At 41.4% G+C, this 107,602-nt stretch overlaps 2 protein-coding genes and 1 pseudogene across 3 annotated transcripts; 2 read left to right on the top strand and 1 right to left on the bottom strand.

Annotated features, from left to right (window-relative positions):
• Positions 1-16,972: 16,972 nt before the first annotated feature.
• On the top strand, positions 16,973-72,317 carry LOC139455669 (uncharacterized; annotated as a pseudogene).
• On the top strand, positions 32,753-42,870 carry LOC139464415 (beta-1,4-galactosyltransferase 4-like). Its single transcript, XM_071245951.1, has 7 exons — positions 32,753-33,170; positions 33,418-33,650; positions 33,857-34,047; positions 34,682-34,801; positions 35,052-35,156; positions 37,059-37,193; positions 42,641-42,870. Exons 1-7 carry the CDS (start codon positions 32,753-32,755, stop codon positions 42,684-42,686), a joined length of 1,248 nt encoding a protein of 415 aa, XP_071102052.1. The 3' UTR covers positions 42,687-42,870.
• Positions 50,216-67,773, bottom strand: LOC139464426 (acetylserotonin O-methyltransferase-like). 2 transcript variants are annotated; one of them, XM_071245971.1, is made up of 7 exons: positions 67,732-67,773; positions 60,902-61,073; positions 60,515-60,655; positions 60,046-60,339; positions 58,189-58,329; positions 57,598-57,720; positions 50,216-50,984 (listed from the first exon to the last, which is right to left on the bottom strand). In XM_071245971.1, the coding sequence occupies exons 1-7, from the start codon at positions 67,738-67,740 to the stop codon at positions 50,761-50,763; spliced, it is 1,104 nt and encodes a 367-aa protein (XP_071102072.1). In that variant the 5' UTR covers positions 67,741-67,773; the 3' UTR covers positions 50,216-50,760. The 2 variants fall into 2 exon arrangements, with proteins under 2 accessions (XP_071102072.1, XP_071102063.1); XM_071245962.1 differs by lacking the exon at positions 67,732-67,773 and adding an exon at positions 63,771-63,973.
• Positions 72,318-107,602: the final 35,285 nt, after the last annotated feature.

Here is a 107,602-nt window from a genome sequence, read left to right as displayed (position 1 = left end):
CATGTGTATTGTCACGCAACTGACTGGTGCAGTTGTAGTAGCATATCTATGTAATTATATTGACAGTAGTGGATGACCTCGCCTAGGTGAACACTACCAAGCTGACTGTCGTTCATTTAAAGGGGCACTGATCTAACGCCATTCCCCGGACTGGTTGTTGCCTTTGTTATTGTTTTTTCCCCCGTGAGTACCCGGATGATATGCAACGCAACTGAGCGTGACCAGAGACTGGGCTACCGTCTGCAAGGACAGCTAAATAAACTTGGAGGCTGGAGGCAATATTTGTTTTACGCATTTTTGCATAAACACTGATTGGTTAACTGTGATCTATAAAGATTCGACAAAGGGCGCATGTTAAATAATTTCTTCAGCCTAAACAAACAGACAAAAAGAACGGCGGAGCTCATCGGAAGTCGTCATTTGGAAATACCCCAGATGGTTATAGTTTAATACTAAAAAAAGTATCCATGCAGTGAAAGCATTTTCGGATTTCGGATTGTGTAATACGATTACTACTCCCTTGTTGTCATTCACGTTTTCTCGTATAACCCTACACTTGTGTATTTGTCGTCATTCACTTGATGCTCAGTTAATGAATTTATTACAGGTACAATTAGTGGTAGCACCACTTAGATTACCTGACAAAGGTTCTCATTTGGCATTTATTGTGTCTGGGGTAATTATTCAATCTAAATCCAGGTTTGAAGTGAGGTTATGTAATATGCACGTGGCAGCCCAGCAAGAGATGAATGATCAGTTGATTTACTTTTTTTTGTAAATCAACGGATCGTTCCTAGTCATCAAAGGATTAACAGAAAATACGTTGATTGATTAATCACTGTTATCTTGCACAGTGGATATGTCAAAAGTGAGTGTTTACATGTCTAGGTTTACTAAAACAAAGGGAATACACTCATATCATGGCGTGAAGTGCCGATGTAAAAACAACATACAATTTGTTCAAAGGGTTAACTGATAATACGTTGATTGGTTGCTCATTGTTATCAAACTCAGTGGATTTTTTAGGAACCGTCGACGTAATGAAAATAGTTGTCACGTGGCCTTTCTCAGCCGACCCTTGAGACTTGACACCCGAAACGATATATATCTTTTAGAATATTTGATAGTTACAGAGACACGTGACATCGAATAAGTTATTTTGTATAGCTGCAGACAAGTGGGATATTATTCCTTTGTGTGGATATTCACGGATACATTCCTCGAATAAGGAAGCTGCCTATTTATAAACATAAATTTGGTAAGTTGTAATTATGGTATTTGCATTTTGTTTTCCTTCATTTGAACCGATTCTTTCTTGTTTTTCTACGTCTTGGTTGGGAAATTCTTCAATGCGCGATAGACGTTGTTTTCACAGGTCATTTCCTTTGTAAGCGTGTATATATTACCGTCAATTTGTGAAATGTGATTCTCTCAGGCAATTATTAAAATGTGTAAATATTTCAGTCATTTTGACTAAAAAATCTGTCCAGATTGATTAAGACGATCAAAAGGGCCTACAAACACCACAACAGATTATTATGTAGGATTAGAAGCCAAACAACATAGAAATGTACTTTTCAACGTAACATTTTCAGTCTCTTGGTGATGACATTAAACATCAAAATGTTTGGAATTCGTTATCATAATAATACAGATGGAAATGTTTTTCAGTCACTTTGTAAAATAACTGAATATTTAGACGTTTAATAAATATGTTACACATTTTGACAGTAAAAAAATATACACACTATAAAAAAAGCAATGCTCAGGTGAAATATTTACTTTGTGTTGCAAGTCAAAATAGTGTTTAAACGAAAATCGCAAAATTACCAAGCAAGTGACTTATCAAAACTTCGTCACCATTACTGATGCTACCCACAAAGATGCCTACATTTCCTTATTATCTCGAAAACTGTATTTCATTTTGTTGATTAATGTGACCATACTCTCTTATTACTACCGGTATCCATAAAAGTGACTAATGCGCTTACGAATGGCGCAACAGAGGTCGCGAGCTAGTCTAGATTTCTGCTCTACATCCGGGTACTCACTGGGAAAAAACAATAACAAAGGCAACAACCAGTCCCGGGGAATTGCGTTAGATCAGTGCCCCTTTAAGAATTGACCTTCACTTTGTCCTTCACGTCGGAGCTTGCTTACTTCAGGGCAGTACAGGTAACTGTGACTGTTGGTCTGGCACTACATAACGTTGCATCGAGACGACATGGTTGATCTCTTCTCATCCAGTGCTAGGATTGTGACCGTGTGTGTGGCTTCTTACTTACTTACTTACTTACTTTGGAGATTTAAAGGGGCACTGATCTAACGCAATTCCCCGGGACTGGTTGTTGCCTTTGTTATTGTTTTTTTCCCAGTGAGTACCCGGATGTATAGCAGAAATCTAGACTAGTTCGCGACCTCTGCTGTGCCATTCGTAAGCGCATTAGTCACTTTTATTGGTAGTAATAGGGGCGCATGGTCACATTGATCAACAAAAAGAAATACAGTTTTCGAGATAATAAGGAAATGTAGGTATCTTTGTGGGTAGCATCGATAATGGTGACCGAGTTTTGATAAGTCACTTGCTTGGTAATTTTGCGATATTCCTTTACACTATTTCGACTTGCAACACAAAGTAGATATTTCACCTGAGCATTGCTTTTTATATAGTGTGTATATTTTTTTCTGTCAAAATGTGTAACAAATTTTTAAACGTCTAAATATTCAGTTAGTTTACAAAGTGACTGAAAAACATTTCCCTCTGTATTATTATGATAACGAATTCCAAACATTTTGATGTTTAATGTCATCACCAAGAGACTGAAAATGTTACGTTGAAAAGTATATTTCTATGTTGTTTGACTTCTAATCCTACATAATAATCTTTTGTGATCGTCTTAATCAATCTTGACAGATTATTTAGTCAAAATGACTGACATATTTACACATTTTATAAATTGCCTGAGTGAATCACATTTCACAAATTGACGGTGATATATACACGCTTACAAAGGAAAAGACCGGTGAAAACAACGTCTATCACGCATTTAAGAATTTCCCAACCAAGACGTAGAGAAACAAGAACGAATCGGTTCAAATGAAGGAAAACAAAATGCAAATACCATAATTCCAAACTACCAAATTTATGTGTATAAATGTTAGGCAGCTTCCTTGTTCGAGGAATGTATCCGTGAATATCCACACAAAGGAACAATATCCCACTCGTCTCCAGCTGCACAAAGAAACATATTCGATGTCACGTGTCTCTGTAACAATCAAATATTTAAAAAGGTATGTATCGTTTCGGGATATTATAACCCGTGTTCGTTTCTCAACTGATCACTTGGATTGTTTCAGGTGTTTCACATAGGTGTCAAGTCTCAAGGGTCGGCTGAGAAAGCCCACGTGCCAACTATTTTGATAACGTCCACGGTTCCTAAAAAATCCATTGAGTGATTGATAACAATGATCAACCAATCAACGTATTATCAGTTAACCCTTTGAACAAAGTATGTTGTTTTTACATCGGCACTTCACGCCATGATATGTGTGTATTCCCTTTGTTTTAGTAAGCCTATACATGTAAACTCTCACTTTTGACGTATCCACTGTGCAAGATAACAGTGATTAATCAATCAACGTATTTTCTGTTAATCCTTTGATGACTAGGAACGATCCGTTGATTTACAAAAAAAGTAAATCAACTGATCATTCATCTCTTGCTGGGCTGCCACGTGCATATTACATAACACACATTTCACCTTACTTCAAACCTGGATTTAGATTGAATAATTACCCCCAGACAATAAATGTCAAATGGGAACCTTTGTCAGGTAATCTAAGTGGTGCTACCACTAATTGTACCTGTAATAAATTCATTAACTGAGAATCAAGTGAATGACGACAAATACACAAGTGTAGGGTTATACGAGAACACGTGGATGACAACAAGGGAGTATTAATCGTATGATAGACGCAATCCGAAATCCGAAATTGCTTTCACTGCATGGATACTTTTTTTGTATTAAACTATAACCATCTGGGGTATTTCCAAATGACGCTTCCGATGAGCTCCGCCGTTCTTTCTGTCTGTTTGTTTAGGCTGAAGAAATGAATTAACATGCGCCCTTTGTCGAAATCTTTATAGATCACAGTTAACCAATCAGTGTTTATGCAAAAATGCGTAAAACAAATATTGCCTCCAGCCTCCAAGTTTATTTAGCTGTCCTTGCAGACGGTAGCCCAGTCTCTGGTCACGCTCAGTTGCGTTGCGTATCATCCGGGTACTCACGGGAGAAAAAACAATAACAAAGGCAACAACCAGTCCGGGGAATTGCGTTAGATCAGTGCCCCTTTAACGTGCACTTTATGTCTGATGCGTATCAGATGTGTGGCTTCGCTCTTTCTTTATTTTAATAGGAGAGGCACTGAAACCCTGCTTACTGATTGGTCGACAACGCAGCGCGCCGATTGGTCAATTCCGGCGCCTGGCCTGATCCCTGGTTTTCCAAAACAGACCGACCCTTGTGTTTCTTTTCCATAGGAAACGGATTTTACCATGGGAGAGAAAGCACAACCCCGGTTCGACCAACCACAGGTGATGGTGTTGCTGCTTGGACCGTTCAAAGAAAAGTGATGGCAAGGGAATGTTTGTCGTATTCAAAGGCACTGAAACCCTGCTTCCTGATTGGTGGAAAAATCCGACCTTCTCATTGGTGAAGAACCCGACCTTCTCATTGGTTGGTTTCTGTCCCACACGCCACCCCGTGTGGCACACCCGTTGTGTTTCTTTTCCATAGGGTCAGGCTTGTACCATGGGAGAGAAAGCACAACAGTGTTTTGACCAATCAGAGGACTGCCCAGGCCGGAGACGGTCTCTGATTGGTCCAAAACCCAAGCTTCTGATTGGTCAGATTTCGATCCTGTTTTTAGTCTCTCGAAGTGGTGTATGTCGATCCACTTTCGGTTGGGGTTCATGGCTTCACGGATGGAAGTGAGCAGGGCATGGTACTATCATGGAACTGTTCTGGGTGAACAATACCTTCCAAATGACGTGCTGGTTTTCTTGGGGATTTAGTCAGCAGAGAGCCGGAGTCACAGGAGACTGATCACAATTTTATTTACAAGAACAATTAACAATTTACAATATACTTAGAAAATAACTGAGGGTGCCACAGAGAGTTGGTACAACACTCTGGGCTGTGGGAGAGAGGTCTGCTTGGTAAGAGAGTCAAACCCCTTCTCTGCCCCAACAAGGTTCCTGTATGTATTTAACAAAAATTAGAACAATAAAATGGAATATGATTGGTTGATACACGATGGTGCCCTACGCTAAATGAATGGCTAGACAGAGGGGAATACTTAATCCTGTTAATCCTGTTGGACTGGCACTAATCTTGTTGACATATTTACTGGATGCTTTGAGAGAGATTATGGTGTCACTATAGACGGGCTTGTGTTGGGGCTAATCCTTAATGCACTGTAGACGAGCTTGTATGGGGGCTAATCCTTAATGCCCTAGAGACGAGCTTGTATGGGGGCTAATCCTTAATGCCCTATAGACGAGCTTGTATGGGGGCTAATCCTTAATGCACTATAGACAAGCTTGTATGGGGGCTAATCCTTAATGAGTCTAAATTGAAGTAATTGCTGAATGTTATTCTAATATAGGTGATGGCAGATTTACTTAAATAAAATAGTCCAAGGTAATCTATAAGACTATGTAGACATATCTTTTGTCTGGGAGATGGGATCTTGATACTTTAGGCTAGCATTTATCTAAAAGCTTCAAATCAATTAAACTATGTAGACGTAACACTTGTTTTATTGAATAGTATGTCTAGGAGATGCGCTCACATTACCTTAGGCTAGCATCTATCTGCTATAAAAAAGCTATAACTGAAACTACTGATATTTTATATATACATTTTACCTGATGATAAGTATTACTTGCTAAACTATAATTATATGAAATGATGTATAAATATTACACCATGATAACTCATAAAAGCACTTGATGTGGATCTAATTATTATAGGATAACTTAGTATAAATGTTATACCATGATAGTACTCTCTCCGAACACGTCTGTTGTCCAGATAAAACGCCAACAACAAACACAGCATGAGGAACATCATCCAAAACAAAATGGTCTAGTCTCTGTACCCAAAGGGGAGCGTGACTACAGGCAGACCTGTGGTTTCATTGTAGACATTCCATCGCTTGTCGTAAACGGCACGGTAGTCTTTTCGGGTGGGTCGTGTCACAAGATCGTTCCCATGCTGAGGTCCTTTACGAATGATCTGATGGGGGTAATGCAAGCCGATTCTCTCCCCCTCCTTCCCAGGCCATTGTCCCATAATCAGTCCTTTCATGATGTCAAAATTGAGGTGTTTATGGTTTCTGTAATTCAAGGTGAACCCTCGCACTTTGCAGACCAAAGTTCCATCGGTTCTTGGCTTCATTAACTCATAGCCATAGTTTGGGGGACTTCCTGACACAAACGTCTTGATGGTGTTTCCGTTCAGCTCGTCTGTAAACTTACCCAATGAATGGCCCAGCTCTGGATTCGTTTCGTTGGGTCGATGAATGTAAATGAGTCTGTCCATGTCGAAGTACAAGGCACTGCGACCCACCAGGGTGAGGGCCTCGTTCAGCTTGAGACGCGCTTGTGTGGTGACCCAAGCAGTCGCTGTGGCATTGAAATGAGGATGAGGGGTTTGGAATTCTTCCATGCGGGTACAGGTCACTTCCACCATATGTTCGTTGACGTGGGTGATATCGTCCATGGTATTTCATTCATCTCTCCACAGAGCAAAGTACTGGGCAGGTTCGTTCATAAAGACGGTTCGACTATAGTCTAAGCGCTGTCCGAACTTGCCCCAGAGTGAATTAAGAAGGAGCTTGGCCTGAGCGCAGAGTCCTGGGTTCTTCTTGATGTTGTCCTTGTCCAACCGGATGCCTTCTTTCCCATAGATCTCCTTGATGTAAGCATCGTGATCGGTACATCCCTGGGGTATCCGCTGGCTTCGAGCTTCCGCGTGAAAAAACGGTCGATATAGCGGTCAAAGAGTCCTTCTACCTGGGTGTTGGGGTCATACTTTGCAAAGGTGTCGAAATGCCAAGCTTCGTAGATCTGAAGCACTTTGTAGCCATACTTATTCACGCCTTCATGGAGTTCTATGGTGGTGTACGTGCCCACCCGAGCCCTCTCTTCGTCCCTGTGCTCGCAGGGTGGGTCTGACCGGGTATCAGCACACGTGCGACACAAAGGACAGAGTAGTTTTCCACCCGATCTGTTAGGGCAGTAGCAGATGGTAGAGCCATCTCGGGGGTAGGACACGACATTGGATAAGCCCTTTCAGATCAAACAACGTCTCCACAAGAGGTTGATGGAGAATGGTCGGGTGTCCCGTGGGAAACTCTCTGGTCTTGCAAATGTGGGGATAAAGCGAACAGATAAGGATATACTTGATGGTTTCACCTTCTTGGGCCTCATGGCATAATTGCGTGGCATTGGTTCGTCCTCCATAGAAGGTGTTGCGATGGTTTAGCGGTCCAGGTAGGTTGGTACAGAGTTGTCCCTGCAGGAAAGTCCTTTTCAGGGCCATCCATCTCTCCCGAAAGATCGCTTTTCATCCTTGCTTTGACTACCCTCTTCACCATCACCACCCACAAACCAACCCAAAAAACAAAGAACCCCGACTCTCTTCCCTCCTCCCTCATCCCGCCCTCCTCCTCCTCCCGCCTTCCTTCTCCTCCTGCCTTCCTCCAGCTCCCTCGGAACCTGAAGTGCCGCCATCTTGTGCATGCGCAGAACCACTCCCGATACTATACTCCTGTCCCCTACTTCAAATGTTTGGCCCTCACTCTGTGAAGGTTCATACTCCAATGAACTCACACAAAGTGAAAGTCATTTCTTATAATTTTTTATCACAATTTGTTACGTCAAAGGATGTAGGCCAAGATCTAAATACAATTTTATTTAGCACGTGTGACTTCGTGTTTACACTGACAGCCATACAACAACCAGCTATATCGCGGAATAAAATAGTTCCTCAAAAAGAGAGGTGACATGAGCGTATGGATGCACAACTTGCTCTTCAGAAACATCTTACGCAACACATGTGTTCAAATAATATCACCATTAGATGAGAAAGGTCTGTAAAGAACTACCTCAGTAAGTCAGTCACAATGACAGCGGTCGTAATACATTTACATCAAGTACAAGACGTCAAAATGGCCGACACGATAAACATGACGGGAGAGATTTCCGAAGTTGTTGATGAACCTGTGGCGGTTACATGTGTTAGTCATCATTGATCAACTGACCGATCATTGAAAGGTGATTAAAGATGCGTCAAACAGACACCAAGGTAAATTCGTAGATTGCTGGAGACGGTCACTGTCAGCCTAGACACAGAGAGTCGATACTGACGATAGTTTGGATGTGCATTTTTTCGTTTGTTCATTTGGATGGGCCGTAGCGAGGAAATTCGTGAACAATCATGTAGTCAATCTCTCTTACGTTTCTCAATGTATACTGAAACGCTGAGACCAAGATAAAAGGTTCTAAATGATCAGAAATAATGCTTATGTATGTTTTCGTGCTAGGGAAATCTCAGTGGTTTCCCCAGGAATGTAGAAGTAGTCCGTCAGTGTTTACGTCATTTCAAGAACACGGTCTCGTGAAAAACGTATGAACGTCAAATTCTGTCGTTCAAACACTTATGAACGTCCATTGCGCGGTCATGTGACCGTCCTCTCGTCCAATGGAAAATCCGTATATCGTGTAAACTTCAAATTAAAAAATTATTTCCCGATGAACGTCAGTATGTCACGTGATTACGTTGTCAATCGCGCGGAGACAGAACTACTTTAGAACTACTTTAGGGGAATTCCTCAATGTCTAAAAATAACATTCAAAATAATTAGGGAAAACTGAGAGCAACATCGATTAAGGCTATGAATGATGCAGGCTTTGAAGTCAGACAGATCGTGAATATGGCCGGTCCCCGAAATGAAGCGTCCATTTGAAACTATAACAGGGAATGCTCACAGAGCTCCACACTATCGTGCCTCAGTAAATCCAACCGAGCCGCCTCAAGCGGTAATCACCGTCATCAGTAGCTGTGGTATGACTCAAACACACACCATTTTCTGCCGTTTGTAAAACCAAGGGATGTCACTCTAAATGGAATGTTTGGGACGGATGACGTCGCGACTCTCCGCGTTGATATAGTACGCTATAAAAAATTAAAGTTTCACGTGTAATGGGTTGTTTTATTATGATTTATGTATCTGTAAATATAAGGATTGAAGTTGTATTTGTTGACGTTCATCAGCTGATGAAGACAGTGCTTCACGTGAGCAAATTTACCATGACGCGAACGTCAACAAATACAACTTCAATCCTTAAATGCAAAACAATATAATTTTTAAATATGAAGTTTATACGATATACGGCTTTTCCATTGGACGAGAGGTCGGTCACATGGCCGCGAAAATGACGTTCATAAGTGTATGAACGACAGAATTTGACGTTCATACGTTTTTCACGAGACCGTGACGTTCATATAGTTTGGCCCTCACTCTATGAAGGTTCATACTCCAATGAACTCACTCAAAGTGAAGGTCAATTCTGAAATGTAAAGCGCCCCCAATTACATGCATTAGTCCGTTCTATTCTGATTTCCGAAAAAAGCGTGTTTTCTTTTCATAAGCAAGAGAAAAGTCCGGTCACGTGATATGCAAATTAGCCTCGTTGTATACGTTACTCGTGCTTCAGTCGAATGCTCACCAACGTCTGTGTTGACCGTTATGGTTGTATAGTATTACCCCCTGGATTCCACAGCGACAAACTTGTCCCTCCTCATCAACCCTCACTTCGAAGCAAAAAAATCACGCAAATTTCATTTCCACGATATCCACTCTTATTTTGGGCAAAGCAAAACTCCTGAAAGTGACCTTTGAAAATTAGGTACATCGTAAATCTCGATATTTTTGATACCTGACTTAATCATTCACGGGGTTAATTATTTACTGTATGTTAAGAAATCTTAATAGCGGAAATTTACTCAAAGAATTGAATTTCAAAAATAGCATATTTATAAGTGATCAAGAATATATTTCTATTTGTTTTTGATCAAATCACCAATGATAATTCTGAAACGTCGCCGATAAGCCTAGAATCATTTAAAATGTTTTGGAAAATACGCATAGTCAAACGTCGAAGTGTACTTTCCGCCTTTATTGGATATTGTATTTAGAAAATCACATTGGTTACAATGAAAGAAAACCCCATAAAATAAATAATAGTACGCAAAATGTCAGACTGTTTCTGATTACTTACATGACACATTTATGTGTATGTGATCCCTCGATCAACGAAAGTCCTCGTGTGTACACGCCATTTTGTAAAAGTCGGTCACCGGTAGTCATGTCATACGGAAGTAAGCAATGTTGCACATATTTGGTAATTTCTTGGAAGCATCCAGCGGGTTCTTTGAACTTTTCTCGTTCGCATTATCATCATCACCTTGATAATCTGGCGGACACCTTTTTGTGTAGGGTCACATTATTTATGAATAGTAAGCAGTACGTCGGGTGACGTCAATAATGACCGTTGTGTTATGTATTAATGCGCCACTGCTGTTGGTATGGTTAAACGTTATGATACATAGAGATTACTACACGAGTGTCTGTCAGATACCATTTATCTTACAACGAGCACGTGCGCTGTAACTGCGGCAGTTACATATTTTGAATATTTCTTGTATCTTACCTTTTAAGTATAATTCATGTACATAATTTAACCCAATGGTTGCCGGGGTTTTCTTTTCTGACGCACATTTTCCAAAGATCTGAAAAGTGAAAGTTGTGCGAGAATTGCGCACACTCAGCACTGGATCTACCTCTGGCTAGAAAATTACGCAGAGGTGGAGAATATTAAATTTCCTATTTGTTGGTGTAAATTTAACTGCAAATATTAAACCGGTTTTTAAAAAAAGACACTTCTTAGTGTTGTCCGAGAATTTATTCTGCGCTGAAAAATAGTAAATTTCTCCGCTTTTTATCGTACACTGACAAAAGTACTGTGCAACGATTTTTTTTATTTAGAAGCTTTTTGGAAACTGTGAGCGAACAAAATACTGCCTAATATCCGAACGACATAACTATACTCACACGCAAAAGAAACGCAAGTGGTTTTAAGCAAATAGGTAACAAACACGGAACCATAAATTGATACGAGTTTTAGCAGGAAGCCTGATGGTGTTATCAATATTTTTGGTTGCATTTTGGAAGCCCCGAGTAAAAATGCAACATAAAAAACGACTATGTGGGTATCATGCACCCATTTCTCGAGAATTCGAAAAAGCACGAACTGTCTGGAACTGTAGTGGGTATAAAACTGTGGCCGATTCTTGGACCTACCACTCCTTGGTCAACAATGCCCGCTTAACTCAAATTCAGAGAAACCAGGATATCAGACGTTTGGAAGCTGGAGAGTCTGTCCAAGATGTTGCCCATCATTTCAACGTTGACATATCCACAATTAACCGTCTCCTGCATCGATACAATGCTACACAGACCACAGATGACTTTCCTCAGGGCGGGCGTCCTAGGGTCACCACACCTCGACAAAATCGGCAGATTACCCGTCAACACCAGCGACATCCGTTCCTAACTGCAAGTGAAAGTGCTCGACAGACCATAGGAACACACAATCAACACATTAGCCGGGACACTGTGATCCGACGTCTCCGTTCCAACAACCTCAGACGTCGCTGACCAGCACGTCGTCCTGTTCTCCAACCACGGCATCGACAAGCACGACTTCAGTGGGCACAGGGTCATCGCAATTGGCGTCATCGTGAGTGGAGGCGTGTCATCTTCTCTGATGAAAGTCGCTTTTGTGTCTCCCATGAAGACGGAAGGGTCAGAATTTGGCGGCGTCGAGGTGATCGTTTCGCTGACAGAAACGTTGTGAAAAGGGATCCACGGGGTGGACCTAGCGTCATGATATGGGCAGGGATTGGACTTAATGCGAGACTTGGACCCATGTGCTTTCTGAATGTTGGTCAAGGTCGGGGACACGGCTCAGCGGTATATCGACCAAGTGATCAGACCCCACGTTGTTCCATTTTTTGCACAACATCAACAACACATTTTCCAGCAGGACAACGCTCGTCCCCATGTGGCCTTTCTGCAACAACACAACCTCCGTGTTCTACCGTGGCCAGCCCTCAGCCCTTATCTGAACCCCATCAGACACTTGTGGAAAACCAAGGGATGTCAAAGGCGTCCGCACGATGTGCGCCCAGTCCCTATACAACTGCCGATGAACTACGCATAGCTGCTCCGGGTGTGTGCAGGAGGATCCCTAGGGCCTTCACAAATCGTCTGATCCACTCAATGTACAGGAGATGTATGGCAGTGATCAGTGCTTATGGTGGTCACACCAGGTATTGACTGACATTTTTGGTATTGACCCGAAACTGTGTAAGCCCTTAACATTTGAAAAAAGAAATAATTATGTCATCCGCCTTTTAATCCATTAAACTGTCTTCAGTCAAATGTTTGTCAATATTGCCCTATTAGTATTTCTTGTCTTTACTTTTGAAAATAAATAACATGCATGTATACTGCATACTCTACTTGCGTTTCTTTTGCGTGTGAGTATATATGGCCAGCTTGGGTACTCAGCCATGCTGTATACTGTACACCTAAGACTATGGTTACTCCACATATACCTTTCACGTGTTATTCACAGGGATCCTTTTGGGGAACCTTACATCAATTTCCACGGTTAGTATTTTATTATTGGACTGAGGATTTTATTCAATAAATGGTATTTGCAATATTGTAGATATTGTTTGTATTTGGATATACAGTAAAGTACGGTTATAACGAACTCAAAGGGACTACTAATTTTAGTTCGTTATAACCGAAGCTCGTTATAAGCATATATACAGCATAACTACAGCAAAAAGTCTGGACCAAAAAAGTAAGTTCGTTATAAGCGCTTGTTTTAAACATATGTTATTGACATATATGGTCAACGGGATTGGGCAAAAGTTATCCAACTTAGGTGGCCCTTTACCTACTCTATATGTACAGACATTGATTATACATATATATACACATATACATACACACACACATATACATACGTATACAGAAATACATACATATACACATAATCATATATACACACAATCATACTTACTCACACATACATACACATACTCATATACATATGCACATATTACATTTATAGTAACAAAGAGAAATATATTTACACAAGAACATAAACATAATGTTTGCAAGAGTAACATAGACATACATAAGAATTGCCTATAGACTAGATTTACTTGTATATACGCATTAATCCAAAATACATGCAAGACTATATATAATTACACAATCATACATACACTTATATACATGTACATACATACACATTACCCTTGTATACGCATGCATACATATATATACATACAAATACACATATTTACACACATACACCAGGATATATATACCCGTAAACATTATGCTTACCGAAGGAGGCAGAGATACCCATGTATTTATATACATGCATGCAGTTTATACACTAATGGCGTAAATAATAATAAGTGGTCGCAGAGCGATATTCTATACTTATGATAAAGGGTTACTCGAATCTATTTGTCGACAGTGTATATTTTTGTACGCTGTTGAAGATGAGGGTATTGTGACTTTCAGCTTGGGATACATCACCGTAGAGAATATTTTGCATTGTACATATAGTTCCAGCTTTTATAATGTTAGCGAAAATGATATTTCTGGGAATAGTGTAATTGGGACATTCAAGAAAAAAGTGTATGTTGTTTTCACATGGGTTTCCACAAGAGCAGGACAAAGTATCAGATAAATTTACTTTAAAGAGGTCTGCATTTAGGGAACTGCAAGAATGCCTTAGGCGTGTATGTAAAATATTAGCTCTAAGGTTGCCGATTGAGAAGTATGGAGGTGGAGCTGCAATGGTTGTTTTAATCATATGTTTAAAATGTGATAATGATGTTGCACTTCTGTATTCAGGGGGTAACTCATTTCATAATTTGATTAAAGAAGGTATAAATGATTGTTGGTTTTGAACTGTTCGTGCATGCGGCAAATTGTTCTGATTTCGAAACACATATCTACTAATAGTTGATACTTTGGGTGGTAACGTGTAAATACGATGGACATAGGTTATTAACAATACTATAGATTGTACAAAGTTTTTTATTTTTCCTTCTATAAGATAGTGATTCCCATCCTGTCTCAAAATATAAACTCGATCTTGAGGAGAAGTTTTTCGGAATTTTCTTCCGTTGTCCCATACCTCTGAAGCATATTCTAATATAGGCCTTATAAAAACAAGATAGACTTTGGACAGGGTTTGTCTGTCAAGTAAATATTTAACGGTTCTTAACTAACAAATCATTTTGGAAGCTGAGCGGCAAATGTTATCAACGTGAGTTGTCCACTTCATATCATGGGAGAGAGTAACGCCCAGATGTTTGTGCGAGATAGATGTGCTAAGTGCGGTATTGTTATAAATAATATCTGCAGTGCGGTTTTTACAATGAGTGAACAGAATAAATGTGGTTTTGTCCGGGTTAAACTTAACTAGCCATCTATTGGCCCAGGTATTGAAAAGCTCTAGATCACTGTTTAATCTGTGTTCTATCATTTGTAAGTGAAGAGATGATGTACCAATGGAAGTATCGTCTGCAAAAAGGCGAGTAGAATTCACTAGATTATCAGCGAGATCGTTGATGTAGACTAAAAACAAAAAGGGACCTAATACCGAGCCCCGGGGGACAACGGCTCTGGTGAATTTCAAAGATGAAAAGCTGCCATTTACAAAAACCTTTTGTCTCCTCTGACTAATATAGTCTTCTAACAATAGTAATAGCTTGCCCGTTACACCGTATTTTTGTAATTTATGAAGTAATCCTTTATGCCACACTCTGTCAAATGCTTTCGATATATCACAGAATACCATACAATAGTATTCGAGCTTGTCAACAGATCATTATAAATTTCTATTAATTTTGAGGTAGTAGAATGTCCTGGTACAAAGCCGGATTGATATTTGTACAGGAGACAAGTCATATTGAAATGGTTGTATAAGCGTTTAAAAACTAATCTCTCCTGTAGTTTTCCAAGAATAGATAACAAGCTAATTGGTCTATAGTTTGAGGGTAGTGCTTTGTCACCTTTCTTGTATAATGGCATGACGTGAGCAAGTTTCCAGTTTTCTGAAAATTATACATAATGGGATGGCAATACTGTCAGCCAAGGGTTTTAAAAGTCTAGGGTTTATAAACTAGTGTCCAAAAGAAACGATACCACTTGTTTGCAACGACATAAAAGAAAAACTAAACAATGCAGAAGTTTAGGATTGGTGTTATGCTTTTGAGAAATCCTTTCACAACATCTGTACAAAAATTTCATTTCAATAAAATCTGTACAACCAATATGACAAGCCTTTAAAGATGGATGGGGTCGAAAAATGAACATTTCGTTAGAGCACTGATCACAGAAACAACGGGAAATGTCACTCCACACGTCTCAAAGTCAAGTCAGTAGCGGATATGTCAACCGTGAGCATCAATACATGCCAGAACACGCCTATGGACTGATGACGTCAAACGTCTGATGACGTTGGGAGTGATGCGTTGCCATTCCTCGAGGAGACATCGTTCCAAGTCCTGGACGTTGACTGGAGGCACACGGCGACGTCGGATTTGTCGATCGAGATCAAGTGCTCGATTGGATTCATGTCCGGTGAACATGCGGGCCATGGCAAAACCTGTACGTTGGCGTTGGCAAGGAAGTTCTGTGTCAATCTTGCTGTGTGTGGCCGTGCATTGTCATGTTGGAAAAGGAGTCCACGAGGCTGTTGCTGAATAAAGGGCACCACAACAGGCCGTAGGATGTCATCAAGATAACGCTGTGCATTCAGGTTTCTATTTATTAGTATTTGTGCGCACTAGGTCCTGTTGCATGTATTATATATATATTCTTATAAATCCATATAGTAGATACTTCAAGTGTTTATTATGTGATGATAAGAATATTGACTAACACTGCAGTTATTTATTATTAGTTAGTTGATACTGAGTCTGAGATAAACATTAGTATTTAGCTTTAGTTATTAATATTAGTGTTAGATATTGGGAGACAATTAGACAATCTGTATAAACGATGTTTACTTAGACAATTGTCTCATCTTGGACTTTGTCATTCAATTTCTTAGATTGTTTATTTCATTCTTCAATATCTTAATTTAGCATTAGTTTTAGTATTTACTTCATTGTGTGAATGAAAATGATCGCGACCCACATCACCGGCATTAGCACTTACTAATGTAAACAAGCACTTGCTTTCTCGGTCACTTTTCGCGTTCCGTGCCTTCACTTCGCGTGTTTACATCCGGTTACGTAACTTGTTCTTGACTACGCGTGTACTTACATCGGTACTTTGCTTCCGCGTTATAGACAATCTAATTTAATAAAATCATGTAGGTTTCATACTGAGTTTTCTTTTAATTACTGGTGACACTATTCCTGACTTTGTCATTGGTAATTTGCTACACACTGTAGACTGCTTCACATTTGCTCTTCACTGTTATATGCTTTACATTTAAATTGCTATGAACTGACGTTTGTGTTACACAGTATCCTTAGTGGATCAGGCGATATTGGTTGGCTGTCACATCCGTGGTTTGTGTTTGGTTGGTTTGCTCTTCCTGAGTTGGCAGTAGGTCTTGTGTATACACAAGCTGGTATTATTTTTGTTCGTTATATTGGCTTCAGTTGGTGAGGCACTTGGTGTGTTCCTGTTATTCCTTGTTTATCACTGAGGATAATGGGAACTTTGGTGATTGTGCATCTGTTGTTCTGGCAATATATAGTCCTGTATCCGTACTTCATTGTTCAACATGGCTTCTGGAGATGAGAACTGGAATGATGACGAGCCCATAACACAGGAAGACGAACAGAAGATGTTAGCATATCTCACCCCCACTGGCCGGTATAACATTCATCCTGTACCCCCTTCCTTCCTGCTTCACCAAAGCAACGTATCTACGCCAGTACATAAAAGGGAGCCCATCACGCCAAGACATCTAGGATTTCAACCTGGACACACCACTGATGAACATGTCCCTACGAAAAGATCACAATACGAATACAGAGGATCTCTCAACCAGCAGATGTACCAATTTCAGTTGCCTAGGATTTCCCACTTTTCCGGAGAAACCCCTGTACCGAAAACGGAGTCATCATTTGAAACTTGGAAATGGGAAGTAAGATGCCTTATTCGAGATGATTCTTACCCACCTGCTATTCTGTCTCAGGCTGTGAGGAAGTCCCTCAAAGGTGATGTATCAAGTTTTCTTCTTTCACTAGGTGAGAGGGCAACAGTTTACACTATCGTGAGGAAACTGGAAGGACTATATGGCACGGTGGATAATCCAGAATCCCTGATGCAAGCTTTCTACACGACTCGTCAACAGGAATCTGAATCAGTTGCATCATGGGGAATTAGATTGGAAACCCTACTACAGAGAGCCACAGATAGAGGAAGCTACATGGATGCTACATCGAGAGACAGTATTCTGAGAAATAAATTCTGGAGTGGATTATTTTGCGAAACATTAAAGAATGCTACCCGACCTTCATTTTACTCAAGACAGGAATTCGAGGATCTTCTGCAGACCACAAGAGAAATTGAACGTGAGATGCAAGGAGAGCCACATCCAAGGATGAGATCCAAGGTCCAACAGCAACCACACGTCATGGATAGGAACCCCACACCAGATACAGATTATTCTGCCAAGATATCTCAGCAGCTATCAGAAGTTATAAAGAGACTGGACAAGCTGGAACCAGTGCAGCCAAAGCAACAGCCCCAGACGGACAACAAACTTCTGAAGCAGATCTTGGATAGACTTTCAGTATTAGAAGCCCAGAAGGATTCTTCTACAGTTACAGGTATCCCAGTTAGAGGCAGAGGTCGTGGGAGACGCGGTGGATCTTTAAACTAGAATGGCCTACTGCTGAAGGGCTAGTAGAGGCCAATGGAAGTGATAGCCCTAACCCAACAGATCTACATGACAGAATGATCGGAGAGGCTAATGAAACTCAAGTAGTCATCGCTGGGGTTAAATGTTCTGCACATTTAGATACAGGATCCCAGATTACAACTGTCAGTCAAGCCTTTTACAACTCTACATTATCAGAGATTGAATGTCGACCCCTAACTGAGTTTGAACTTCAAATAACTGGAGCTGGAGACACTAACATACCTTACTCTGGATACATTGATGTTTCAATCTACATTCCTTGGTATGATGTTGAATTGCAGATTCCTATACTAATAACCAAGGATACAAAATACAACAAAGACATCCCTGCAGTGATTGGCATCAATGTTCTCAAGAGATTAAAATCCAGAAACCAGGAAGTAGGAATGGGATTTCCCAAGGAATTGACTATGGCTCTGGATTCAATTAGTTACAATGGCATTCTAGGAACAGTCAAGTCTACCAATAATAAACCTATCATTATTCAGCCAAATCAGATGGTCACCCTCAGTGGAGGTATTCGTCATAGTCCAGGGAAGTACACTGCTGTTACTGAACATCTTGAAGTTGAATACGACATGCATACAGGTTTGTCTGTTTGTCCACGCCTAGTTGAAGTTGGAAAACATGGGAAGTTATCCAGAATACCAGTTCGATGCTCCAACCTGTCTGCAAGAGTCATCACCATTCGTCCAAAGACCAGACTCTGTCAACTCCACGAAGTTCGTGTCATTACACAAGTACCCCTGGATGTATCTGCTAAAATGATCTGTCTGACAGCCATTTTGATGATCCACAGAAGCAAGTAGTCTCTGACATGCTACAGCTTGGGATTGCATCATGTCTTCAGATATCACAGACTTAGGTTGTTGCAACACTGTGAAGCATGGAACCAGGTTGACAGATGATACTCCTTTCAAGCAGCCACATTGAAGAATCCCTCCTGGATTATTTGAAGAAGTAAGGGAACACTTACATGAGATGATAGCACGTGGAGCCATTAGAGAATCCCAGTCCCTACTCATCTAATGTGGTGTTAGTCCGCAAACAGGATAACAGTCTACGTTTCTGTCTTGACATGAGATTGTTGAATTCAAGAACAGTTCGGGATTCCTAGTCAATTCCAAGAATTGATGAAACCTTAGATTGTCTGTCTGGATCAAGATGGTTCTCCAAGTTGGACTTGCGCTCTGGATACTGGCAAGTTGAGCTTGAGGAAAAGGACAAGGAGAAAACTGCATTTTCCGTTGGACCATTAGGTTTTTATGAATGTAATAGAATGCCATTCGGTCTAACCAACGCTCCAGCAACATTTCAAAGGCACATGGAGAAATGCATGGGAGATTTAAATCTAAGAGAATGTCTCATCTTCCTTGATGACATCATCATCCTCTCAAGCACATTTGATGAGCACTTGGAAAGACTGGAAGCAGTATTTCAAAGACTCAGAAATAACGGACTAAAGCTTAAACCATCTAAATGTCAGCTTTTCAGAGAAAGGGTGAAGTATCTTGGTCACATTGTATCTGTTAATGGAATCGAGACTGATCCAGAGAAGATTAGTGCTCTGAAGACTTGGCCAGTACCACAGAATACAGAAGATGTTCGCAAATTCCTAGGATTTACTGGGTACTACAGGCGATTTGTGAAGGATTTTGCCAAGATCACTAAGCCACTCAATGATTTGCTCGTAGGACAACCCAAGAAGAAGAGCAGGCGACCTACAAAAGAGATCAAGAATTGGATCTGATCAGGAGAACAGCAAGCAGCATTTGATACTCTCATCCATCATTTAACGCAACCACCGATACTCGCCTTTGCTGATTATTCCCTGCCTTTTGAGGTACACACAGATGCAAGCGGAGCTGGAGCAGTTCTTTATCAGAAGCAACAAGGACGGAAGAGTGAGAAGAATTACCCAGCTCACAAACTGGAATTCCCGGCGCTCAAGTGGGCAGTAACTGACAAGTTCCACGAATATCTCTATGGAAACAAGTTTGAAGTGAAGACGGATAATAATCCTTTGACATATGTCCTCACTACTGCTAAACTTGATGCCACTGGACATTGCTGGCCAGCAGCACTTTCAGCATATGATTTCAAGATCATTTATCGCCAGGGAAACAAGAACCAAGATGCAGATGGATTGTCCAGACGGCATAATCATAGAGTTGATTTAACCAAACTGGATGTTCCAAGTATCAAGGCCATCTGTCAAGTTCACCAGGCGATAGGTACTCGTGCTGAAAGTCTCACCTTTCATGAGGATGCCATATATCCAGAGGAACCATCCCTGCCTTTAGCCTCGAAAGAACACAACTGGAAGAAAGAACAATCACTGGATAAAACACTTGCTCGGCTGATATCACTTTTGAACCTAGGACACAAGCCAACAGCACGCCAACGTTCTCTTGAAGATCAATCCGTCAGGAAACTCCTTCTGGAATGGGACAAGTTTCTTTTAAACAAAGGAGTTCTCTATTGAAGTGTGAACAGTTATGATGGAGTTGTACATCAAATTGTGTTACCAACCATACACAAGGAAACAGTTCTCAAGGTCATCCATGATAATTCAGGACATCAAGGCAGAGACCATACACTCGACTTAATTCGAAACAGGTTCTTCTAGACTGGCATGAATGAAGATGTTGAGAGATACATTCATAAATGTGCAAACTGCATCAGACGAAAATAACCTGTAACAAGGAAATCAGCTGGAGAAGGACTGAAGAAGACACTTCATCGGAACATGCTCCTGCCACTTATGTCAATACCAGGGGAACCAGTGTTTGGACATCAGAAAAACAATGAAAGAAAGGCAGGGACAAGAAATCTGTATCCTTGAAGGTGAAAGAATACCAAGAACTCATGGAGTCAGAAGACGAAAATGCCGAGGAAGTATTTGTATTGTTACCAGATCCGATTAGTCCACCAGTGTCTCAGGTTACTGGATCCAATGGAACTAACTTTGGTCGAGATCTCAAAGAAAGAACTGAAGAGAGGAATCCATGGAAACAGTAGGAACTGTGATGGAGCTTGAAGACTCATTTCCTGCTGACACGTCTCCTGGACCATCATCTAAGAGTTCTCCAACACGCTATACTTCCAGCCCTCCTGAACAGTCATCTGCTTCAGCGGAAGAGGAGCCCGGTACAACGTCTGCTCATGACGAGGATGTAGTTGCAGACTCCACTGATCATGTGTCAGAACAGAACTCTGATATGGGGAGGCCTACCCGTAACAGAGCTCCTCCGTTTTGGCTCAGAAATGGCGATTGGGTAACTGACAACAGTATTCTTGCCAAACCATCTGTTTCCTCTGATAAAGATGTTTTCCTTTCTGAGGATACATCATCTGCCACTGGTATCTCTGAATCGTTTGAGGTTTTTGCATAGTTGTGTTGTTAACTTTCAACGTTGTGGACTCATAATGTGTGTAAGTAGTTGTATAAAGGTTTCAATTTTCTCTGTTTGGATGCTTCAGCGCATTTTAATGTTGAGGACAGCATTTCTCAAAGGGGGGAAAGGTGTGGCCGGATTTATTTAGGGTAAGTTGCCAAGAGTTATCTGTTTCCTTTTACGGACGCTTCATCTCTCAATCTTACTCCTGGTTGTCTTACCAGCAGTATCTCGTGCTGGGGTGTGACATGGACACTTTCAAATGCCACTTTATGTCACGCAATTGTCGAGGGAAGACATTCTTTCTTCCTCGACTCATCCATTAATGTTGATGTGATTTATATATTTTTACAGGTATGTTCCCTTGTCTATCTACTTTCTTTATGGAAATCTAGTCAATAGAATAGGTAACGCGATTGTAGAAACTAAATCATTAATGTAGTAAATTGTGAATATCATACTCGGTCAAAAGGCATCGCGTTGCACGAGATTACTAATTCAAACACTAAGTTTAAAGCACCATCCTGTAAGTAAGATTGTTAGTGAAAGATCTGGTTAAGTTCCATTTGTTTATCATGTATGTATATGTTATTATTACATAAAAGATCATAAAAATGTTACTTTGTTTATAATGTGGTGACGTCACACATAACGTGTGCCGCCGAAAACATTTATTGCTACATTTATAGTATATAAAGTAACAGCGTTTGAATATTATATTGTGCCATGCTATGCAACGTAATCAAATGCGACTTTATGTTACGCCATTGTCGAGGGAAGACATTCTTTCTTCCTCGACTCATCAATTCATGTTGATGTGATTTATATATTTTTACAAGTAATAAATCCTTTTATACCTCATCCGCACCGACTCAGTTCCCTCAATTACATCGTTGGCAGAACCCGCGACATTAAATTTGTTTCTTTGCTTTTTGTAATTGACAAGATCGCTTAATTTACCAGTTCGTAATGCCTTTTTTCGATAGCGGTCTCTGGAGCGACGCTCCCTTCTGAGGTCATTATCGAACCATGGTTTGTCCGTTGGGCGAATAGTTACACACTTTGAGGGTATATAGTCGTGCATGTAATTTTTTAGTTGGGAGTGGAATTTGTCACACATTTCATCAACGTCCGTACATTCTTTAAAAAAATCGTTCCAATGTTTATTCTTAATTTGTATATTCATTTTAGCAAAGTTAGCTTGTTTGATGAGCCATACGTTTCTTCTATATGGCTTTTTTATATTAAGATATACATTAATAGACACGAAAACACCCCTGTGATCCGATACATCGGAACTAAGATCTAGTACACCCGATAAGGAACAATTACAATCATTACTAACTAAAATATTGTGTTCGTGTTGCTTCATTTATGATACTGCGTAAGTTCTTGCGTGTTATTATGTCACGTAAGTGGTGGATATTCGTATTGAAAAGATCTTCATTTAGGTCACCAACAAGGACGATGTCACGGTATACATCAAGTGCAATTTCTATCATGTGCTCAAGAACAGTCCAATATGCGGTAGGGGTGTTGGGTGCGCGATAGGTGACACAAAGCAGAAAACTGTGCTGTGGTAAATAAGCTTGAAACCACATTGATTCAGAATTAATTACTTCCAAGTCTGTCTATGCTTCACACTAAGTGAATTAAAAAAATATACAATTATACCACCTCCGAAACAATCCCTGTCCCTCCTGTGAGGTTCATGGAAGGGATGAAGGAGCAGGTCGGCTGACTGAATGTTGGCGTCCAGGTGAGATTCAGGGAAGCATAACACATCGAAATCGCAGATATCATCGTAGATTTTAGTCAATTTATGCCGGATACTTGTAATATTCAAGTGGAATATGCTTATATCATTGGTTGTGTTCTATTCTTTTGGGCCGGGATTTGGATGGATATCACCAGCAATGAACATCACAAAGAGGGAGATTAATTTCATGTTTACGTACAGGCCATACGTCATGACAAGACAAAAGTGCAGTATGTACATCCTGAAATACATTTTGAAATGGATATATACTTCATTGGTAAAAGCGTAACGCCTGGGGTAAGTTGGCCTACATTTATTATAAAATAATCCAATCATCGCCCTGTACGACATGATGTCAATCATTGCCTAATTTGGATAGAATAATGAACCAGGTGAGGGCGACGATGAACGTGTTCTCAAAGTGTTTGATAATTGGTTTGATGAATATGACTAATCGAATGTTAAGCGCGCTGTAGAGGCATAATGCATATATAAGTTCTTCTTGATTGTGTAGTACAAAATGTTCAAAAGTGTTGAACTGTAGTCTGTTTGTGGACAAAGGACAAACACATGAAGCTTGTACAAGTAACATAGAAAAGATCCAGGAAAACGCTGGGTCTTGTTCAAAATGTATAGAGGAAATATGATACAAAAGCGTACAGTGTGAAACAAGTAGGGTGTGTTGCCACAAATTAATTTTGTTGGCTTGGGTGGGACTGTGCAAGTACAGCAATAGCTGTGACCAAGATGCATCTGACTGATGACATCTTAATGTGTATAGTAGAAAAGAGTAGGTAGCTCTGAAATGATATGATGGTCACTTTCAGAATATAGAAGACATTGGCATGATACATAAACAGGTACAGGTCAAGAGGTCACAACACATTTATGAGTTTATCAAATCATCAATGTCTGCAAGACAGTTGATCCAAAAACGCTTTCCGCCTTGTTTGCATGCAGATATCCTACCATCAAAGGTCCAGAATGAGTACATTGAGGTCGCTTTCTTGAGTTCTAGGAGCCTTTTAATTAGTGAATGGCGATATTTGGTCAGGTATTCAGTGATTGCGTATTGACATGTAAACATCATTTTTCGTGTTGTGGGATACAAATTTGACAAGTACTTGGGCTCTGCCGTTGATGACCCTACCCACAGTATGCGAACGATCTAAGTCATTCTTATTTATTTTTATACCTAAGTATGTATGACAGATATCAATGACTTTATCATCGGTTGGGGCTTTGAAATCATCGATGGGCACATTCATAAAACGTAACGAATTGCGTCGTGTGTATTGTTCTAGTTCCTCGATGTGAACTTGAGCCTTAGTCAGATTATCCTCAACCCTGTGATCTTGGTTTTGAAGTTGCTGGATCAGGTCTGATTGTGCTTTAATAACTGAATTTTGATTTTCGACACAATCTACTAAGGTACTTGTTGCTGATTTAACAGCCTGCTCAACGACTTGTTCCAGGTGTTTGCCTAACTCCATAGTCAATTTTGGCATTAAGACGGGTAACAACTTTGCCATAAAAAGTTCGTGGGCAACTGGCTGAGTTAGAGCATCTGAGGCTTCGTCCTCAGTAAGAGACTCACCCCCACTGGATAGAATAGGTCTTCTTTGTCGTTGTGCTGGAGGTTGATCATCAGCTGGACTGTCTTTGCCACGCTTTTCTCCAGTCGAGGGTAATGGCGGAGTGATTGGGGTGTTCGCCGCCATGTTGCTTCTCGTGTTGATTGTAGAAGATCAGGGCAAAGAAAGAGAAAATACTTACTTAAAGTGACTTTGGGTAATTAATGTTGAAGGCGATATTTGGAGTGTTGGTACCTTGTATTTGTTGTAGCTGGGTTGCGATAAACTCTCTTTAGTCCAGGTGTAGGCAGACTTGTGATGATCAATCAGTGGTCTCCGGCGCCGTGTTGTTCATTGTGTTGGTAAAAAAATACCAACTGTTGGTTCATTTTGCGATTTTGAGTTAATAACATGTAAAGACGTTTAGAATATTGATACCTTGTTCAGGACGGTGTGCCATCTTTAAGAAAATAATTCAAAACTTGACTTTCTTTCGTTATAACCGTGGTTTACTGTATGTGTGTTAAGAAACGAATACACGGAATGTGGATTCATGATTATTATTGAGTTAAACAACCAAATAAGTATCCTAAATTCATTAAAACATGTATAAGCATGAAACTAAAAAGTCATATTGGTAGTTTTAGAAATAATAGTAGAGCCTATTTGTAATATAGCAGATAAGTCTAAGCAGGCATGCATGTGATGAATGAATGTAGGTAAGCTTAAACGAATGAATGAAGGTAAGCATGAATGAATGAAAGTAAGCATGAATGAATGAATGAATGAATGAATGAATAATTGTGGAATTGTATAGCATTGCTCTGTCATGTTCACCGGGTACGATTCCCGACGTGGTTACAATGTGTGAAGCCCATTTCTGGTGTCCCCCGCCGTGATATTGCTGGAATATTGCTAAAAGCGGCGTAAAATCATACTCACTCACTATTGTTATTTCCTCTGCAGACGAGTTTTGCACTACTGTGCAGAAATCTAGCGCGACATCGTCCCCATGAGTGATATCAACCTAGGCCCACACTCCTGGTAGGTTTACATGTAATTTATGTATCGTTTATATGTAACTTATGAACTGTGTATAGTCTATCTAGTGTATGCATTTGATTATACATCAAAACAAAAATACTTTTGAAATGTACTTGTACATAAATACATTCTAGCCAGTGCATTTACAACAATGCTATGTACTCTATCTCATCGTATTAGTATGCGTATGAATTGTATGTGTATATCTGTGTTTATGGCACGTATATATTGTTTTATATGTGATATATTTTAGACCTGATTGTTTCATGGTATTGTTTTAAATCACATTCATAATATCTGGAAATAAATATTGGCAATCGAAGAATACAGTAGCGTTTGTGGTCTTTGCGTCGTCGGACGCAGTCCTGCTACACAACTTGTTTCTTACACACCCTACAATCGCACCTTTTTAGCATCGAATCGATGCATTGTGTCTCTTCTCATGATCGCAGTGGCGCATTATACATAACACAACGGCCATGAGTGACGTCATCATAAATACTGTGACCCTACACCTAAACCTAATAACGTTCCCACCATCTGTGGATTATAAAGGCGATGATGATAATGCAAAGTAGATAGATCAAAGAACACGCACGGTCACCTCAAAGAAATTACCAAATTTGTTCAACAATGTTTACTATCGTATGACATCACTGCCGGTGACCGAATTTTACAAATGGCGTGTTCACTGACAACAGTATGCAGGATTTTCAGAGGAGGAGTTTGTTGATTGAGGGGTGGTATATACATGCACATAAATGTGTCATGTAAGTAATTAGAAACAATCAGACAATCTGCGTACTGTTATTTGTTTTAATGTTTTCCAATGTAACCAAGATAATTTGTCAGAAATACAGGTAACTACCGTCATCGTTGTGCATGACTTTGCGTCAGTCATGGCGTCACACAGGACGGAGACTTTTACGATTTCTGTTGAATTTACCTGATCATTGTAATGTATATATTTTTAATTCCATAATTCTTGCTACGATGCTGTTCCCTCGAATATTCTCAAACGCGTCAGCCAATGTATGCAACAATTAGACGAACTGATCTCTCAAATTAGGAGTGTGTAAAATCTGAAGTTTTCATTTAGTACAGTACAGTTTTCCAACACAGTGTTCGTTTCCACACCGAATCATCTAGATCTAGATAATTTGTACTGGTGACAAAGACCATTTGTCATTTGATTCGAATTCAGTTATGCATGTATCGCAGCTGAGTTTGAATGAACGTGATCTTATAGGCATACCGGCATACGTGAAACGTGATTTTGTAAACACTATCTAATAGGGCGGAAAAGGCACTTCGGCGTTCGTGTTTTCCAGAACTTTCTAAACGATTCTAGGTTCATCGGCGACGTTTCAGAGTTATCATTGGTGATTTGATCAAAACCAAATAGAAATATATTCTTGATCACTTATATGCTATTTTTGAAATTCAATTCTTCGAGTAAATTTTCCGCTATTTAGATTTCTAAACATACAGTAAATAATTAACCCCGTGAATGATTAAGTCATGTATCAAAAATGGCGAGATTTACGATGTACCTAATTTTCAAAGGTCACTTTCAGGAGTTTTGCTTTGCCCAAAATAAGAGTTGATATCGTGGAAAAGGGAATTTCCACAGAATTCAAAACTATAAGTGTTATAGGTTGCGTGTTTTAATTCGAAGTGAGGGTTGATGAGGAGGGACATGTTTGTCGCTGTGGAATCCAGGGGGTAATACTATACAACCATAACGTTCAACACAGACGTTGGTGAGCATTCGACTGAAGTGTTTTGGTAAAAAACAGATTCCCGCGATCACTGATATGCTATTTTTAAAATTTTATCCTTCGACTAAATATCCGATATTTAGATATCTAAACACACAGTAATTTTGCTTTTCCAAAAATGACAGTGGATGATATCACGGCCGAGGGAATTTCCCACAGACTTCAAAACTTTTTGAATGTCATGTATTTTGAAATTTATTCGACTTCGAAGTGAGGGTTGAAGAGGAGAGACACATATAGCGTCGGATCATGTTTTCGGACATCATATGTTATCAAACGGCCATATTTATCGCGAATCACTCCCGCTATAACGATGGTTGTGGTGTCAACCGACATTGTAAATACTTGGCTTGATTATTAGATAAAGCTGTCTTTGATGAGTAAATGATGAGTTTTACGGTTCCTGTGATTAGCGAATGTTTCTTAAGCGTCCGAAAAAAACAAACGCGGGGATATATCTAGATGTCTGTCGCTGTTAAACACAGACGTAGGTTGACATTCGACTGAAGGACAAGCAACTTATCAATGTCTTACGATCAGGAAAGTAGTCCGTCTAAATCTGACCTCAGGTCATCACCATAGAGTAGCCAATCACTGGTCTGGAATTTGATTTCACACATATATTTGATACTAGTTATCTCAAATGGGTTTCTCACCGACAGGTGTGTAAGAAATTCCGATTGCATGACACAAACAATTCCGAATGACAGACCGGATATCGGGGGCGCTGACGGGAGATATATCATGACAACCGGCATGTGTGTCTGGATAGAATAAAGGCGACAACATTAATAGACGACTTGAGATGATTTGTCCCAATCTCAAAGATCTGAGGACATCCCATTGGTGGTCACGTCAGAACGACCTTTCATCCGACCAATCAGAGCGTCGCTTACCAGATCATGAAATGTCGGAATGTGATTTCTAATCATGCAACCTCGTAAACCTTAACACGGGGTATTCAAGCGGAAGTTACGGGCTTAACGACTGAATTAATATACCCTAGACCATCTATATGCAATTCCAGAATGTTCTTTGGTCCAGGTTTCAAATTTTTAATCGAGAATTTGACAAAATATGTTTTGAAGGGTAGTCGCCAATTTGAAATTAGTGTCGTAAAGCAGGAGAAAGCTGCCTTCTTATTGGCTAATGTCGACTTCTTGTCAGTCATTCCATTGGTCGGTCAAAGTTCGCGCAGGGTCGGTCTGACGTGACCCGTAATGGGATGTCCTCAAATCTTTGTTTAACGGTTGCGAGAAAGATCTGATTTTAATGAGATTGGATTTGTCCTTTCCTGGTGGTCAGGAAACTTGGTTTCAGAGGTGGGAAAAACCTCATAATAATTATGAATACCGAAAAGCAGGTTGACAAGCCTTTAACCAAAGAAAAATAACTGTAAGTAGGAAAAGCACATGGCGTGACTTCCGAAATGAACGCAGCTCAAGCTCACGGGAATTGTGGCGGAATATTTCAAGAATTTTGAAGTCCGGTTCAACGACTATTGTATTCAAGCTGGCTATAGAGATTAAGGGAAGAAACCCTATACCGAAAACTTAGAATATTACAAGTAACCACAACATGAAATATCATCGCTCAGATTGTTCATGCCAGATGAACATGGCAGGTAATCAGATATACTTTTGAAGCCTAGATATCTGAAGCAGACGGTAATAAACTATCGATATGGATGGACAGACTTTTCTGTGAAGGAACAATCGGGAGCTCAGTTATGACTGACAGATTTAGATTTTGGGGCATAAATCAACTACCACTCTAGACAGTGCAGGATTGGGAGCTCAAGGTCAATGACGGTAATATTAGAACTGGACTTCTAGAACTAAAGACACATTCGAAATCAGGCAACACGAAGAAACTTATGTCCAATCTTGTCAATGAAGCAAAAGCCTTAGAATCTGCACAGAAAGCCAACAGGGTAATTAACGAGACGACAAGAGGACAAGAGGATCAAGTGCATTGGACAGTGAAATGAAGCGTGGTGATTGATGAGAGCCTCACGCATCGAAGATGTGTCCAGCGAGAGGAAAGCAGTTGTGCCAACTGTGGAATGAATGATGACTTCGCTGGGGTCTGCCAACAAGCTAAAATTAATGATAACTCCCAACGACGGTGGCAACTGCAATAATAAAAAAAACAGTACCGTACTCTTAAGATACAGGGGGTAGTCTAAGGAGAATCCACAGGGTGATAGTCAATATCCATCAAACAGGGACCCCCATTAGTCAGCCCACCAGTTAGACTCATGCTGCCAACCACATCTCTAGGAAGATGATCACACACCAGAGGAAGCGTACCTAATATACTCTTTAGACACTCAACATGTGTACAATATAGGCATTAACGCAGGAAGCAAGAACTACTTTGTCAACTTCTCAACATCTGACACAGAGCATAACTTCACGCCAGTGAAATGCCAGATAGACTCTGCAGCCTAATGCAACACCATATCAGAAGAAGGTGTCAGACATATTTTCTCAAATGTTGCAGTATTCAGATTTCCATATATACTCCACCCGTATGGTGATGCTAAGCCAATATATGCTCTTAGTCAGATGGGAATTGACCTGTGAACGAAAAAACAAGTATGACAATCCAGGTTCATCCGAAATCGAAAATTAGAGGTAAACCTGGTCTACTGTCTAGACAGGATTCTGAAAAGCTAGGCTTGATAAAAATTGAAGCTGACGAAGTATTAACATTGTCTTCCAGAGTGCTGAATTTTTTAGATGATGACTTACCAGGGTACCAGGCGCGATCTTGTGATAACTTCCAGACTTCACTATCAGTGGATACTTAAAGTCAAACACACGGAGATGATGACGGTGAATAGGTGCTATAGGCATGTAACCAAGATGATATGCCACATAACAGAGTACCCGGTCACTGCTCTCTAACATTGTCAGTGCCTTCACAGCCTTTTGCCTAACCCTGGTCATCTCACAAAGGAAGATGTGCAGAGAGAATATCCAGAGAACTTTCCAACAATTCTGAATGACAGACCGGATATCGAGGGGGCTGACGGGAGACAGATCATGACAACCAGCATGTACGTCTGGATGGAATAAAGGTGTCAACATTAATAGACGACCTGAGATGATTTGTCCTTTCCCGGTGGTCAGAAATCTCTGAGATCATGAATATAGATGATATGCATCGATTCGATGCTAAAAGATGCGATTTTAGGGTGTATAAGAAACAGAATACTGCACTCGTGACTATCAGATACCCTTTATCTTACAAATCGTTGTTTCAAGGCGAATCTAACTCGCTTTCGCTTGTGTAGTTACCTCTCTCTCTCTCTCTCTCTCTCTCTCTCTCTCTCTCTCTCTCTCTCTCTCTCTCTCTCTCCCTCATACACACGCGCGCGTGTGTATCTCTGGGACATGATTGCACAATGTGTTCACAAGGACTATATACAAAGAGCAGATAGAGAAAAGAGATAATTAGCTCACCATTCTCTCAAACATGATGTCAGGTGAATTCTTGGCATTTAACCACTACTGTTGAAGTGAATACAAAACATGTATGTGTATAATCAAAATGCCTTTGTGTGTATTATGAAGTGTGACAATATCTATGTGTGTGATGTAATGTCTTTGGGATCTTAGCAGAAGGAATAAGATTCCGAATTGTGGTCTGGGGAATGTTTACCCACTCTGCCTGCAATGCTTGTGCCAAGTTTTGGAGATTCTGTAGTTGTTGCTGACGTGCTCGCAGTCGTTGATCCAATGCATCCCATAAATGTTCGATTTGGTATAAATCTGGAGACCTCGAGGGTCATGGCAGGACCTGGATATTGTGATTCCTAAAAAAATGAAATTCGCTTAGTGCATAATGGGAAGGACGTGTGGCCGAAAAATCTCATCCGTGTAACGCGTGTCCCAGAACTTCATCATCACAGTACCACCACCAAGTCTGTCCACTTCCTGTATGCATTCCGTGCATAACGTTCCCCACTTTTAAACACGACGTCCGCATGGCGAATAATAATTACGGTACTAAACCAAACTTGTCTCCATCGCAGTTGTGGCCATACTCTGTGACCTTGACACCATTGGCCTCTAGTGGTGATCTTGACCGGATCTGGCAAGGCCGCGGGTTGTCCAGTATGTCTGATAACGGTTCATCAGTCTTGGAATGGTGTCTGGTGCTATTTGGAAAAACCTGTATAAAGCTGAAAATGATTTTCCTGTTGGCAGTCGCCGTTGGCGTTGTTGCGTTGGGCTTCCGTCAGTCGTGGCACGTTTTTACTGTTCACTTGCTGTAAGAATGTTGTGGTATGCAAATGAAAACCCAACGTTTTTTCATAGCCCAACAAGTGATGTTGCGCATACATGTCAAGTTGGTGTGTTTCGGCGACAGGCTCTCACGTGGCTGTGTTTTTGCGATTGTTCAATCTTTTCACCAAATTTCCCCAGTACCTCATTCTTTGGACACAGATCAATCCCAATCCATGCAAAAATTACCAATTCATTATAAGCATTAACTTTGTATTGATGTTTGCAACACTCTGTCAGATATTTACGATATTACTACCTATGCGTCTTTTTAATGTCTATGAAGAAGGTGTCTTTGTCTTTATTGCTTTAATTTATTATATATTTTAATCGTAAGTTCCTTATACGTAAACACACGTTAACTCATACATGCATAAGTAATTGGACACACCAATATACGTTTAGGAGTCAACATGCTATGCAAATTATCCCCACCAGTTGAAAGCGGACATAAGGACATTAAGCACAAAAAGATAGACATTGACAGGACGCTGAACCCTAACCTCAGACAATGGTTTCTGAGATTTTTTGTCCGTGGACAATGATCACTAGTTTTCACTGTCCAGGGACATTGGAAACTCGGATGTACTGTCCAGGAGAATTAGTCCTCGTGTGCATTGTCCCCCAGACATTGTATATTAAATACAAGTATATATGACACACGTTTTCCCCAATTACAATGTTATATTCTTATAATCTACAGGATGATCTGCTCGTCTGAAGTGCACCTCAGACAGAACATTTGTGACCTAGACGCCATTAGATGAGATTGTGTTGAATGAGATGAAGATAATCTTGCCCTGCAGTTTCACTCTGCTGACGTCGGACACAACATGCCTCACACCTACTCCAGGGTACGCACCAGCAGGTCACTACGGCTTTCTAAATGACAGATATAGCAAAGATGGGCAGTTGCATCTGACTTACACCACTAACGTTGCTGGTACATTATGCACTGAGGTAGCGTCCTTCTGTACAGAATTACAGTACTTGGTGTTAAGAATGTGCATGGGTGTGTTACGTGGGTTGCGGAGACGCTGTCCTGGTTGGCCCACACTACTGGTGTTGGTGATGTTGCTTTGGTGGTTTTGTGAACGAGGCGACTATGCACAGCTTCCACCGATAACTGTCAGTCCGTACATCGATGCCAAGCTGCTCAACCCCATGGGTCTCTCAAAGTGTTTGGCAAGCTCTGGCCAAGGTTCGTATAAGTTCATTTTTGTTGTTTATGTAGGTTTACGTTGGTTTGTTCAAGCATCGCATAATACACATGTTCAGGAACACGAAATAATTGCGTACACTAGAAGGCCCGGGTTCGATTGCCCATATGGGTACAATGTCTGAAGCTTATTTCTGGTGCCCCATGCAGTGATATTGCTGGAATATTGCTGAAAGCGGCGTAAAACTATGCTCACTCAATCTACTTTGATATATGCATATATTTGTAGGACGACTGCGAGTTAACAAACAGAATGTAAGCTATGAGGAGGTGCAGAATGCTTTCGTCCCTTTAGGGACGGGTGCCGGCCATTTCCGCCCGCCTCAGTGTGCAGCCGAACAGAAGTCAGCCATCATTATCCCTTTCCGAAACCGACATCACCACCTACCGATACTCCTGAACAACCTGGTACCCTACCTACTGCGACAGCGCCGAGACTTTACCTTCTATGTGGTAGAACAGGTAATCACCACCCTCCCAGGGGGAGCAATATCACACCTCTGCTACAAGTAGAACAATAACACGAAATCTGCCATCATAGACAGAGACATAGACGGTCTCTCTGGTCTTAATTACGCGGATATGAAGTGTGCAATGTTTTCTATATTTGTATCAAGTGTAATGCATACCTTGTACATTTTGATGTGCCATATGGTCACTTCCACCAGGGATCTGCTGGGGTATTCAACAAGGCGTTAATGATGAACGCGGGCTTCGTGGAAGCGATGCGTCGTGGCAACTATGACTGTTACATCTTCCACGATGTGGACCTGATTCCTGAAGATGACCGGATACCGTACACCTGTCGCCCTGGGCAGGTGGCGCATCTGGTGGCTGCCGTCAGGAAGTACTATTACCAGTAAGGCCGTGTTTCTTTATGCCCTCATTGTTTATATACTATTTTACATGAAACTAAAATAAACCACCCATTGGGCTTTGTATGGGTGGGCGTTATCCTGTCGGAATTCAATCTGACGGCCACTCCTACGCACAAAATGTTTAATACTGCAACTTCAGGTCCGACTGCTCAAAGTGCGATCCTTTATTCGCCTGTGGTTGATGACCCTAGATTGTTTATCCTAATTGGTGATCTGAAGCTATACCGTAACGCTATGAGTTTTACCTAACGGACTTGTCTGGAGTTGGTTTCGTCTACCACGACCACTGCGCATTTTCACACCATGTAAATTCTATAACCCTGTAGTCACACTCGTTGATCTATTAAGATATTCAGCAACAAGCCGGAGTTTCCCGACCTAATCATGCCTACTGCTACTAATTTGTGCGCTATTGTGTCTTCGTGATGTCTGCTTTTACAACACAACTGTTTCTCATCCTTCTCTTACACGGCGATACATGTGTTACAAAACTATGGTTTCTATGTGCACTTCTCGCAAATAGGTCACCTCTGGGTACATGCAACGTGAAGAAGGTCTCGCAGGTACCACTGCATTTATCACACACAGGTTAAGAACCGTCTTGTCTCGTTTCAGCGCCATGCGGAGGTATATCGGAGGCGTTCTAGCCTTCACCGAGCAACAGTTCCGTGGTGTGAATGGTTTCTCCAACCTGTACATGGGCTGGGGGGGCGAGGACGACGACATGAGGTTCAGGTAACGTCAGTGGCGGGAACACCAGAATTCGCCCCGAATAAAACAATATCTTCTCCAGTAACGATTCCACCGTCCCGGCGTCCACAAGCCAGTTATAGAGCATATGTTAATGTGCAAAGGTTATAAATCCCGAATTTCATGGTGATCACACGCTTATTTTATCTCACAACGGCTAATTGTAACATGTCACGGACTGGCGAACTAACGGTCATGTCTAACCTTGCCTTACCTTGATACCGCCTGGTTCCAGATTGGATCTCCTGAGTAATCCAGTGTATGAAGTATCTATTCAGATTGGGAGGTACTACAGTTTCAATCACTCGACTGACGAGGGCAACCCAGTCAATCACCACAGGTAAATACTACAGCTACAATCACTCGACTGACGAGGGCAACCCAGTCAATCACCACAGGTAAATACTACAGCTACAATCACTCAACTAACGAGGGCAACTCAGTCAATCACCACAGTAAATACAACAGCTACAATCACTCAACTAACGAGGGCAGCTCAGTCAATCACCACAGGTAAATATTACAGCTACAATCACTCAACTGACGAGGACAACCCAGTCAACCACCACAGGTAAATACTACAGCTACAATCACTCGACTGACGAGGGCAACCCAGTCAACCACCACAGGTAAATACTACAGCTACAATCACTCAACTAACGAGGGTAACACAGTCAATCACAACAGGTAAATACTACAGTTTCCGTTACTCGACCGAAGAGGGCAACCCCATCATTCACCACAGATAGTCAAAGAAAGTTGGAAGATTCAGCACATTTAGTAATCACACGTCACAAAATACACAGCACACACAAAAGTCGAGAGCGGATATTCCAAGCATAAAAACATTGAGGCGGGACCCTATTGACTTGAGCTATTACAAAGTAAGGGTTGGATAACAATGGCCTGATTGATAAGGAAGCTCTGTCATATAACAGATTATGTTTGACACGAATGTAAATGACAGTAATAACATTGTGTACGTGTCACACAGGGACATATGTGACTCTGACATCTGCAGGATCTCATGTCTTAAATAATTCTGTACAATCATATGTTATCAAGAAAATGACAACTAATATAAACTTAAGAAATACTAAATATAGCAAGTAAATATTCATGTGTAAAGTCCTGGTATTGATCTAACAACACAAGGGGCGGTCGGTAGCCTAGTGGTTAAAGCGTTCGCACACCACGCCGAAGACCCAGATTCGATTCCCGACATGGGTACAATGTGTGAAGCCCATTTCTTGTGTCCCCCGCCGTGATATTGCTGGAATATTGCTAAAAGCGGCGTAAAACCATACTCACTCACTCATTCTAACAACACAGTCCATGGTCTCTTTTACATTATCATCGTCATGGCTGCAGCTGTGGAACAACGTTGACTGGGGGCTCGTGTTTGGATGTCGCTGGCGATCTGGGGACATCGGTCATATATTAACTTTGGTCTTACTTGAAGATCTTCTGTGTTGACATTTATCCAAATTGGTGTTTAGTGGAACGTGGTTCCTCCAAAGTTGATGTCTTCTAAAGAAACTAGCTTGAGAACTTGAGCAAGCTTTTAGTAACCGTTTGAAAGTAACTTCCGATGTAATCCATCGTCTGGTACCGTACAGGAACATTCCAAACACAGTATGTAACAATACAACGACAAAATGACACAATGAGGGGAATACCTCTTCTGATATCACAAGCACAACGTTGAGCGGACTTTCCTGCTCAGACATTTCCAGCTGAATCTCCGGAGGTTTCCTCCGAGCAGCACATCCTACACATGCAAGCGGAATACCAGACAACCTGAACATGAAGCTGGACACTTTATACAGTTCCATAAAGGTATCACGTAGACAGGGTTGTAATAATTGCTCATTTAACGGGTGCAGATGAAGAAGGTATTGGATCGGGATTCAGCACAGAAACTTGAGGCGGGATCCTATTGACTATTATAAAGTAAGGGTTGAGTTACAATGTGCTTGATTGACAAGGCCGCAGAGCGATATAACGGCTTCTACACGAACCTTAATTATAGTAGACTAAACAAATACATCAGACATGGGGTATAGTTTAACAAAATAATGTCTGACGTGACGACTCAGTCAATCAGGAACTATATAGATGACAATGGTATTTGTGTTCTCTCATGGTTGACACACCGAGCCGCTGCGTTTAATTGACAGAAAGATTATACTTTGTTCTGAATTATTTCGACACAACTATTCTAAGACTTTAATTTCTTTAGGAAAGAGTTACTCTGGGAGGCAGGTAAACGAGCGGCCATCGACGGTATAACGTCACTGAAGTATACTGTGGACAGCGTGGAAGAGTCAACGTTGTTTACATGGGTCAAAGTGCGATTTGACCCACAACACTACAGGTGAGATTTGATTTTATATCCAAGGCCAAGCGTAACATTTGAATCGACATTTAGAACGTAATGAGAGATCCTATACTGCCATACTTTTATCTACAGGGTGACAGAGACCTCAACACCCTATCTCTCTGCCTCCTATACACAGTGTTCCAAGTAGTTGAGGTATCATCTGTCTGTCTGACACCTATACACAGTGTCCCAAGTAATGGCGGTATCATCTGTCTGTCTGCCTCCTATACACATTGTCCCAAGTAATGGTGGTATCATCTCAGCGTCTGCCACCTCTACACACATTACCCCAAGTAATGGCGGTATCATCTGTCTGTCTGCCTCTTATACACATTGTCCCAAGTAATGGCGGTATCATCTGTCTCTCTGCCTCCTATACACATTGTCCCAAGTAACGGCGGTATCATCTGTCTGTCTGCCTCCTATACACCTTGTCCCAAGTAATGGCGGTATCATCTCTCTCTGCCTCCTATACACAGTGTTCCCAAGTAATGGAGGTATCATCTGTCTGTCTGCCTCCTATACACATTGTCCCAAGTAATGGCGGTATCATCTGTCTCTCTGCCTCCTATACACATTGTCCCAAGTAATGGCGGTATCATCTGTCTCTCTGCCTCCTATACACAGTGTCCCAAGTAATGGCGGTATCATCTGTCTCTCTGCCTCCTATACACATTGTCCCAAGTAATGGCGGTATCATCTCTCTCTGCCTCCTATACACAGTGTCCCAAGTAACGGCGGTATCATCTGTCTGTCTGCCTCCTATACACCTTGTCCCAAGTAATGGCGGTATCATCTGTCTCTCTGCCTCCTATACACAGTGTCCCAAGTAACGGCGGTATCATCTGTCTGTCTGCCTCCTATACACATTGTCCCAAGTAATGGTGGTATCATCTCAGCGTCTGCCACCTCTACACACATTGCACCAAGTAATGGCGGTATCATCTGTCTGTCTGCCTCTTATACACATTGTCCCAAGTAATGGCGGTATCATCTGTCTCTCTGCCTCCTATACACAGTGTCCCAAGTAATTGAGGTATCATCTTTCTGTCTGCCATCTATACACAATGCCTCAAGTAATTGCGGTTTTATCTGTCTCTCTGCCTCCTATACACATTGTCCCAAGTAACGGCGGTATCATCTGTCTCTCTGCCTCCTATACACAGTGTCCCAAGTAACGGCGGTATCATCTGTCTGTCTGCCTCCTATACACCTTGTCCCAAGTAATGGCGGTATCATCAGTCTGTCTGCCACCTATACACATTGTCCCAAGTAACGGCGGTATCATCTGTCTCTCTGCCTCCTATACACAGTGTTCCCAAGTAATGGCGGTATCATCTCTCTCTGCCTCCTATACACAGTGTCCCAAGTAATGGCGGTATCATCTCTCTCTGCCTCCTATACACATTGTCCCAAGTAATGGCGGTATCATCTCTCTCTGCCTCCTATACACAGTGTCCCAAGTAACGGCGGTATCATCTCTCTCTGCCTCCTATACACATTGTCCCAAGTAATGGCGGTATCATCTGTCTCTCTGCCTCCTATACACAGTGTCCCAAGTAATTGAGGTATCATCTTTCTGTCTGCCATCTATACACAATGCCTCAAGTAATTGCGGTTTTATCTGTCTCTCTGCCTCCTATACACATTGTCCCAAGTAACGGCGGTATCATCTGTCTCTCTGCCTCCTATACACAGTGTCCCAAGTAACGGCGGTATCATCTGTCTGTCTGCCTCCTATACACCTTGTCCCAAGTAATGGCGGTATCATCAGTCTGTCTGCCACCTATACACATTGTCCCAAGTAACGGCGGTATCATCTGTCTCTCTGCCTCCTATACACAGTGTTCCCAAGTAACGGCGGTATCATCTCTCTCTGCCTCCTATACACAGTGTCCCAAGTAATGGCGGTATCATCTCTCTCTGCCTCCTATACACATTGTCCCAAGTAATGGCGGTATCATCTCTCTCTGCCTCCTATACACAGTGTCCCAAGTAACGGCGGTATCATCTCTCTCTGCCTCCTATACACAGTGTCCCAAGTAACGGCGGTATCATCTCTCTCTGCCTCCTATACACATTGTCCCAAGTAATGGCGGTATCATCTCTCTCTGCCTCCTATACACAGTGTCCCAAGTAACGGCAGTATCATCTCTCTCTGCCTCCTATACACATTATCCCAAGTAATGGCGGTATCATCTGTCTCTGCCTCCTATACACAGTGTCCCAAGTAACGGCGGTATCATCTGTCTGTCTGCCTCCTATACACCTTGTCCCAAGTAATGGCGGTATCATCTGTCTCTCTGCCTCCTATACACAGTGTCCCAAGTAACGGCGGTATCATCTGTCTGTCTGCCTCCTATACACATTGTCCCAAGTAATGGCGGTATCATCTGTCTGTCTGCCTCCTATACACAGTGCTGATAAGTAATGGCGGTATCATATGTCTGTCTGCCACCTATACACAGCGTACCAAGTAACGGCGGTTTTATCTGTCTCTCTGCCTCCTATACACATTGTCCCAAGTAATGGAGGTACCATCAGTCTGTCTGCCACCTATACACATTGTCCTAAGTAATTGCCGTTTTATCTGTCTGTCTGCCACCTATACACAGTGTCCCAAGTTATGGAGGTATCATCTGTCTCTCTGCCTCCTATACACATTGTTCCAAGTAACGGCGGTATCATCTGTCTGTCTGCCTCCTATACACATTGTCCCAAGTATTGGAGGTATCACCTGTCTGTCTGCCACCTATACACAGTGTCCAAAGTAATTGCGGTTTTATCTGTCTGTCTGCCACCTATACACAGTGCCCCAAGTAATGGAGGTATCATCTGTCTGTTTGCCATCTATACACAATGCCTCAAGTAATTGCGGTTTTATCTGTCTCTCTGCCACCTATACACATTGCCCCAAGTAATGGCGGTATCATCTGTCTGTCTGCCTCCTATACACATTGTCCCAAGTATTGGAGGTATCACCTGTCTGTCTGCCACCTATACACAGTGTCCAAAGTAATGGCGGTATCATCTGTCTGTCTGCCACCTATACACATTGTTCCAAGTAACGGCGGTATCATCTCAGCGTCTGCCACCTCTACACACATTGCCCCAAGTAATGGCGGTATCATCTGTCTGTCTGCCTCCTATACACATTGTCCCAAGTAATGGCGGTATCACCTGTCTGTCTGCCACCTATACACAGTGTCCAAAGTAATTGCGGTTTTATCTGTCTCTCAATGTTTCTTAGAGAATCATGCCATGTTCATATCGAAAATAAGGCAGACGCTTTTTGACATGTACTTTCAAACATGGAGATCTACTGTAGATGTTTCTAGCAAATGTGAATATTATAGATATTTTAAAATGCAAATATGCGCAGAAAAATGTTTAACTGATGTAAATATAAGAAAATGCAGAATATCATTAACACAATTTAGATGCAGCTCACACAGGTTGATGGTTGAAGTTGGCACGCACAACAAAATACCCAAATGTTCAAGATTATGTAAACAATGCTCTTTAAATGTTGTCGAAGATGAATTTCATTTTCTACTTGTATGTTGTAAATATGACAATTTAAGGAAAAAATATATTGAACAGAAATACTATGTACATCCAAATAAATACAAGTTTATCTCTTTAATTTCACATGTGAGCAAAACGGCTATACAAAATCTCTCTCTCTTTATATATCATGCCATGTTATTAAGAAATGAATCCTTGTAACATTCCTAACCGCTTCCACATTGTCATGTATTCTGTACTATGGGCCTGTTGCCTTACAGTTATATATGAATAAACTGTCTCTCTGCCTCCTATACACACTTCCCAAGTAACGGCGGTATCATCTGTCTGTCTGCCTCCTATACACACTTCCCAAGTAATTGAGGTATCATCTTTCTGTCTGCCATCTATACACAATGCCTCAAGTAATTGCGGTTTTATCTGTCTCTCTGCCTCCTATACACATTGTCCCAAGTAATTGCGGTATCATCTTTCTGTCTGCCATCTATACACAATGCCTCAAGTAATTGCGGTTTTATCTGTCTCTCTGCCTCCTATACACATTGTCCCAAGTAATGGAGGTATCATCTTTCTGTCTGCCATCTATACACAATGCCTCAAGTAATTGCGGTTTTATCTGTCTCTCTGCCTCCTATACACATTGTCCCAAGTAATGCCGGTATCATCTGTCTGTCTTCCTCCTATTCACAGTGTCCCAAGTAATGGCGGTATCATCTGTCTCTCTGCCTCCTATACACAGTGTCCAAAGTAATTGCGGTTTTATCTGTCTGTCTGCCACCTATACACAATGCCCCAAGTAATTGAGGTATCATCTTTCTGTCTGTCATCTATACACAATGCCTCAAGTAATTGCGGTTTTATCTGTCTGTCTGCCACCTGTACACAGCGTACCAAGTAACGGCGGTTTTATCTTTCTCTCTGCCTCCTATACACATTGTCCAAAGTAATGGAGGTACCATCTGTCGGTCTGCCACCTATACACATTGTCCAAAGTAATTGCGGTTTTATCTGTCTGTCTGCCACCTATAAACAGTGCCCCAAGTAACGGCGGTATCATCTGTCTGTCTGCCATCTATACACAATGCCTCAAGTAATTGCGGTTTTATCTGTCTGTCTGCCTCCTATACACAATGTCCCAAGTAACGGCGGTTTTATCTGTCTCTCTGCCTCCTATACACAGTGTCCAAAGTAACGGCGGTATCATCTGTCTGTCTGCCTCCTATACACAGTGTCCCAAGTATGGCGGTATCATCTGTCTGTCTGCCTCCTATACACAGTGTCCCAAGTAATGGCGGTATCATCTGGCTGTCTGCCTCGTATACACAGTGTCCCAAGTAACGGCGGTTTTATCTGTCTCTCTGCCTCCTATACACATTGTCCCAAGTAATGGCGGTATCATCTGTCTGTCTGCCTCCTATACTCAGTGTCCCAAGTAACGGCGGTATCATCTGTCTGTCTGCCTCCTATACACAGTGTCCCAAGTAATGGCGGTATCATCTGTCTGTCTGCCTCCTATACACAGTGTCCCAAGTAATGGCGGTATCATCTGTCTCTCTGTCTCCTATACACAGTGTCCCAAGTAATGGCGATATCATCTGTCTCTCTGCCTCCTATACACATTGTCCCAAGTAATTGCGGTATCATCTGTCTCTCTGCCTCCTATACACAGTGTCCCAAGTAACGGCGGTATCATCTGTCTGTCTGCCTCCTATACACAGTGTCCCAAGTAATGGAGGTATCATCTCAGCGTCTGCCTCCTATACACATTGTCCCAAGTAATGGCGGTATCATATGCCGTCTGTAAGTGCATTATTGCTCATTGATGCTTTAGTGAAATACGATTAAGTGGCATCATGATATGATATATCTGTACATTTTTGGCTCATAACCAACGTGTAACCATTTTGTTGCAGTCCACTCTTCAATGCTGTCGTAGACGGTTCTTTGGAAATGCCATAAATGAAACATTGCCAAATACTACAAAAATAAAGGCATAGCATCTCTGATACAAGAGCAAGGGCCACACGGCATTGGACCTGATAAAGCAACCTTCAAGGCGGAAATTTATTCAAACGCCTCCCCCCTAAGGCATGCGACCGATGAGAGTACGATTCCGATCTTTGGGGATGATAGCTCGCCCTGCGTGTAGTGTCGGTACCAGCTATGGCAACGTCTGCGACTGTGGTGGAGGCAGTAGCACCCACCTATGCTACTATGTTATAATGCTCGCTGGGGTTAATATCTGGAGACCGACAGGGTCAGTGCATAAAATTGATGTTGTTGATTGTTGTTGTTGTTGTTGTTGTGGTGGTGGTGGTTGTGGTGTGGTGGTATACCGTGGTGAGTCTGGAAGAATCGCGAGGGAATACGCCGTTTGCGTTCTGCATTATGGGAATGATGTGTGATTATAGAATTTCAACTCATGTGCTGTAAACATAAACTGTGTAGGTGCTGCCATTGTGTGAGATTGCTGCACACACATTTACACGCCACCACACACGACCATACGCCGTCAAACACCACCACTCATCATCTCACACTGTCGCACACCATCAAACACCGTCACACATCGTCACACACCATCCCACATCGTCACACACCACCACACAACATCACACACCGCCACAAAACACCACACACTGTCACAACCACACCGCAAATAATACAACACTCCACACCTAACAACAATACCACAGATGCTACTACACTTCACCTCCATACAGGGGGCACGGGTGGCCCAGTCGTCTAAGGCGCCGCGATTCGCTGTGCAGAGTTGCGTCCCTTGGGCACGCCAGAAACCTATGATTGTGGGTTCGAATCCCGGTTCGCCCCGATTATGTTTCTAGGTTTGTCAGCACAATACCCGTGCTCGTGGGTTTCAACGAAGTGGTAAACGTCTGAGACCTGCGTTACTTCGGGCTTTCCTCCCACATTAAGCTGACACGCCCTGATAAAACTGGAATACAGTTAAAAGCGGCGTTAAACCCAACTCACTCACTCACTCAATTACCTACATACAACAGAATCAAAGATGCTACAACACTCTATTCTTATACAACCTCATCACAGAGGCTACAACACTCCACCCTCACACAACCACACAGCAGATGCTACAACACTCCACCCCACACAACCCCACAACGATGCTACAATACTCCATCCTCGGAGAACATCATAGATGCTACAACACTCCAGCCAAAAACACAACCATACCACAGATTCTGCAACACCCCACCCTCTAACAACCACACCACAGTTGCCACAACATTCCACCCTCACACAACCACACCAGAGATGCTACAACACTCCACCCTCACACAACCACATCACAGATGCTACAAAACTCCACTCTCACACAACCACACAACAGTTGCTACAACACACCACTCCCACACAACCACACCACAGATTCTGCAACACCCCACACTCACACAACCACACAACAGTTGCTACAACACACCACTCCCACACAACCACACCACAGATTCTGCAACACCCCACACTCACACAACCACACAACAGTTGCTACAACATTCCACCCTCACACAACCACATCACAGATGCTACAAAACTCCACTCTCACACAACCACACAACAGTTGCTACAACACACCACTCTCACACAACCACAACACAGATTCTGCAACACCCCACACTAACACAACCACACAACAGTTGCTACAACATTCCACCCTCACACAACCACAACACAGATGCCACGACACTCCACCCTCACACTAGTCTACCGTCATCACAGATAATGTTACATACACTAGTCCACCATCATCACAGATAATGTTACATACACTAGTCCACCATCATCACAGATAATGTTTCATACACCAGTGTAACATCATCACAGATAATGTTTCATACACTAGCCTACCGTCATCACAGATAATGTGACATACACTAGTCCACCATCATCACAAATAATGTTACATACACTGGTCTACCATCATCACAGATAATGTTACATACACTAGTCCACCATCATCACAGATAATGTTACATACACTGGTCTACCATCATCACAGATAATGTTAAATACACTTCTCTACCGTCATCACAGATAATGTTACATACACGAGTCTACCGTCATCACAGATAATATTACATACACTGGTCTCTGACATCATCACAGATAATGTTACATACACTTGTCTACCGTCATCACTGATACTGTTACATACACTAGTCCACCATCATCACATATAATGTTACATACAATAGTCTACCATCATCACAGATAATGTTACATACACTTGTCTACCATCATCACAGATAATGTTACATACACTTGTCTATCGGCATCACAGATAATGTTACATACACTTGTCTACCGTCATCACAGATAATGTTACATACACTAGTCTACCGTCATCACATATAATGTTACATACACTAGTCCACCATCATCACAGATAATGTTACATACACTTGTCTACCGTCATCACAGATAATGTTACATACACTAGTCCACCATCATAACAGATAATGTTACATACACTAGTCCACCATCATGACAGATAATGTGACATACACTAGTCTACCGTCATCACAGATAATGTTACATACACTAGTCCACCATCATGACAGATAATGTGACATACACTAGTCTACCGTCATCACAGATAATGTTACATACACTAGTCCACCATCATCACAGATAATGTTACATACACTAGTCCACCATCATCACAGATAATGTTACATACACTTGTCTACCGTCATCACAGATAATGTTACATACACTAGTCCACCATCATCACAGATAATATTACATACACTGGTCTCTGACATCATCACAGATAATGTTACATACACTTGTCTACCGTCATCACAGATAATGTTACATACACTAGTCTACCGTCATCACATATAATGTTACATACACTAGTCCACCATCATCACAGATAATGTTACATACACTTGTCTACCGTCATCACAGATAATGTTACATACACTAGTCCACCATCATCACAGATAATATTACATACACTAGTCCACCATCATCAAAGATAAGGTTACATACACTTGTCTACCGTCATCACAGATAATGTTACACACACTAGTCCACCATCATCACAGATAATATTACATACACTGGTCTCTGACATCATCACAGATAATGTTACATACACTTGTCTACCGTCATCACAGATAATGTTACATACACTAGTCCACCATCATCAAAGATAATGTTACATACACTAGTCCACCATCATCAAAGATAATGTTACATACACTTGTCTACCGTCATCACAGATAATGTTACATACACTAGTCCACCATCATCACATATAATGTTACATTTCACTAGTTTACCGTCATCACAGATAATGTTACATACACTTGTCTACCGTCATCACAGATAAGGTTTCATACACTAGTCCACCGTCATCACAGATAATGTTACATACACCAGTGTAACATCATCACAGATAATGTTTCATACACTAGTCTACCGTCATCACAGATAATGTTACATACACTAGTCCACCATCATCACAGATAATGTTACATACACTTGTCTACCGTCATCACAGATAATGTTACATACACTAGTCCACCATCATCACAGATAATATTACATACACTAGTCCACCATCATCAAAGATAAGGTTACATACACTTGTCTACCGTCATCACAGATAATGTTACACACACTAGTCCACCATCATCACAGATAATATTACATACACTGGTCTCTGACATCATCACAGATAATGTTACATACACTTGTCTACCGTCATCACAGATAATGTTACATACACTAGTCCACCATCATCAAAGATAATGTTACATACACTAGTCCACCATCATCAAAGATAATGTTACATACACTTGTCTACCGTCATCACAGATAATGTTACATACACTAGTCCACCATCATCACATATAATGTTACATTTCACTAGTCTACCGTCATCACAGATAATGTTACATACACTTGTCTACCGTCATCACAGATAAGGTTTCATACACTAGTCCACCGTCATCACAGATAATGTTACATACACCAGTGTAACATCATCACAGATAATGTTTCATACACTAGTCTACCGTCATCACAGATAATGTTACATACGCTAGTCCACCATCATCACAGATAATGTTACATACAATAGTCTACCATCATCACAGATAATGTTTCATACGCCAGTGTAACATCATCACAGATAATGTTTCATACACTTGTCTACCGGCATCACAGATAATGTTAAATACACTAGTCTACGTCATCACAGATAATGGTACATACACTTGTCTACCGTCATCACAGATAATGTTTCCTACACTTGTCTACCATCATTACAGATAATGTTACATACACTAGTATTCCGTCATCACAGATAATGTTACATACACTTGTCTACCGTCATCACAGATAACGTTACATACACTAGTCCACCATCATCACAGATAATGTTACATACACTTGTCTACCATCATCACAGATAATGTTATATACACTTGTCTACCATCATCACAGATAATGTTACATACACTTGTCTACCGTCATCACAGATAATGTTTCATACACTAGTCCACCATCATCACAGATAATGTTACATACACTTGTCTACCGTCATCACAGATAATGTTACATACACTTGTATTCCGTCATCACAGATAATGTTACATACACTAGTCCACCATCATCACAGATAATATTACATACACTAGTCTACCGGCATCACAGATAATGTTACATACACTTGTCTACCGTCATCACAGATATTATTACATACACTGGTCTCTAACATCATCACAGATTATGTTACATACACTTGTCTACCATCATCACAGATAATGTTACATACGCTAGTCCACCATCATCACAGATAATGTTACATACACTAGTCCACCATCATCACCGATAATGTTACATACACTAGTCCACCATCACCACATATAATGTTACATACACTAGTCCACCATCATCACAGATAATGTTACATACACTAGTCCACCATCATCACCGATAATGTTACATACACTAGTCCACCATCATCACATATAATGTTACATACACTAGTCTACCGACATCACAGATAATGTTACATACACCAGTCTACCGACATCACAGATAATGTTACATACACTAGTCCACCATCATCACAGATAATATCACATACACTTGTCTACCATCATCACAGATAATGTTACATACACTAGTCTCTAACATCATCACAGATAATGTTACATACACTAGTCTACCGGCATCACAGATAATGTTACATACACTGGTCTCTAAAATCATCACATATTATGTTTCATACACTAGTCCACCATCATCACAGATAATATCACATACACTTGTCTCTAACATCATCACAGATAATGTTACATACACTAGTCTACCGTCATCACAGATAATATTACATACACTTGTCTACCGTCATCACAGATAATGTTTCATACACTAGTCTACCATCATCACAGATAATGTTTAATACACTAGTCTCTAACATCATCACAGACTATGTTACATACACTAGTCCACCGTCATCACAGATAATATCACATACACTAGTCTACCGTCATCACAGATAATGTTACATACGCTAGTCCACCACCATCACCTATAATGTTACATACACTAGTCTACCGTCATCACAGATAATATTACATACACTAGTCCACCATCATCACATATAATATTACATACACTAGTCCACCATCATCACAGATAATATTACATACACTGGTCTCTAACATCATCACAGATAATGTTACATACACTTGTCTACCGTCATCTCAGATATGTTACATACACTTGTCTACCGTCATCACAGATAATGTTACATACACTAGTCCACCATCATCACATATAATGTGACATACACTAGTCTACCGGCATCACAGATAATGTTACAGACAGTAGTCCACCATCATCACAGATAATGTTACATACACTAGTCCACCATCATCACCGATAATATCACATACACTTGTCTACCATCATCACAGATAATGTTACATACACCAGTGTAACATCATCACAGATAATGTTACATACAATAGTCTACCATCATCACAGATAATATCACATACACTTGTCTACCATCATCACAGATAATGTGACATACACTTGTCTACCATCATCACAGATAATGTTACATACACCAGTTTAACATCATCACAGATAATGTCACATACACTAGTCTACCATCATCACAGATAATGTTACATACACTTGTCTACCATCATTACAGATAATGTTACATACACTAGTCCACCATCATCACAGATTATGTTACATACACTAGTCCACCATCATCACAGATAATGTTACATACACTTGTCTACCGTCATTACAGATAATGTTACATACACTAGTCTTCCGTCATCACAGATAATGTTACATACACTAGTCCACCATCATCACCGATAATTTTACATACACTAGTCAACCATCATCAAAGATAATGTTACATACACTTGTCTACCGTCATCACAGATAATGTTACATACACTAGTCCACCATCATCACCGTTAATGTTACATACACTAGTCCACCATCATCACAGATAATGTTACATACACTAGTCTACCGTCATTACAGATAATGTTACATACACTAGTCTTTTGTCATCACAGATAATGTTACATACACTAGTCCACCATCATCACAGATAATGTTACATACACTAGTCTACCGTCATTACAGATAATGTTACATACACTGGTCTCTAACATCATCACAGATAATGTTACATACACTTTTCTTCCGTTATCACAGATAATGTTACATACACTAGTCCACCATCATCACCGATAATTTTACATACACTAGTCAACCATCATCACAGATAATGTTACATACACTTGTCTACCGTCATCACAGATAATGTTACATACACTAGTCCACCATCATCACCGTTAATGTTACATACACTAGTCCACCACCATCACAGATAATGTTACATACACTAGTCTACCGTCATTACAGATAATGTTACATACACTAGTCTTCTGTCATCACAGATAATGTTACATACACTAGTCCACCATCATCACAGATAATGTTACATACACTAGTCTACCGTCATTACAGATAATGTTACATACACTGGTCTCTAACATCATCACAGATAATGTTACATACACTTGTCTACCGGCATCACAGATAATGTTACATACACTAGTCCACCATCATCACAGATAATGTTAGTTACATACACTAGTCTACCGTCATTACAGATAATGTTACATAGATTAATCTATCATCATCACAGATTATGTTACATACACTGGTCTACCGTTATCACAGATAATGTTGTGACTACAATCTTGAAAATCAAACTTTACTTGTTTGAAAAATACACTAAAATATTAGTGTCACCGGAACATTTGGTGTTGAATATATGTTGGTATGTTCCTCATAATATAACATCTTGGGCAAAATCATGTGTGCGCACACTGACTTCATAAAGAAAACAACATTTGCTTACATACATAACACTTTATTTCTTACAACAGGTTACAAAATGTGATATAAAAGTATAAAATACATGACGATATGACGGGTTGTAAATATGGTACAGATCTGATAAAAACTTCATTATGTATGCCCACCAAAAAAAGGTTGCCCCCAGTCGCCCAAAAGTTTGTTCTTGTCATGAGGTTAGACTTGAACAGAAAATGAAAAGACACCATTTCTATAAATTAAGTAACAGAGGGACAGATTTACCAGTGGACCCCTTTCAACTGACCGGTACTATGTCCTTTGTACACATCTGTACGTTTGTCACAGTGCTCGTCCCGAAAGCAGGGTGTCCAGGCTTCTATTGTGTGCCTCAGTGGATGGTAGGCAATAAGCGACGAAGAGGAAACATATTAACCAATTAAACGCTGCAAGGCAATAAATACAATTTTTAATGTTTCATGACATTGCTTTCGACAACTGATCATCAAATGGCAAGTGAACATCACTAAGAACATCTGCTGCACCTTCGGTCTTCATGTCACCACTCAGTGGTTTGAGTATGGAAGTAATCAATCGAATCACATGCTCTACTGCATACCTAAAATGGTTTCTTTGCGAGAATAGCATCATAGTAATTGCACCCTTCTATTGACTTAAACTGAGTATTTGAAAATCCGTGCTTCTTGAGCAACTTCTGATATTCTGACGGAGTTCTCTCCCGTCCCTTTGAGATCATTGCCATGACTACATCCATGCTGATACACGGCCATGGTCCATCTTTATCCTCGTTCAGCGTCTTTTCCAGCAGGAGTAAGCTTCCCCCTATAATAGAAGTAACACGTTATGCGAGGAAAGTTATTCCTAAATTTAGTATGCAAAAGAGACACTTTAACTTCTCCTCCAGGAGTTCCAGTGTATATGGTCAGTTGCTGCATCATAGCTGTGTACATGTGACACTAGCAACATGGGCAGTATAATACAGGTGACAAATGCAACATGGACAATATAATACATGTGACACTTAAAACATGGACAGTATACATAGGACACATACACCATGCGGAGTATACAGGGGCACCAACAACATGGAAGGTATAATACAGCTGACACATACAAAATGGAAGGTATAATACAGGTGACACATACTACATGGGCAGTATACATGTGACACATACTACATGGACAGTATACAGGTGACACATACAACATGGACGGTATACATGTGACACATACCACATGGAAGGTATAATACAGGTGACACATACCACATGGAAGGTATAATACAGGTGACACATACAACATGGAAGGTATAATACAGGTGACACATACAAAATGGACGGTATACATGTGGCACATACCACATGGAAGGTATAATACAGGTGACACATACAACATGGACAGTATACATGTGACACATACAACATGGACGGTATAATACAGGTGACACATACAACATGGACAGTATACAGGTGACATATACAACATGGACGGTATACATGTGGCACATACCACATGGAAGGTATAATACAGGTGACACATACCACATGGAAGGTATAATACAGGTGACCCATGCAACATGGAAGGTATAATACAGGTGACACATACAACATGGACGGTATACAGGTGACACATACCACATGGAAGGTATAATACAGGTGACACATGCAACATGGAAGGTATAATACAGGTGACACATACAACATGGAAGGTATACAGGTGACACATACCACATGGAAGGTATAATACAGGTGACACATGCAACATGGAAGGTATAATACAGGTGACACATACAACATGGACGGTATACAGGTGACACATACCACATGGAAGGTATAATACAGGTGACACATGCAACATGGAAGGTATAATACAGGTGACACATACAACATGGACAGTATACATGTGACACATACAACATGGACAGTATAATACAGGTGACACATACAACATGGACAGTATACAGGTGACACATACAACATGGACGGTATACATGTGGCACATACCACATGGAAGGTATAATACAGGTGACACATACCACATGGAAGGTATAATACAGGTGACACATACCACATGGAAGGTATAAATACAGGTGACACATTAAACATGGAAGGTATAATACAGGTGACACATACAACATGGACGGTATACATGTGGCACATACCACATGGAAGGTATAATACAGGTGACACATACCACATGGAAGGTATAATACAGGTGACACATGCAACATGGACGGTATAAATACAGGTGACACATACAACATGGAAGGTATAATACAGGTGACACATACAACATGGACGGTATACATGTGGCACATACCACATGGAAGGTATAATACAGGTGACACATACCACATGGAAGGTATAATACAGGTGACACATGCAACATGGAAGGTATAATACAGGTGACACATACAACATGGACGGTATACAGGTGACACATACCACATGGAAGGTATAATACAGGTGACACATGCAACATGGAAGGTATAATACAGGTGACACATACAACATGGACAGTATACATGTGACACATACAACATGGATGGTATAATACAGGTGACACATACAACATGGACAGTATACAGGTGACACATACAACATGGACGGTATACATGTGGCACATACCACATGGAAGGTATAATACAGCTGACACATACCACATGGAAGGTATAATACAGGTGACACATACCACATGGAAGGTATAAATACAGGTGACACATACAACATGGAAGGTATAATACAGGTGACACATACAACATGGACGGTATACATGTGGCACATACCACATGGAAGGTATAATACAGGTGACACATACCAAATGGAAGGTATAATACAGGTGACACATGCAACATGGACGGTACAAATACAGGTGACACATACAACATGGAAGGTATAATACAGGTGACACATACAACATGGACGGTATACGTGTGGCACATACCACATGGAAGGTATAATACAGGTGACACATACCACATGGAAGGTATAATACAGGTGACACATGCAACATGGACGGTATAATACAGGTGACACATACAACATGGACAGTATACAGGTGACACATACAACATGGACGGTATACATGTGACACAAACCACATTGAAGGTATAAATACAGGTGACACATACAACATGGACGGTATACATGTTGCACATACCACATGGAAGGTATAATACAGGTGACACATACAACATGGGCAGTATGATGGTGCCACATATAACATGGAAGGTATAAATACAGGTGACACATACAACATGGACAGTATAATACAGGTGACACTTACAACATGGACAATATGATACAGGAGACACATACAACATGGACAATAAAATACAGCTGATACATACAACATGGACAATAAAATACAGCTGATACATACAACATGGACAATATGATACAGGAGACACATACAACATGGACAATAAAATACAGCTGATACATACAATATGGACAATAAAATACAGCTGATACATACAACATGGACAGTATTTATGTGAAACAAACAATATGGACAATATAATACATGTGACATTTACAACATGGACAATATAATACAGGTGACACATACAACATGCACAGTATACATGTGAAACAAACAACATGGACAGTATAATACATGTGACACTTACAACATGGCCAATATCATACCTGTGACACACACAACATGGACAGTATAAAGGTGACACACATAACATGGGCAGTATACAGGGTCACCAACAACATGGACAGTATACAGGGTCACCAACAACATGGACAGTATACAGGTGACACACACAACATGGACAGTTTACAGGTGACACACACAACATGGACAGAATACAGGGGCACCAACAAAATGAACGGTATACAGGTGACACACACAACATGGACAGTATACAGGGGCACCAACAACATGGACAGTATACAGGGGCACCAACAAAATGAACGGTATACAGGTGACACACACAACATGGACGGTATGCAGGTGACACACACAACATGGACAGTATACAGGTGACACACACAACATGGACAGTTTACAGGTGACAGACACAACATGGACAGTATACAGGTGACACACACAACATGGACAGTATACAGGGACACCCACAACATGGGCAGTATACAGGTGACACACACAACATGGACAGTATACAGGGGCACCAACAACATGGACAGTATACAGGGGCACCAACAACATGGACAGTATACAGGGGCACCAACAACATGGACAGTATACAGGTGACACACACAACATGGACAGTATAAAGGTGACACACACAACATGGACAGTATACAGGTGACACACACAACATGGACAGTATAAAGGTGACACACACAACATGGACGGTATGCAGGTGACACACACAACATGGACAGTATACAGGTGACACACACAACATGGACAGTATACAGGTGACACACACAACATGGACAGTATACAGGTGACACACACAACATGGACAGTATACAGGTGACACACACAACATGGACAGTATGCAGGTGACACACACAACATGGACAGTATACAGGGACACCCACAACATGGGCAGTATACAGAGACAACTACACCCTAGGCACTATACAGGGACACCTACCCCCTAGGCAGTATATAGGGACACCTACACCCTAGACAGAATACAGGGACACCTAGACCATAGGCAGCATACAAGGACACCTACACCCTAGGCACTATACAGGGACACCTACCCCCTAGGCAGTATATAGGGACACCTACACCCTAGACAGAATACAGGGACACCTACCCCCTAGGCAGTATATAGGGACACCTACACCCTAGACAGAATACAGGGACACCTAGACCATAGGCAGCATACAAGGACACCTACACCCTAGGCAGTATACAGGGACACCTAGCCCATAGGGACTATACAGGGATACTTACACCCTAGGCACTATACAGAGACACCTACACCATAGGCACTATACAGGAACACCTACGCCATAGGCAGTATACAGGGACACCTACTGTACACCTTAGGAAGTATACAGGGACACCTACACCCTAGGCAGTATACAGAGACACCTACACCCTTTGCAGTGTACAGGGACACCTTCACCATAGGCACTATACAGGGACACCCATACCCATTGGCAGTATATATGGACACCTGCACTTTAGGCACTATACAGGGACACCCACACCATAGGCAGTATGAAGGGACAACTACACCATAGGCACTATACAGGGACACCTTCACCATAGGCACTATACAGGGACACCTTCACCATAGGCACTATACAGGGACACCCATACCCATTGGCAGTATATATGGACACCTGCACTCTAGGCACTATACAGGGACAGCTGCACCCTAGGAAGTACACAGGGACACCTACACCATTGGCAGTATGCAGGGACACCTTCACCATAGGCACTATACGGGGACACCCATACCCATTGGCAGTATATATGGACACCTGCACTCTAGGCACTATACAGGGACACCTACACCATAGGCAGCATACAGGGACACCCACAGCAAAGGCAGTATATAGGGACACCTGCACCCTCGGCAGTATACAGGGACACCTACATGCACATCATAGGCAGTATACTGGGACACCCACACCATAGGCAGTATACAGGGACACCTACTCCATAGGCAGTATACAGGGACAGCTGCACCCTATGCAGTATACAAGGACACCTACACCCTAGGCAGTATACAGGGACACCTACACCCTAGGCAGTATATAGGGACACCCACACCATAGGCAGTATATAGGGACACCCACACCCTAGGCAGTATACAGGGACACCCACACCCTAGGCACTATACAGAGACACCTACACCCTTGGCACTATACAGGGATACCTACACCCTAGGCGGTATACAGGGACACCTACACCCTAGGCACTATACAGAGACACCTACGCCATAGGCAGTATACAGGGACACCCACATCCTAGGCAGTATACAGGGAAACTTACACCCTAGGCACTATAAGGGACAAGTACACCATATGCAGTATATAGGGAAACCCACATCCTAGGCAGTATACAGGGAAACCTACACCGTAGGCACTATACAGAGACACATACACCTTAAGCAGAAAACAGGGACACCCACACCATAGGCACTATACAGGGACACCCACACAATAGGCAGTATATAGGGACACCTGCACCCTTGGCATTATACAGGGACACCTTCACCCTAGGCAGTATACAGGGACACCTACTGTACATCCTAGGCAGTATACAGGGACACCTACTGTACATCCTAAGCAGTAAACAGGGACACCTACTGTACATCCTAGGCAGTATACAGGGACACCTACTGTACAACCTAGGCAGTAAACAGGGACACCTACACCCTAGGCAGTATACAGAGACACCTACACCCTTTGCAGTGTACAGGGACACCTACACCATAGGCAGCATACAGGGACACCCATACCCATTGGCAGTATATATGGACACCTGCACCCTAGGCAGTATACAGAGACACCTACACCCTTTGCAGTGTACAGGGACACCTACACCATAGGCACTATACAGGGACACCCATACTCATTGGCAGTATATAAGGACACCTGCACCCTAGGCAGTATACAGGGACACCCACAGCATAGGCAGTATATAAGGACACCTACACCATAGGCACTATACAGGGACACACAATGGGCAGTATTTAGGGACACCTGCACCCTTGGCATTATACAGGGACACCTGTACCCTAGGCAGTATACAGGGACACCTTCACCATAGGCACTATACAGGGACACCCATACCCATTGGCAGTATATAGGGACACCTGCACCCTAGGCAGTATACAGGGACACCCACATCATAGGCAGTATATAGGGACACCTGCACCATAGGCACTCTACAGGGACACCTATACCCTAGGCAGTATACAGGGACACCCACATCATAGGCAGTAGATAAGGACACCTACACCATAGGCACTATACAGGGACACTCACACAATAGGCAGTATATAGGGACACCTGCACCATAGGCACTCTACAGGGACACCCACACCCAAGGCAGTATACATGGACACCTGCACCCTTGGCAGTATACAGGGACACCTGCACCATAGGCATTATAGAGGGACACCTGCACCATTGGCACTCTACAGGGACACCCACACCCAAGGCAGTATACATGGACACCTGCACCCTAGCCAGTATCAGGGACACCCACACCATAGGCAGTATACAGGGACACCTACACCCTAGGCAGTATACAGGGACACCTACACCCTAGGCAGTATATAGGGACACCTACACCCTAGGCAGTATATAGGGACACCTACACCCTAGGCAGTATACAGGGACACCTACTGTACATCCTAGGCAGTAAACAGGGACACCTACACCCTAGGCAGTATACAGAGACACCTACACCCTTTGCAGTGTACAGGGACACCTGCACCCTGGGCAGTATATATGGACACCTGCACCCTGGGCAGTATACCCACCTGGCGGAAGACCCCGGTACACCTTGGAAAGAAGGATGTCAGTCTTCTCAATATCCCAGTTGTGAATTACGTGAGCTATGATATAGAGATCTGCCGGGGGAAGACTGTCCTTGAAGAAATCACCTGCGGAAAGAAATGTCGCTTTGATTTGTTTGCATTTTATCTTAATATCCGACTAAAACGACTGAGGTTTGATTATTTGATTGAAGTAGTTCTGAGCTTCAAAAAGAAGGAATTGTGTTTTGTAAATTATTACATGAGGTATATCCACAACGGTGGAATAGGCATGAATTGAATATGTATAGAACACTAGGGAAGGCTGTCACACGGAAGACCCGGGTTAGATTTCCCAAATGGGGAAAATGTGTGATGCCAATTTCTGGTGTTCCGCGCCCTGATATTGCTGGACTTTTGATAAAAGTGGCGTAAAACCATGCTCACTTACTCACTCCTCAAACGCTCGTAGAATGGACAAACTTAAACTGCTGCACCATATTGTTCATCAAGAGTGACAAAATCAAACACCCGGAATACTTCCATGTCCTGTAGCAAGACACAAGTCACTTGTAGTGATGGGGTGCTTGAACCTACCTCCCACTATCTGTACTTTGTTCCTAGTGTCCTCAGGCTGAAGCTTCTTGGCTAGCTTGGCCACATGCGGCAATTCGAACACTGTGAGACACATGTTTGGGTAGGTCCGCGAGAGCTCGAAAGCGATGCACCCTGACGCTCCTGCAACAGGTTCAAATTAAATCAACTTAACAGTTTAGAAATAGGCTACTGATGTACGTTGCTAGAGTTCGGAACAGAGTACGCTTCTAGTGACCAGAACAGAGTACTTTGCTACAGTTCGGAACAGAGTACTTTTCTAGTGACCAGAACAGAGTACGTTGCTACAGTTCGGAACAGAGTACTTTGCTACAGTTCGGAACAGAGTACGTTACTACAGTTCGGGACAGAGTACTTTGCTACAGTTCTGAACAGAGTACTTTGCTACATTTCGGAACAGAGTACGTTACTACAGTTCGGGACAGAGTACTTTGCTACAGTTCGGAACAGAGTACGTTGCTACTGACTAGAACAGAGTACGCTGCTACAGATCGGAACAGAGTAAATTGCTACAGTTCAGCACAGAGTACTTTGCTACAGTTCAGAACAGAGTACTTTGCTACAGTTCAGAACAGAGTACGTTACTACAGTTCGGAAGAAAGTACGTTGCTGCAGTTCGGAACATGGTACGTTGCTGCAGTTCGGAACAGAATACGTTGCTACTGACCAGTACAGAGTACTTTGCTACATTTCGGAACAGAGTACGTTACTACAGTTCGGGACAGAGTACTTTGCTACATTTCGGAACAGAGTACGTTACTACAGTTCGGGACAGAGTACGTTGCTACTGACTAGAACAGAGTACGCTGCTACAGATCGGAACAGAGTACGTTGCTATTGACTAGAACAGAGTACGTTGCTACAAATCGGAAAAGAGTACGTTGCTACAGTTCAGAACAGGGTACGCTGCTACAAATCGGAACAGAGTACGTTGCTACTGACCAGAAGAGAGTACGCTACTACAGATCGGAACAGAGCACGTTGTTACAGTTCGGAACAGAATACGTTGCTAGTGACCAGAACAGAGTACGTTACTACAGTTCGGAACAGAGTACGTTGCTACAGTTCAGAACAGAGTACTTTGCTACAGTTCAGAACAGAGTACTTTGCTACAGTTCGGAACAGAGTACGTTGCTGCAGTTCGGAACAGAATACGTTGCTACTGACCAGAACAGAGTACTTTGCTACATTTCGGAACAGAGTACTTTGCTACATTCCGGAACAGAGTACGTTACTACAGTTCGGGACAGAGTACTTTGCTACAGTTCGGAACAGAGTACGTTGCTACAGTCCGGAACAGAGTACGTTTCTCCTAACCAGGGCCCCCTTGCCCCCGAAAGGCTAAGATGACCGTAACTTCGCCTTTAGCGCTACACTGGAGGCGCCAACCTCTTTCACAAAGCCCCCTTCGGCTCTTAATAAAGATCAAAACTTAAGGTTAGTATGATCCATCCTTAGTCGCAAGATTTCTCGTGAAAATGGCGGCATTCGTCACTTTTGAAAAGATACCGATCAAAAGAGAAAGAATATTTCGGAATCGCACTTTGCAACCAGACACGATCTCATAGCTAGGTACAGAATGCCAAGAGCAGCTGTCTTTGTGATTCTAAAGGAAGTCAGACCCTATATTTAACATTCCACTAAGAGCTCCAATGCAATCACGCCAGAAACATGGAAACTATGGCTCATCTGATAAATTGTATATTTGAGAAAAACACACACCTAAAATAAGTCATACGTGTCATGTGTGTATGCCTTTTAAATGTGATAATGCAAAATAGTAGGAACGGGGCCCTGAGCTCGTTGTGACTGATTAGAACAGAGCACTACTGATCCTACCACCAAGGTCTGCTGCTGTTTTATTTCCACTCAGGTCAAATGCTCGTGCAATGGCGGGAGCACAAGTGGCCGCCATGCCCTCCATTGCTAACATGAACATCATTTGTTTGTCGTTGTTGGTGATCATGGTGCTTGGCGGGTTGGCGTTCGCTGTGTTGGGCGGGTTGGTGTTCGCTGTGTTGGGCGGGTTGGTGTTCACTGTGTTGGGCGGGTTGGCGTTGGCATTGTCGCTCCCTTTCGTGTTGTTATTCTGTTCCCCTTTCACCATCTGCTGGGCAATAGTCTCGGATGTCCCTGATTTAGAAAACATACATGTTGTAGCATTAATTCTTTGTGTTTGTTATCCCAAAGACGGCCCGTCTTTCAAATAATTATACATGTCAGCAGTGTTCTGTCATGTCAAGTTAACTAGGTGTTTAGTTGTATCATAGAAATGAAGGAGACACTGTTTACTCTGATTACAAAGTACCTCCTTTGAGGACAGCAGCCAGATTATCTAGCGCCGGTAGGACCATAGCGGCTTCGCTCAGACAACAGGCGATCATGCTAGGCCGCTTGGAACACAGCAGGTACCTCGTTGTCGCCGTAGAGTTCTTATACCCGACATCACCTGCAAATTTAATAGAACTGAGTCAATAACCTGAATCAGTTTAACATCATGTAAATATAAACAGAATAATTGTTTCATCTTGTGAAGGTTACCCAAATTAGTCGTACATTAGGTTAAATATAGCGAAATCAGTCATACATCAGTAAATCAGTGTTACCTCGAGTTAAGATCAACAGATTCAGTGTTACATCAGGTGAGATCAAAACAGCGAGTGTTACAACAGCTAAGTTCACACCGAAAGCCTACCGTCCGTAGATGTAATCTTCTCCAGCAGCTTCAGGCACACCAGAGTGTTAAAAAGTCTCTCAGTGACGTCAAGGCTAAAATGACACTTTGTGGCGACATCTGCACTGGAGACAGGGCCTCTGAATGTCTCGATCTCATCAAACAAACCCGCCTCCAGGGTCTCGCATACAATCTGAAATGGCATAAGTGGTGCACCATCAAGCGTGTACCTTGTCACATGCTATTTCAACAGTGATTGATCTACTGGCGTCTCATGAATACGATTCATAAGAAATGTCATTATATTCTGTCGATTTCAAGATGGTTTATGGCAATACATCATATTGAGAGACACGTTATGCGACGGAATTTTGTTTCTCAGCTATTTCGCGTTGCTATTCTTGACATATAATCCGTTAATATCGGTATTGGAAATATGTTGCTTCAACAGACAATGTACACCCTCAAAACAGTCGGGTTACATGGCCACGTGCGATATTATCACAGCTTCAGAGGAAGTTTCTTTCTGGGTACTGGTCATCTGATATCTACCAAAACCGGTATCCATTACTGCTAAATGTATTTAACTTGGCCAATGTGTGGACCTATTTCTGTACGTCTGTGCCTAAATTATCTAAAGCTATTTGAACAAAATAGAAACAATGCACATGCACTTACATATATATTTTTGGATTACAGTGCACATATATAGTAAATAATCTCTAAGCTCAGAGCGTGCAATGTTCAAGTTTTGAAGGAATATCTATTACATATTCATATTGTATTGTCATTACAAGCAATCAACCGTGAATATTTAATCTACACTCAATGACCCGAGAAACATCATCAAGTGCACTTCTGAATCATTTGCTTGCTTGAATATACTATGGACACGGCATGTTTAATCTCACCATCAGCTAAGAGCTGCACTGAACATTCAGCCAAAAGACACCATGAACATTCAGACAAGGGGCACATTGAACGTTGAGAAAAGAGACACCGAACATTGAGACAAGAGATATACTGAACATTAAACCGAGAGTTAACTGAACATTGAGACAAGAGACACCCTGAACATTGAAACAAAAGGCAATAGACACTGAACGTTGAGACAAGAGACACAAGACGATCAAACACGAAACACACTGAACATTGAGACACGAAACACACAGAACATTGAGACAAGAGACACACTAAACATTGAGTCGAGAAGCACTGTACATGTAACAAAGAAACACACTGCACATTGAGACACGAGACACACTGAACATTGAGACAAGAGACACACTAAACATTGAGTCGAGAAGCACTGTACATTTAACAATGAAACACACTGCACATTGAGACACGAGACACACTGAACATTGAGACAAGGGACACACTGAACATAGAGGTAAGAGACATATTGAACAATGGGGCAAGAAACACCGAACATTGAGACCAGAGACACCCTGAACATTGAGACAAGATACACCCTGAACATTGACAGAAAACACATTCTAAACATTGAGACAAGATATATGCTGAACATTCAGCCAAGAGTCACACTGAACCTTGAGACAAGGAACACACTGCACATTGAGACAAGAGACATACTGAACATTGAACAAAATCTTTCAAAAGATTTACTGAACATTGAGACAGATAGACACTAGTTATTGAGACATGGGACATACTGAACATTGAGACAGAGAGACACTGGTTATTGAGACAAGAGACCTAGTGAACATTGAGACAGAGAGACACTGGTTATTGAGACATGGGACATACTGAACATTGAGACAGAGAGACACTGGCTATTGAGACATGAGACATACTGACCATTGAGACAGAGACACTGGTTATTGAGACATGGGACATACTGAACATTGAGACAGAGAGACACTGGTTATTGAGACGTGGGACATACTGAACATTGACACAGAGAGACACTGGTTATTGAGACATGGGACATACTGAACATTGAGACAGAGAGACACTGGTTATTGACACGTGGGACATACTGAACATTGAGACAGAGAGACACTGGTTATTGAGACATGAGACATACTGAACATTGAGACAGAGAGACACTGGTTATTGAGACATGGGACATACTGAACATTGAGACAGAGAGACACTGGTTATTGAGACATGGGACATACTGAACATTGAGACAGAGAGACACTGGTTATTGAGACATGGGACATACTGAACATTGAGACAGAGAGACACTGGTTATTGAGACATGGGACATACTGAACATTGAGACAGAGAAACACTGGTTATTGAGACATGGGACATACTGAACATTGAGACAGAGAGACACTGGTTATTGAGACATGGGACATACTGAACATTGAGACAGAGAAACACTGGTTATTGAGACAGGAGATATACTGAACATTGAGACAAGAAACACTGAATATTGAACCAAGAAACACATTAGATATTGCGCCAAGGGACACACTGAGCATTGAGTCAGGAAACACTGAACATTTAACCAAGAAACACACAGAACATTGCGCCAAGAGACACACTGAGCACTGAGTCACTGAACATTGATCTAAGTGACACTGAACATTGAGCCAAGACACACTGAACATTGACCCCAAAACACACTGAACATTGGGCCAAGACACACTGAACACTGAGCTAAGCGACAAGTGCGACATTCTCTTCTAAATGTCAAACGATTTTGACCCAGGTGCTTTTGTCACGAATGTCATTCAATATTTTCAATCAGATAAAGTGATTCTACAAATTCAGCGTTAATCAGAAAAAAATCCATAATTCGTAAGTATGTTTGTGAAAGTAAAAAAAGTTAATAAAATCAGGAAAGATTATATATTGCTAACATGTGATCTGAAGTTGTATATATCAGCGACAACAGTTGGTGACAGAAGCCTACCTTGAGTCGTCTTGCCCCTGATATGATATCTTGAATGATGTCAGATGCTGGATCGGATCCTAAGTTGTTGTCGATGTCAAAATCTCCCATATTAGTGCCTACACGATTGCCACTAGCGTTCTTGGGATTTGATTTCACCGGCCGGCTTCTCGCAGCAGCTGATCAACAGCTGATCGAACGCGCTTTATATGCCCGGCCGAGCGTCACAGTTGTAACCCTACCCGATAACCCTGTTACCAGCCAATCGCGGTTAACCTTGATCGTTACCATTGGCTGATGTTTTCGAGGTATACACTGAACCCGTTTTGCTTGTAGCTGTGTTATAGGTGATTCAATCATGTCAAGCAGTTGACTGACATTATTTCAAATTTGCTAAAGTGAGCGCTTGAGTGCGATGTGTCGAGTGGGGGTACAGCTGGACCGCCTGCTGACATCGTGCATTGCGAAAATGAAATATTATTAAAACATTAGCTTGTGTTAAATGTGAACTTCTCACCGGTAATAGTTCTGAAAAGTTGAAAACGTCTAGGTAAAACATCCTAAGTAAAAATATTAGAAGATTATACATAGACCACATTATAACAGCGTGTAATATATATTAGATATAAATGGAAGAAGGATTATAAGACGTTATGCAGATATATAGATGTTATTATATAAGCAATCTTCCAAGGGTAAGTTAAGTAAGCGATTCGTCAACTTTTGCAGAACTGTATTATGAACTGAACTCGAGCAATGTGTTTTTAATACATAAACAAGATAATAAATTTGCGAAGCTCGTATTAATAACCTATACCAGTAATCAGTTCGCATATACAGGTACAGAGTGGGTACAACATTGGGTACAACATTATCATTAAACAGAGAATAGATACATGTATAGCACTGATAATCTCCTATATACAATACATTAATAATGTCGTTTATGCAGGTAAAGCCTCAATCAGCTCTCATATACAGTTGTATCTTTAATCAACGTTTATAACTTTACATGTATAGCATTATTCCAATTTTACACAGGAATGCATTAATTTGCCCGTGTATGCCAGCATAGCATTAATCAATTCTTATAACTATACATATATGTACTAATCAACTCTTATAACCATACAGATAGGCAGTAATCAATTCTTATAACTATACAGATATGCACTAATAAACTCCAACCCCCAGATGGGGGTCGTAGGATCAAAGGATATGTCAGTGTGGTTTAACGTGTTTGAACAATAGTTCAGTTGCATCTAGAAAAGAGATTCAGAGGGCAAAAGACCACAGAAACAAAGTCAACGGAAAAATGGTCTCCAAATATATATAACTTACATTTTTCAGCAAATGAATAGACATTGTAGTTTAGTTTCTGGAGTCTGCAATAAACTCTTCCATTCAAAATAGTTTTGACTTTTTTCCTGTGACTTCCTTTCCGTTTTCGTTCAGTTATATCACTGACTGTCAGGTCATGTTAGAGTAAAGCCCGAAGTGATGCAGTTCGTAGACGTTTACCACGTTGGTAAAACCCAAATAACGGGTATAGTTTTGGCAAACCCAGAAACATAATCAGGTCGAATCTGGTATTCGAAACTACGATCAAAGCTTTCTGGCACGCCTTTGAGACCCTGCACAGCGAATTGCATAGTATTCGACAATGTCGCCACGCTGCTCGCACATGAAGCAACAGAAAGTTCGGGAAGAAGATGTCAGGGACGTCAAGTAACTGCTGTCACGGAAAAGGGACAAAAAAGGGCAGCAGATAATCGAATTCCGTTTAAACGTACATAAATGGTTTCGTAAGACAAATGTATGCATACGATTTTAATAAACGGAAATACAGAAAAGGGCATAACTGTTTTATCATAAGTATATACTTACCTCGATAGATACACGTCCTTCATGGGATTCAATCGCATGCTAACTAATGGATTTAGACATATGGCACTTGTCGCCTACAGCGGAGGTGTATACTGTGATACTCATTGCATGGGTTGTATTTTAACAATTGTTTACCATCAAATTCGATTAGAAAATAATCTTAATGAAATGGAGTACCTATGACATACTGCAGTAGGACAGTAGAGTAACTTCAACATATGGATGTATACCGGTCACCAAAGAGGCAAATCAAGTGCTGGTCTGTAACATGTCATATAGGCCAGCTGCTGGTCTATAACTTCTCATATGGACACACATACACAACTGCTGGTCTGTAGTGTGTATATATGAACACGCTATGAACATACGCTGGTCTATGATATGCATATATGGACAGGTGCTGATCTGTAACGTGTAAATGGAGAGGCCCTGACATGTTACAGACAAGCACCTGTTCACACGGCACTTCATAGACCAACACCTGCCTTATATGGCACGCAATAAACAAGCACCTGCCATATTTAACACGTTAAAGACCAGTACCTGTCCATATAACACGTTACAGACCAGCACCCATCACAGCACGTCTAAAACGCGTTTGACAGACAGTCGCTTATCCTTTATCAACATGAAACCGAACTGTAGCGAAGTTGATAAGAATTAGCGAAACTGTTAATATACATGAAATAAAGCCTTTATCGTGTAGCAAGGACAACTGCACTAAATGCGACAAAAGATCATTAAGCATGTTAACCTACTCCATATGGCAAATGCCTATGGAATGCCGTAAGGGACATTCTCGCGTTGTCACGATCTCGAGCTTTGAAAACAAGCTAAATATATATGCCAACAGTGCAGCATGTAGCTGACAGTAAATGTGCAATACAATGGATATGAGGGTTAACAATGGGGATTAGGATCTTATAAGTATTGGTGATATAATTCTCATAGACTAGGACGATCGGCCAATGGTACAGTAATTTCCAGCAGCCACATTAGTCGTGTATGTCTAGTCATGACCATGTGTATTTCCTAAGTTGCACAGCCACATAAACATACATCGCCACAGTCCTCTTCTGGGCAACATTATCAAAAGACGTTAATAAACTGAATAAATGTATCGCAGGAATCTTTTCGTATATTTTCTTAGTCACGTAACTCATCATAAGTCTTATAATCAAACAGAAAAGTATCGCACCTGCTACAAAACCCAATTGGCGCACATTACAAAGTCTTTCTTGTCTTGGAACATTTGGAAATCTACCAATTTCAATTTCGAGTTGATGCGAGCTAAATCCAAACCACGCTGAGACTACACGGAATTTATTTATAGAAATATATTTGATACAATGCTCGTGGTATAATGTCTTTGGACTAAGAGACCAAGATGTATATATCGGCACCATACAATAATATTGGCACAACCTTACTATCAAATACTCTGAAAATCATCATGCATACAATAAGGGTCTTAATTTTGAAAACTATAACAACATTTTCATTTACTAAATTGTGCCTTCTAATGCAGTGAGGCACTCATAAAAAGTCTATTCCTTGATAATGTTTCTTAGAATACTATACCTTGATATTTTTCTAAATACTTAAAAGAATTCCTTCATCTTCAAAAACATCAATTTTTTGTATTATTCATAAGTTTCACGTAACTGGTATTCTTTGCGGTAATGATGTAATACATATATTCCCCCTTGTAGACATACATCAGTATCAGAGAAAAAAATCACATTGTCTGCAAATGGTAGCAAAACTAGATGAGTTAAGTCTGGATGTAATTGGATACTACGGTGACAAGAACTTTCTATCTCACAACATTGGACTAAAAAACAGATCTGTCGTACTCCTTTTTATAATTAAAACATTTAAAAAAATATATATATAATCGTATTTAACACATAACTTTAAAACTATCATAAATTGATATAATACTATCTACCATTTAAATGACACCACGTTATGTTCTAAAACTGCCCACAATTTAAATCCATTTACCAAATCAATAGCCTTTGAGAAATCAAACATACACGTTAACATTCTTTTTAACCAACAGGTGATCAACAACAGACTGAAAGATACATACATTATCCATCGTAGAATAATCCTCGGGGAAGCCAGACTGCGATTCTGAAAACATAATCAATTATTCAAAACTGAAATATACATTTAACTGTAAATGCTCAGGTCTGTAATACCTCTACAATTAGATCTAAAATGTTACCCCCCCCCCCCCCCCCCCCCCTCCCTCCCCCGTTTTGTTCAGTGGTACTATCATCCATGATGATGAAAAAACACAATCACTGAACAGTCATTTCCTAAGGCAGTAAGAAAAGGTTATACCACATCACTAGAGCAGTTAAGAGAAATCAGCTATAATCCTATCATACACTGTTGGTTTTGATGATTTAAGATTATGTGGAGCAGCTTTAACTTTGCCATGTGTAACTGGTGAATCCAAAATATCGACTGTAAATACATCAATATCAGGGATGATATCATATGATATCAATTTTTAAATATAAATACCATTCTTGTTGTTAGATCGTGGGTTTAACAAACAGGTGAACACCCGAGAAATTCTTAATGGTAAACCAAAAGGTGTTACTCTTTGTGAGGTTATTCATGAATCCATTTCTAATCTTCCCCATATACATACACTTTGTATTCCTCACAAGAGATGACAACAATTCCATGCATTTATATACTTTCTCAATTAACAACCACCTTCACACAATCTAAATTATTGAGCAAACTGTCTACACATTCCTCTAGGATACACATGCCATTGTCATTATCATAAACCAAGCAAATGTCGTGGTGGATTTTCGTGCACATCATAAGCATATGTTTTTGAATCACAATCAAATAGTGATGATATCAAGTGTTGAGCGCATCCTGCTCCACTGGTGACACCCGTCATCAACACATGAAAAGGTAAGTCAATTGTTAATCTGAAAAAAACCACGTGAACATATGGAACGAGTCTAAATAGGAGGCGAGGTGCAATCTTGTTTAACATCGCGTTCCCGAGCCGACCAGTCCTTGTCCCTTAACGCCAGACATTGTAAAAACAAGTACAATTTTATAACGACTTTTGGTATGACGTGGCCGGGGATCGAGCCCCCGACGTTTCGCTCCCCGGGCAGACGCTCTACCACTAGACCACGGAGGCGGTCAGTCTGAATAAGAAATTGCATTGGACATAATAATGTTTGTCACTGATGCATACAATTTGGAAATGTCCCCACATGTCTACCGTAAAACTTTTTAAAGTCTTTACTAAGGCCTTGATTGTCGCATGAGCGCTCTATTATACTTCAAAAGGTTGGATATGTAAAAAAAGACCTGCAACTTATTGTGACAAATAAATCGACACGTAAATTTACTGCAGGTCATAAAGACCCATACAATTTTGGAACTATGAGCCCAACACGAGATCCTACTGTCACGGGCCTGCGGGCAGCCGCTTATTTCGAACACTGTCCATGAGGGTGGAAACGAATTGGCCTTTTTCAATTATTGAAAGATATCAGATCATGAACATACATGATGCTAAATTAAACTTCTTTGCCAAACTCCCTTGTTTTGATTTTGGAAATTCGAGCAGAAATTCCTATTCATGTGCACAAAGAAACAGATCAGCAAGAAGGGGAACACAATTGGTGCCCATGCCTACTTCAAGTCCACGCTCTGCAACACAATAATTGAACAAGTGTAATTGAGTGGTGTTTGCATAGGAAAATGAAACTTTTGTGGGTTCTCAAATTTGACATGGGACATTTAGAGCAACTGATTTTTGTCTGAGAATGTTGCTTCAGAAGAAATTCCACAAGATGATTGGCTTTTACATTTTCAAGATTTAGCTCAAGACTGTAACATAAGTTGATGGTGATGTTGACTTGAACACGAATTAAATGAGCGCCAGTATCTTTGATTCACCTATTATACGCAGATGAAATTTATGACTCTATTAATAGATTAAGAAACTAAAAGGCACCTGGCGTCCAGTTGTTTGGAAAACCAGCATAATTGTAACATTGTTTTTTAAAGACACTAAAGATCCAAAAAGCTACAGTGGCATATCTCTTTTGAGCACTTTGTACGCTGTATACATCCATACACAACAATAAGTTATCATTTTGGGCTGAATCATACGAGGTTATAGCACAACAGTTAACATGTTTATATTACAATTTGTTATTCAACGATACCTGTCAAGGACGCGAGGTAAACTATATGCAGTCACATTCATAAAATTCATGTATATGTATGTATTTTGAAAGAGATTTATAATCTCTTTATACTTAGATAATATATAGATAAAATAATTCTATTTGGTTCTTACATCAGTTAGCAGATTGTTGTACAGTATAACAACTAGTATATGAAAAACCTCTGTTTGTATTGTAACACGGTTTGTACCACTGTGATGTTGATGACTTGTATTGGTGATATTACTTTATCATTCCTTTAATATGGTTCAGGGTGTAGATAAATATATGACACACCCATCAGCGGAATAAAACATCTCTCACCCGTCGCGTGTGTTTGTATATTTCTCATTCACTGCCCTGCTACACATGGAGCCCCCAGTGAGGACTATAGCCACCATGGAAGGAACGACATAGATCGCCAGCAACATCCACCATAGATGGTTTCCTTGAAGTGACTTTTGTGTGACCTTGGACACTGTCACGTGACATATGTGTGTTTATTGTGACATTTCCAGTATTGGATATTGCTACTTCAGCTTGGACATTCAATTCAATTCATGGACATTCTGATCATGTGAGTCCCCATCATGTATTATTTCATTGTATAAATGTTACATCCTTGCTAGCTAGCATTTGACTTTTAATTTACTTTGTATCTGGCGCGAGTTCAGTTAAGTTCTGTAAACTGTAACTTTGTTTGCGTCACACTTTTGTATTTTTCATGTACTGAGTTTTGTATTACAGTATCCTGTTGGTACCAAGAGTCTGCGTAGCTACAGGTCTTTTGAGGTGTCATGTGTTTAGTTTAGTTTAGTTCTGTTTGGTTTTGTGAAGTTTAGCTTAGTTTAGTTTATTTTTGTATAGTTTTGATTTAGTTTAGCATTAGTTTTTAGTTAGTTGACTTACAACGGTACTCAGTGTGAATGTGTGTATGAAAATGGCTTGATTACATTTCTACTTTCTGTCCTTGTTTAATCAATAACAGGTTAGCAAATAAAAATTTAATTGTATAAATAAAATATAAGCTGAACATGTGTTAATTCACTCACTGTATGACGACAGACTTTTGCACTTTCTTTGAACATTTCACATTATGTTACTGACATCCCCTACCAACCCCTCTGTGCTGTCTGAATTTAATCTCTTGCTTGGTTTGCAAGTACACTTTGCAAGTATTGTTTTTTTTAAATTTGAGATTTGTCGTATGCCTGGTATCACATTCAAGTATATGTACACCATATCCCATGTACACTTGTGTTTCGCTTCTTTCTTTTGTTTGCCATGATGTAACGGGAATACTGTTTAAAGGTGGCTTAAACCAAACTCATTCACTCTTTCTTTTGTGAGTATATAATTACACTTTGTCTTCCCGTATGATATGTTGGGAGAGATTGCCTTTCAGATTAGTTTGTGTATGAGTTTGTCTGAACTAGTTCAGACATTACACTTGTTTGTCTTTTTTGGCCCTAGTAGTTGGTACAGGTACTCTGCCATTTACTTGGCAACATACTGCTTATTTCATGCTTCGGTGCATGTGTGCTTAGTCATACTGATATAGTTACATGCCAGTGTGACACTCTATATCACTTGGTACTTGCTACGCACTCACCGAACGATTGGTGTTTCCCTCATTTGACCTCCTGGTACCCTTTGGTATTCCCTCTCCACCTCGCTGTCACATGGTCCGATTTTTGAGCAGTTGTGTTTTTTCTTGGCCTACTTCTGCTGCATTCCTTAACCATGGAGTACAAGGATGAGAAGTTGAGGGGAATATGACAACGGGACATCCTACTCAACCAGACATAGGATGTTAAGCCTGTAGCTGTAGCGTACCATCAGTTCCCTAAACTGAGATCCGACACCATCACCTAGGAATAGAACAGCTACTGCCAAGATGGCCTCCGAGTCTGATACAGTGACTAAGAAAGATATTGATAGCATGAACTCTGCTATCCAACAGTTGCAAAGTGACGCTAAAGATCTGAAGACCAAGCTGCAGGAGGCGGCCTATGCCTATCAGCACCAGTCCATCATCCTCAGGCAACAGTTTCCCTAGGGGTAGACACCGAGGCAAGCTGTCATTTACCTCACAGGAAGTGACTGCAGCCCAACCCCCTCTGGTTTCTACCCACCCCAGGGCTTGGATCAAGGACCAGATAATAGTCTACATACCACAAGGTATAGGAGTTACAGCAAAGCCTTACTACAGAAGTACAGCAGTTAACCATAGAGGGCAGGGGCCTACGCTTCCTACATCTGATGTTCAGATAGTGCACAGAGGAACCCGTATCAGCCACCACCTGAGAAGGATGATCCTTATCATACTCGGTCTCAGGAAGTTACGTGCTTCAGATGTGGTTACCAAGGACACATTGCCATTGGATGTCGAGTTCGTCTGAACCATCTTCGTCGCCCTTTAAACTGGCAAGGGTCTATGGGCAGGGGTCACCACTAGACTTACTTCAGAACCACAACAGAGTACCTGAAGGATTAGTTGGTCAAGCAAATGAAGATAACATCATGCTTGATGATAAGCCAGTGCGAGCTTTACTGGGCACAGAAGCCACAGTATCCATCATATCTGAGGCCTTTTATGAAAACAGTTACAGCACTTTGAACTGGAGCCACTCGGTCATTGAGTGTTTATGCGGTGAGACCTTACCATATATAAGAGTTTTATCAAAGTGGATGCATCCATCACTAGAGGAGGTGTTGATATGGATGCTGTTCCATGTTTATTTCTCTTAATACCAAGTAGCACAAATACAGTGCCCGCGTACCAGTACTTCTAGGAACTATTGGATAATTGCAGGAACCAGCATTGAACTAAGTTTTTACAGAAGGCCCCATTACACACCCCATGATATTTAACCTACAGAACCACTGTGCTTGGAGAAAAGAAACTGGGGCGGAATAAGTGGCGACTTTAACTTATGAGGAGCGCTGAAGACAGGGACATCATGATCCCAGCTAATGATAGAGTCGAAGTGAAGGGTCAGGTAACAAAGGGATTGAGGACATCTAGACTTTGTGCTCTTCTACAATATAGCTCCGGCAGTCATCACTTATGACAAAGACAGCCAAGGTGACATCGAAGTGCATGTTTTCAACTTTACCACCCGTACCATAGTTATACATCCCAGATCCTTACTCTGTGAACTTCAACCGGTGACTCTGCAGGATGCGCCATGTGGTCGACATACAGATGAGAAGACTCCATTGGAACAAGTGGAAAGGGAGAAAGAGAGTTTGACTTCTCAGGAGATAGAACAAGGCCTTGATGTTATCTTGAAGTTCAAGGACATCTTTTCCAAGAATGAAGAGGATCTTGGGCGCTCATCAGCTGTTCAACAGCGGATTGATTTGACGGATGACCATCCCTTGAAGCAAAGATATACCACCAGCCATGTTTGATGAGGTCCTGTCTTATGAGGAACATGTTCAACGTCTAGAGATGGGTTTCAGAAGACTCCAGGGCCCACTTGAACAAAGCGATCTTAGCGCTAAGACTATTGTAAGCTTATGTTCAAGTATGGGAGTTACGATCATTTTAGCGCTAAGATCACTTTGTGCAAATGGGTCCAGGAATGTGGTCTGAAAATCGCGCCGAAGAAGTAGTGTAACTTCGTCAAGCGGCAGGTGTGATATGTTGGCTTTAAAGTTTCTCATAATGGTATCGAGGCAGACCAAGTAAAGGTTGACAAGATAAAGCACTGGCCTACATAATCAATTCCTGACGAAGTTAGGAAGTTTCTCGGATTTACTGGTTATGACCGGAAATTCGTGAAAGACTTTTCCAGCATTGCAAGACCGCTGTCTGAACTGATGCCGATGTGTGCCAAGAAATCCAGGAAACAAGCCACAACGACTACAGCATGAAAGTGGGGTCAGGAGCAAGAAACAGATTTTGAGGAGATCAAGACATGCCTTTCACCCCCTCCCGGTTCAGGGTATGCTGATTACACAAAGCCCTTCGAGCTCCATACAGATTCCAGCACTCAGGGTTCGGGAGCAGTACTGTATCAGCACCAGGATGGCCACCGACGAGTCATAGCATATGCAAGTAGGGGATTGAAACCTTCTGAAAGAAACTACTCGGCACATAAACTGGAGTTTCTGTGTTTAAAGTGGTCAATTTCAGAAAGGTTTCATGACTATTTGTAAGGCGATGACTTTGTGGTGATGACTGACAATAATCCCTTGACGTACGTCCCACCACAGCTCGAATTGATGCTACTTGACTCCGTTGGTTAGCTTCTCTAGCCAACTACAACTTTACCATCCAATACAGATCAGGAAAATCCAACATAGATGCTGATGCCCTGTCCACATTGCCTCAAACAGAACATCAAGTACAAATAGAAGGGGTCACCAAGGACTCAATAACAGAAATATGTGATATTTTACAAGTTTCTAACCTTGTTAAAAAGTTTGATTCTCTCCGCCCCTGACACAGATTAGCAAGAAGAGATAACTGAAGACAGATGCGAGTTTAAGGTATTGGAGACGAACTGAATCAAAGGATCCAGAGGATGGTATCATCATTGATAACCTCAGAATGAGGACTAAACCAGACAGGACACATTTTATTGGGAATCAAGAGAAGACAACGCTGTTGAAGAGTTTTCAGTACTTTCAGCTAAAGTGAGGTGTTTTGTTTTGAGTCACCAAGACAGATGGAGAAGAGCAAGTACAGTTAGTCCTTCCAACAAGATTTAGATCGGCTGTATTGCGTAGTCTCCGCGACAACGTTGGGCATCCAGGACAGATTTCATTGGCCTGGGATGATGAAGGATGTAGAGACTCATGTTCAACAATGTGTGCCGTGTCTGCGTCGTAAAACAAGAGGAAGAGATCCACTGGTCAGCATAGAAATCTCATAGCCTCTAGAACTGGTATCAAAGGGAGGACAGCAACATGTTCTAGTAGGCCTACACAACCAAGAACATGACGGCCAAGACAACTCCTGAAGTCTTCTTCAACAATTTCATTATACATTATAGGATATCTTAGCGTATCCTTTCGGATCAAGGAACAAACTTCACTGGGAATCTCATGCAGGAGTTATGTGAACTTCTGAAAATGAACAAATCCCGGACTACACCATATCATCCAATGGGGAATGGGATATGTGATCGTTTCAACAGGACTCTCTGCAACCTGCTTGGTACTCTTGTCCCAGATAGGAAGAAAACCCGGAAAGCCTATGTTGGACCATTAGTACACGCATACAACTGTACTCGCCATGAATCAACAGGCTTTGCACCATTCTTCTTGATATATGGACGCCATCCACGTCTCCCGGTGGACATAGCTTTTGGACTTGACATGGATTCAGCCAAGTCAAAATCAATGACCTGTTGCATCAAAGATTTGAAAGATCGTCTCTCCAAAGTATATGACATAGCTTCTTCTGCAGCTGAGAAAGTCCAGTCCAGGAACAAGAGTTTGTAAAATCAGAAAGCAAGAGCAGCTGTCATTGAGAAGGGAGGCAGAGTACTTGTGAAGGTGGTTGCCTTTGACAGACGGCTCAAGTCAGAAGACAGATGGGAAGAAGATATTTATGTACCAACCAAATCAATCCATACCAGGATTTGTCGTTGGTAAGGAGACTGGACAAGAACCGACAAGAACTTTCCACTGGAATTTATTGCTTCCTTCAGTTCTCTTCCCCATACAGTGGCAGTGCCTCAGCCAAGACGAATTGAGTCTCCACAACCACAACCCAAAGGACGTGTGTAAAAGTGACACCCAGAGAAGATACAACAGGCATCTCAAGGGAAGAAGATGAACTAGAAGATTGAGAAAATATAGTGTTAGTCACTACTCATTATTCGGACTCGGTCCAGCTGACAGGCCACCTGAAGACATGCCGATCGAAGATATTGAGAGTGAGGACCAGAACACTGATGTTGATGGAAGGGATGAGATTGTAGATGTTGAACAACAGGAACAGCCTACAGAGGAACCTCCAGTTTCACCAGTGGATGTCCCACTAGACGGAGAACCTGCTGCTGCTGCACTGGTGCCACCGGTACCACCGACTCCTCAAGTAAGGAGCTCTATTCACCTTCAGTGTTTGCTTTTAAGTGTTCAACTTTTTTGTTTAATAGTTGGTTGAGATTAGCTAACCCTCAAAGTTGACCCTTTGTCTCACTGCATGTTCTCAGTCTGCACACATTTCTTACACAGACATGGTGGCAAGTAAAATCATCTAAAATTAGGTTAGTGTATTATGTTTGTGTATATTTGTATTGTATGTTATTGCATTTAAATGTTGCAGTATATTAAAGCTATAATACTAAACTTACCTAAACGTGTTTAATATACACAAAGAAAAAAGGCACACCTCTATTTCTGAACCATGACAAATGGCAAAAATCACAGCATGGGATGACTGACCACAGGAAATGGTCGATACGAAGGACATCGAAAATAACATCGGAAAGAACAAACATTTGACAACAAATATGGAAGATATTGGTGAGTTGTGATTAAAATTTACTGACAAAAACATAATGGTAACACAGGTACTGTTTTGACCTTAGACAATACCTAAAAAAGGTATTGAGTTACGTTTGATGTTTCATTTGAAAATGTTCCTTAAAGTCTCTACTTGACAGGACACGTGAAACATATCAGTAGCGGTTATAACCGCCACGTGCCCAGTTGACGCATTCCACCCTACGTGTAATGCCTCCAGTCAGACGTTGATCCAGTGCTGCTTCCAATTGCCGTAAATCTTGTACAGGAGGATCTCGTGCCCGTATGCGTCGCCCCAGAATATGCCAAACATGTTCAAGGGGGTTCAAATCTGGGGTCATTGCTGGCCAGAGTCGTTATTGCATTGGCCCTCGTGTAATCCACGACTGCATGAGAGCGATGAGGCCTGGCATTGTCATCCATGTACTGAGGTCGAGTAGCAAGAGGGTAGTTACCCGGCTGTATTTTCAACGGTTAACCCACAAATTTGATAAATTGAAAATGGCCGCGCACGAAACTTTAAAAAAATATTTTTTGTCATATCTTTGGTACTAAACATGGTTGGACCACAAATAAAACATTTCTCTGTATGTTTTCATGTACAAGGAATCCATTGAAACGGCACGTTAACCCACAATATGCCAAGAAATCAAGATGGCCGCCATATTAGGGCAAATTCGATTATTAACTGCGTCTGATGCAAACAGAGTCTTATTTACATGAGTGACTTAACTTTATCATACTATATGGTTGTAATGTGGGAGAATCTAACTGTAAATGATACAGCTATAGTTAAATATAGTTGTTTGCCTTCACCGTTAACATTTTTTAATGAAAATTCACACAGTTTTGTCACTAATCAAGGCTGTATATGAATGAGATGCATAGTGAATGTGAAATCTCATCTGTATAACTTTTCTCATATTAAATATCAATCTATGCATGAAACGCATATAACATTGCAGAAATGTGAAACTTTTATTTATCTTTTATTTGTAATTTTACATAACTTACTGCGTGTGGAGGACCACTTGGTGATATAGTTTATGTACGATCAGGTAGAATGTTTCTGCATTCCTCGGCATGTGGCATTTGCAACTTTCAATGAACAGTAAGCGCATTTTTCTGCTGCCACAGAGCTAACTCAGGCGTCCATTGGAGCATCCACATGACATGATCTCTGAGCATGCTTTTCGGATGGGTGGTAGAGAGAGAAGTCGTGGTACCAGCTGCCCATCTTTGCGATCCCAACCCATATCTGTTACCATGGGAAGAACTGGAGAAGGCACGTTGGCTTGAATCCAGACACTGGCTTGGTAATGGCTTCGCATGATGTCAAATCGTGCCGCATCAGATGTGGGGGATTAGGCTTCTTGTGCTCGACCTACACAGAACAAATGAACCCGTGCCTCGTCACACCTGTCCGCCTCGGGTACTCCATATAGCTGACAGATGAACTTCTCTGCAGATTTTGAGATGTCGTCGGTGAAGTTACCCGTTCCCAGATGGCTCAAGTTGCTGTGTTGATGCTGGAAGACACATCCAGTAATTGCGAGGAAAGCTATCAATGATGATATTTGGTCGATGGGTAATTGACGATGAATCTCATGTACTGGGATATATTTAGGATGTTTTGATGTTCCAGCTTTCATCAGCAGATTCGTGCATCACTTTGGTGATGCCGACCAAGCCCCCACTCTTCTTCACAGTGGCATTCAACCATTCTGTACTTTGGTCTGGAGAAACTTGGTTGAATCGTCGGTTTGCATGTTTGACCACACAATTTCCCTGCTGGAATTCATGCAAGATGTTTGGTGGGAGCTGGGCCATTTCAGCCCGGTAGACCGTCCTCCATCGGGCATAGTTTACGTGGTCATATCTGAAGAATAAAGGGAGCATACGTCTGAAAGTGGAGTTCCCATGATGCATCACGCTGTGCCCTGGTAAAATCAAGTAATATGCTGACCATCATCATGTAATCCCACCAGAATTCTGCATTCGGGACTTCTTCTTTTGGGACTTTGATGAAATTAAGGATTGGCTGGTGGAACCCCTCAGATGTCAGGGTGTCTACCATATGTGCAATATCTTCAGTGTCTAACAACGCCCCAAAAGATTTCAGTTCTTTCCTCAGCTCAACATCAACAGAGTTCGGATGTTCATTTAGTTGATGGAGGAGTACTTGCCACATAGCCTGCAAAGTTCGTTTGTGTGTTCGCATTGCACGACCATAGCCTTCTGAGCTGACCCGTGAAGATCCGGGGTAGAATAGGTCTTCAGCAACCCATGCATGCCGTAAAAGGTGACTATGCTTGTCGAAAAAGGCGACTAACGTGATCGGGTGGTCAGGCTCGCTGACTTGGTTGATACATGTCATCGTATCCCAATTGAGTGGATCGATGCTCATGGTGTCAATCACTGGATTGTCTGGTCCAGACTCGATTATTTACAGACCGCCGTCATATAGCTGGAATAAACAACAAACAAACAAACAAAAAACAAAACATTCTGAGCTGCATGGCACCCAATACATTACATTCTATCCGAAACTCACACAGGCCAGATTCTTCCATGTGACGGCCTAGGACTCCAAGAGAGTTAATTCCTATATGCAGTACTCCGAGGCAGCGTATTAGGATATCCTTGTATTGGTCAACAGACCACATCAGTTCCATCAACTTGCAGTACTCGCCTGACGACAGTGTTCAGCGAATCAATGTCGTGTGCAGGAGCCGTATTATGGGTAGATACCCTACAGATGTTTTCTCTGGATTGACCATGCTTGCATTTTCGATGAAGGAAGTCCAGGAAGGCATTGGTTACTGCAAAGATCGAGTCATTGTGAATGCCATGTCAGTCACGTGTGCTTTCTTTGCTGCCGGACATTAATCCATTCATCCATTGACTATGTGAACCAAGTAGTGTTCTGTGCGTGCTTGACCGTGGAGAACAATAACTTCATACACACCATCCATGCGTTTAGCCAACTTATCGTTGAATGTATGTGCCCCCTCGACTCACAAATGATGACGGAATTGCAATGTCCGCTTCATTGGCTAGTGTGCAATTTCTTTCCCATACATCAGTAAGAAGTAGAATGTCAGCATGTGATGCTAATTGTTGAAGATCATGACAAAGCTAAGTGAATACCACATCACTGGCATTTTCAGTTGATTTGCTAATTTTGTCAGTGCTACGTTTGAATCTTACATGACAGCTACTGTGATGTCGCTGTCAGCTGCAGTGAGGTCGTTTACACAGGCCAGTCGTGTCTTCAAAATAGGGTCGTACTTGGCTGCTTCCAGGACCCGTTTGCTAACTTGCTTCTCTTGTATAAGATGAACTTTTTCCTTGGTCTCTTTTTGGCAATCTATGCACATATTCCACTTCATCTGTTTCACATTGCTTCGTAGAAGGGTCTTTTGTGCAAAGGTTGTGGACACTGATAAACTAGACTGAATTTCATCAAATGTTGCATCTGCAGCCTTTGTAAGAACTTGTATAGGAGGCACGGCATCCATTGTGACATGCTATCGATGGAGAAGGACACAAAGCTAACACATCAGTCAGCCGATTAGTTGCAGATCTAAAATTGCCATTCCGTAACTTCTGCCGAATTTGCCTTGCATTATGAATTGTCTTTAGGCCATCGGATGTAGAGGACAAAGTTTATGCTGTTTTTTGTCTTCTTGGCATATTATACATTTGTCAAAATATAACACAGCTCCCCGTTTCTTTGAAGCTTGACTGGCGTCCATTGATACCTATATACCCAGTTATAGTCAATTTATATCACATATGAATCGTTGTACCTGAAAAATACAAAATTAAGTATTGTTTATGTTCTTACCATGTTTGGTACCAAAGATAAGACAAAAATGAATTTTTAAGTTTCGGTGGAGGCCATTTTGAATTTATCAAATTTGTGGGTTTACCGTTGAAAATATAGCTTGGCAAACCCCCGAAATCAATTTAGAACATATCAATACGTCTTGAAAAGTTCCTTGCCAGCCGTAAATATGAAATGCCTCCCTCACTTTAAATATGTACATTTTCCCAGATTCTGCCCAGTCTATAGACCGTGTTCCGGTGCCTCCAAACTCTCGTTCTTCCATCAGAATCGTGGAGCAGAAAGCGACTTTCGTCTGACCAATGGATCCGTCTCCAAATACTCAGATTCCAGTTCTGTCGCGCGATACACCATGCTAAACGAGCAGCTTTGTGGTGATCTCTCAACAAGGGACGATTTAGGACTCGTCTAGCCCTCAGTCAGCCGGTTCCTGACGGTTCTGGTGCTGAAACGACGATTGGGCAACCACAGCTGTTACAGACGAGTACTTGTTAAAAAGCGTTCTCGGCGTATGAGACGAAGACGGTCCCTGTCTTGTGCCGTCACAGGAGGTCTTCCGGATCTGGGACGGTCCTGTACATCACCGGTCTGAGCATGTTTCTCGACTAAACGGCTTACGATAGTGTGACGACACAACCAAATTCCGACTAATGGCATTTCAAGACATTCCTGCGTTATGCATACCGATTATTTGCCATCTTGTGGCGTTTGTTAATCGCCCTCGTGCCATGGTCACACAATGTCATGGAATAACTGTTTAAAACAGAGCTTAAGAAAGCAATTTTAACGTTTGGAGATACTGCTTTTCGAGAGTCGAGGATAGCATACTGCACGGGCATACCATGCATGGCACGTGAGCTTTCGTCACGCATGACTGATTACATCATCTCGAGAAAACATAATTCTTATATCTTTCATGACTGTTACAAATATGGGGCCCAAACAATAGTGAAATATATTAGGGTGTGCTTAACCTTTTTCTTTGTGGATATTATCATATTCTCAGTTACAATCATTGTAATCTGTTGTTTTACTGTTTATATGTTGCGTATTAAATGTTCCGGAACAGTAACGCCGATCCTCATTCCACCCAAGAGCAAATCCGAATTAGACGTTTGTTCTCAACCGGACACAAATTCACCCGGGCGTTGTAGTGGAAAAATAAATGCCATCATTTAGAAATAACTAAATAATCAATCAAACACCGGAACAGTGCCGCCGATCCTCCGTCTGAGTTGTTGGCCTATGGGGGGAAGGGGGAGAAATATATGTATGCCAGTGTCCTCGGGCCAAGACCGCCAGGGGCACACTGCACGCGCACACTGTACACTGCACGCTGTACTCTGTATACTGCAAGTCATACCAATTCCCCCGAGGAAGCACGGTCTCACTTGTTTATATACCAGATTCCGGACAATTAAGATTTGCATCATCACTAGACATATGATTCTCACCTTCCAGATGCAAATAAATTAAACTATATTGAGACTAGTGTCAACGATCTGTAAAAAGTAGAGAGGAGTTCATCTTCCCGATGCAAGTGAGTTAACTGACTATAAAAGTCCAGTTTCCACTGAAATGATTAAGTCAGTTAACTCTCTTGCCTCGGGAAGATGAGAGGAGTTAGGTCTTTGATAGGTATTTAGAAGTTTTTTCAAAGATATCAACTTCTTTATTCCTTTTAACGACGTTTCAGTGCTACTTCTTGCTCTTTCATCAGTTCTCTATATTACATGACAACGACTAATGGAAAGGTAATAGCTGATTATATGCATTCGTAAATTACCCAGCATTTTCAGACTTTTATAAATACAACTTGGAAAAAGACCCTACAGGTGTATAAACAGCGTATGTCCCCATGGCCTTCTGTATTTTGAGCGGAAAATGGCTTAAACACGGGAATGCAAGAATGTGAAACGCGAGAAAATGAAATGACGCATTGGGATTGCAGGATGTTACATCATGTCCAGGTTTTCACTTTTGTTTAATCTTGATTTCAAAGGTCGAGAACGCGAGAATGTCTCTTACTGTATATAATACTTTACTGTTGTCGTGGTGCACTGAAAACAGTCACGATTTCTAAACATAGACACATCAAAATAAACATCGGTATAACATAACTATTTTCGGCGCATGGCGCTCATTATGAAAGGCTTACCATTTCCTGCTTTAATGAAAGATCGTGCTTTGTCATGCCACGCCGAACACACTCCACTGTGTTTAATATCTGTATCGGCTTATTATACTCTGCCCTAACTTACAAACATGGCCCCATGATAATATAATATATCGACCCTAACAATATCTCATCGACAAAGCTCCGACAAAATCAATTAAAAACAAGAAGGTCTGCCCATAACAGACACTCACTACTGCATGTACACATATGCCGTTAGTACAGACATGACACGTTACAAACCAGCACCTGCTCATATGACATGTTATAGCTAGACCCGCACCTGCCCATATGACATGTTATAGCTAGACCAGCACCTGACCACATGACACGTAATAGACCAGCACCTGACCACATGACACGTAATAGACCAGCACCTGACCACATGACACGTTATAGACCAGCACCTGTCCGTAGGAAACGATTCAGGCCAGCACCTACCCACAAGACACGTGATGAGCCAAGCCTTTTTCACTAGACGTGTTATATCGTTTCGCATTGTCAACGAGTAGAATATCATGTGGGTGAACCTTTACCTTACGAGTTGAAATGAAATGAAACAACAAATATTAACTTTAAAAAATAAATAAAACACGACAAAAAATAATGGGCAGAGATACAGATTACCCTGTTATATCAACTATTTTGCCTTACAAATTATACACAGGATATCTAACGACCTGTGTGTGGTGTCTCATCTCATCTCTTCATGAATTGGGAGAGAAAATCTCCCCTAGTTGTCAAATATGTCAAATGATATCAAATGTATCGATAAAAATTAAAAAAACCTCAAAGGCTAGGCCAGGAGTTTTAAACTTGTATTTACAAGTTTTGATATACGCTCTCCAGACAAACCAAACACTAACGCCACAACACACCCGAAACATAGTCACGTGGGTAGGGGTAATTATTGGGGCTGGGACGATACTGTGCGATCCGATGCGTATCACGATACCTTGGTCACGTTCCGATACATATCACGATACTTGTATGTGAACGTATCTGTAGTGCATAACCCATATTTTTCATAGACAGGCTATTCAAATACCTGGCACCCTGATGATTTACAGTTGGCAGGGTCAAGTATGGCGCAATGGATGAAAATATTTGCTTTTTCCCCACTAGTTAGTGTTTAAAGTAAGACGAGTTCTATGGATGAACAACTTCTAAATTACAATTAGTGCGACATTTCGGTGTAGATTCTAACACCTTTATCAAGCCAGTGAAGTTGTTCATCCATAGAACTCGTCTTACTTCATCACACCAACTTTTAAATGCCACTGAAAGAAGTAAGTTGGTGTTTGGTGTAACAGTTATTGAAGAATACATTTAAGGGAGGAATCGATACTTTTTACTTCGTTTGCAACTGTGATCGATACTTGTATCGGGAAGTGAAATATCGCGATCCACCGAAGCATCAGTGTATCGTCCCACCACTAGTTGGTACACACACCACTTGGTCTCCGATCATGCAGATTAGCTGCATACAGACGATTTCAGTAACAGTTACCCCGGTGGTCTGGCGCAAGTGAACAGCGATTTGATAAGCTGTTTGGGTTAAAAGACTGGTTTCTGATTAATCGCTCCAGCAAGTCACAGACTGAGACACATTGAACACATTGGCTACCGCTCGCTGAGTTTTACCAGTTTGAAGCCAACTAATATTCCTCACGCGCTCATTAGTGTTCGAGGTATTTGAATATCCTGTCTGAAAAATTTGGATTATGCACTACAGATACGAGCACATGCAAGTATCGTGATACGTATCGGATCGTGAGCAAGTTATCGTGATATGTATCGGATCGCACAGTTGGTGTATCGTCACAGCCCTAGTACCAACCTTAACAAATAGACATATCCTATCTTGAAGCCAATGGTGTTTACCGCGTAGACACTAGGTGACTCGCCGATAGTATCTTTAATATTTTCAGATGAATCCAGATTCACTCTGGACTCTCCCGATAGACATGATCGTGTCTGGAGACGTCTTAACGAACGTCTTGCGAACGTCAACGTAAGGCAACATGGCAGATTTGGGGATGGGTATGTAATGATATGGGGCAGTACTGGCAGTTTGTGCGCCATATTGATTCACGTTTTTTCTTTGCGCAGTTACAATACATCGCCAACAGGTTCTGTTGATTGTCAAGTTTCTTACTCTTTGTATTTCTGTCATTTTTGAAACAAACCTACACTTTCTGGAGAGTATATTCGATATCAAAAGACACGAGGGTGAGATTCTATTTATCATCCAAAACCATTCCTCCAACTTTTTCGGTTTGTAAACAATAACAACAAGCGTCTTGAGTGTAAACGTACAGCTAACCAGCTTCAGCGACATACTGTATTTTGAGATTACTACACAAGTGTCTGTCAGATACAATTTATCTTACATCGAGTTGTTTCAAAACGTATCTAACGAGCGAAAGCGAGTTAGATGCGCTTTGAAAACAGAGTTAAATAAAATGGTATCTGACAGGCACGAGTGCAGTAATCTGTTTCTTACTCACCCTAACATCGCACATTTGTAGCATCGAATCGGTGCATTTTGTCTATTGCTGTTTTGTTTGTTGTTTAATGTCGCACTCAGCAATATCAGGGTAGGATCATTTTTACCATGGCGAGGACTGCCAACATGGATGCGCATGCTCATACAGAAAACAACATCCTGCATGGTGCATCCTGTGGCGATTATTACGTGATATACCCTGCCCTAAAACGATCGTTGAATGTAAAAGAACGTTTGATATGAAAACTTGCAATCAGAAACTATACTTAATTTCTTAAGTCTGAATGTATTAGTGTCAAAAGTGTCAGAATCTGGATCATGTAATAGTGTGTATATGACGCAGTCTGGGCGAGGCGTAAAATATGTTTCTGTTCACCTAATATGACACCGTATTCAGCAACTAAGACACCATAACTAATAATATTGACGAGTGCGGCGTTAAACAACAAAGAAACATACAAACAACACCTCGCATATGCACACAATGGCTGAATGATCTAATGTTACCCGCGTCGTCTGATCCGGTGGTTTGTAGGTGTGTGTGCCTATATGTGAAAACTCGGTCAACTCCAACCTGTCTACTCACCTTAAGATACCTTACCTGTGAGTTAGTATAAATTCTTTATCCCTTGTCCTTATCTCATCGAGTTATGAAACAAGTAGGTCAATATATTCATGTGTGGCTTAGTGTTTTCGTCGTTGTGTTGACTAAGGCGTAAACTAAGGCTTGCCCACGGCACCAAACAGCATCAATCCAGAGCTGTCGGATCAGAACACTGTTGCTTTCCATATTCTACAAAATATATATAAACCGAGTAAAACTCCAGCACAGCATCCATGGTGGCCACAGGACATCCACGTGTATAAGACACACACAGAGTGAAATCATGGGTGTATTTCCGCTTTTCCAGACACCTAATGTGACTTTTACGGATCCCACTCAAGCCTTTACCGCTCCAGATTGAAGCAGATCCCTACACTACCACGTCAACGCCAGGCCATCGAGACACCAGTTATGTTCATCAAGACCGCCACCAACAACGACTTCCTCTCACATGCTTTAGACAAGATCCTCATCTTTGCCACTGTAGAAAATCTACGCCACCTTGCTGCCACTGACGGCTACTTTTGTGATGGAACATTTAGTATGCGCCCAACACTATTCTACCAGATTTATGTTTCCTCTTGTGTATGCCTTATTGCCAGATAAGAGACATTTTTCCCCTTGTCTAATCCCTATTGCTAGATAAGAGAATGTTTCCCCTTGTCTATTCCCTATTGCCAGATAAGAGACATGTTTCCCCTTGTCTAATCCCTATTGCCAGATAAGAGAATGTTTCCCCTCGTCTATTCCCTATTGCCAGATAAGAGAATGTTTCCCCTTGTCTATGCCCTATTGCCAGATAAGAGAATGTTTCCCCTCGTCTATTCCCTATTGCCAGATAAGAGAATGTTTCCCCTTGTCTATGCCGTATTGCCAGATAAGAGAATGTTTCTCCTTGTCTATGCCCTATTGCCAGATGAGAGAATGTTTCTCCTTGTCTATGCCCTATTGCCAGATAAGAGAATGTTTTCCCTTGTCTATGCCCTATTGCCAGATAAGAGAATGTTTCCCCTCGTCTATTCCCTATTGCCAGATAAGAGAATGTTTCCCCTTGTCTATGCCCTATTGCCAGATAAGAGAATGTTTCCCCTCGTCTATTCCCTATTGCCAGATAAGAGAATGTTTCCCCTTGTCTATGCCCTATTGCCAGATAAGAGAATGTTTCTCCTTGTCTATGCCCTATTGCCAGATGAGAGAATGTGTCTCCTTGTCTATGCCCTATTGCCAGATAAGAGAATGTTTTCCCTTGTCTATGCCCTATTGCCAGATAAGAGAATGTTTCTCCTTGTCTATGCCCTATTGCCAGATAAGAGTATGTTTCCCCTTGTCTATTCCCTATTGCCAGATATGAGAATGTTTATCCTTGTCTATGCCCTATTGCCAGATAAGAGAATGTTTTCCCTTGTCTATGCCCTATTGCCAGATAAGAGAATGTTTCTCCTTGTCTATGCCCTATTGCCAGATGAGAGAATGTTTCTCCTTGTCTATGCCCTATTGCCAGATAAGAGAATGTTTTCCCTTGTCTATGCCCTATTGCCAGATATGAGAATGTTTATCCTTGTCTATGCCCTATTGCCAGATAAGAGAATGTTTCCCTTGTCTATGCCCTATTGCCAGATAAGAGACTGTCTACCTGTGTAGATTTCTACACTGCCCTGAAGCGGAGTGACGCTGCCCACAACATCAATCTACAGGCAACTACCATCTTCACAGATTTAGAGACAGCAGCCCTGAATGCATCCTGTGCCATTTACGAGTGCCAGATAAAAGGTTGCATGTTCCATTTCCGACAGCCCGTTTGGATACGTTTGAAGGACTGTGGTCTACGAGCTGCCTACCAGAACAACGATAGTGTGAGGCTTCATCAGGCGTAGCCTCGCTCTACCCCTGTTGATATTGACATCTGGTTGTATTCCTTGTAGCAGGTAGATCTGGAGATCCCTTAGTGTCAGACGCCTAGCAAACTACATGACTGGCCAGTAGGTTGAAGGTGTTGAGCGCCTGGTGAGGAACCACTTCAATACAGAGGGTAAAAGAATCACCAACCACGTCGAAAGGATGGCACTCAAAATTAGCCAAATTCAGCATGCCATCCGAACATTTTTACCTTTAACAGACATATGCTACTCCTATCATTGCGCCGGCATGACTCATTCTGCTCCGCCTGTTCGTGGAACTGTCCAACACTCTGCCACTGGCATGTGATGGTCAAGACTCTCAAGACCGAAAAGTCGTCATATCGTGAGACAAGTAACGCCAAACCTCGTGGTAACTCTTGAGAGAGTAAAAGAAAATATGTAGGCACACGTACATGTAGGTGTCTCTAACTAAAGGGTGGCAATTCGCCAACAGAACAGAGATGAACCTCGCTTCTATCAGACTAGTACCATTAACTGTTATAGGACAATAGAAGTGAGGTGAAATGGAGTTTGACGTCGCGATTAAGATTATTGCACTTATATGGCGACGTGCATGCACGTGTGTGTGTGTGGATGCTTGTACTAGTCCGGACTAATGTCGATTTTATAGTGCTAGCCCACTGCCGCAGATACACATGAACACCCCACTCAGACACATCATACTGCTGACCAGTCCTTGTTTTAGCCCCTTATTGCCGAGTGTCAGGCAGGGTAACAACAAGTACCATTTTTGTATTACGCGGCCGGGGATCGAGCCCCTGGCATTCCTCTCTCGGACGCTCTACCACTAAAACACGAAGGCTGTCGAATATTATCACGACAAATGTTACAAGGAATGTAATCACGACAAATGTTGCAAGGAATGTAATCATGACAGATGTTACAAGGAATGTAATCATGACAAATGTTACAAGGAATGTAATCACGACAAATATAAACGTTCGTGCACGTAGGTGACGCCGAACTGGTGCACTGTCGCACCGCATGTCATGTCATTGCTCATTAAGTGCTTTCTTTACCAGTATGTAGGTCAGTAGGTAGATAACAGTGTTGTGTACAAGGCAGGCTTCACTTCGTTACTTTGTAGAACTACTTCCGTAATACCAGAACTGTCACTCACGTGCCAACGTCTGTCAGGTAGCTAGGAAACCCATTTCTGTTATATGGTATTGCAGTGTGCATAACTGACAGGTTACTTTGTTCGAAGGACAGATAAGGAATGATATGTAGATAAAGTTAACACTTCCATATAGATGCGTATGATTAAAATGTATTAAAATGTATATAAAATGTGTGGAAATTCACAATTAAGGCTCAGGCAGCGTAAGCCAGTACCTTCTTCGTTATTGAATGTCTTCGTAAAGTCGTAACATGCCTGCCGTTTTAAGAACAATAACGGCATTGGAGTATGTCTGTGTCATACGGTATATCTAACTTTTCCCAATCTTTTTGTCATGTGCCACTATATGCATTGGTCCATGTAATGAAAACCTACTCTCATACTAAAAACAACAACATAGCTCAATACAATGCATAAAAACCTAATTTCGATTAGATTTTAACAACTAACGGGTTTTGCTAATGTCTTATTTAAATGCATAAGAAAGCACTGTCATTCAACCTTCTTTACCAACACCACCAATATGTTTCTGTAAGGTCTATGTGATGAAGCGTTGAGCTTGGCGTGACGTACATATACAACTTTGGCTCCAAAATGGGACACGTGTCTTTATATAGTGCAACTAGCAGTGACTTTAAATCACAGGGTGCCTTGCATTTGGTCGATAGTATTGACGAGCGGACTTCCAGGACGACAGTGGGCGTTGTGTGTGCATCTTCCTTAGACGTTTTGAAATTATAAGCTTTTTAAGACTGCTCACGCAAAATATAGCTGACCGCAAGTATTATGTGAATTGTACCCCTGGGTAATGGGCAGATCAAGATTATTTCTTTTGCACGAGAACAGTTATGTGTTTAAACGATAACATGTGTGTAATGATCAATCATCAAGAGACTTGCCATGGGACCTATAGATAACGTTATACACAGGTGATACAGTACCGCATGTAGTCTGCCAACGTCAATGCTTGTGTATTCATTCAAAACAAGCTATTAGTTCAGCAGATCTCAGTAAACACTGACTTCAGTTCCAGACTCCGAAGTATGGTCGTTTTCTCCACCAATCGCCTTTTCTCGATAATCTGCTGAACCCATATTTCTGTGTGTACAAATAATTGGTGAACTTGTGGCTCAACTTTTAGCTTTGATATGACAATTCACGCTCTGAACACGTGGTGCGATGACTCAACCAGTTTCCGAAACAGCTGACCGAGTTTTTCGTGCCCGACCTTGTACACGAAAGTTTCCCTTGAAAGTATTTTTAGATTCTTTATGTATACGTTGTTCCTCAGATGATCCAAAGTGATAACCTGTTGTCATGTCCTGTCAGCGGATATTGATTTTAAAAAAATCATACACCGAATTAGGTATAATGTCAGGAACGACAAAGTAAGCATTTAAATCAACATTTAGCTTTATTTGAAAGGTGAATGGCTGTGGTCTAAAATGCTGCTAAACTGTAACAGAACTGGATAAATATATAATAAGTCATGGCCATAATTGTTGTAATAAGCATGATGACCTTGAATTAAGGCTCTTGTCCGAAGCCTCGAGCGTGCATGTCGACTAGTTTCTCATAGTCTTCAATCGGTTAACTTATTCTATTAATCATGTTTTTTTTTGTGCAAAATCGTGACATATACATCAGGTTGAAGAGGCGTTGCTGTTCCCAGTTGGCTGTCATACCAGGAGAATGGACAACGCTATGGCTGTGGAAAAGAGGTATGTGCGGAAAGCACGGAAGAGAGTGAATTCGAAGTTCAAAATTTTTGATGGGCAACATGACTGTTTTCTAAGTCCATGCAACTCGTAATATAGTTAATGTCGCTTCGTCTTTTAATAAGGGTGATATATACCACGTTTATTGAATTATTTCTTAACTCCATTTAAAACAGTCACATGTTATGTGCTTGGTCTCCGCAAAGCCTGACTATGTGTTTATTTGTCTGATGTCACTCCGACAAATCAACAGCAATAAATAGGGTTGAACTACAACTAGTTTGTGTGAGCATATCATCCATTGGACACCGACGGGGTGATTCATACTGTAACGGTTCATGACTACAGACACACAATTCTGTGTATGTCGTCCGCGTTATGGTATCAGTTATCAGTGTATCAGACAAAATACCTACATGACCCACTGAGGAATGCTGACACATTATGCACCCGGGGTGTGCGCTCCTGACCTAGTTTTACCGTCCCTTAAGGCCCATTTACACAAGGTTGCGACCTTTGTGCCATCTTTGAGCGATCAAAAACTGGCCAGGACGCTCAATGGTCGCATAAACCTAGAAAATCATGGTTCTATGTAACCAGTTGTTCAGCAGTAACTGCTCGAGTTGTTCAGCGTCTCTATTTATAGGCAGGCCGAGGGGGCACTACGGGTAGCTCAAAGGAGGAAGAACAGAGGCAAAAGCATTGCATGGTGTCTCAAGGGTTGCCGTGGTCGCCGAATGGACGCACGGCGGTCGCCACGGTATCGTTCAATGCACGCTGTTGGTCGCCCAAAGGAGGCACAATGGGGGCAGAAGCATCGCCCAGATTGACGGGCAAATATTTCAACTGAACGCATCTATTACCTGGCGACCATTGGGCGATCACTGGGCCTTCATTCTGCAACAACGGCAATGGTTGTGCCTCCCTTCTGCCTCCTTTAAGCCACCTTTGAGCAACCAACCTCCTCGGCGAACTTTGTGCGACTGTTTTGAACATGTTTACCATGACGTTCATGGCGATGTCTGATCCTCCTGTGTACTGCCTTGGAACGACCTAGGCAAACTTTCTGCCTTGTTTGAACCTCCAACGACAACCTGGCAAATTTTATGGTCGCACAGGGGAGGCTCAAAGGTCGCCATCCTGTGTAAGGGCGCCATTAGGCACCGCTATACACATCGAAGTGAAGTAATTCTTAACCTGTCGTTTTCAACATTGTAATATGAATAAACTAGAATACAGTATTAGTATTCACCATCTTGGGCTGATTATATTTCAAGACACGAGACTTAGCAAGTCTTATGGGAACGAAAAAGACGACGTCAACATGAATTAAGAACATATATAATCCAAACACGAATGTACGGAAAGGTATAATCGCGGGACTGGAACGCATTAAGTACATTCATAGTAAGTAAGGAAAATGTAATTGTTATGTTCATAATTTTTACCTAAGTAATATGGGTGATGCTGGAGGACTGTGTTCTACGTACCTATCAGTGACGTGAAGATCAATGAAAGGTATCGCCAACCTTATTTCCTCAGCATCGCCAACAATGTCACAATTGATTGCAGAATTGATTGCTAAAAAAGACTTGGTATATATTAAGGTCATTGATATCTACACACACTTTCAGCTCTCAGTGACTTCCACGATGTCCGCGAAGGATACACTTTTGTTAGAAACCTTACTGAATATAATACAATGACTAGTCTGGGTGACATTGTAGTCCTCACTATTCTTAGAAAGTTGCATCTATTAGGGATCCGTGGTTTCCATTGCTTTATTTCCTTCTTCACTCGGAAGCCCTTGAAGACCAAGTTGAGACGTTCAACAGAACTGAAGAGCTGTCATGACAGCGAAAGTACTATGTCTGAAACTGATATAAAGAAGATGATGGACTAACGTGGACTTTATTATTTTATATATATATATATTGACTCTGGCCCAAAGACGCAGAGAGAAGCGGATTAATGAAGGATACTGGGGATGAATCAACCCGGTATATCAATGTCAAGATTTTTCTAAATGATCAGTAAATGAAACATTCTTCATAGTGATATGACGGGAATCTATTTATGAACATTTCTAAATTGTCATTAAAAAATAAAACATTCTACATATACAGACGTTACAAAACACCTTACACTAACAATTAAATGAAACACTCTTCATACTGATGTGACGAATAAATCCATAAAGAAATTCGGTTATGAAAAACTGAAATTAGCGGTCCTTTTAAATTTTTATAACCGTAGTTTACAGTATATGATTTTTTTAAATGATCGAAATTACATAAAACACTCTTCATACGGATGTGAACATTTTTAAATGATATAAAACATTCTGATGTGAGCAAGGGATATATTGTCAGGTACTTCCCACTCAAACAACCCGGATTTTGCATTAAAAGTGTCTACACTATGGTCGCGCTGGGTTCAAGTAATGTTTTTTTCACGCCATGTGCCATATATCAATGAATACAGCAGTTCAATCATACTATCTAATGTTTTTAAACAAATCCTAACCTTCTGGTTAATTCCTCTGGTCTTACAGCTTGTCTCTGCACTAGTGACACAAGCTTTCGTGTAACCAGCACTATCAAGATAAGCAAGCAAACTTGTGTTAGAGAGCGGTCGAGGGCTTGGCAATCACTATGAAGCTCTGGCGCTGAATTCGTGTTCTGGAGTGAAGGAATTTACCCGTACTGCAATACAAGACCAAACAACCTCTTTGAACCAAAATATCCAGCCACCACTACAAATAGCACACGACTCTAAACATAATGTACAAAGTAAACAAACCGGTACGTAATGATGTACAGCTTGTAATGTGGGCGGAGACAACACTGGCGGCGATGTACTTGAGGTGTAACTCGCTAAATATTATCATATCGATGATGATGCTGTCCTTTAGAAAGTGCATGACACGTGGGTGCCATACAAAAACAAAAAATCACAGAAGCCGGTCCTAGATATAATGCTTAACCATTCTCGGCACCCAGGTCAATATTCTTCCCTTGGTTTCACACAAACCACTGTGAAATTGCTCTGAAACCAAGATCTCAAAAAAGATAATTATAAAAACCGACCAAACAAATATATATTGACACCACAATGACTGCCCCTACCTGACAGGTTCTGGTTTCCACCCAGCTAACACACAACGTTTATACCACGTTTTCTGGGGTGTCCCATGGCAATGTTTCATGAAAACGTTGTAACTTTTTTAAAACGTTCTTTCAACGTTATTTCAAAACGTTATTCGTTATGCGTTGAAACAAAAACACAACTCTTACACACCAACGTTATAGAAACGTTTTTGAAACTTTCTGCGAAGGTTTGCCTAAAGTTTGATTGAAACCGTATCACAACGTATACAACACAACGTTGTATAAACGTAATTGAAACGTTTTGAAATATACTTTTCATACCAACATGTCTCTGATCACTGTAGGAATGTATATGAACTTGATACTTATGGTTATGCAATTACATCTGTACAAAATGACTGTTGTACTTTAGACAATTATAGCTGCATCCTGTAAGCTCTTGTGTATATTTTGTCCAGTGGGATAGTATTTCATGTTAATAATTACTATTACTGACTTTGTTTCCTATGGAGCCCGCATTTTATCTATTCTACTGCGGTACACTTAAGTTCATCCTTCTCTGCGTGGAGAACTCTGCTGACTTTTACATTGGTATCAACTCTAAGGAATATCCCCAGATGGTTTTGATAAATAAACAATACGTCACTTCCCCAACAACCAGACGATGATTCATCATTACAAATGTCTTCTCACAAATAAATAAAAGATGCGACTAGAAATTAAGATGGGTTGATATAACGCCATACTTTTTAATAAATGTGTATTGCCATTTCATTTAAACGTAGTGAAAGGAATTCTATCACTTTTATTAATGTCATGTCCAGACATACTCCTTGGCCTCTCTGGGAGGATATAATGTCGGGGATTCCACAAGGAGAAGCCTGAAGAAACTGGGTACCAATGACCTATGAGCCCATTTCATCATGAAGGGTAGGAAAGCGAAGATGCGCTTTCATGACAGATTTCCTCAAACAGGCCCCACACAAGAAAGGTTGACCATATGCATGGTACGATAAATAATACCAATGTAACAACAGACATTCTAAACACATCCCTGACGTCATCAGCATATACACTAAGGTATCTTGTAAAATGGAGATAATTCAAACTTAATTGGATTATCGTGAAATGCGTGTAATTATATATTTGTAATTTTGTATCATCATGAAATAAATAAAGACAGTTGTTACTCTTTTTCAGAAGCCAACACATACGCAAGAAGGGTCTGATGAGTGATTATCTTTGATATGTATTGACGACATGAAGCATTCATTGAAAAATATTTTTTTTCATTTTACTACATAAATGGTTCGTAGATGATAAACAATAATACATGAAATGATTTGCGAATAGATTAGATGTGTGCATCAGGTAAGGTGACATGGGGTGACATCTGTGTGTGTTTGTGCTTGTACTAATCCGGGCTAATGACTAATGATTCTACAGGGCTTGCCCACTGAGATACCATGCCGCAGTTTATCATGAATACCCCACACAGACACACCATACTGACTCCGAGCCGACCAGTCTTTATTTTATCTCCTTTATGCAGCGCGCCAAGCAGGGTAACAACAAGTAGCACCTTTTAACGTCTTTTGGGTTGACGCGGCCGGGGATCGAACCCTTGACCTTCCGCTCTCCTGGCAGATGCTCTATCCACTAGACCATGGAGCCGGTCACATGTGTGCATGATTTGTTGATTGTTTTTAATGTCGCACTCAGCAGTTATTCCAGCTATCTGACGGCGGTCTGTAAATAATCGAGTCTGGACCAGACAAGCAAATGTTTGACATCACGAGCATCGACTTACACAATTGGGATGCATCAAACAAGTCATTGACCACCCGCGTTATCTAGAAGTAAGTGTCTCTAATAATGTGGTCATTTCCGGAAGTGACGACAACTGATAAAAAGCTAACAGCGGAGCTCTCTGTACCGATAGGGTAACGAAGGTGTAAGAGATGGAGTTTAGATGATAAACAATCAAAGGTCAAGGTCACTGCTAAAGCTTGATATTGTGTAATCGCCTCATTCAAATTGCTGCCACCTACAATCAACACTACTGCCACATAACACCAGCAATGCGTTATATTTCTGCCTCGTTTCACAAAGAGGCCTTAGCAATACCATTGTTTTAAAGCCTATACTTTAATGCAGACGGATTTAGTCGAAGTGCCAAGGTCCAGTTCAGAGAGAGATGTCTTTGCTTTCATTATCGTTTGCTGGGGGTATTTGTGAATCTATATGGAACATTTATAGTCAACATTTTTCATGAAAGGTCAACGTTAAATATACCTCACACATAATCCACCTTCATATAGTAGAGGATGAATACTATGTCCTTTGTATTACTCTTGAGGGAGAGTTTTCTTACCTCACTACAGAAAAAATACAAAGGTAGAATTACATTTGTCTGCTTTTGAACTCATGTGATATTTATGTTCTACGTTTGAAAGCTTTATATTTATTTAAATTATTTAAAATGAAATTGGTAATATCGTAACACGCTGGACATGTGACTTTAATACAGTTTATCTTTCAACTGAGCCATGATGTCTGAATTACGAATTAAACTTGATTAATTGACGTATAAATCTGTTTTGAGAGATGAGGGAGGATTTAGGATCTATATGTACAAATGGGACCTCGGAAATGCAATGATGCTTAGCTAATCTACAGAGTAACTTGTTCTTGTTAGTTTCAAAGTAGAATAACTTGAAGTGAACCATTGGGTTTTGTGCTGATAATTGACATACTTCAAGGTTATTAAAATAATAAATATCACAGCATATAAAAAAGTCAGTCATTCCGTGGCTGGTAACTGGTGCGGAACTCATTGTCTGTTTAAAACGACCTATTTGCCTATCGTATGTCTCGGGTATTTTGTGACGTTCACCCTTTATACAGAGGCCAATGAAGATATCATGACGCAGCAAATAATTATCTGTAGACATCGGTTATATTACTCGGTGGACAACAGTCTCACTTTCCACGTCACTGGCTTCGATGATAAAACGCTCTGAATGACTACGTTAGAAACAAGACACATACTAGTATATGATTTGATACACGATCGGTTATATAGCATATGAATCATGAATACGAGCACTTAATGTACACGTGACATGAGTACTAACCATCTAAAGCCCCTCTCAGACGCATGACGACAGTATGTACCATTGTGGTAACGAGTAGCGCTTGATAAGGATAGTTGTGTTTAGTCATCTTTATTCTCGACTGGTGCAAGAGGTCTTTATGCAGTCAGTTATCTATGTAGATGTTTACATTAACTGACATAGTTAGTGATAATACCCGTGTGTTCCTAACTACATCTGCAACAAAATAACCTACTTGTGATGGTGCTGGGGTACTCCGTCGGCATTTCATAACGAACAGCTAAAATCTACTCAGAGGCCTCAGCCGGGAAATTGCATTCGGCAAGTGTACGGGCGGCCTTCGTCTCCGGGTCAGCCTGTTCCAATGGTGGCCTTGTGTGGCGCGCGAAAGTCGGTCATATCTGTTGGAAGCGCTTGATTGCGGGTGTATTATTGAGTTAACCGCATTCTTGTCTGGCCACAGACGCCCTGTGCTGAAGGTCATTGACTTTCGTATCTGGATGAAAGCTATATTATCATATGCATAACTTTTAGTTAATCAGTTTAGCTTTATATTTTAAAAAAATACAATATCATTATTTGCAGCTTACAGAAACGATATCGCCACCTTCAACACTATTACATTAACTCTGACCTTCTTGAAATTTCACTTACAGTTTTGATTTTGAGTTAATTATAATTAATGCAATGCATTACCCTTTTCTGCAGCGGGAGAAGCTGCAGGAGCTGAAGGACGCCAACAACGGCTACTACAAGTATGGCAAGCTATTCGTTACAGACCGACGTCCCCCTCGTGACGACAACAGCCAGGGAAACGTGGGCTCTGATAATACAGGTAGCAGCATCGACATTGGCAACGACAGAGTGGGTAATCAGGGACGTTCTCTCCGTTCACGAGGCAACAAGGGTAAAAAACATAGGGGTGCGACGACAGCTCAAGCAACAACCGTGTTATTGATCTGAACTATTTTGGAATGTCAACGGATTGCTATCTAAACTCAATGACAATGAATTCCTTAATTACATACGTACATTTACAATTATAGGTTTGTGTGAAACCTGGCTAAAAGCTTACGACTTTTCAAAGGAGTTCCCTGAATATGTTTACGTTAATGTTGATGCTTGTCAAATCTCCAAACAAGGTAGGCTATCCGGTGGTATTACATTGTTAATAAAGAACACACTTTCAAAATCCATTTGATGGTAAAACATATGTGACAACTGTGTTTTCATTTTTCTTAAGAAATCTGTATTTAATAATGCTAAGGACACTCTTATAGGTTGTGTATACATCAATCCAGAGAATTCAAATTGGTACGTCAATAAAGCTAACAAGTGCGGCGTTTCTATACTCCAGGATGCGTTAATAGATGTACTACAACAAGTGGGGGACGTCTCTATCCTCCTCGGGGGCGACTTCAACGCTCGCACTGGAACAGACTTTGATTTTGTTGGGGACGATATAATGAGAGCTCTGCACATTGACAAGTGTCATTTTCTCTGTGAGGGTTTTTGCACACAGCGATTTTCATCCGATAAGACTGTGAACAAATTTGGGCGAATTTTGCTTAATATGTGTGCTTCTCTAAACTTGTCCATACTTAATGGTCGTTGTGGATCTGATGCCAGTGTGGGAGATTTTACGTTTGTGTCCCCTAGAGGCGCAAGCGTTATTGACTATGTTATCACAACAAGTTAATTTTTTACATTGTGTAAGAATTTTAACATCGGATCTCGGATCGAGTCACCGCACGCGCCAATCAATTGTACGTTTCAGTCACGTGATACTGAAATTGACAATGCTATGTTGGGTGAGAATGTGAAGCCGTATGTTTGTATTAAGTATACTTGGCGTGATAACTTTGGTGATCGCTTAAGAGAAAATGTCTCATGTGATGAAATTAAGCATTTGTTTGATGATTGTATTCCGTTAGCATTAACAGACATAAATGCAGCAATTAGTAAATTTACGGACGCTTTGTTGAAGGCAGCAGATTTTACAAAGCATAGGATTGTTCAGCGTCATGGACGAGACCGGCCGTGGTTTGATAAAGAACGTGATTATCACAGAAGAGAAACCTTCCGACTACTAGATGTTTTTAATAGGAAAAAGGATAATGTTTCGTTACAAGCCTATTCACTGTAGCCTTAAACATATAAGGATATCGTAAGGTGTAAGAAAAGAGCTTTTAATGATTTGATTCGTGACAGACTTTCATCCAGTATCAATAACTGCAAAACATTTTGGGAAATGTTAAGAAAATACACTGGTGTTGAAGAAAGGGGATCGTCTATCCCCATTAGTGACTGGTTATCGCATTTTAAAAACTTATTCCAAGATATGCATACCGTTTTCTTTCATGATACTATAGAAGATGGTGTAGATTATCCCTTTGATGATGACACATGTTCTATCCTTGACAGCCGTATAACCGAAGACGAAGTGTTGCAAGCTATCAATCAATTAAAAAACTGTAAGTCGCCAGGAAATGATTCTCTAATTTCTGAATTTTTCAAAGCATCAAGTTATTTAATAGAACCATACCTAACAACCTTGTTTAACATTTTATTTGAAAATAGTTCGTTTCCCGAGTCGTGGTGTACTGGTGATATCATACCTCTGCATAAGAAGGGCGATTACTCAAACCCCAATAACTACCGTGGTATCTCCTTGCTCAGCACTTTTTGTAAACTTTATGCATTTGTACTTAATTGTACACTCTACAGGTCAGACAGTAGTCCAGAGTATACCGTCCACTATACATGAAAGACGGTAGTCCAGAGTATACCGTCCACTTCTACAGGGCAGACGGCAGTCCAGAGTATACTGTCGACGCAATAGGACATACGGTAGTCCAGAATATTCCGTTAATCCTACAGGACATACTGTAGTCCAGAGCGTGACGTAATCTCTACATGACACACCATAGTCCAGGGTATACAGTCCACTCTACAGGACAGACCGTAGTCCAGAATGTTCCGTCCAAGCTACAGAACAGACGGTAGTCCAGAATGTTACGTCCACTCTACAGGTCAGACAGTAGTCCAGAGTATACCGTCCACTGTACATGAAAGACCGTAGTCCAGAGTATACCATCCACTTCTACAGGACAGACGGCAGTCCAGAGTATACCGTCGACGCAATAGGACATACGGTAGTCCAGAATATTCCGTCAATCCTACAGTACAGACTGTAGTCCAGAGCGTGACGTAATCTCTACATGACACACCATAGTCCAGAGTATACAGTCCACTCTACAGGACAGACCGTAGCCTAGAGCGTGACGTCCACTCTACAGGAGAGACTGTAGTCAAGAATGTTCCGTCTACTCTACATGACACACCATAGTCCAGAGTATACCGTCCACTCTACAGGACAGACCGTAGCCCAGAGCGTGACGTCCAGAGTATACCGTCCACTCTACAGGACAGACCGTAGTCCAGAGCGTGACGTCCACTCTACAGGAGAGACTGTAGTCAAGAATGTTCCGTCTACTCTACATGACAGACCATAGTCCAGAGTATACCGTCCACTCTACATGACAGACCGTAGTCCTGAGCGTGACGTCCACTCTACAGGAGAGACGGTAGTCCAGAATGTTATGTCCACACTACCGGACAGACGGTAGTCCAGAATGTTCCGTCCAAGCTACAGGACAGACTGTAGTCCAGAATGTTACGTCCACTCTACAGGTCAGACAGTAGTCCAGAGTATACCGTCCACTATACATGAAAGAGCGTAGTCCAGAGTATACCATCCACTTCTACAGGACAGACGGCAGTCCAGAGTATACCGTCGACGCAATAGGACATACGGTAGTCCAGAATATTCCGTCAATCCTACAGTACAGACTGTAGTCCAGAGCGTGACGTAATCTCTACATGACACACCATAGTCCAGAGTATACAGTCCACTCTACAGGACAGACCGTAGCCCAGAGCGTGACGTCCACTCTAAGGGAGAGACTGTAGTCAAGAATGTTCCGTTTACTCTACATGACACACCATAGTCCAGAGTATACCGTCCACTCTACAGGACAGACCGTAGCCCAGAGCGTGACGTCCAGAGTATACCGTCCACTCTACAGGACAGACCGTAGTCCAGAGCGTGACGTCCACTCTGCAGGAGAGACTGTAGTCAAGAATGTTCCGTCTACTCTACATGACAGACCATAGTCCAGAGTATACCGTCCACTCTACATGACAGACCGTAGTCCTGAGCGTGACGTCCACTCTACAGGACAGACGGTAGTCCAGAATGTTATGTCCACACTACAGGACAGACGGTAGTCCAGAATGTGACGTCCACTCTACAGGACAGACGATAGTCCAGAGTATATCATCCATTCGTCAGCAAAGACAGTTGTCCATAGTATACTGTCCACTCTACAGGACAGACCGTTGTCCAGAATGTTACGTTCACTCTACAGAACAGACGATAGTCTAGAGCATATCGTCCACTCTACAGGACAGACGGTAGTCCAGAGTATACCGTCCACTCTACAGGACAGACCGTAGTCCAGAGTATACCGTCCACTCTACAGGACAGACGGCAGTCCAGAGTATACTGTCCACTCCTCAGGAAAGACAGTTGTCCAGAGTATACTGTCCACTCTACAGGACAGACCGTTGTCAACAATGTTATGTCCACACTACAGGACAGACGGTAGTCCAGAATGTGACGTCCACTCTACAGGACAGACAGTAGTCCAGAGTATACCGTCCACTCTACAGAACAGTCGGTAGTCCAGAATATACTGTCCATTCTACAGGACAGACGGTAGTCCAGAGTATACCGTCCACTCTACAGAACAGTCGGTAGTCCAGAGTATACTGTCCATTCTACAGGACAGACGGTAGTCCAGAGTATACCGTCCACTCTACAGAACAGACGGTAGTCCAGAGTGTACCGTCCACTGTACAGAACAGACGGTAGTCCAGAGTATACTGTCCACTCTACAGGACAGGCGGTGGTCCAGAATGATATGTCCACTCTACAGGAAAGACGATAGTCCAGAGTATACCGTCCACTCGTCAAGGAAAGAGAGTTGTCTATAGTATACCGTCCACTCTACAGGAGAGACGGTATTCCAGAATGTTACGTCCACTCTACAGGACAGACGGTGGTCCAGAATGTTACGTCCATTCTCCAGGACAGACGGTAGTCCCGAGTATACCGTCCACTCTACAGGACAGGCGGAGGTCCAGAATGATATGTCCACTATAATGGACAGAAGGTAATCGAGAGCATACCGTGCACTCTACAGGACAGACTGTAGTCCAGAGTATACCGTCTACTTTACGGACCAGACGGTAGGAGTCACTGGCCTGTTTGTCAAGTTCATGGCAATCTATAACATTACTCTCTGCACCACTATGTGTTCAATGATCATACTGTTTAACTTATTCCCAAGTCCCTTAACCTTCCGTTGGCATGCATGGCCATTGCCTTCGGCATCCATTATAGCCTAGTTACAGGGGGGATAACTCTGATTGTAATTGCAGTTCAGCGACAGCGAAGTATCTGTGCTATTGGGTGTAAACAGGTCACCATTGCCCATGCAAAGATACTTTGTGCTGTCATACCTTTGCTTGGAGGGTTGCTGTCAATACCGATTACAGTTGGAGTGAACCACGCTAATGTTAATGTGTCTTTTCGTTCGCACCATATAAACATCCTGACAGCAACATGCCAATTACAGAAAATCACAGAATCATTTTTTCATCTTGTGGTGATTGTATTTATATTCGCGGAAATTATTTCAATATCCGTGTCTGTTACGGTATTATTCTGGCAAATCTGGAGACGGATTAAATGTCAATTAGCGCTTGATGGAGCAGATGCCCGAGCAGCACGTACAAAAGTGCTAGTGACTTCCAAAACGTCCACGAAGGTATTCCTAGTACAATCTGTAGTCTACTGCATTATCCATGTGCCAGCTTCTCTCTTCCTCGTCGTCTCCGCACAGGTCGCTGACGACTACAGAAACCAGTCCTGGGAGTTCGAGATCAGAGCATTCGTCGACATCATTACATACATGGAGCTGATCAACTGCGTGGCCTATCCCGTTGTCTATGGTATCTGGTGCGATGCATTCAGGGAGGGATGTTACAAACTATTTCGATGTTGTCGATCTATAAAAAAGAGGCCTGTTCCCAAAGGAACATTTGGAGTTTCCGACCTGACCGATACCGTGTGACTTCAGTGACCGGAGTCTTGGGATGTTTTGTGTCCTGATGTGTTGTGGAGTTTTCGACCTGATCGATGCCGTGTGACTTCAGTGACCGGAGTCTTTGGATGTTTTGTGTCCTGATGTGTTGTGGAGTTTCCGACCTGACCTATGCCGTGTGACTTCAGTGACCGGAGTCTTTGGATGTTTTGTGTCCTGATGTGTTGTGGAGTTTCCGACCTGACCGATGCCGTGTGACTTCAGTGACGGAGTCTTGGCATGTTTTGTGTCCTGATGTGTTGTGGAGTATCCGACCTGACCTATGCCGTGTGACTTCAGTGACCGGAGTCTTTGGATGTTTTGTGTCCTGATGTGTTGTGGAGTTTCCGACCTGACCGATGCCGTGTGACTTCAGTGACCGGAGTCTTTGGATGTTTTGTGTCCTGCATATATATCGAGTACGGATCAGAGCAACGATGAAGGCCGACGGGGTAAAAAGACACAAAACAATTATAAGCAGGTCTTCGTCGAATGTAGGGTAATGGGAACCTATTCCGTCACGGACGTACATGCATACGAGGGTAGATTTATAAGTTTTGTGCCTCACATAGAAGGAATTGCGTAACAGTGAAACCTTTTTTGTGCAATTAATTTCTATCTTTGTTACTATACTGTTGGAATATTGTTCGGCTTTGTGGGACACATATGCTAACCTGAAATGCATAGCAAAATGAAATACTTTCTAAATATCGATGGAGAATGTGGGATCTCTGTCACACAGAGTATGAATACATCTCGCTACACCAATGTGGTCTAAATGCGCGTATAAAGCATACAAAGGGAAAATGCAGCGTCAATTGGATGACATTAGATATATCACATGTGCGTCTAACATGAGAACATTTGTTCATCATGGTTATAGATATATACTGACGGTAAAAAGTAATTGTGCTTCAAATAAGATGGTGCAAATGTTGTTATTGAAGCTTACAACACAATATTTGGTTATTCGTTTGATCCATGTTTTATCACAACAGATCATCGACATGCCCTGAAAGAGGGGTGGTGTAACGACTTAATTAACAATATCAGTATCTGGTGTGACCTCCATTTGCGTTAAGACAGGCGAGATAGCTCCGTCGCATTGAAGACACCAGATGATTAAAAACAGCCCCGGGTATGCTGTTCCAAATATGAACCAAAGATTGCGTACGGTTCTCTCAACTTAGGAACTGTTCGAGCTGTTAATGTGTCAGTTTGGTATCGATTCCGTCGATGCACCAACCGAAAATGGTTGTCTTGTTGACGTGACGTCAAACGTGGACGGCCGACCTGTAGCCCTGGTGTAGATAACGCCTCCAAAGAGATGATAGTGTGTTTCGATGAACTTCATGATGAACGTCATGTGCAAAAAAAGCCTCTTTATGGGCATCTGATAGCTGAACAATCATTATGTGCTGTTCACATTGGGAAACGACGCATCCAAATTGCTTGTTCATGTTATACACAGAGGCGACGGAATAGCCTCTTGGTTAAATCGTTGGCTTGTAACACCGAATTCCGAGGTTGGATTCCCCACATGGGTACAACGTATGAACCCATTTGTGATGTCCCTGGCCATATTTGTTGGAATATTGTGAACAGAGGTGTAAAACCAAACTCACTTGCTAATAAAAGTCAAATCGACAGGATCTAAGAACTTGCCTTGGGTGTGGTAATCTGGTAACTAAGACCAGCGAGTCACTGACATTTGTTTGTTCTGAATAAAGAGGATAAGAATATTGTTTTAACCTGCCCGGAAATAACCAATACCTGACCAATCCTTACCAATAATTGACTAATATTTTCCAATACCTGACCAATACTTACCAATACCTTGACCAATACTAACCGATACAAGACCAATACTTACCAGGACCTGACCAACACATACAAATACCTGATGAATACTTACCAATACCTGACCAATACTTACCAATACCTGGCCAACACTTACCAAGATCTGACCAATACTTACCAATACCTGACCAATACTTACCAATACCTGACCAATACTTACCAATACCTGACCAACAATTACCAATAGCTGACCAACACTTACCAATACCTTACCAATACTTACCAATACCTGACCAATACTTACCAATACCTTACCAATACTAACCAATACCTGACCAATACTAACCAATACCTGACCAACAATTACCAATACCTGACCAACGCTTACCAATACCTGACCAACATTTACCTATACCTGACCAATACGTACCAATACCTGAGCAACACATACCAATACCTGAGCAACACATACCAATACCTGAGCAACGCATACCAATACCTGAGCAACAATTACCAATACCTGACCAACAATTACCAATACCTGACAAATACTTACCAATACCTGACCAACACTTACCAATACCTTACCAATACTAACCAATACCCGACCAATACTAACCAATACCTGACCCACATTTACCAATAACTGACCAACACTTACCAACACCTAACCAATACTATCCAATACCTTACCAATACTAACCATTACCTGACGAACAATTACCAATACCTGACCAAAGCTTACCAATACCTGACCAATATTTACCAATACCTGACCAAAAGTTATCAATACCTGACCAATACTTACCAATACCTGACCAACAATTACCAATATCTGACCAATACTTAGCAATACCTGACCAATACTTACTAAAACCTGACCAATACGAAACTATACCTGTCCAATTACGAAACAGAACCTGCCTTATACCAATTGGTAAGCATGTGGTTAATACTCACCAATACATTTTTATCCTTTTTACAGCAAAAGATTATATAGTTAGTTATTTATATATCACGCCTTCATGTGAAGAAGTGGTGTACGGAATTATATATCTTATACAAGTAACATAAATGTAATGTACACGTTATAAGTTGTTAACCGATCTCGAGGTGTGCATCACGCCATGAGCCACGAGGGATCGGATGACATCGATTTCATTTCACCGAATTCATTCATTCAGACAAGGAATATATGTCCGAAAGTTCACCGAGTAAAACGCTTTGATTCAGCCAATTTTACAGGTAGAGGACGTCGTGTTAAATGAACTGAGTAACTTCTCTTTACCCAATGCATTCGCAAAAATATTGGTTTATAACAGCTCAACGATACTTTTACGAGATAAGCAAGTTCCAAAAGGTGTGTTCCAATTGAGTCCTCAGTTGGGTATATGAGCGGGCTACATGTAATTAATATTGCCCGCTCCTTAGCCAATCAGAAGCTTGTATCTTAGTGTAAGGTGTTTTTATATCCTCTAATTACTTGCGCGTGAAGAGATCACCCGTGTAATAAACATACAGCTGTATTACACAAACGTAATACCAAAACGCGTGCTTATGTACTCTCGGAACACGTTTCTAGAACAAATGTTGAAAGCTCTCAACATCCCTTGGCTTATTCAACGACATTGCGTGTGGAGATGATCGATCACTGGGAGGAGCTTATGCACACTCGATGACCCCAGCAACCTTGTTGCTAGGCTGACGTCACATGGCATTGTTTCGCCGATGGATCTTGCAACAAAATTCCACAAATTACGTCATCGGGTATTGTGTCGTGATTGTAAACTTTGAGGTGCAAGGCCCCGTTCCACAAGGCGATCGTTTTGTAGCGCAACGACAGTCGTTAGTCCAAGTTAAAGTATGTGAGTTGCGATAGCCTTAGCGCTACGATAATTATGTGGGACCGACGCCTGAGTTCTAAAGGTGGACCATTGTATGATATTAAATTCATAAGTTTCAACTTTTGACGTGTTTGAAGTATCATTCTGTTAAACTCAATTGGATTATGCCATGGATCGTGTAGGTGTCAGCCTATTCACACTCAACAGTATATTTCTAAAAACATTATAAATAGCAAGCAATAAGTAAAATACTAAACTCGCTCCCGTGTAAAACCAATTTTATGAAACTCGTGAATAGTTGTGGTATCGGACTCGTCAGATACCAGAGCTATTCACTCGTTTCATGAAACTGATATTACACGGGAGCTCGTTTAGTATTCTATACGTATCTTACCTTGCATTAAGATCTCATTTCTGAATGGTTTCTTAATGGTCAAGTGCTATTACTGTATATCATGTTAATATAGTTCATTTTTGAAAGATGTTCTGTACATAGTTGGTTATATGTAGGCATTGTTGAGTGAATCAGTGAGTAATGTTTGCTTAACAATGAAAGGAAAAACAAATCGAAATTGAACTTAAAAGCACAGTGTATCCATAAGCGGTTAATCCAAATACAAAAGGTATTGATGTCATCATTGTAGAAGTTATGTTGATGTTTTCAGTAGTTGCATTATGTTTGTATCGCGTGTACCATCGACAGAAACGGGGCCCGAGCTACCACATGTGGAACCGACCTTGACACAATTTGTTTACAATATGGCGTCGACTCACGTTAGATGTCGTGGCCACACTTCTGAAATCTCCATTTGCGACAAAATGTGAAACAGTTAGGGCAAGTCACTCACACGGTCAGGTAGTTTGAGCAATCACACATGACTCTTAGTCATTTCATATGAAAAAAGTAGCAGTTATTTGTCTGAACGGGCAAGTATGTAGGACAACCTGTAAACAAGAAATCGCGGCACAGATATGAGGCGAACGTGCCCTGTCGATCACTTCGGGCTTGGCCATTCAATGTTTAGGTTTTGATCATGAACCTCCTGCCCATAAATATACACAATACCAACTTAATATTAACGATTATAGCTATCTTTCCATATCTTTGATTTGAATATTTTCTGTAATTCAGCATCATAAACAAAAAGACAATCTGCACTGTCGGTTGGTATGCAGCGCCGTGCTAAATCGCCATGACACACAGTCGATAAACATATGCAATACTTGAACAAAACACTTCCGTGGCCGACTAAACGTTAGTACTCTTACGCCAATAACTGTA

Source organism: Haliotis cracherodii, unplaced genomic scaffold, assembly GCF_022045235.1.
Source record: "Haliotis cracherodii isolate W230 unplaced genomic scaffold, xgHalCrac1.p SCAF_1, whole genome shotgun sequence".
NCBI lineage: Eukaryota > Metazoa > Mollusca > Gastropoda > Lepetellida > Haliotidae > Haliotis > Haliotis cracherodii.
This window is presented reverse-complemented; position numbering and strand designations above follow the sequence as displayed.

Coding starts and splice junctions, on each gene's coding strand:
- LOC139464415 (XM_071245951.1), top strand. CDS start 32,753: ATGAAGATAATCTTGCCCTGCAGTTTCACTCTGCTGACGTCGGACACA. Junction 34,802..35,051: donor GACGACGACATGAGGTTCAG/GTAACGTCAGTG, acceptor GCCTGGTTCCAG/ATTGGATCTCCTGAGTAATC. Junction 35,157..37,058: donor AACCCAGTCAATCACCACAG/GTAAATACTACA, acceptor TAATTTCTTTAG/GAAAGAGTTACTCTGGGAGG.
- LOC139464426 (XM_071245962.1), bottom strand. CDS start 63,860: ATGGGAGATTTTGACATCGACAACAACTTAGGATCCGATCCAGCATCT. Junction 60,656..60,901: donor GAAGATTACATCTACGGACG/GTAGGCTTTCGG, acceptor TTAAATTTGCAG/GTGATGTCGGGTATAAGAAC. Junction 60,340..60,514: donor GGCTGCTGTCCTCAAAGGAG/GTACTTTGTAAT, acceptor TTTCTAAATCAG/GGACATCCGAGACTATTGCC.